The sequence below is a fragment of the Camelus ferus genome, chromosome 16 (assembly GCF_009834535.1).
Source record: "Camelus ferus isolate YT-003-E chromosome 16, BCGSAC_Cfer_1.0, whole genome shotgun sequence".
Taxonomy (NCBI): Eukaryota; Metazoa; Chordata; class Mammalia; order Artiodactyla; family Camelidae; genus Camelus; species Camelus ferus.
In genome coordinates, this window is record NC_045711.1 from 50,737,765 (window position 1) to 50,853,102 (window position 115,338).

General features: G+C 49.8%; 6 protein-coding genes and 1 long non-coding RNA gene across 15 annotated transcripts; 2 read left to right on the forward strand and 5 right to left on the reverse strand.

Annotated features, from left to right (window-relative positions):
- Positions 1-2,928: 2,928 nt before the first annotated feature.
- On the reverse strand, positions 2,929-11,055 carry SPATA20 (spermatogenesis associated 20). The gene is made up of 16 exons (XM_032498084.1): positions 10,931-11,055; positions 9,805-9,984; positions 9,636-9,700; positions 9,298-9,452; positions 9,076-9,219; positions 8,773-8,974; positions 8,250-8,380; positions 8,033-8,137; positions 7,715-7,789; positions 7,408-7,617; positions 7,133-7,325; positions 6,630-6,798; positions 6,140-6,351; positions 4,592-4,791; positions 3,444-3,524; positions 2,929-3,290 (listed from the first exon to the last, which is right to left on the reverse strand). Exons 1-16 carry the CDS (start codon positions 11,005-11,007, stop codon positions 3,120-3,122), a joined length of 2,370 nt encoding a protein of 789 aa, XP_032353975.1. The 5' UTR covers positions 11,008-11,055; the 3' UTR covers positions 2,929-3,119.
- A 3,970-nt stretch (positions 11,056-15,025) lies between these two features.
- Positions 15,026-23,969, reverse strand: EPN3 (epsin 3). Of its 2 annotated transcripts, XM_032498099.1 has the most exons (10): positions 23,681-23,968; positions 19,912-20,612; positions 18,836-18,954; positions 18,487-18,567; positions 18,149-18,277; positions 17,103-17,190; positions 16,364-16,633; positions 16,087-16,203; positions 15,725-15,955; positions 15,027-15,514 (listed from the first exon to the last, which is right to left on the reverse strand). In XM_032498099.1, the coding sequence occupies exons 2-10, from the start codon at positions 20,471-20,473 to the stop codon at positions 15,177-15,179; spliced, it is 1,935 nt and encodes a 644-aa protein (XP_032353990.1). In that variant the 5' UTR covers positions 20,474-20,612; positions 23,681-23,968; the 3' UTR covers positions 15,027-15,176. The 2 variants fall into 2 exon arrangements, with proteins under 2 accessions (XP_032353991.1, XP_032353990.1); XM_032498100.1 differs by lacking the exon at positions 18,487-18,567 and having other exon boundaries at positions 15,026-15,514; positions 23,681-23,969.
- Positions 23,970-25,240: 1,271 nt separating this feature from the next.
- Positions 25,241-43,167, reverse strand: MYCBPAP (MYCBP associated protein). Of its 4 annotated transcripts, XM_032498070.1 has the most exons (19): positions 42,838-43,090; positions 36,844-36,971; positions 36,006-36,167; positions 35,778-35,888; positions 34,766-34,952; positions 34,418-34,533; positions 33,764-33,902; positions 32,723-32,838; positions 32,519-32,634; positions 31,951-32,062; positions 31,239-31,428; positions 30,614-30,801; positions 29,487-29,633; positions 28,589-29,014; positions 28,047-28,168; positions 27,186-27,301; positions 26,579-26,730; positions 26,233-26,403; positions 25,241-25,415 (listed from the first exon to the last, which is right to left on the reverse strand). In XM_032498070.1, the coding sequence occupies exons 1-19, from the start codon at positions 42,911-42,913 to the stop codon at positions 25,314-25,316; spliced, it is 2,877 nt and encodes a 958-aa protein (XP_032353961.1). In that variant the 5' UTR covers positions 42,914-43,090; the 3' UTR covers positions 25,241-25,313. The 4 variants fall into 4 exon arrangements, with proteins under 4 accessions (XP_032353961.1, XP_032353959.1, XP_032353958.1 ...); XM_032498068.1 differs by lacking the exon at positions 36,844-36,971 and having other exon boundaries at positions 35,778-35,882; positions 36,008-36,167; positions 43,052-43,167; XM_032498067.1 differs by lacking the exon at positions 36,844-36,971 and having other exon boundaries at positions 35,778-35,882; positions 36,008-36,167; positions 42,838-43,139.
- Positions 43,168-57,588: 14,421 nt separating this feature from the next.
- RSAD1 (radical S-adenosyl methionine domain containing 1) lies at positions 57,589-69,756 on the reverse strand. Its single transcript, XM_032498140.1, has 10 exons — positions 68,683-69,756; positions 68,139-68,272; positions 67,816-68,020; positions 65,306-65,671; positions 65,071-65,134; positions 64,531-64,678; positions 64,259-64,313; positions 63,573-63,676; positions 63,241-63,390; positions 57,589-60,626 (listed from the first exon to the last, which is right to left on the reverse strand). Exons 1-9 carry the CDS (start codon positions 68,815-68,817, stop codon positions 63,273-63,275), a joined length of 1,329 nt encoding a protein of 442 aa, XP_032354031.1. The 5' UTR covers positions 68,818-69,756; the 3' UTR covers positions 57,589-60,626; positions 63,241-63,272.
- A 643-nt stretch (positions 69,757-70,399) lies between these two features.
- Positions 70,400-103,724, reverse strand: ACSF2 (acyl-CoA synthetase family member 2). 5 transcript variants are annotated; one of them, XM_032498102.1, is made up of 16 exons: positions 103,355-103,654; positions 83,321-83,516; positions 82,847-82,975; positions 82,556-82,609; positions 81,888-82,006; positions 81,585-81,750; positions 80,950-81,045; positions 80,662-80,819; positions 80,281-80,372; positions 79,912-79,988; positions 73,510-73,617; positions 72,141-72,292; positions 71,192-71,333; positions 70,984-71,094; positions 70,775-70,843; positions 70,400-70,554 (listed from the first exon to the last, which is right to left on the reverse strand). In XM_032498102.1, exons 1-16 carry the CDS (start codon positions 103,480-103,482, stop codon positions 70,504-70,506), a joined length of 1,848 nt encoding a protein of 615 aa, XP_032353993.1. In that variant the 5' UTR covers positions 103,483-103,654; the 3' UTR covers positions 70,400-70,503. The 5 variants fall into 5 exon arrangements, with proteins under 5 accessions (XP_032353993.1, XP_032353994.1, XP_032353997.1 ...); XM_032498103.1 differs by having other exon boundaries at positions 82,862-82,975; positions 103,355-103,580; XM_032498106.1 differs by lacking the exon at positions 103,355-103,654 and adding an exon at positions 103,706-103,724 and having other exon boundaries at positions 70,504-70,554.
- CHAD (chondroadherin) lies at positions 75,602-79,713 on the forward strand. The gene is made up of 4 exons (XM_006177011.2): positions 75,602-76,549; positions 78,369-78,532; positions 78,804-78,949; positions 79,193-79,713. The coding sequence occupies exons 1-3, from the start codon at positions 75,776-75,778 to the stop codon at positions 78,943-78,945; spliced, it is 1,080 nt and encodes a 359-aa protein (XP_006177073.1). The 5' UTR covers positions 75,602-75,775; the 3' UTR covers positions 78,946-78,949; positions 79,193-79,713.
- LOC116669185 lies at positions 103,654-105,897 on the forward strand. Its single transcript, XR_004326538.1, has 2 exons — positions 103,654-104,586; positions 105,210-105,897. It is a non-coding gene; the product is annotated as an uncharacterized LOC116669185 (long non-coding RNA).
- Positions 105,898-115,338: the final 9,441 nt, after the last annotated feature.

Sequence of the window (115,338 nt, forward strand, 5' to 3'; positions counted from 1 at the left end):
CCTTCCCCTTCAACGGTCTGCAGTCTGCCTAGCCTGCCTGCCCTTCCCAGACAGGATCAGGAGGCCCCAGCACCAGCAGCCAGAGGTAGTGACTGTAATCTATACCCTCCTAGCACAGGGAGAAACGAGGTCAGAGAGGCTTGCCCAGCCCAATGGTCGGGTTTCCTGATGGTCAGCAGGCCCCACACCTTCATCCATCATCGAGGCCACCCCACCACCCCCAACTCTGGGCTGAACTCAGTTCTAGAACATATTCAGAAAGGGGGACAGATGTGTACCATCTGAACAAATCATCCCTGGGCTTGGGGCCCGGGGTGATCTGCACCTAAGGCATCCTGACCCCTGTACAGGACACCAGGGGACTCTGACATCCCTGTCAGAGAGCTGTTAACCCCAGTGGGGAGATGAGGAGCGAGGCAGTATCCACGAAGAAGGCATATGAAGCCGTGGAATGGTCTCTGACTCCCACCCTCCAAGCTTCAGCTCTGACATCACCTCCTCTGAGTGGCCTTCTTTCAGCAAGTATTGCAGTGCCTACTAAGTGCCAAAGTGCTAAGGACACAGTACTGGGCCAGACAAGAGTCCACAGCCTCAGAGCACGTGACCCAGCCTGGGATTACGTCTGCATCTGTAGTAATGAAATGGCTGGCTCCCACTCTAGGCTCTAAATTCCCTGAGGGCAGGGACTCTGTCCACTTTGCTCACCAGTTTGGCACATAGTAGGTGCTTAATAAATCTTTATTAAGTGAATGAATAACATCAGGCAGAGAGGGGGAAAGAAAGGGACAAGAGATTCCTTTCTCTGGGTCTCAGTTGGCTTAACTCTTGTCTAAGAGCTCTTCTGGTTTTGAGGGAGAACCCCCAATTGGGCCCTGCTCCACCAGCCCCTCCGGCCCTCTCCATCCCTCTCCCATTTACACCTCCCTCACAGCCTGGCTGGCTCCCTCAGGAACTGAGAGAATTTTCCCATAGGTGATGCTCTCTGCTCAGCAATGATACATTGTCCTATTTAGTCACCTCATAGCCTTGGGAGTTGGATGGTTGCTGGGTGGGAGTTGGGTGGTATTTTTTAGATAAGGAAACTGAAGCTCCAAGAGATGTAATTACTTAAATGACTGCCCAAACTAGGAGACCCTTGTCTCCCATGGCCCTGGCACACAGCTCCTCCAGGACAGTCTTGCCAATAGAGCAAGGATCATACCCAAGAGGGCCCAGCAAAGGGGAAGAGAGGCTGAGGACTTAAAACTCCACAGCTGAGCAAGACTTATGTTCAGCCTTGCTCTCTTTAGGAAATGCAAGCACTCCCAAGAGAACTAACCCTTTAAGGCCCTAACTCCTTTCTCTGAATCCATTTACTGAATCTCATTGTCAAGTACATGCCTGATACCAGGGGAAGGGAGAAAGGAGACACAGAGCAGAAAGAAGATGGGAGGGAGGGGTAGAAAACATCAAGTACCCTCCTTCAGAGCTGTGCCTGGACCTCCTAGGGGAAGAGGCAGCCTTACTGGTCTTCATTGTACCCTACAAAGAACTAGATGTATTGAGCAGTTTCAGGCCAATCTCTCACCCTCTCTGGGCCTTGAACATCTATCCCTATGAGGCCAAAGGTACCTGCCTTGCCACCTCATTCATGAGGGTCAATGGGATGACAGAGGCAAGAGGGCTTTGCAAACTGCCCAGACCTTTGCAAAGCCAGGGCTGGGGCTGCCAAAAAGGCCACCTGTGCTTCCCCATGCTCCACACTCCCTCTTCACTGCCCCCTAGACCAGGCTCTGCTTGCCCAGCCCTCAGACTTCCTGGCAAGACTGAGGAAGGCTCCATCCAGAAAGAGGCCAGCTGACCTTGTTGGCCAGAACCCTAATCCTCTCCAGATGGGCCGGTGGCTTGCACCAAGGGCCCAGCTGCCCAGACAAAGCTGACCTGGGTCCCAGTGACCATGTGTGGCTGCGAGTGACTGTGTGCAGGGGGTAGCCATAGTCCCGAGCAGACCTTGGAGTGACTCAGTCCAGTTTCCCAGCTCCTTCCTGTCCCATCCCTTCCTGCTGCTGACACCCCCACAAGCAGTGGCCCCATTCACACTTCGTCTCCAGCAGCCTCTTCTGATTCTGTATTGTTTGGCCCTGGGGCTACAAGGATGCCTAGATCAGCAGACCCCTGAGCGGCCTGATGTTGGGGACAGCCCATCACCCTACACTTGCCCTTCCGAAAGCATGCTTCCCAGTTCCCTTCCCCAGTGGAAGCTAGATGGGGGTTCTGGGGCCTGTGAAGTTTCAGGTGCAAGGATGGAGCATGCAAGCATCTCCCAATATTGAGGAAACAGGAGGAGGTCACAAGAAGACAGAGGCTTTACCTGCAGCAGGAAGGACTCAGGTTTGGAGGATTTTTAACCCAACAGATATTCCAAATGAAAGGGAACTCTTTCCCTGGACTGGCTTATATGAAAGCAGGGGGATGGACAATATAACCTTCTGCAGGGAGGCTAGGACCTAGATGGATACCCCCAAAGAAATGTCCTTTGTCCTGATAGCAGTAGATCCCACAATGGGCCAGAGCACATGCAAATGTCGCCATCTCATGAAAAATAAAAGCTCATGTGAAGCATCTCCCTGCGTCTTCCCTAGCTTAAAACTGGAGGAGACTATCTGAAGGGAGGGTGGTCCCTTTTCTTAACCCTGCCTGAGGGCAAGGACTGGCCTTTCCCCTCCAGTACAAGTCCACACCCCAATCTCCACCCCTGGAGGTCCCCGACCTCAGTTTCACTCAGATTGCAATGACCACGGATGGAGTCAGGGTCAGCTTGTCATCCGTGAAGGAATCCCAGAAGGGGAAGGGGTCAGCCAGGGGCTCCCAGCAAAAGGGGCCCTGGCTGCTGGTTCCCAGGCTGGAGCCTGAGGCCCCTCCCTCACAAGCAAGGCCAAGGCCCTGAGGTTACCGCGGGACGCTGTTAGGTTTATTCCAGTGTGAGTGTGTGCCCACAGTGGGGCAGCAAGGATGGCCGAGGGCACCTGGTGACAGGGTGTCCAGGGATGGCCACAGGTTCTGCAGGGCCCTGTAGGGCCTGAGTCTCTGGTCGGCTGGGAAGCTCCACCTTCTGCCCCAGCCTGAGGTGGCGGAGGCAGTCACTGATGTAGCAGTTTCCGTAGTTCACAGGGCTCGGTGATGGGCATCGAGCAGGCCTGATTCTCACACACGTAGGCAGTGGCTCGGTCCTCTAGCCGTCGCAGGGTACTCAGGAAGGGCAGCTGGCGGGACAGGAAGCTCGAGGGGTCCCCATTGGCCAGAATCAGCACCTGAGAGAGCAGGAGAGTAGAGAGGGTCACCTGGGGCACTGGGACACTGGTATGGCCCACGAGTGGGTTTCTTTCCCCCAGGCCTTCAGAAGAGCTGGAGATGTTGGGGATCTGAGGAGGGGAGGGGATTCAGGCAAGGGAGGTAGACAAAACCTTGTTAGGGATGTAGATGGAGTGGACACACTGCAACAGAGCCTTGGTGTCCTTGGCCTGGGGGTCTCCACAGATCACAATCTGGACAGAAGAGAAAGATTACTCCAGTGACAGGTGCAGAGGGGCTGGACACAGACCTACCAGGGCTTCCCTATCCCCTGCCAGGGCTTCCTTCTGCCACTCCACCCTATATGCCTAAGAAGGAAAGGGGACTCAGCTCAGTATCCCCCAGACCAGCTGCCAGGAGGTTACAACAGATTCACTGCTCAGCAGGTGGGAACACATACACACACACTCACACACACACACACAAGAATACACAAAGTGACAGTGTCATACATAGTGGTAAAAGTACAAACACAGGGAGATGTACACATGGGTGGAGACAACAGCACACACACAAGATTTGATACACTGGAAGATACATAAACACACAGCAACCCATAAACAGGGAGACAGAGTTGTCACACTGACAAACAGCAGATGCCCCTGGAGAAGCAGATATTACACAAACACCACACTCACACACACACACACACACACACACACACATACAAAGGCAAAAATATATAGGCAAACATGCAAATATAAGCAAGCAAACCTGAACACAGAGCACACACATGCAGACAGGCAATCACATAGTGGTGAACACTCCCACCAGCACCCACTCATAAAGGCAGGCAACAGACACACAGTCACCTACTGCCAGGGTCATAGACATCCAGATGCACGCACACAGCAAAAACACACATAGGGACACAGACAAGCATACACCTGCACTCGCTACACCACTGACCTAACTACACTGACACAAAGATATACAGAGAAACACTTCACAAACCACAGGGACCCATATTTAGCCCCTGCCCCTGCCCTCTCTCAGGAGAGCCCAAGTCACAGGCACTCACACACGCACCTGTCAGAAGCCTGCCTCAGACACACTCACACAGACGCCTCCCCCTGCACCAAGCAGCCTTACAGATGTTCCTGTGGGACACTTCCACACACACTCACATAGGGCCACAAACTCATGGACCTGAGTTCTAGGGACAGCCCCAGGAACCCCACTCTGTGCCTCCATCCTCCACAGTGGCCCCAGCTCCCCTCCCACCCATGGCTCTAGCCAGAGTGCCCTCGCTGCACCATACCTGCTTGAGGGTCTGCTGGTGGGCTGAGAGGGCGCGGACCATCTCGGGTAATGCCACCGGGACACGGCGCATGCGCTCGGAGAAGGCAGTCAGTAGGCACACACACTTGTCCATCCAGTCCTTGTGGCCGGTGAAGCCGTGCAGCCGAAGCAGGTTGTGGGCTGACACAGAGTTAGCACTAGGCTCTGCGCCATCCTGGTCTGCAGGGCACAGGGGCGAGGGCTGAGAGGGTGGGTCACTGAGTCCCAGGACCTCGCCCCAGGTCTGACAGCATAACACCAGCACCAGCGGATACTGACCCTTTGCGCTCTCACACACATCCTCAACTCCACCTGTCCCACGCTGAGCTGTTGGGCCCCAAGCTTCCCATCTCACTGCTGATTTCTCCATCCAGCCACCCAGCTACCCCTCCCTCCCTCTCCCTCACCTCTCACTTCCAATCCACCCACAAGTCTGCCAGGTCCTTGTCCAGAACAGACCCAATCTGACCACTTCTCCCATCTAGTACATCCACCTCACCTGGGCCTTCACCAACACTTGCCTGGACTGAACACCTCTAACAGCCTCCTAACTGGCCACCCTGTTTCCCCTGCCCCCATCCCTTCTCCACCATTAGTCAGAGTGACATTCTTAGACCTAAACCAGAGAAGATCACAACCCACTTAAAATCCATCAGCCCCTTCCATTCCATGCCACACCTACAAGACCCTGCAGGGGTCCAGACCCACCCACCTTGGTACCCTCCTCCTCTCACACGCTGGCCTCTGCCCCTCCACCATTCTCCAGGGTGCAGGCTGCCCTTTCAGAGCCCCTCACAGGCAGTTCCCTCCACCTGAAATCCCTCTCCTGCTCCTCCATAACCACACGGCCTATATGGCCCCCAGCCCTTGGTTAAATGACACCTGTCACAGGTTTAATCTGACTCCCCTCGCTGAGTTGGCTCCACTGTTATTCTCTGAGGGCCCTTTCAGTCATTCAGCTAACATTTATTGAACACCCAGTTATGTACCAGACCTGTACTAAACCCTGGGAACATTTGAGTGAGGGGAGAGACCATCAATGGACCAGATGCATCAGGTGATGCTAAGAGAAAAGTCAGGGACAGCAAGAATGGAGGGCAGCCCCTACTTCTTGTGGTACTCACAATTTTAACTGCCTGTTTATGTGTGCATTTTTGCTTTAAATCTGTCTGTTAGCTGTGTCCTCTACTACACAGTAAGCTTTATAAGGGTAAGGATTAAGTTGGCCTTGTTCAATATATGAGTTTAGGCAAGGCAGTGCTACTAACAGCTAAGTTAATCTTTACAACAACCTTATAAAGGAATGCCGACGTTAGCTCCATTTTGCATGCTGAGAAACTGAGGCTCTGAAATATAACAAGACCAGCCTGAGATCACTCAGTTAATGAGTGGTGGAGATATGAACCCAGGTGGGCCTGGCCCTGCCCACACTGGCTCTTCACCACCACCCTGTGCTTACACCTCTCCCAGGGAAAACCAAGCCCCACTTGGGTCCAGGACCCCAGGCCAGCTCCACACCCTCACTGACCGTCCTTGAGACGCAGGGGCAGGCCAGCCCCCAGCTCGGCCTCACTGCAGAAGTAGCCGCCACCCCGGGAGTCCCAGAAGAGCCTGTCCTGTGTGTCCTGCAGCCGCAAAGCCCACTCGAGCCACGCGCTCTCCTGGGAGGCCTCGTACAAGTCCAGCAGGCCCCGAACCACAAAGGCGTAGTCCTCCAGGAAGCCCCAGCATGGCGGGTTGCTGGAGGGACAGGCATCGGGGAGGGGCAAGCCAGGGACAGAAGGGCTTTCACAGAGGAGGCCCTTTTCCCGCTTACTTTCATTTATCCCTTAAAATCTACCTTTCGGGCAGGTCCCCTTAGCCCACTTCCCAGATGAGCAAAAGGGCCCAGGGAAGCTGAGAGCTCACAGCAGGCAGACAGCAGTCAGGACGAGGGCCCACCCTGAGGGGAGGAGCGGGGTGGAGACAGGCATGGGGTGCCCAGGGAGGCAAGCGTTCCCGGACTGCCCGGCCCCTACCTGTGTTCCACGGTCCCCCCGGACCCTGCATAGCAGGTTCTCTTCAGCCGGCCGCTGGCCACGTCAAACATGTGCCGCTTTAGGAACTTGGCACCATTGATGGCATAGTTAATCAGCCTCTCCTGGCCCAGAACAGCCCCAGTCACGGCATAGCCAGACACCATTAGTCCTGGAGGGAGGAGACACCGGTGGTCATGCGACGCTGGCCGGGGCCCTCCAGGTGTGTCCACTGCAGCCCATCATGTCCTGATTCCTCCCTGGAGCAACAGGGTGAGTAAATTTGTTTTGAGCTCCAGCACCAGGCAGGGCTGGGCTCCTGGCCCCTGCATTTGACCTTGGGTGGATTATTTTAACTTTCTAAGCCTCAGTTTGTTCATTTGTAAATTGAGGGCAATAAACCTAACAAAGAAAGAGTTAATATTTAGCAGGTGCTTGTCATCCAGAAGGGGCGTCATGAAGGGTAATTCTAGAAACGGGTCAGGCTTGAGCCTCAGCCACCCCACCGTTCCAGGCGGCCAGCATCTTGCTGTCCAGGTGCGGCTTTGGCCGATGTTTCCGGGCCTGGAAGAGCTTCTCGAGGCCTGCATTGAGTAAAGTCCGCACGGCCTCCACGTCCAGGCCAAAGCGGGCAGCAGTCAGCTCCAGAGAATACCGGACGGTCAGCACATTCTGGCCCTGCAGCTCCCCCTTGGGGTCCTGAGGAAAACAGCCCTTGTCCGAAGGAGTCCGCTTGCCCGTCCAGCTTCAGGTTCCCCCCTGCACCCCCAGTAGTCCTCACCTGGCTGGGGCTGATGTTGCCAGCTTCCGTGAGCCCATAGTGCTTCGTGAGCAGCTGGCCTGAGGTCAGCGGCTCCGTGGCGCCCGGCACGGGCTCAGGAAGGAGCTGCTGGACCTCTTTGACCGTCCACACGTAGAAGGCGCCCTCTTTGGGCCTCATGCCCCGCTCGGGGGGCGAGTCCGCGTCCTCAGCACTACAGAAGCCTCCAGACTGTGGGGAGGGGAGAGTTGGCTGGCCTCACCCTTCGGGGCAGCGGAGGCCCTGAGCCCTCCCGCAGCCAAGCCCGCCTGCCTCAGTGGACACACACCCGGTGACTCAGGTTCCGTGTCACGTACTGCAGAATGCCTTTGGCAACATCAGAGTAGAACTCATCCCCAGAGATCTGAGTGGGGAGGAAAGAGGCTGTAAACCGAGGTCCCTGGGGTGACCCAGGTATAGGAGTGTTGGGGGAGGCAGTCAGTGTTCTCCCAGGAGGGTAGGGAGGGAGCCTGGGTAGTGGACATGTGAGAGAGAATTAGAGGTGAGGTTAAGGGGGAGCCGCAAGTCACCAGGAAGGCCCTGAAAGGGGCAGCAGGGGAAAGGTGGATAGGCTGTGTCTCTGCTCTGGGCTGGGGTCAGGGGTCACCTGATAGGCCTGTGAATAGGCCACTGGGAGCTGCGCCTGGTCATACAGCATCTTCTCAAAGTGGGGGACGTGCCACTGGCGGTCTGTGGAGTAGCGGTGGAAGCCCTGTGCCAGGCGGGACACAGGGCTGGAGGCCGATCCCAGGCGCTGCCCCCACCCACTGCCCCACCCAGCAGCCTCCCACTGCCCTCTCCAGGGAATGCCAAACCCCCCTCACCTGCCCCACGTGGTCTCGGATGCCCCCATTGGCCATCATCTTCAGGGTGTGCAAGGCCATCTGCTGGGCCCGAGAGCCATCCTGGGTGAGCCGATGGCTGAGCCAGTAGGAGAACAGGAAGCTGAGAATCACTGCGGGCACCAAGAGCATGCAGGTCAGAGGGCAGGGAGGCCAGGGCAAGAGCAAGGTGTTCGGGCCCTTGGCCAGGCTGGGGTTAGGAGTTCACTCAACAGCAGTCTCTCTGGATAGGCTCAGGGTCAGGAGGTCAATGGTCAACCCAGGAGATGGATGATTGTTGTCTACGTCAGTGTCAGAGGGTCCCTGCTGAGACCACAAGTCAGGTCTTCACTAGATAGCTACTGCCAGACTGACCGACAGGCTGGCGGTCATGAGATCACTGGCCAGACAGGAGAGTGGGAGGTTAATACCCAAGTCAGGCATCAGGAGATCACTGCCGAGGACAGGCCTCGTCACTCAGAGGGCCAGGCTGGGGCTGGAGTGGGCGTGCACAGGGGATGCTGACCCGGCGTGGGAAACTTGGGGGCCTCAGCGAAGCCACCATACTCCTCGTCATAGCCCTCGTCCAGCTGCTGGAAGCAGCGGCTATTCATGGTGGCAGCAGAGGGTGGCAGCTGGCGGTCCCCCATGCTGATCTCCGACCGGGCCAGCAGAGCTGTGGTGACACGCTGGCTGTTTTCTAGCAGGGTACTCTTGTTCTGCTTCCACTGCGGGAGGCAGAGCAGACCTGGGGGTCAGCACAGGGTAGGGGTCCCTTGCTCCCCTACCCTTGACTCCCATCCCCCACCACCCCCCAGCGCACACCCACCTGGTCCCGTATCCTCATCAACACCGTGCGAAAGCCAACTCGGGTCAAGCCATCCTCAGGGGGGAAATAGGTGCCCCCCACAAAGGGCTGTAGATTGGGAGTCAGCCACACACTCATGGGCCAGCCCCCACCACTGCTGGTGGCCTGGCAGAGAGAGGGCAAGGGTGAGGCGAGAGGCCCTATGTGCATGGGCAACGCCCCCACCAAGGGACAACCTCTCACCTGCACAAAGGTCATATACACCTTGTCCACATCCGGCCGCTCCTCCCGGTCCACCTTCACGCTGACGAAGTCCTCATTGAGCAGGCGGCCAATCTCCTCGTTCTGGAAGGACTCCTCCTCCATCATGTGGCACCAGTGGCAGGTGGAGTACCCCACTGGAATGGGGCCACAGGGGCCGGGGGTGCCCGTGACTGGTCAGAGCGGGACCAGCCAAGGGGCCCCAGCTGGACTGAAGAGGCCCTGGCACTAGTTTCCTGGGAGGTCCCCAGGCCCAGAGATCCTTCTCCCCACCCCCACCACTCCCCTCCACCCATCCCAGGGAAGGCGGGTGCATTTACCTGAAAGGAAAATTGGCTTGTTTTCTTTCCTGGCCTTGTCGAAGGCTTCCTGTCCCCAGGGGTACCTAGGCCCGGCAGGGTGGGGCATCATTCACTAGCCCGGGAGATGGGATGGTGTTGTGAGTCCAGCTGCCCCCGCCCCCAGGAGGGAAGCAAGAGAGGTACTTACCAGTCCACAGGGTTGTAGGCATGTTGCAGGAGGTACGGTGACTTCTCATTGATCAGGCGGTTGGGGACCTTCTGAGGTGTGGACTGAGAGCAGTTAGTCCGGCTTGCCTTCCCTCCAGCAGGCATGGGCACTGAACTACCGACTGTCACACTTCGGTCTTTGTCCCGGGAGGAGCTCCCCCTGGGATGGGCAGGGGGTCAGGTGAGGAGTTTCTACAAGCTCCCGCTGTGCCTACCCCAGAGGCCCACCTGACCCCATCCTTCCCTCTGACACCCCTCCTGGAACCCCCTGCTCCCAGTCCAACGGACCTTTCTGAACCACGGGGGAGACCGTGGACTTTGTGCTCCCCCTTGTGTTTTTGGGGGGGTGAAGAAAGGTGGCTCATTGGGGGCTCCCTGACAGGTTAGTCTCCCCCAACTTTTCAGACCTGGCGGTGGGAAGGATGATGACTGTGAGGTCAGGGTGAGTCACAATGGGTGGAATGGTCCTTCAGGCTCCATTCTCTCCCGCTAACAGGCCCCACCCCATGGTGGCTGTGCTGGAGGAGTCTCTGTCATGTCTGGGTGTGATCTGGGCAGGCAGGCTGCCCGCTCCTGGGTCTGGGACTGGACCAGGTGAGGCACAACGGGAGGAAAATTGACACCCGGGGCTCCCTCTCTCAACATCCACCCACTGAGCACCTCTACGGGGCCAGGTCCTGTGCCAGACCCCCATGACTCCCGAAGAATCAGAAACTGGCCCTGATCTCAGGGCGCTCAGCCTGGGAGGGTGGCACTGTGGGGCAGACCTAAATACTGACAGGCCCCTGCAGCAATGACTGTAACAGGCCAGCCCAGGGTGCTGTTGGACAAGGACCCTCAGCCCAGCACTGGGGTTCATAGAAGGCTTCCTGAAGGCGGTGTCAGAACAGAGTCCCTAGGCAAGCTAGCCCTGCAGCTGGCGGGGAGAGGTGGAGAAGGGCGTTACTGCTTGGGCCAGGTCTCGGGTGCGGACTTGGGGCGGTGGGTTGGGGGAGGCAGGCATGAGGGGGTGGCTGGGCAGGCACTGGGGACCGGCGCCAGGACAACTGGCTCCGGAGCCCCGCAGGCGCAGGGCGCGCCGCAGCGGCCCACTCGCCCGCCTGTACCTGCAGCTCGCGGCGAGGCCGGGCCCGGCGCGGGGCAGCAGGAGACCGCGGAACCGCCAGGCCCGCGCGCCCAGCATGGCTGCTGGCGGCCGCGGGCCGGGACGCCGCGGACAGGAAGGGAGGGCGGGAGAGAGGCTGCGAGGGGCGGGCCTGGGCACCCACCCAACCGCCGGCGCGTCTTCACTGCGACTCCGGGCCGTGTGGCTGGTCTCCGAGCGGCGCTCGGCGGCCGAGCGCGGGATTGCAGACCGAGCAGCCAGGGCCTGGGAGGACGAGAATCTGTGCACAAAGCTGGGCCGACTAGGCAGGACCAAGATCAGCTGCCTGTGGGGAGATAACCCTCCTGAGGAGAACACGGAGGGCTGTGGGGATGCCAGGGCCGAGGAAAGCCAGAGCCTCTGGTTATTTTGCCCGGCTTTACTAATGAGCAATGAGGTGGGAGGACAAGGCGTGGCTTGTCCAGGCCCTCCAAGCTGCTGATCTTCGTTTTTGTGCTGCCTCCCAGCTCAAGGTCCTGCTCAAATCCCACCATCTCCAGGAAGCCTTCCCCGAATAATAACGATGTGCCAACTTTACGTCCTTTCAGGTACTTTACACACATGTCTCATTTGCTACATTCAGTCAATATTTATTGAGTGCCCACTGCCCACCAGACACTCTGTTAGGTACAACAGTGGGCAGAGAGACACCAGGTTCCTGCCCTTGTGTTGCTTAGTCTGATGAGGGAGGCAGAAGCGAATCTGACAGCCATACAAATAAATATACAAACCACGCACGGTGAGAAGTGTCATGACTAGCTGTCACAAGGAACTTGGCCTGGTGGGAGAGACGAGCAGGGAAGCGTCCCTGAAGAAATCACATTTGTGTAGCATCCTTGGAAAAATAAGAGGATGGAATCTAAAGAGGGCAAGAGGGAAGTGCTGGGGAAGCAGGAGGAAGAGATGTGCAAAGGCCCTATGGCACAGCAGTGAGTCAGAGCTGAGGAACTGCGGAAACCAGCATGGCTGCAGGACAGCACAGGGAAGAGAGGTAGTAGGTGAGGTTGTGAGGTTGAGGAGGAGGGCAGGGCCAGGACTTGGGCTGTGAGCACGAGTTTGGTTACTGATGAGAGCAAAAGAAAGCTGTGGAAAGGCCTTAATCAGAGGAGTGACCCTGCATTTTGGAAAGGTCCCTCCAGCTTCCTGATGGAGAATGGACTGGAAAGAGGCACCGAGTGGAAGCAGAAGGGGTGGGAGGCCATAGCAGAACCCAGGAGAGATCTCTGGGAGGTCTGCACAGGCAGAGGTGGGGATAGAGAGCGGGGGGTGGGCAAGAGGTGGTCAGTAGAGGAGAGAACATCATCAGAATTGGCTGTGAGGGAGAGGGAGGTGTCAGGAGTGATTTGCAGAGTAGGGCTGGTGCTGGATGATGGGGCCATCTGCTGAGGAGGGGGCACCAGGGGAGGCTCCGGTTGGGGGTCATGGGGTCCTTTTTTGGACGTGTTGGTTTGAGATGTCCTTGAGACATATCTGTGGGGATAACAGGGTTCTGGACGACTGAGAAGGGTCTGGTGGGAGACTCAGAAGTGCACCTGTGAAAGCCACAGGGGATCAAGGGAAACCCAGGAAAGGGTGTTGTCCCAGAGGCAAAGGGACAGAGAGTTACAAGGAGGAAGGCTCAGACTCTAGAGAGGCCAACTGGGTTGGGACAGAAAAAGGTCTCCTGGCTTCAGCAACTTAAAGGCCATTGATGGACTTGTCAGACGTTCCAGGAGGTGAAGCTGATGGTAGAAGTTGACTGGAGTGAGTTGAGGAGGGAGGGGAGAAAAAGGGACATAGAGAGATAGGATGGGCACTTGATGTGAGGGGAAAGATGCAGATACTTTCAAGATGTATAAGACTAATTATGACAAATATCAAGGGGAAGGATTTGGTTGAGAGAAGGCATTTGATGATATGGAAGAGAGAGATCTCTGAGAAGATGGGAGAGTGCGGTGACAGAAGGCTTGGGTCCAGAGGGTCTGGTATGTGTGCTCCCTGGAAGGAATGAGGTTACAATAAGAGAACAAGAAACCTGCCTTAAATGTGGATGAATCTGGGGTGATGACAAGCTCCAAAGTGTGACCATGGGTCAGAGCAGCTGAGAGGTCAGGGAGTGGTGAGGCCACCCCCTTGGGTAATGGAGTCACACAAGATTGAGCAAGATCTGGGTGAGAAGAGTATGTATGAGCCAAGGCCGAAGCCTGGCAAGAATGAGGTGGAGTACAGCCCCAGGCAGAAGGAGGCAGGACACCCAGTGGCTCCAGCCTCCAAGGAGGAAGTGGTCTTCCAGGAGGAAGATGGTCCACAAGTAGGTGTGGGGAGCAAGACTACCAACCTCTTCTTGTTGGGAATCAAAACAGCATCCCTTGGGAGTCCTCAAGGAAAGCCAGTTTAGAAGAGGAAGACCCAGGTTGGGGAGGGCTGAAGCGTGGATCAGTGACCAAGAAGGATGGAGACCTCCCAGGTTTGTGCAGCTGAAGACAGATGGGGGTTGAACTCTGGGTACTGCCTGGCAAAACTATGAATTAGGGGTATGGCAGGTTCATTCTTCATGGTTAGTCTCTAAACAGGGTGGACACAGGCCTGGGAGGAGCCACATAGCAACCTCCTAAGGAAGGAACGCTTGTTCCCATTTGACAAGTAAGGAAATAGAGGCACAGTCATGGAGAGGTTAAGTAATTTACTCAAGGTCAGGGAGTATAACCACTTATTACTAAGTGATTGTTATTATTAAGTGCAAACCTTAGAGCAGTTTCAAATGCTGTCAGACTCCCAAGGAGCTGCTCTTGTCCACCATGCCTATAATAGCTCCGGTAGGACTGCCTCCCTCCAAAAACACAAAGCAGCTCCTTTCCTTACCCCCACCTTAAGAAGGAGAGCAGCATTGTGTCCTTCCCCAACTTTGGTGTTTCTGGCCTATGGAAGAGCATTTTCCCCCAGTGCCTCCAAAAGTGTTGGGGGCTGGCAGCAGGCCACCTGCAGGGCCAGACCCTGAGCACTGAAGACACATCCGTGTCCAGTGGTCGGAGAGCACTGAGTAGAAGAGGAGTGAGGGTGACCATGGTGGTCCTCAGGATGAGGGACCAGGCCCTAATCCTCCTTTTGTTTCCCAGACCCCACACAAGCCCCCCAGGAGGGGTCATGACTAAGACTGAGTTTCTTGCCAGTCCTGGTGAAGAGAGGAGAGGTGTGAGAGCCTGATTGAAGGTGACTCTAAAACAAAGGATCTTGGGGCTCCTGGACCCTGCTTGCATGCGCCACTGAGTTCTGAGCTCCTGGAGGCTGTGGGCTTAGCATTCTTGAATCCTTCCCAGACAAGCCCAGCACTTTGTCCACAGCAGTCAGTCAATATTTGTGAATTAAATCTGGGGCTCAGCCTGAGAGCTAAGGACTGTGGAGCCAGGCAATCTGGATCACAGCCCCACTCCGTGCTACCTCTGTGACTTTGAGCATACCACTTAACCTCCCTGACCCTCAGTTTCCTCACCTATAAAGTGAGAGCAGGGCCAAGGACTTTGCACTTGGTCTAATGCTCTGCTGCCCCCATTTTGATATTCTTAACCCAGTTTTGAACAAGGGCCCCACACTGTCATTTTGCAATGGGCTCCACAAATTATGTAGCCAGTCCTGAATGGGAGTAATATTATCTACTTCAGAATGTTGACGCAAGGATTAAATGACAATCCATGTGCTTAGCACACAACGAGTGCGCAATGGAACAACTCCCAACTCCCTTGCTATTGGATCATCTCCCGTGCTGATGTGTGGTAAATGAACGAAATGATCAAATGAATTAGAGTCTGGGAAGCATATGGAAGCGAAAGTGCCAGGCTGAGGGGGTTGTACGGGCAGTGGGAGCATTTTTGTGCCCCACATTGCGGAGCAATTGTTTCCAGGGCAGCCGATAGCCGATGATTCCCGCTGTGGTCCAAACGTGGTTGCCAAGCCAGGCAAAAAGTCCACTTGGTGAGAGCTGAGGTGAGAGCTGGATTCCAGTCTTTATTACGGGGCGTGGTCTCGGCCCCAGTGAAGTCCTTGGTCTCTAGCTCCCGGGGATGCAAAGGGTCTGCGGAGGTCAGGACTACAGTCCGCGCCGGCCTCGGGGCGGAGTCTCAGTGGTTCCGGGCTTTCTCGGGGGGGGGGGGGGGGGGCGGCGGCCCCGCCCCGCCCAGGGGGCGGGACCCAGTGCTGTCGGCGCAGGTGGCCGGCCCAGGGCCGGGCGGTGCTCAAAGAAAGGGGTTGGTGCCGGCCTGCGGGGGCGGCTGGAGCGGCCCCGCGGAGCCGGACGTGGGCAGCAGCGGCTGCTGCAAGCTCCCTGGGGGCGGCGGCGTGAAGGCGCGGGCTTGTGGGAAGACGCTGACCGAGGCGGGGAGAGTCACGCCGGCCGGCACGCTGCTGAGCGGGAGTGGCAAGGAGGCGCTGTAGGTCATGGAACCGAAGGGCGCTCCGACCGGCCCGCCGGCCGCCAGGCCCAGCGCTGGAGACCCGGTGCGCATCTGGTTCAGGGTCGGCCTGCCCTGCTCGCCCCCGCCGAACGGGTTGGTGGGGGATGGAGCGCTGAGACCTGCGAAATGAGAGTGGGTTGGGGAACTTGGAGCTAGTCAGGGACTTAGCCCTCAGTGGGGAGGAGGACAAGGGTGGCAAGATCTGGGGTCTTAGAAATAAGGAAAAGTAAGATTTCAGGGCAAGAGCAGAGCTTTGAAAGGAGAGACAGAGAGAGAGCAGGGGACTCCAGTGTTAAGACCCTGCAGAGACGGTGAATAGGGGTTTCTACCTGTTAGGAAGGGGTTCCGAGTCTTTGCAACCTGGGGCGCCTTGACTAATGAGTCAAGGTTGACCAAGGAGGAGGCCGAGGGGCCCAGGAAAGACTCAGGAGTCCGGCATGCTCGGGTGTCCTTGCTGGGCTGGGTTAGTGCTTCCCCCAGTACACCCAGGTCGAAGGCATCTGGCTCCTTTGTGCCATTTTGCTTGGAACTGGGGATTGCGTCTCCAAATAGGTCCCGCTCTTGAACAGAAATCATAGAGTTTATTGGTAGGGAGAGTGAGTGGTCACTCTGTGAGAGGAAGAAGGCAGAGGCCAGCTCTCACTGGGCCCCTTTTTCCCCAGAGCTGCATCATGCCCAGCCTCTTGCTTACCCACAGGACTGCTGGGCTTCCCAGAGGGCAGGGCTTGGGCACACTCCAGCCCCTCCTTGGTCTCTTTGGGTACTGGAGGTTTGGCAAATGGGTCAAAGGTCGAGGTACCACCTAGCACTAGTCAAGGAAGAAAAGAGAGATGAGATGGTTGGCAGAAAGGGCAGACACTGGGCTGACCCCTTTCCAGGCAAGCAGCCCTCAACACAGGATCTCCTGCCTCTTGGCATTCGTGAGAAGGGAACCCAGAAGTCCTCTAGCCCTCGGGCCCTCCACTTACCAGGTGTGTTGGAGGTCTCCACTGAGGCCCCCCAAGGGTCGGCCCCAGTGTTGGGGGGTTTGTGGTGGGGGGAGTTCTGTGCCCAGGAGTCTGTGGTGGGTGGTCCAGCAGGAAGCACAGGGGTCCGGCCCCAGGGCTCAGAGGAGGAGAGCATAGGGGGCAAGTTCCAGGGCTGGCTGTGGGACAGGATGCTTCTCGAGGGGACTGGAGACCAGGGGTCTGCAGAAGGCCCCCAGGATGAGCCACTGGGCTCTGTGTTGGGCCTGAGACCTGAAATGGGGACAGCAGAGATGTGACCCCAGGCTGACTCAGATCCCCAGTCCAGGGCCTTCCCAGTTACCCAGACCAATCTGGGAGCCAGAGGGACCCATTTCATAGATAGAGTGCTAACTCAGGACCACCTAGCAAGCTGGAGCCCATATTCAACAAGTTATCCCAGGATCCTGGACCCCCAGCATGGGCAGCTCAGGCCACCTTCTCGGTCAGGGACAGGCTGGGCCAGGAAAGCCAGGGTGACCAGGGGCAGAAAGAGAACATTTCTGAGTTTCCCATGAGCTGAGCTCTTCAGATGTGCCCCCTCCCTCACTGCAACCCTGTAACGCAGAGGAAGCTGAGGCTTAGGAGGTGAATGACTTGCCCAGTGGTCCCCAGCTGTGGGGAGGGGATACCAGCAGGTGGCTGGGAAGGAAGGGGTTCCCTGGGGCCAGCCTGGGAGCCCCTTGCAGCCCTGCATGCCCACCTGGGATGTCCCATGGGTCAGCAGAGCAGTGTGTGGAGGGCAGGGCTGGGGCTGGTGCGAAGATGTCCGTCAAGTCCAGGATGGAGGACTGTGGAGGGGAGAGGCAGCCATGGCTCAGGGGAGGGCAGGGCCTGGAGGAAGGGTGGGCCCTGAACTGTCATCCTCACTCCAGCTCATTCTCTCCTTTATTCATTCCACAAACATCTATTAATCATCCCTCACCCCTGCACAGTGCTTTCCAGTTTATAAAATATTTCCTCATCCATTAAGTGCCTGATTTTCATAACAACCTGTGCTGTAGGTGGGGAAGGTGGTGGGGTGCCCTTTTTGCAGATGTACCAGCTGCAGCCCAGAGAGGGAAATCGAGTTGCCTAAAGTCACACGGTCAGGGAGAGACAGAGCTTGGAAAGAATGCAGGCCTGCCTGATCCCTTCTTCAGCTGTCCTGCTCCTCAGCCCATTACTGGTGAGACATTTTATGATGAACCTACTTCCCTAAGTCACTGTCCAGGAGAAATGGCCACAGTGAACATGGATAGAAGGGTACAGAGATACCCCAGGGGTAGCATAGACAGTTTTGGAGGGTAACCTTACTTCCCACTCCTCCCTCTTGGAAAGTATGTGTATGAACCCAACATGTTTTCAGCACCGTATCAGCTTTCAGCTTAGTCCAACCCCATTCTTGATCCACAGTATCACATGATCCTAGACTGTCAGAACTGGAACTGTCCAACAAGCCCACAGTACAGAGTTGGAAACTGAAACCAAGACAATGACATGCCCCAAGTCATAAAGTTAGCGGCAGCAAATCCAGAATCCAAATCATGGAGTTTCAGATCAGAATTCTTTGTCTCCCAGTTTGCCATCAGCTCAGTCACCAGCTTATGCTGTATGGGACCTGGGGCTGCTACACCCCCTCCACCCCCATTTTCATTGAATAAACACTTCAAGTAGTGCTTACTATATACCAAGCGCTGTTCTATACTCTACAAATATTTAACTCAATTTGTCTCGCAGATTCTCAGCCTATGCCCCCCAGCACCCCACCTGGCTGGTTTTTAGCTTCTCCTCCTCCTGTTTCTCTTCTCTTTCAGGCTCTCTGTCCTGCCGACGGTGGACCCCAGCCCCAGCACCATTGGCCACAGGGGAGTCGTCTCCTCGCCAGGACCTCACCTCCTGCAGAAGGCACAGGAGTGAGGAAAAAGCATGAGCAGCTGGGGCTAGACTTGAGGGGACCAGGGCTGGAGTTAACAAGAGTGCAGGGGTGGGTGGTGCTGAGAAATTAGAGGCAGCAGGACCACCACGGGGGAGTGGGAGGAGCCTGGTTAGTCCCGCATAGCACCTCCACCAGCACCAGCACCAGCACCGGAGGCTCGGCCCGCTACCTTCTCCTGCTCCTGCCGGCTCAGGCGCAGAGCCAGCTGCAGCTGCAGGTCCTCGTCCCTGTGGGAGGCTGGGGGGACGGGCTGTGAGGGAGGAAGAAAGGAGTGAACTCGGCCCAGCACTCCTGCTCTTGGGCCAAAGGGCAACATCGCCCTGCCTGGGTTAGGGGGATGGAGAGAGAAATGTCCAGGGAGGCAGTCCCCAATCCCAGTAACCTGACCCAAGGAACACAGACAGGCCTGTGCTGTCCTTGGGAGCAGGACTCGGGGAACCTGAGAATCAATGGTGTGGGGCATCCAGGCACCTCTTCCTCTTCCAGCCCCTCACCCCCCCCCCCAGGAGGGGGCTCACCTTCTCAGCCTCCTCGCGGCTCATGGCCAAGGCCAGCTGCAGCTGCAGCTCCTCTTCTCCTGATGTCTGGGGCCTGGCCTGCTCCAGGTCAGAGGTGTAGCGGGGGGATGAGGAGGAGGCTGCAATGACCAACCATCATGGCTTCCGTAACCACACAGGTACCCATGCGCTCCCCCACCCACCTTGCACCCTCTTGCTTGGAAGCTAAGGCTCAGAGAGGGAAACGGAAGGGAAAGGGAACAACTGGCAGTCAGGAGCCAGGCGGGGGTCTTGGCGCTTTCTGTAAGGTTTCCATTCCACCCCGATAGAGATTTCAATCCCTCCTTTACAGACATGCCACAGCCCTGAGGGCTGCCTGGCAACACTTGGACCCAGGTCTCCTGACTCCAGTTCCTGGACTCTTACAGCTGGGCCCCATCCAGCCTGGGGTCAAGTAGGGTGGGAGGGCGAGAGGTTCCAGTCAGTGGAGATCACAGGTCTCCAAGCCCTCCACACACTGCCAAGGAGGGCTGTTCTGAGTGCCCCTCAGATCAGGGAAGCCCCCCTGCCGTGGGGAGGAGAACGCTCTGCAGCTGCTCCCCACCCCAAAGACAGTGCCCTCGCGTCGGGGCATCAAGGGGAATGCTGCTGCAGCACCATGTGCCGTGTGCCTGGGTGCAAGGCCAAGGGCATTCCTGGGCTGGGTCTCATGCACATCAAACAACTGAGGAGATAGGATTATCCCTACTTTACAGATGAGCAAACAGGCCCCAGGAGCTGGTTGTCCTGATCACACAGTTTGGAAGGGGCAGAATAAGGAGGGCTACCGAACTCCAGTGCCTGTGCTTAAAACCACCACGCCTCCCGCAGACAGAGTTATCAGTAATAACAAGCTTATAGTAACATCATCATTCACGCTGACTTGTTGAGCACCTACTGTGTGTGGGCCTTGTGCCTTGCATGTTACAGCCCTCATCTCACGGAATCCTCAGACATCCCTCTGAAGCAGATACTATTATCCATGGCTGGGGGTTGCAGAGCCAGGATCAGAACTCAGGCTGCCTCCCTGCCCCCAGACACACCCTGGGCTCACTCACAGTTGTAGGAGGATGGGGAACCGCGAGAGCGGCCGTAGTCATCGCCATGGCGGCGGCTGAAGCCCAGCTGCCCGCTGCCGATGCCTGTACCCTCCAGTGCCATGCGCTCCTTGGTCTTGAGGGCATGGGTCCGCTCCTGCCGGAGGCGCTCCTCGTCCTTGAGCAGGGCCATCACCTGCTTGACCTTCTCGCGCACATTGACGCCCTGGTCCTTGCCATCACGGTCGATGTACTGGAAGTCCTTGAGCGTCTGGATGGTGTAGAGGTTCTCCCGGCACTGGTGGGCCACCCGCTCGGAGCCCGTCTTCAGCAGGTAGTCCAGCAGCGTCAGCGCCTTGTACACGTGCCGCCAGTTCTTGCCACTGTCGTTGAGCCGCCGCCACAGCATGCCCATGACCTCGGCAAAGGCCACCGTGTTGAAGGTCAGATCGGCAATCTCCGACATGAGCGAGCTGGGTGGACCCCACGGGTCGTTGCTGGTGGCCTCTCGCACCTTAATCTCCGCCTCAGAGTAGTTGTGCACAATGTTCTTCACCTGCCGCCGCAGTGCTGAGGTCGTCATGGCTGAGGACTCGGAGATGGGCGGCCCCCGCCCCAGCCAGAGGTGGAGGGCCGAGGGCCACCGACGTGAGGTCACCGTCTCCAGGGGTGGGCCTTCGCGCGCTCAGCAGGGCGGCTGTGTCCTTGGGTTCCACATGGGTCTGAGGAAGAGAGGGTCTGGAACTCAGGGACAATGGCCCACCCCGCTGGCCACTGAGCCAGCGACTTGAGGCCTGGCCAGGTGTCCCTGCCCCCAGGAACAGCCTTCGGCAGGCACCTATTTTTATTTTTCTTATTTTACTTATTACTCAGCGGGTAATTCTAGCTTTGCATTCTCATTTAGCTTCACAATCACACTACAAGGACACTATTATTATTACCTCCATTCATAAATGGGGAAAGTGAGGTTCAGAGAAGGATTAAATGACTTGTCCAAGATCACAGAGCTGGTGAATGGGGAGCCCAGGATTACCCCAGGCAGACTTGCTCCACAGTCTTTGCCCTTAGTTAGGGACATGAAAGTGACCCTGCAGGAATGCCCCCTTGCCTTGCTTCTGCTAGGCTACCTCTCCTGTTTCTGCCAGGATCTGGCTTAAGACCTGGCCTTTCCAACGTCTCCATCCTCACTCTCCTGTCTTCTTATATTGTTAGTTTTTGTAACTTGATTCATTCGACACCAATTTCCTGGGGCCTTCTTTGAGCCAGGCACTATGGCAAGCACAGTACAAGTCCTGGCTCACCCACATCCAGCTGAGAGGGTGCAGACAATCGAGTCCAGCATGGGAGTGCAGAGGAGCACAGGAGGACCCAAGCTGGGAAAATCAGGAGAGAATTCCCAGAGGAGGTGATGGCTGAACTGAGACCCAAGATCCAAAGAGAAGAGCAAGGATGAGTGAGGCAGCAAGGCAAGGAAGGAGCATCTGGGGGAGCCTGCCTCCCAAAGAGGTCCCCATTGTACACAGGAGGGCACTGAGGCCAGAGAGGGGTCTGACCTGCCCACAGTCACACAGCATGGAGGTGGCAGAGCTGAGACCAACACCTAGGTCTCCAGAAGACTAATCCAGTACTTGTCAGGGATCACCAGTTTTGTAATTGATTCATCTGATTGCTTTATGGTCTCAGTCCCACATTCTCAGCCAGAATGTAAGCTCCCTGAGGGCAAAGCCAGTCTGGGCTTCCCAAACCCCCAAGGCCTTGGACATGAGGTAGATTTCTGATATTCCAGCTGAGGGAAGATTAGGGCCAGCCCACTGCCCTCACAGCCTCAGGACCAAGCCATCTGCTGAAAGCAAACCCAGGCCAAGACAGAGAAAGCTTTTCCCAGGTCCTAGAAACCAAAACCAGATTCCCCCTGCCACCGTATGGGCACTCTCCGGCATGGGCACACGTTACACCCTGGCTCGACCTGCAGAGCCTCCACCCATGAACCGCCCCCACCCACAAACACCCAAGGAGACTGCATCTCTCAGCTCTACCCTGGGACTCAGCAGGAGTCAGAAGGCACCTGCCTACCCCTGCCCTCCATCCCAACTCTCCCTCCAGCCAGCCCTGCCAACCTGAGCTCAGTTCAGAGAGGCCTGGCCTTGGCAGGTTTCATCAGGGCCCAGGTGCCTGGGAGAGCTTCGGCCCAGAGAGTGGGACCCTGTGGGAGAGCAGGCGGGATGGAGAGTGCTGGCTGAAGGCACGGCTTACCTTCTGTCTGCTGCCTTTCTGTGTGGCAGTGGCAGGCCTTCTGTGGGGATGCCACAGCCAACACTTGTTTAATGCCTGCCCTCCCCCTCACTAGTGACTCAGACCCGTCTTTACCTCCCCAACCTGTAAGCTGGCAGGTGGCAAGAGTCAAGATGAGAAATAATTGTGCCCCAAAGCCCGCCCGAGCACAAGCCCCTCCCAGGGCTGGCCACTGAAACCAGCAGAACCAGTCAGGCATCCTGACTCCACCAGGAGCCCTACCAGGGCCTGGCCGCCCTGGCCCTCCTGCCTGGCCTGGGGTACTGGGAGGCATCCCTCAGTGTGGGCCCTGAGGCCCTGCCTGAACTTTCCTCCCAGAAGGTAGAAATGGAGGAGCCTTCTCTGCACACCTCTGCTGGAGCTGGGGGGAGGGAGGGATCAGAAACACTGGAAGGCCCTGCCCCCACTTAAGTTTGAGGGGACAGGTAGGGAGGAAGACAGGGCTGGGTGAGGCCGAGGGAGCACGGAGGGGAGGGAGGAGGACTGGAAGGAACGCGGGAGGGGGTGGCTGGGAGAGCTGCCAGCCACGTTACAAGCAAAGGGTTTTTATCAAACACAATATGCCCAGAAGTAAAAGGGAGTGAAACAGAAACCCAGCAGCCGATAAGGCGGCAGTGGCAGCAGCAGCAGCCAGGCAGTCGGGTATGGAATTACTGCAATGACCTTGAGCCAGGCCCTGTCAGGTGGAGGGAAGGACACTGAGAAGGCCGGCGGTGAGGCCAAGTCAGAGATGGGGGGAGGGTGGGGGCTGAGGAGGGAGGAGTAGGCTGGGGGATGGGAGAAGGGCCAGCAGGAGGCAGGGCTGCCACGGGAGCAAGTGCATCATCTCTGTCCTATGTATGGGGTACCAAGGAGAACTTCACAGAGGACAGGAGGCTGCTCTTCACAGGGCCCACGGGACTCAGGGATCTGTCAGGACTAAGGAAGCAGATGGCATTCCCAGAGTTGGGGTTCAGGGAGACTGAAAGAACGAGATCTGTTGAGTTACGCGCATGAGTTTGTCCAAAGACTGTGTGCCCCCATCAGCCTGTACCCCCTCCCATCCTCTGCGAAGGCGAAGGCGGCTCCAGCCCCTGCCCCTTCCCCTGCCTGCATCAGGTCCAGCAGGAGCAGTGGGGGAGTGGAAGTGCCCTAACTCTTGCTGCTGGAGAGACCAGCAGAGTGAGCGCTAGCTCTAAACCTAAGTCACCTCAGAGGCAGATGTGTCCTGGGGCACTGGAGTTGGGTGGGGGTTTGTCCTGAGGCTAAAGGTGTAACAGAGGCTGAGGAGGAGGAAGAGTGGGCAGGAGTCTGTGGGGAATACCACCAAAGATTCTAGTCCTAGGATGGGGAGCGAGCCCTGGGAGGCCCCCTTCCTAGGGGTGCAGGGAGGGAGGGGTGGCAAGCAGGACACCTCCAGGTTCCTCTGGCCCTGCCCTCCTCCCTGGGACCTGGAAGAGAGACTAAGCCCCAAGCCTTCCATGCCAGGCACCACCGCTGACTGTTGGGGCCAGCTTACCTCCGGTGCAGGCTCCCTTGGCCCCAGCCCCGGGACCACGAGCAGCCTCTGCAGTGACCCTCTGACCTGCGCGGCAGGGGGATGGCACAGCCTCAGGAGCATCCGCAGAGCCATCCACTAGGGACCCTCGTCCTGGAGACCCATCCTCTCCCAGGAGGTGCAGACCTCTCAGAAGGGCGGCTCAGGGTCCCCTGTGTGGGCTGCTGCTCTGCCTCTTGCCTGCTTGTCTCCTGGCCGCCCAGCCGGCAGGCAGCACTCAGGAGGAAAGTTGCTCAGCTGGCCAGGCAGGTCTGCCTCAGCAGTAACAGGACACAGGAGGAAGCGCAGGGCGTGTTAACCCCTTCCTACTGGCCAGGCAGGCAGCACCTTCAGAGGTGGGAGGCTGGCCTGCTGGCTGTCCCCAGGATCCAGCACTGGTGACCCACTCCTACTCTGCAGTGAGTTAACCCTTCCCCTGCCTCCTCACCGGAAATGGAGGAGGGGGTTCCAACATCCACCTCACCCCTGCATTTCCTCCTCTGGGCCAGGACCACCATTCCCTGGGACTGGCCCTCTGGTGGAGTGCTGCCTTCTATGTGTTCCCAGCTGGTCCCCTCAGCTACCTTGCAGAGGGCATCAGGACTTTAGGCATGACCCCTTCTCTGCCTCTCTGACACAGGATTGGAGGGCCCTGCTCTCTGCAAATCTCCTCCCACGTCTCAGCTGGAGGATGCTTGAGGCTCATGAGGTGCTTATCAGAAGTGCCAAATGCAAAACCAAGTGGGTGGGAGACTGTAGCCACTCTCCAGGTCTCCCCCTCCCCTCTGCTGCATCAGCATTTAAGGCAATAAGCCCACCATTAGCAAAGTTGCTCTTCAAACTCCGGGAGCCTGGAGTCCACTCTGCACAGGAAGCCTGGCCCAGACTGATCGTTATTGACAGAGAATTTATGGTGCTGACTCTGAGATGACAGCATGTTTCTTTCCCAGAGTCATCTCTCACCCACTTCGTATTTCTCTGAGCAAAGGAGGGAGCATAAAATCCCGAGGCTGTTTTTAAAGTAGAAAAATGGCTCAAAGAGACCCAGTAGTTCGACATGAGGAAGGGATAAGCAGACTAGAATCTAAAATAATCTCTGGCCTCTAGGGTTTAAGAGTGTGGTGAGCATAATCCTCAGAGACTGGGACAAGGCCCTTGGACCCAGCTGAAGTGTGAGGACCTCAGGGAGTCAGGTACCATGGGTCTAGTTCTCCTAGTCACACACTTTGTCATACTTGATGACGACACTTTGAGAAGACCTGGTTCCGGGAAGCATGACCCCAAAAGGATGGGCCAACAAAGGCCAGAGGCAGGGACTGTGAGAGGTGATGTGCTCTGTCCCGTGACTTGATTCATTCTTTGTCCTGCTGCCAACTTGCTCTTCTGCTCCTTATCCCACACATCACCTCCCCTGGTGTGTTTCTCCTGTTGGATGGCTCCAGGAATGGGGAGGAGGGGAATCTGAGGGCAGGTGGGACGTGGGAGGGCCATAAGCTGACTTCATCAAGACCTGACATTCAAGACACGGAGGCATAACGAAAGTGGTAGGAACATAAAGGTTCTTTATTGATCTGTTTATTAAGCAGTTTCCCAGAAGGAAGCTCGGGTATGCAAATCAGGTGCAGAGATGCAAAGACTCCTCGACATTCTTTATGGGGCTAAGCTCATCAGCCAGGGCCAGCAGGTTGGTCACCAGGGCATCCAGCAGCCCATAAACCTGGAAGAACAGGACGAACGTCACAGGCAAAGGCTCACTCTGATGAAAGCAGCTGCGTAAGGGAGCATCTCCCCACGCGGAGAGGTGTGCACACCTACACCACAGGGAACGGCTGGCCAGGGAAGACAACTAAAGTTGTACAGATAAAACTGAAACTTCTGTGGAACTTTTGTTTTTGCAAATAGTTTTATTTTTTGAGCCAGTCTAGGGTGGTAATCCTGCACTGGCCCCGTGGACACATGGAGAAATTAGAGTCTAGAGTGGTTGAAGGGGCAATTCCAAGGAGCAGTACCCATTTAGTCCCTTGGGGTGGCCCACCTCTACCCTGGCCTCCCAGAGACCAACTTTCATTCCATGTCCAGTACTGAAATGTCTCCAAGACTGTGCCCTCCAGTGGAGTTTCAGATCCTCACATTGGCTGCAAAGCCCCCCATGACCTTCTCCCTCTCGGACTCTGCCCTGTGGCCCTGAGGCCCACTCCCTCCTCTGCCTAGATGTCCACATGGCCACTCCTCACTTCTCTTCAAGTCCTTGCTCCATCTCACCTTCCAATGAGGCCTACCTACCCACTCCGGGGCCTTCCTCACCCCCAGCCCTGGTCTCTGTCTTTTTCCCCATAGTGCTCATCTATGTTATGTATTCATGAGGTCTGTCTCCAGCACTAGGATGCCCTTCACAAGTACAGCTCTGCTCCCATCACAGACGCAGGAGGCACTTATCGTTTGTGGGACAGACGGAATGAACAAGGGAGCTGAGGAAGGAACGCAGGGCAGGCGTAGAGTGAGGGGAGGGCTGAGTGCTAAGCTCGTGCCCTCACCTCAGTGTGCAGCCTCTGGGTGTATTTCTCCATGACCAGGGGATCTATGGGCTCCTGAGAAGAGGTGGCGCTGTCGGGGGCAGGGTCTTCCAAGAAAAGCCTGTCCCGACTTAAAGATTTCATCGGTTTCTTGTCATCCTTTGCTTTGAGCTTCTTGCTGTTTAAACGGTCCTGCTTAGAGAGAAGACGACATACACAGCCTTCAGCAGCTCCCGAGGGAGGTCCAGGACTTTCTCAAGGGTAGCTCACTAGGGAGCTGGAGCATCATGCTGGGGTCACCACCCACCCTCCACAGCCCCTTGATGCCCTCCCCAGCACCCCTAGGCCCAGACCATGGGCTACGTGCCTCTTTCCCAAGTGGCAGCTTGGCTCCTTTTTTATCCTCTTTGTCTTTGATTCCCAACTGCTGCTTCTTTTCCTGGGATGCCCCTTTTCGGTCCTCCTTCCCAACTCTCCCAGAAGTCACCTTCACTTCTGTGACAGGAGGTGATTTTCGATCTAAGGGAGGTGAATAGAAGACAAATGGCCTGTGGCCTAGCTGACCCCACAGGCAGGAGCTGGAAGAGCAGAGGCACCTGGGCCAGCAGGCAGAGAATCTCCAAAGACTGGGAGCAAGGCCCTGGTTCAGGCACACAACCTTGTGGTACAGGACTGGAGGGCAGGGGCGAGAGGCCTGAGATCTAGACCCAGCTCCGCCATTCCCCACATACGGCATGGCAAGTCACCTGACCTCTCTGGGGCTCCACCTGTAAAACGGGGACTGAACTAAGGTGATCACTAAGGTTGCCTCTGGGTTCCAAATTCTGGCAGTAGATAAAAGGGTAGCAGGAGGCCTAATCCATGGACCAACCTAACAGAGAGTCACCAGAAGGGTACGAATGGCTGAGGCACCCCTGCCACCTGGGTAGGGGATGGGAAAGACTACGTGGAGGTGTGGCTGCACGGTGTCTGACCTGGCTCTTCTGGCACATCCAAGTAGACGGTCTCCTTCTCAGGCAGGTCCAGCAGAGCCCTCAGCCACAGGGAGTAGCTCACCAGGTTGTCAATCACATCTCGCCACAGCTGCAAACTAGAGAGCAAAGTCTACTAGAGAAAAGCCATCACCCCTTATTTGCCCTTGAACTTGTAAAGGCTTGGTCCTTCCCTTCCAAGACACTGATGCCAGGAACTGCCATGGAAATGCAATGCCTCTGTCCAGCCAGCATCCTCACTGGCACCCGTGCAAGTGCTGGGATAGGGATCTGGGTTCCCTTGGGCAGCAGCAAAGAAAATGTGGCCTGGTACTAGGGTTAGGTCAGTCTTAAACTAACTCCATCTTGAAACTCTTGTCACACTTGGATCCAGTCCCACTGGAGGAGCCAGACCTGCATGAGATTCCCAGGATAAGGCTCCTGGGGATGTGTTCTGAAGGCCTTGCAAAAAGCCCCCATACCTATCTAAGCAAGATGCAAACAAGTGATGGGAAAGCTGGCAACCAAGTGAGGCTTTTCATGGAATAGGCCCCTCATCTCACTGCCCTCTGCTATCTCCTCTGGTCATTCCTCTCCTCTTTGAGAAGGAACAAGAAAAGAGGGGAAAAAAGAATTTAAGTGCTTACTCTGCTGTGACTCCTCCTCAGAGAGCAGCCAGTGCAGGGAGAGCAGCTGTAGGGGCTGCTGTGGCAGGTGCCAGAGCACAGAACAACTGCAGCATCTTTCAGCAACCCAATCGCAAGCAGAGCTTAGCCCCCTTGAATCCTGGGACTGCCTGCTCAGAACCCGTGGCGAGATGCCACAAAGGGAAAGGATGAGACCAGTTCTGGTGGGGGCACCTACCACATTTGGTATAGGAAGTCGGACTGCAACGGCCTCTGCTCCTGGAAAAGCTCCAGGGCCGCTTTGTTGAGCTTGATTAGGGCATCTTCTCTCTGGTTCTCCTCAGGGAGTGCCATCACTGCCTGGCAGGGTCAGAGGCACCATGGGCAACCGTTCTGCCCAAGACACCAAGGGTTCCTGTGTCCTCTAGTAATGGGTGTGGTGTGGTGAGGGCAGGTGGCCAGGAGGGGATGCAGCCATGGAGAGTCTGTCTGGGTGCCTCCCGTGGGAGCCTGGGTCCTCCCTCAGAAATCTGTACCCATGAACCCCTATCCAAGGTTTGCCAGGGCCAGAGATAGCCCCTCCAGTGGCCTAGGCACCTGAGACAAAGATTGATGAGCAAGAGATTGCTCTCTCCGGGCACTCAGAAGGTTGCTTCTCTGCCCACAGCATACAGCAAGCAGGGCATCTGGGGCCCTCCCTCGGTTCAGGCTGGAAGCACCGGCTCGCAGCTGTGCCAGGGCCATTCTCCACCAATCCACCCCCCAGGATTGGGGAGCCACCTTTCGGAAGTCCTCCAGGCAGAGGTTCCACTCGGGTAGGGGAAGGCCATCCAGCTCCCAGGGGCTCCTGGCGCTCTCCAGCTGTGGGCTCCCCTCCACCAGGATCTCCTCCATGATGCTCTTCTGCTGCAAACTCCTGGCCTCTGTTCCGGTCTTCTGGGACACAGCAGGATCTTGGGAGTCCCTGAGGGCCTCATTCTCCTGCTGGGGCAGCTGGGAGTCCAACGCTGGGCTCTTAAGGGGCGTAGAAGACTCGACGTTTGCCGAGGCCTCCTCCCAGCAGGCTGGCTGGGCCACGGCAGCCTGGGCCCTGGGGCCGAGCTGCTCCTCACCGCCTGGCCTGGCCTCCTTGGCCTTGGCGGGCAGGGTCATGTACTGGCGCCACAGTCCGTGCAAGCTTTGCACCACTTGGTACTGGTAATGCAGCTGTGACAAGAGACACAGGAAGACAGGTGATGGAGAGGCCAGGGCACGGGGCACCCAGAGCTGAGCGGGCCTGCTCCAGTTTACTGTTCCCTCGAGAGAGCTGAAGGAGGCAGGAGGAGGCCGGAGGAGGCCGGCAGGAGCAGCTGGGCCCAGAGGGGGTCCCCACTTCCCTTTCAAACTGGGCATCTCCAACTTAAAGCTTTTTTACATTTGGGCTTCCAAGTAAGATTGGATTTGAATTAAGGAGTTTTTGAAGCTCTGTTATCACCAAGCATCCATTTATACTAGCTAAGTTATCTTGGGTAAATTACTTAACCTCCCTGGGCCTCAGTTTCTTCCATGTAAGATGAGGATATAAATAGTACCCATCTCACAGGAGGGTGCTCAGAAGAGATCCTGGCACATCAAAGGGTTTGCTGTTATTTCCACCCGGGGCATGCACGAGGGGTGGGGGCCAGCACTGGGCCTGTACCCGAGGATTCCTATGGTGGAACAAGTCCTCCTCAGTGAGGTAGGCATCCACAGGCGAGTGTGCACGCTCCGGGGTCAGGACCCCCCTCAGCAGCTCCCGTAGCACGTTCTCCACAATGGTGACTGCTTCGTGGGAAGCCAGCTTGTTCTGCGGAAGGAAAGGTGGCTCAAGTGGCAGCTCGTGGTACTGAGCTGCAGCACCCATGCTGCATCGGCGTAGGGAGCCAGATCCCGCAGGACTTCGTGCCTTCCTAGGGTCAGGTTCCTGCCGCTATCTGTCTCACACACACACACACACACCCCTATTCCCAGACTCAAAACCCCGACTCCCCAAACATCCTTGTTCCTTAAAACAAGCTCAAAGGATCCAGAAGAAGGGCCAGATCCAGAAGAGGGGCCAGACCCAGAGAATCTGCTCCCTCGTTGGGGTAGGAGGTCACATAATCAGCATTTCCTCCCGGATTAAGAAGAAGGACAAGGGCCAGGGGGCCGCATCATTTGGACCCTGTGGAGAATGTGGCTTGGCGACACGGTCAGTGTCACAGAAATAGTGGAGGGGCAACTCAAGAGACAGGCCGGTCCTGTCGCCAGCAAGTGCAGTAGATGTTACCTGTGTCAAAATTACCTTTAGTCACCACGGGTTGAGCTCCAGCTGAAATAGCTGGCTTGTGTTTGGGGCCACCATGAATTTAAAAAGCGCAGCTTTCCACAGAATCCAACCGTCCTCTCCAGCTTTGCCTGGTTTTGAAGTCTTGCCAGTTAAATGCAACTCCACTGGATAGCACCAGACAACAGTGAACAGATACAGGGCCGGTGCGGAGGGGCATTCGTTGTTTGTCCTCAAGGAAGTAATTCCATGCAGTCTGTGTCGAGGCCCCATCTCATTTCTTTCTAATGCAGTGGGGGCCACGCATGGCGAAGCTCAAAGCTGCCCCTTCTCTCTCCTGTCCACCCATCTTTTACATCACAAAGCCCTGAGGAGGGTTTTTTGATCAAAAAAAGCTGCCTGTTTTTGAAAAACCCACCTCCTGGACTGGAGAAACAAGATCCCTGCAGGCAATGCTGGGAAGAACAGCAGGTTAACCTATGTAGTGCCCGCAAGGGTCAAGACCTGGGGTGGTCCCTTACCTCCAGGAACTTCCTCTCATCCCTAAAAACGTCCTGGGTCAGGGAGACTGCATGGAGATTGACCTGCAGGAGAGCACCTCCTAACAGAGTGGGATGGGTTCCAAACTCCCAACATTCCCTGAAGATCCCAGCATTCAAAGACTTGAAGAAGAAGGTAAAGTTTTTAGTTTCTCCAGGCAGAATCACACCTGAGAGGGACAGAGGCAGAGGTTTTCACCACTTGGGAACTGCTGAGCCCCAAGCCTGCGTGTATAAAGTTAACTAAGCTCCAGTTGGGGTGACCCACTGTCTTGGTTTGCCCAGGACTGAGGGGTTTCTTGGGATGTGGGACTTGCAGTGCTAAAACTAGGACAGTCCCAGGCAAGCAGAGACAGTTGGCTATCCCAGCCTCAGGCCTGTGCGTACAGCTAACCAAACCCTCTGAATGCTTCTGTTCACCAGTGGCTCACTCTGTGTTGTCAAGAGTTCCACCATTCCCACAACAGACATGAATAGTTGGGAGATGACATGCTTTGCAGAAGAAACAGGAGGGACAGGAGGGAAGAGGGGCTCACACTTGCAGGAGCTGGGCATTAGCTAGACTTTGGCTGCAGGAGGGGTGAGCAGGGCAGCTTCTCCTACGCACCTTCCCGATTGTTAAAGTAAAAGCACTGCATCCTGTTCCTCTTCAGGTCCTGGAAAGAGTCCAGCTGGGACCGCCGCCGCCAGTCGTACCAAATGGCCACTGTGCCGTTATTGACCACGGTCAGTTCCGAAGATGTTTTCTCCCCTTCTAGAGTTTCAAAGGTCAAGCGGACAGCAATTCCAACATGCCTCTAGGGAAAAAGGGGGTATGAGAGATGTCTCTGAGGGAGGTCCTGGCCTAGGGTGACCAACTCATCCTCGTTTGCCGGGTCTTTTCTGGGTTTGGCACTGATAGTCTCATGTCCCGGGCCCCCAGGGCCTGGCCATGCTCAAACAAGTAGGCATCATACCCCACTAGTGGCTGTGTCTGAGGCTGCCATCAACAGTAAAAGAAGAAACAAAACAGATTTTATATCTGATGAACGTTTCTGCTCGTTAGCATCTGAAGAATATTTAAAAATCTTCATACTTGTTTGAGAAGGTTTGCTTTTTTACATACTAGGGACTAGGTACAAATTGGGCAGCTTGTGACACTCCTGTCAGCCTTGTGATTTTATTCTGGCTCAAGTCAGCATTACTGCTACCATTTTCAGACATATGCTGAAAGCATGACCAGATGAAAATGCAAGGAGACCGTGCAGGCTCCTTGGGACTGCCACAGTCACCTTGGGACCACCCTTCCCACAGGTACACAAGGGCGAAGGCGGTTTTACCTTGTCCTCTGGGTTATTGCCTTGGATCCAGCAAGCTGGCTTCCCACAGAACAGCAGAGAAGGGCCAAGAACAGGCATGGGGACCACATCAGGGTAATTGGCCATTACGTCTCTGTTAAGAAAAACCAAGGACTTATTTTTGCTGACGCTGTCAGTCTTGCCATACGAAGGCCACGGAAAGGGGTGCCAGGAAGTCTGGAGGTGTGCTCGGCTCTGCCCTCCAGTGGAGTGGCATCAGTTCCAGGCCTGTCGGTGGAGGTTCCTGGACATAAAGAGACTCTGCAGGTAGGGCCATGCAGTGTGTGCAGCACTGGGAGTGGGGGTGCATTTATGAGCAAACGACTGTCTAGGAAATCCCCACTAGGAGCTGGTTGCTGGAAGAGAACAGATGGCAATAGTAAAGCGAGCACAGGTGTTCGAATGGGCTAGAGGAGGGGGTGGCAGCCACCAGAGAGGCTGGGATGGGGACACCCTGATTTCAGGGAGGGCAGCCTGCCTTGTAATACTTGTGGGTGCTGGGGAAGCCACACTCGCCAACCTCTCTCCCTAGGGCCCAGGCCCAACTCACAAGTTCACTGTGTCTTCAGAGGAGCTTTCCTGGCTCCTTTCAAACCCTGAATAGTCTTCCACCGTAACAGCTGAGAAAGGCCGCCCTCTGCCCACCACCTCCAGGCCATCAATAGCCTCAGAGAGACCGAGAAAGGAAAGATTAGCTGACTTCAGACACGTGCCACCCTAAGGGGTACAGACTAGGCACAGAGGCCTGACCAACCTGCTGGCTAAAATCCAGTTTTGCCATGATGCTCTGCAGCTCCTTGCGTCGGTAGATCAGAAACAGACTCCGATCCCAAGAGTAGCGGTACCAAGCATCCTTCTGGGCCAGCAATCCTAGAGCAGGGTCCAAGGACCTTCAGCACGGGCTGCTGCCATGCCCCCTTCCACACCCACCCTCTAGGGCTCTGAGCACCATTTCTGGGAAAGGTGAAAATACCACGTCCCTGTGAGCTGGCTCCCGGCCTCCTGGCCCCACACCTACTACCTCAGCAGCCCCACACACGACTCCTGCAAAATCAGCTTCCAAACTGTCAAAAGTTCGGATTATAATAAAAATAACAAAAACAGCTACCTTTTATTGGGTGTTTAACCATGGACCAGAACCTCTTAATATACATCGTGTCTCATTTAACCCTCTCACAACCACAGGAGTACTTTACAGCTGGGGAACTGAGGGCCAGACAGATTAAACAGCTCACTGGCATTCACAAACTGAGCACAGCTGGGATCTGAACCCAGGCAGTGAGGCAGCCTTTAGAGCAGTGCTGCCCATTAGAAATATCATACAATCCACAAATGCAAGCCACATATACGTAATTTAAAATTTTCCAGATGCCACATTAAAAAAGGTAAGAAGAAACAGATAGAATTAATTTTAGTAATATAGTTTAACCCACTATATTTAAAATATTATTTCAACATATAATTAATACAAAAATGATTAATAAAATTTATTTTTCCACACTGATCATTGAAACCCAGTGCGTAGTTCACACCCACAGCACATCTCTGTTCAAACTAGCCACATTCCAGGTGCTCAGCAATCATGGAGGCTCGTGGCTCCACACAGACGGGGCGGCCCTAGATCATACGCTTCCCCCCACTCCTCCCACCCCTGCTACTGGGGTCTCAGTGAAGAGGGGTCCAGACCTCCACAGGTTAGGAGACTGGATCCCAGGTCGGTATCACCCCAGAGCCCTGATCTCTTGCACCTGAGGCCAGTCACAAGCTGCTGGTTCATTTACAGCCCGCTTCTCACCCATCTCCGCCTGGATGGAGCGCGGCTTCTTGATGTGAGTGATTGGTTCCACCAGGCCACGCTGAGTTTTTGTCTTCGTCATTACCAGACCTGTCATTTCATCTCCCAAGTATTCCAGTCGACTCCAGAACCCACTGCCCTGGTGATGGAAGACAGATGAGTCACATCACCTGACCACCTTAAAGAGAGGCTGGGGGTGGGGCCTGGGAGGACAAGAGCTCCATAGACCACAGATGCTCTCTGTGGGGGGTTCGCACTGCCCCGAGAGCAGGAGGGAAGCACCCACATTCTTGTTTTTAGGCTGTGCCCCAGACAGTGTGGGTTGGTCCTGGGGACTACACTGACATACCAGAAAACACCATGGCACCCTGGGGGTTCTGAAAGTTGAAGCTTACCCTTCAGGAGACAACACTACGATGAAGACTATTCTAATAACTTAGTGCCTGCGATATCTTTCTCCTCAAACTAACAGTGACCACCACAGGCTGAATTACTTACCTAGACAGCCCTGAATGATCAGTAATAGGGCCAATAATAGAATTTAGCAAAAGCCTTGAGGCTTAACAATGCTTTGCACTGGATAGTTTTTTTTTTTTTTCATTTGTTTTTTTTTTTGTCCCCAGCTGCCCAGACCCCTCCTCACAGGGTACTTACCTTCCCACCAGGCCCTACTGAAAGTGTTCGGTCAATGAGCTCCCGTTCCTCCTGGATCTGTCTGTAGGTCTCCCCCGTGTGCATCAGTAGCTCACCAACCGGCTTCTTCAGCCGTTCTAGAGAGAGCCAAGCATGCAGCCCTTCCACCAAATCAGCACAAGCAGGGACCCGAGCATCCTGCACTGGTCAGCTCCATTCACTGGGCTGATTTCATGACCCACTAAGAGCAAGCACTTGGGAGTACATGGCTGAAACGTGATCAGCCTGGAGGTGGGGGGAAAGAAAAAACACAGCAGCAGAGCCTCGATGCCCATGAGGCCAGGCAGGAGCCCCGTCCACTGTACTCACTGCTGAGGGCTTCCTGCTGCTTCCTCCGCAGGGCTATGTTGCGCTGCCAGTTTTTCAGAAAGTTGTGCTGAACAGGTGGGGCCCAGGGAGGATGTGCCTTCTCTTCTCTGGGGGCTTCCTGCTTCAGCTCTTCCTCAGCTGAGATGAGGGTCATCAGACAGGGCGGAGTGTGTATCAGCTCAGCTAGCTGAAAAGGGCAGCGTGGGTGTGGAGGGTGGAGAGAAGGTGCAGAACCGGGGCTGAGCAGGCGTCTCCAGGCCTAAATCCCTGCCGTCCTCCCTCTCTGCTGAATCCCTACTCTCTACGACTCTAAAATAGCAAGTGACAGAAAACAAATAGCAGAACCAGAGGGCCATGGAAGCTGCTGCCAGTCCCCTTTCCCCCAGAATGGAAGCCCTCGTTCAGAGATTGTGGCCAATATCCTCCTGTGTGTGTCCTCACGGCCGGCGTTGACACCTCACCTGCAGGGTGACCCAGCCATTTTAATGAAACTCCAGGCCTCTTAGCACCTGACCAATCAGAGATTCTTTGCCAGGAGCCAGGGAAGTGAAGGAACTGAGAAACAGAAGCGTTGCATGATAGGAAAGTCAGAAAGACAGGGCCCTAGGAGCTGTGGGAAGCCACCCTTCTCCATCACGTGGACTGAGGAGGAGAGCAGGCCAGTCTTTGGAGAAGCTGGGAAATAAAGCCAGGGCACAGAGGAGCAGAGGGCAATGAGGGAGCGTGGGCCTCAGCCTGATGCCCTTCTGGGCTCAGTCTGACTGGAGCCAGACACACTATCACTTTGTGTTCCTTGAAGCACTTCTGTATCCTTATAGTGAATTCCTGACTTCAGCTGAAACTATTTTATGTTGGCTTTACTATTTTGAGGGAAGGGTCACTTATCACCTCAGAGTCTGGTTCCCAGAGACTGGACCGTCTCTGTGACCCCAGTCCCACCTGACTCTTCCAGGTGGTGAGACTGAAATGACTTCAGTGACTACTCTCCCCAGACAGCTCTGTACAAACGAACCTGAGTGTTCCCTTGAGCGACTGCAATTCTCTTAAAGTCCTGGAGACTCCCCAAGATGTGGTGGGGCAGGATCTGGTCACTGCTATGGAAGATGTCACCCTGGCCCTGGGGGTAAGAAGAGGAGGGAGAAAGACAAGCTGTAGCCAGCTGGTATAAATGATTCAAGGGGACCCGGCTTTCTCTCTGGGATGACCCATGAATTCAGATGCCAGGGCCAAGGCTGGGCATACCAGAGTAGTCCAGTGGCTTTGTGGCTGCATCTGGAGTAGCAGGATGTGCTACTAAGTGGCAGACTTTCCTCCTACAATCCTTGGGTTTAAGTTTACGGATGATAAATTTCTGGGTAATGACAGGTTTATCTTCTGTTTCAGTTAGGCGAGGGATGTGTTGCTAAAAAGAAATAAAACAGGAGATTCCATGTGAGATAATGCCTGTGTGACAGGTAAGAGATTTAGTAATGTCCTGGGGAAAGAAAACAACACCTTATGCCTCCAGACAGTTCAGGTGAGAAGTGGCTGACTCTTCTGGGTGAAGCATGGTGTTATCTCCATCTGTAACTTTTTTTTTCCCAAATAATCTTTACTTTTTAAAAATTATTTTTTATGTTCTGCAATATAATGTGTATGTGCAGTCAAACTAATAATTCTACATAATGAAACTGAAAAAGGGGGAAAAATAAAGTACTTACAGAGGCTAAAAAGATTGAACCCACAACCTTGCGCATGCTAAGCACACACTCTACCACTGAGCTATACCTTCCCCTGCTACATCTGTAACTTTGCTTCTTAAACTCATCTTCAGCACTTGCCTCTATGGGAAGCAAATTACTTTATTTCTCATTTCCCTGCGGTTCTATATGAATCTCAGAAATATTACAACAAACATGGTAAACTCCTTTCAATGCAAAAGTGAAGAGATTCGTGTCCAATGGCTTTTCCCATGGAATTAGACACTCCCTCTGAGTAGGGAGGCAGTGGACAGACAATGGACACAGTTGATGTTCTAGACCACCCAGGCTGGCAGGGAGAAGATCTCGCAGTAAGGGATCTCTAGACTTCATCCTTACTTTCCTCAAGTCTTCCGTCTTAATGGCTAAGGCAAGAACGTCATCTCCTTGTAAAACATTGCTAACAGGTTCAGGTTCTTCCTGAATGGGGGGTGTGGGCTGTTCAGGGACCTTTGCCCGCTTCTTTTCTGAAGAGAAGAAGAAAGTTCAAGTGCTTAAAAACAAATATATATCCAGCAATCCCACTCCTGGGTATATATCCAGAAGGAACTCTAATTCAAAAAGATACATGCACCCCAATATTCATAGCAATACTATATACAATAGCCAAGATATGGAAAAAACCTAAATGTCCACTGACAGGCAACTGGATAAAGAAGTGGTGGTATATTTATACAACGGAATACTACTCAGCCATAAAAATTAATAAAATAATGCCATTTACAGCAACATGGATGGACCTGGAGATCATCATTCTAAGTGAAGTAAGCCAGAAAGAAAAAGAAAAATACCATTTGATATTAGTTATATGTGGAATCTAAAAAAAAGACACAAATGAACTTATTTACAAAACAGAAACAGATTCACAGGCACAGAAAACAAACTTATGATTACTGGGGGGAAAGGGAGTGGGAAAAGATGAACTGGAAGTTTGAGATTTGCAGATACCAACTACTGTATACAAAATAGATAAACAATAAGTTTCTACTGTATAGCACAGGGAACTATATTTAGTATCTTGTAGTAACCTATTATGAAAAAGAATATATGTATGTGTAACTGAAACATGATGCTGTACACCAGAAATTGACACATTGTAAACTGACTATACTTCAGTTTTTTTAAAAGTGAAAAAAATACAAAAAAGTAGATATATATTAGACTGCATGGTGGGGGCAGGTCTGGTTACCTGGATGGACAGCGGAGGCTGCCAAGGTGGCCAGGCAGTAATTTGCTGGGACGACAGGAGTTCTCTCTTATAGACCCCCCTACCCACTCCCCTGGCCCACCACAGTGACTGAGGCTTCTGCAGCTGGAATTGAGATCAGATGACGTTCCGTTCCAGGCTGTGCTACTTATAAGCTAGACAACCTTGGGTACATCACTTAACCTCTCCTGGTCTGTCTTCTCTTTTGTAAAAAGAGGAACCTAGACAAAATCAGAGGTTCCCAAATATTAGTCAAGTGTCTGCCTCAGAATCTCCCGGGGAGTTTTACAAATACAGCTTTCTGAGCCAGGGCCTGAAGAACTGTGTGTTAAAAGCCCCCGAGGTGGCTGATACACAGTGGTTTGGGACAAGTGGACTAGATGCTTTCTCAGACTCCTCCCTCCACTACTGGCACAATCCATTCTTCTGGGTGAAGGCTCTGGGTTTCTTAAGACACTGGTTAAAATTCAGATGCTCTGGGGGAAGCAGGACATTTACCACTGACCACTTATTTCACATTCTTTCATTTAATAAATACTGTTTAAGCATCTTCTACGTGCCAGGCACTGTGCTAGGCTTTGGGGCTATTAGGCAAAGTCTTAGGCTTTAAAGGGCACACGCCTGTGGGAGACAAGATTGTTAAACAGACTGAACTAGGGTTATGATGGGACCATCCTGGGGGCCCCAGTCTAGTGTATGGGGTGGTCAGGGAGGGCTTCCTAAGGAGGTGATTAGACTGAGAGCTGAAGGAGGAAGAGCGACAAGGGAAAGGGCACTGGAGAACAGGCATTCCAAACGGAACAGCATGAAGAGGCCTAGAGGCAAGAGAGAAGGGAGCACAGCTGGAACTTAAAGCGTGTGTTTTTAAATAGCTGGAGTGTGGCGAGGTGAGAGGTAGGAGGCAGTGTCTCAAGAGGGAGGTAGGAGCCATTTCACAAAGAGCTTAGTGAGCTGTGGAAAGGACTTCAATTTTTACCCTGTGGCCCTGACACGGCAAGGAACGGGTTAGGGGGTGCAAGGCCGACCACTCAATTATTGAGGAGTCTACTGTGGTAATGAAGTGGTGGACAGAAGTGGCCTGGAGAAAATGGAGCAATGTGAGCCTATTTCTCCCACGTGCCACACCAGAAATCAGCACTGAGAATTCGTGGGGCAGAAGCAAGTTCTCTCTGGCGAGGACACACTCCCTGCCTTCCTTCCACAGAGGCGGGTCAACAGTTTCAAATGCATCTTGTTTCTTTGGACAGTATCCTCCTGTCTGCTGTCCTCTGGTTCAGAAAGATTTGATGTAAACCCCCACACAAAGTAATCAAAACCTAAGTCCTGCCTTTAAGGACTTTAAAACATAACTTGGTTTTGTCCATTGCTTCTCACAGTATTCTAATTTTTAAGAAGCAGTATCATTAAAACATCAAGGCAGGTGTTTGGGTTACCAAAATCAAACTCTTTTTTAGAAAATGCCCATATAGTTAGTGGCAAAAAAGCCTCAAGCCAGAATCATTCTAAACCTAACTCTAAATTTAGCCTATCAGCCAGAGTCCATCTCTCCATCTCCTCAGCAATGAGGTCAGCAGAAACTCGGGACCATCTATCAGTTAAGCCACACGGCCCTGCACACACAAACACACATGGGGCTGAATGGCTTGACCTCGAGTTCTGGTCCCATCCCTGCCATTTGTGGAGATGCAGGCTTATGTTTTGAGTTCTACCACTGCTCTCCCCTTTACACAAAGCCACCAAAGTTGGTGGTAGCCCAAGAGAGTCAGTACCAGTTGAAGGTCTACTTTTATGGGTATTTTGGTATTGTTTATATTCTCCAGGAGATTTGCTTCCTCTGCCCATCACCCTGGCTGGTTCTACATCTTCCCTAGGGATTAAACATCTCTGGATATGTGTTTTTTACTGATGGGTATATAATTACCATGTATAAATTTATAAACCTTCAACATTGCTGAAGATTTCTGAAATAATAAAACTCTGGTCTGTATTGAGTGTAGTTCTGTACTGCTCTATTACTGCATACAGTCAGGGGATGGTATGTTAATAAAATATTCATAGCAAGGATATATACATTTTAAACTTCAGTTCGCCATAGAGAATGTGAATATTTACCAAGCACCTTCTATGTACTATAAATTACAGAGAAGATGGTATAAAACGTTAAGATATGACTCCTTCTCTTAGGAACTGAAAAATGCAGCAGACACCAGTACACACCAACCATAATCTAAGAGCCTAAATTAGTGGGCACAGACAATAGCTTTGGCTACACATCAAAGAAGGAACAGATGGATGTAGATTATACAGTTAGGGCCCTAAGGAAAGGTTCAGAAGAGCAGCTGCAGGGGTCAGAGGCTGCTTCACAGGCTAAGTCAGACCGTGAAGGACAGGAAGGCTTTGCACAGGCAGAGCAGCCAACAGAGGTGTTCCAGGCGAGGTCACAATCAGACCAAAGGTGGAGGCAGGACTAAGCATGGCAAATGTGAGGCATGGTGACACAGAAGGCCTGTAGAGGAGGCAGGGGCAATATTGGGGATGAGAGGGAAACCAGGGAATCATGGCTTTGTAAATTAAGTCTGAAGCATCTGATCTTCCTCTGTCAGCAGGAAGGAGGTTTGGTTCAGAAGTGTGAGTTGATGAAAGCAGCATTTCAGAGTGACACATCCAATGAGGGTAAGCTAGGTGGACAGAGGGGCAGAGGAAAGTTGGGGAGACCAGGCAGAAAGAACGATCTTGTGGGGGTCAGTTCAGGACCTGTGGGAGGTTTCCACAGGGTCGAGGTATGTCTCACTACTGATCCTGGAGAGGCCCAGTTATTTCCAGTTCTTTGGTCCAGAAACCCAAGCTGAGTGGGGCTCTTGGTGAGCCACATAGCTGGCATTCTGCCTTGATCCTGAGAGCTGTGAGGGGGTCAGAGACCAGCCTCCTCGCACGGGGCAGTCAGGTGACACCTCTGCTGGAGCGAGCCCAGGCAGCTGGAAGCAAGGTGCTCAGATGGGGTGGGATGTGCAGGCTAGGGAAAGGGGTTTGGGGAGTTATGGAGGAAGAAGAAACCTGGACTCTTGTTTTTCTGCTTCTTGTTTCATCTAAATGTTATTTTTTTTTAGTGTTAAGTCTTTGGGAAATTCTGACCTCTTGGGTTGCACTGAGGGAACCAAGGGAGGGGCGGTCCCCAACAGGGCTGAGCTTTAATTGATGGTGGAGAGCAATCTGGTACTGCTGGGAGTCTTCCCAGTTTCTTAGCAACAAGAGCAGGGAAAAAGCTCAGAGTCAAAAGGGCTCAGGTCCCTAAATAGGTTTAAAGTCACAATATTTCCTTGCCTTTTCACTATAATTCAGAGACTTTGGAGAAACATGGCAAAAGGTTACCTTTGTCGATTAGCTTTACTATACTGAGGGGGGAGAAAGTATTGCCTTGCTACATTAGAGGCTTCGCCTGAGATATTTAAAAGGAAAAAAGGTATCTTGCATGCTAAACACTTCTGCCTCACCTTGACTCATGTTCTTAACTCAAGGGCTATTTAACAAACTAAATTTCCTCTTATTAAAAATAAACATGCAGTAAAATAAAAAAAACTTTCCTTGATTTGTTCACAGACTAAAGTTCAAATCTGATAAGATCCCCAGAAACTAGGTGAGCAGGAGGCAGAAGCTAGGAAAGACCTTGACTGCCCTTGGGAAAAAAGACCGGCTATTTTTTTTTCTCTCTTAACTGTTAAAAAGCATATCATGAAAGAGCATCTCAATGTAGCCTACATTGGCCTTTAATACTATGAAGAAGCATTAAAGGAAGCCATTCTTTCCAGGCCTCCCAGGGAACCTTACTGAATCCAGGCCTGCCCCCTCCTCACACTGAGCTGGCCCCACGATCTGAGGCTGGGTCTCCCCAGGGCCTGCAATGGCATGCGGACTTTCTGACCTAGCATGTAAAGCCCTTTTGTGGTCTGGTCCCTGCCCACCTGTGCAGTCCCCTCTGGCTCCCTTCCCCCTTCTCCACAGCCACTACCTCTGCCCTGGCCATCAATGTCACAGTTCCACGCCTCAGCTGATGCTGCTCCCTAGACCTGGAGAAGCAAATCGCTTTTTTGTTTGTGTGATTAGCCATAGATATAATTTTCAGAAAACTTCCCCTTCTCATTCTACCATCCAAGGCCTGGGTCTGGGTCTATGGGCACCTATATCACAGCCTTTATACTTGACTGGCTACTCCTCCGCGAGTCCACTAGGCTCCATTCTCTGAGGTCTAGGGTAACTGAGAGCCTTGTTGCCCAGCACTGTGCCTGCACACAGAACGCCCTCAATAAATGCAAACAGCAAAAGCAGACTAAAGAGGAAGTGTGCTGCAAATAGGAACATGTTCACGGGGGTCAGCCTGCTGTCAGGCACCCTGGGTGGGGTACTACCACCAGCAACCAGAGGCCAGGAAGCAAGCATGTCCAGTGACTGTCCTGGTTAAACAAGTGGGAGAGGTGTTAATCTGGCTGGAAAGGGCGCGTGGTGGGAAAAGGTTCAGAAACAGAACTGGCCAAGTTAGGCATTTCTTCGGTTTTTCCAGTAGGATTCTTAGGTGACACACACGCTCCCCCCAAAGAATCCCAAGAAGGTTGTTGTTTTTACCACCTCAACATATTTTTTGCATTCTTTCCTGAATTTCTATTCCCAAGGACCCCATGTCTTGGCCCTTCTAATCTTAAACTCTTTCCTGGCTCCTCCCCACATTCCCAGGCAAAGAATTCTGCCTTCTGTGTCCCACCCTAGAATATTGTTCAAGGTCTCCTTGCCTTCCTTCCCCAGGCCATCTCTCCAGCAACCGATCCCTGAGGCCTCTGCCAGTCCCCAGCTCCCTATGTCCCCATCCTCAAGGTCCCAGCGTCCTGTGCTCCCCTCCCCTGAAGGTCCCTGCCTTGTACATAATCCCCAAGGGCCAAAGCACTGTGCCCTCTCCCTTCAGGGATCACTGCCTTGTCCATCTAAGGTATGGGGTACGCCTTGTCCCCCACTCCATTCCCATGTGATCTTTACCTCCATCCTGGTGTCACCCCCATCCTCCAGGCCCCTTGTCGTGAATCCCAAGAACCCCTGCCCCTGTCGGGCTTTCCTGAGCTCCCAAGGCAGTCAGCGCCAACCTTTCAGGCTCTCTGAGGCCTCCGAGAATCTGTTTGTAGGTATTCTGTGGCGGGATTCCTTCTTTAGAGACTTCATGGTGCCGCCCGGGAGGTGAGTGTGGCTCAGCGCCGCGGGGCTCCGGAAAATCAAGGCTGTTTGGTGACCCCCGCGACCCTGCGCGACCCTGCGCGCCCCCGCGCGCCGGCATCCGCCGGCGCGTCCATAGCAACCCACCGAACAACTTGGGTGGAGACTGCTCGGAAGCCACCTTTTTCATCAGGCCGCGCCCATCGCCTGCCGCTCCTCCGGCGCCGACCCTGACGTCACAGGCGGCGCCGGTGAGCGCCGTGACGTCACCAGCCAGGCGGGGCGGGGCGGGGCGGGGCGGGGCGGGGCGCCGGGGAGAGGAGACGCAGGGGGCAGAGGGAGGGAAGCGGAGGCTGAGGGCGGGGAAGGCAGGGTTCCGCGACCCTGCCGGCTCTTTCCCCGCTGCCCTCGCGCTTGCCGGCGTCTGCCGCCCGGCTCCGGTTAACTCTCGGCCCTTCTGCATAACCGCCATGAGGTCGATCCTTTCACGCCGTGCAGAAAACCCCTTGATGGTTTCCCATGGATTTCAGTTGCCCTGTGGCCGCTGCCTATTCCCTACACGCGCCAGGTGACCTACCCTAGCCACTCTCGCTGCAGCCACTTTGGTTTTGCTTCACTTCCCAGACAAGTCAAGCTTTTACCTCGACTTGGGGACTTGGGGCCTTCTCACACGTCGGTTTCAGTCCTTGGGGATGCTGCGCTTAACATGCCCCCTCCAATTTAAAGGAGCCCTGTTATCTCAACTTTAAATGCACCCTGTATATATGTATATTTTTTGGAGTCCTAAGGCATTCTGGAATTATTGGATTTAAGTGGCTGGCTCTCTTCAAGCTCTCTATAAGAAGATAAACGTCTTGAGAGTAGGGATAGCTTGTCCGTTGTCCCCATCCCAACTCAAAGTTTAGCACATAGTAGTGGCTTACAAACTGTGAAATAATGAAGGGTCTCTAGAGCAGGACAGAACTGGGTTCCAATCTCAGCTCTCCCTGTTTCCTAGCTATGTGTTCTTAGGCCAGTCCCTTGACCTCTTTGAGCCACAATCTTCTCATTTATAAAGTGGAGGTCATAATGCCTCCCACACAGGGCCTGTAAGGATTAACTGAGAGTATGCATTTAAACTACTTAACACACTACCCTGCATAAAATAGTGATGTCTCAGTCAATTCTTAAAATCATGCTGGGGTTGGGAGAGATGTACTCTGTACCCATTTTACAGATGGAAGAACTGAGCTCCACCAAGGAAAAGGATGTAAGGCCACTGAACTAGCCAGAAGCACAATTTGGGTGCTTTTGGCTTCTCCCAAGTCCAAGGCCAGGGCTCTTGGAACCCTGACTCCTGGAACATTTCTGAGCTTTGGTGTAGTCTGCTATAGACAGAGGAAGAGCCAGGGAGGATGCCAGTAGAGCTGGTCAATCCCTGGGCTTGCTAATGTGTTCTCTACTACTGGGCCTCTCTCAGAGACACAGCCCCTTCTACGTGCCCCTCTTGACCTTCACTCCTTTTATGACTGAGACCTCCTCCATAGGCCCTTCCTCTCCTGCTCTCTGAGGTCTAGACACCAACAGGCTTCTACCCTCCAGGAAGTCCCCAGTTCATTTCACTTTATGAACATTTACTGAACACTTACGACACTCCAGGCAGGGAATTATGTCATCTGGGAGCTCCAGGAGGAAGACAGAGAGATAGGAGTTCAAGAGTTTATTTTGAGGAGGGTGGGGCAATGGTAAGGGGGAGGAAGCAGGAACAGGATAGGAGAGCCTCAGACTGTTGCAGGTCTGACAAAGTCTTGGCCAACCCAGTGTGGAGCTCTGGGACCAAGAATGTTCATTCAGAGGTTGTCAGCTAACTGCCCTCCTTGCAGGTGAACAGCCAGTTCTTTCTTTCTTTTCTTTTTTGTTTTCTGTTTGTTTTTTGGTTTTGATTTAGTGTTTCTGGTGTACAGTGGAGTGATTCAGTTTTATATATATATATACACAAATACATATACATATACATACACAAAATATTCTTTTTCCCATTCTTTTTTATTACAGATTACTACAAGCCATTGTATATAGTTCTCTGTGCTATACAGTATTAACTTGTTGTTTATCTGTTCTGTACAAAGTAGTTTGTATCAGCCAATCTCAAACTCCCAACTTATCCCTCCCTCCCCCTTCGCCCAACCATAAGTTTGTTTTCTATGTCTGAGTCTCTTTCTGTTTTATAAATGTTTGTGTCATTTTTTTTTAGATTCCATATATAAGTGATATCATATGATATTTGTCTTTCTCTGACTCAGCCGACTTTTTCTCAAAGAGAGATAGGAACAACTCACGTTCCTGGCTGCCACTGGAACTCTGAGATATGGAGGAAAGTAAACATCTCTTGTTCTTAGGAGCTCAGAGTCCACTCTAAAGCAAAAGACAAACACTCGTGAAACTCTAATCTGTGCACTCAGCTTCTGGAAGTCTTTAACTTTGGGAAGTTATACAGCTTGTGGGTAGCCTTGCTGGGAGCAGGACTTAGGCCTAAGGGGCTGTTCAGGGAGGGTACAGTGTAGGTTAAAGGATAAGGGAAGAGGAGGGTGGGAGATGTGCATGGTCAGGGAGCTACACAACCTGGCAGGGCTCTGCCACCAGCCTGAGTGACCTTGGACAGGTGCCTCCCCTCTCTGTGCCTCCATATCAGCATCTGCATCATGAAGGGACTGGACCAGATCAGAACTGCTTAACCTTTTGAGAATCTGATCAAAGCTAGGGATCTTCTCCCCAGAAATGTACGTTGGATTTTTTTAAATTGTGGTAAAATACATGTAACATAAAATTCACCATTTTAGTGAACACAATTCAGAAGCATTTAGTACATTCACAATATCGTGCAACCATTACAGTTTTCTAGTTCCAGAACTTTTTCATCATTCCAAAATAAACCCTGTATCCAGTCACTCCCCCTTCCTCCCACCTCCCAGCCTCTGGGAACCACTAATTTACTTTCTTTCTTTTATTGAGATGCCTATTCTGGGTATTTCGTATAAATGGAATGATACAATATTTGGCCTTTTGTTTCTGCCTCCTTTTACTAGGTATAATTTTTTCAAGATTCCTTAATGTTGTGACATGTATCGGTACTCCATTCCCTTTTATGACTGGATAATATTCCATTGTATAGGTATACCACATTTTGTTTATTCCTTCATCTTTGCATTTAGTTTTGTACATATTTTGCACTCAATTCCAGGGATTCCCTGAAGTTCATTCGCAGGCCCCTGAGGTGGGGTGGGCTGAGGTCAATGTGCCGTAGAAACAGAGGTTGGTTGTCTGAAAGTGGGCTTCCAACTCTAACGTAAGTGCTCACGGGCTAGTGATTAATCACAACTTGGGAAAGGCAGGGTGGATATTAGGGGAGCCTTCTTAGAGGAGTAGCATTTGAGGTGCTGCTAGAAATAAGAGTTCATCAGGCAAGTTGGGTGGATATGAGGACGGCATGTGAGGGCACAGCAGGAGCCAGTCCCAGAGGAGACAAGGCACAAGTTCAGTGTCATTTAGCCACTGCAGCCTCCTCCGAGCAGAGCAGCTCTGAGCAACCTCCTCAAGCCCGGGGCAGATGAGGTGGCTGGGTTGACAGAGGACACAACATCAATCATTGCTTCATGTCTCTGTTTATTTCCATGGAGTCAGGTGGCAGGCCTGTCGTCAGCTACTCTTTGCAGAGGCTCAACAGCCTCCCTAAATAGAAAGTGTGTTTCCTCCACAAGTTGCATCATCCCTTTCCAGGGACAGCCACCCTCCCAAAGCCCGAGGCTGGGACAGTCTGTCTCCACCCCTTCACACCTAGCTCACCCCTTTCATGTCTGGCTCCCTCCTCCCAGCTCATCTTCCCGCTTCTGTTTTACCTCCAAATACATGCCTGGCCCTCTCTCCTACTGTTGCTGAAACACGGCCTCTGTACCTCGCTTACTGGATTGAGACTCGAGGACAGAGTTTTGGATGAAGTAGAAAAGGCAGCTTTATTCCTTTGCCAGGCAAATGAGGTCATAGTGGGCTAATGCCTCTAAGACTGTGAGCCTGCTGCGGAGAGAAGGCATGGAGTTTTATAGTGAAACTTCAAGAGTTCAAGGGGCAGGGCTAGTTTCACAGAGATTGCATACAGGGTAACAAATTGTTGCAGAGTTGTTCTTCTTGTTGCAGATGCAGTGGTCCCCTTCCCTCTGCTGGGTATGAAGTTCACCTCTGGCTTTGGGACTCTCTTAATATTCTTGTACAAAGGATGCCTAGGAGGGGGCTCCGTGGAAAAGAGCTCTAGAGCTCTAAAACGTGTGCAGTTTAAAGTCAGGTTGATAGATTCTTTTAGCCTTTTAAGCAGGCTGAAGCCTGGGACCTCCTGCTGCAGGCTGAGGCCTTCAGTTTGAACAACCAGATACAAGGAAACCAACAACGGGCCAAAAACAACTGCAGACATGCCCAGTTGGGGAAAGGTATGAATAACAAGATGTACAAAACACCCATCTGCCGTCTCTGAGGTGTCAGGGTCAAGAAGAGGGCGCTGGGGTCAGGAGTAGGGCACTGAGTGTGATCCCCACAGGCAGCACCATGAGGGGGTTGCATGGACCACCCCAGCCTCCCTCCTCTCCAGCCCAACCCCGGTCAGCAAGAGCATGAGAAGAACCCTTTAAGCCACCATACAGTTAAGCAGTTACAAACACCATTACAGATATCAGATGGTCACTGATGACAATGGGAGCTGCTCGGTTACACTATCATCTGCATCACCCCCTCCGTACATCTGGCCATCCCCACGCACGCTTCCCTCCCTATCTGTCTCATTCCCCTTAAAATCTGGCTGCCGCTTCCTTCAACAACGCATCACACCACTCACTAACCTCCTTACTAGAACCTTACTCAGCTAACACGCAGCAGGAATCTTACATACTTCTTGGCCCTGAAGTTCAGACCACAGCTGGATGCTTCCCAGGATGGACTGACTTCAACCTCAGGGGTGATGCTCAGACCCTGGGCACCTTCCCAGGCTAAAAATTCTCTTATTCCCCTCTGGGGAAGGACGCAAGAGGAAATGTTTTGGAGGCCACGTAGGACTGGGGTTAGCAGCAGGGGGTCCGTAGAGTAAACTGGGTTTGCATCTCAGTGATGCTCCTTCCTAGGCCGTCCCTCTCCTCCTTAGAGTGGGACAGTGCCAGTCTCACAGGGTTGCTGTCCCCCTCTATTGTCTCACCCTGTTTTGCTAACCTTAGAATCCTTATCCCAACTTCTATATGGTCTGTCTGTCTGCCTCCACTAAAGCGTAAGGTCCAAGGGTGCAGGAGTCTTGCCTGTCAGATTCAGGGATGCGTCCCAGTTCCTGGAACAGTGTCTAGTACAAGTAGGCCATCAATAAAGGACAAGGGTTTGGGGGAAGCCTGGAGAAACATCAGTGGTTCAAGGTAGCTGCCTTCCAATACCTGTGGAGCAGGGAGAGAGGCTGGCCCCTCCAGGGCAGTAGCAGTCAAAGACAAAACCATAAATCAGAGTGACACATTCCTGGGAGGTTTGCTACAAGACTTGTCTAAGAATCAGAGCTCCGTCCGGGTGCGGGAGTCCCAGCACAGACCCTGGGACCATCTGCCTGGGTTGGTGTTTGTTTTTTTTTCTTTGGTTTTGTTTGGTGTGTGTGTGTGTGTGTACACACACACACACACACACACATATATATATACACACACACACACATATATATATATACACACACACATATATATTTTAACATTTTTTATTGATTTATAATCATTTTACAACGTTGTGTCAAATTCCAGTGTTCATCACAGTTTTTCAGTCATACATGGACATATATACACTCATTGTCACATTTTTTTCTCTGTGAGCTACCATAACATTTTGTGTATATTTCCCTGTGCTATACAGTATAATCTTGTTTATCTATTCTACAATTTTGAAATCCCAGTCTATCCCTTCCCACCCTCTGCCCCCCTGGCAACCACAAGTCTGTATTCTCTGTCTATGAGTCTATTTCTGTCCTGTATTTATGCTTTGTTTTTGTTTGTTTGTTTTTGTTTTTGTTTGTTTAGATTCCACATATGAGCGATCTCATATGGTATTCTTTCTCTTTCTGGCTTACTTCACTTAGAATGACATTCTCCAGGGGCATCCATGTTGCTGCAAATGGCATTATGTCAGTTTTTATGGCTGAATAGCATTCCGTTGTATAAATATACCACATCTTCTTTATCCAGTCGCCTGTAGATGGACATTTAGGCTGTTTCCATGTTTTGGCTATTGTAAATAGTGCTGCTATGAACATTGGGGTGCAGGTGTCATCCTGAAGTAGGGTTCCTTCTAGATACAAGCCCAGGAATAGTATTCCTGGGTCATACGGTAAGTCTATTCCTAGTCTTTTGAGGAATCTCCACACTGTTTTCCATAGTGGCTGCACCAAACTGCATTCCCACCAGCAGTGTAGGAGGGTTCCCCTTTCTCCACAGCCTCTCCAGCATTTGTCATTTGTGGATTTTTGAATGACGGCCGTTCTGACTGGTGTGAGGTGATACCTCATTGTAGTTTTGATTTGCATTTCTCTGATAATTAGGGATACTGAGCATTTTTTCATGTGCCTTTTGATCATTTGTATGTCTTCCTTGGAGAATTGCTTGTTTAGGTCTTCTGCCCATTTTTGGATTGGGTTGTTAATTTTTTTCTTATTGAGTCATACGAGCTGCTTATATATTCTGGAGATCAAGCCTTTGTCGGTTGCATTTGCAAAAATTTTCTCCCATTCCGAGGGTTGTCTTCTTGTTTCACTTATGGTTTCCTTTGCTGTGCAGAAGCTTGTAAGTTTCATTAGGTACCATTTGTTCATATATATATATATTTTTAATTGAAGTATAGTCAGTTTACAGTATTGTATCAATTTCTGGTGTACAGCATAATACTTCAGTTATACATGAACATACATATATTCATTTTCATATTCTTTTTCACTGTAGGTAACTACAAGATATTGAATATGATTTCCTGTACTATATAGTATGAAATTGTTGTTTATCTATTTTATATATATTAGTTAGTATCTGCAAATCTCAAACTCCCAATTTATCCCATCCCATCCTTTTCCCCCCTGGTAACCATAAGTTTGTTTTCTATGTCTGTGAGTTTGTTTCTGGCTTTGTGAACAAGTTCATTTGTTGCCTGGGTTGTTGTTGAGGACAGGTCCAAGACGAGTGTGTTACCCCAAAAGGGGAAGGGAAAAGACCCCATTTCTTGTCATACCCAAAAGGTAAGAATTCAGATGGTAGACAGAGCATTGTATAGAGAAAGTTTTTTTTCCTAGGTTTTTTTTTGTTTGTTTGTTTTTGTTTTTTGGTCAGGCGGTAAGTAGATTTGTTTCTTTATTTTTAGAGGAGGTACTGGGGATTGACCCCAGGACCTTGCACATGATAAGGCTTTGCTCTACCACTTGAGCTCTACCCTCCCCCATGTAGGGAAAGATTTTAAAGGATTTATTTAGCAAAGGGAAAGTACACCTTCCAGAAGGAGAGGCCAGTTGATCCAAGGGAGGAAAAAATGGTGGTCTTTGTGCTTTCTCTTATACCCTCGCTTAGAGGTGGTCTTTTGATTGACGGCTCTTGCCCCTGGAATGCCTAGTCATGTTTGTCCTCTTTGCACATGTCCTTACCCATAATGCACACAGAAGAACCCATCGGGGGCCTAACCCGCAGTGATAGTTATATTACAATGAGCATTGGGCCGTGTCCAGTTAGGTCCTTGTCGCTACCAAGCAGTTGCAGCTGTTGGGTTCTAACTAGTTTCTTGCTGGGGTTCATTTAGAGGAAGTAAAGCCCTTTTGTGTTGGAGGTGGGCATAACCCCATCTTCTGGACCATCCTCCCTCTCCTCCACCCATCTGCCTGGTGCCCCCACTTATCTAACTACCTAACAGATGGACACCGAATTCTGGGACTCTATGCTGAGGTTCTCCACCAAAAGGAAGGTTCTGTGCCTGAACTCCCGTCCCTCCTCCTTGTCCTGGCCAGGAAAAGGCTGCTTGCTGAGGGAGCTGGCTTACCTTGGGGGCTTCTTCCTCTAAATTGTGGGACCACCTGCAGAACTGCCCCATTCCAGCAGTGAGAACACTGTCCTAGTGGCAAAAGGCCTGCACCTGGAGCTGGCAGGGCATGAGGTAGGAGGACATCGAATTAAAACCGCTGGGCCTGAGTCTCTTTCTAGCTGTGTGACCCAAGCACTATGCCTCCCCTTTGAGTCTCATCCACTCCCTTACAGAGTACTTCCTCCCTTACTCAATACTGCCTTCACCGACTTTCCAGGATCAATGCAAGGAAAAAAAAATGTGTATAAGTTCTCTGAAAACTGTATAGATGAAAGGAATTATAGTGAAGGTCCAGAACACTCAAATTCAGTAGATAATTTCTCTTAGACAGGGTGGTAAGCAGAATAATGGCTCCCCAAAGATGTCTACATCCTCATCACCGGAAGCTATGAATTTGTTACTTTACATAGCAAAAAGGACTTTGCAGATGCAATTAAGGATTTTGATATGGGGAGATTACCATGAATTATCCAAGTCAGCCCAGTGTAATCACAGGGTTCTTATAAGAGGGAGGCAGGAGGCTCAGAGTCGGAGAAGGAGCTGCGATGATAAACATAGAGGTCGGAGTGACCTGGCCATGAGCCAAGGAACACCACAGCCTTTAGGAGCCGGAAGAGGCAGGGAACAGATCCTGTCCGAGAGCCCCTCGAAGGAGACAGCTCTGCTCACCTCTGACTTTAGCCATTTCAGAGTTCGGACCTCCAGAACTCTAAGATAATAAATTTGTGTTGTTTTAAGCCACTAAGTTTGTGGTGATTTGTTATGGCAGCTGTAGGAAATTAGCACAGATAGAGTCATATAAACACAGTTTTAAATCTGACTCTCCAACTCTTTTTCTGTATTCCTTCTCAGTCCATGAAAGTTAGCTCAGGACTCCCATGTTATCAGTGAGTAGATCACTGCTTATCTGTCTGGAGTTCCATTTTAGCAGAGCATGCCAAACTTAACACCCCCGAGTTAGAACCCCTACTCGATAATTTTCCAGCTGCGTGACCTTGGGCTCAGTCAGTTAACCTCCCTGAGCCAGGCTCTTCAATGGCAAAACAGGGTGTTGTGAGATTTAAAGATGATTCCACTCAAAAAATCTTCCCTTTCACAGAAGTTAAGGTTTGTGTCTAGAGTTGCCAGGTAAAATACAAAATGCCCAGTAAAATTTGAATTTCAGATAAAATAATGTTTTTTAGTATAAATATGTCCCATGCAATATTTCATTGTTATGAACTTACTCATTCAAAACTTATTCATTGTTTATCTGAAATTTAAATATAACTGGGTGTCTGTATGTTTATTTGCTACATCTGTCAACCTTAGTCTTGTCCCAGGTCACATAACTTGGAACCAACAGGACTAAGCCTCAGTCTCAGTCCTTTCAGCTCCAAGGTCAACAAGCATCCTGCTCCATCACAGGCCTGGCTTTGAGCAGATTAGCTCAGTCACATGGAAGCCTAGATTTACAACCCAATTTAGGCTTTATTTATTCATTATTTTTTAATTGAAGTATATAGTCAGTTACAATGTGTCAATTTCTAGTGTACAGCCTAATGTCCCAGTCATACATATATATATATATACATATATTCATTTTCATATTCTTTTTCACTAAAGATTATTATAAGATATTGAATACAGTTCCCTGAGCTATACAGAAGGCATTTTTTAAAATCTATTTTTATATACAGTAGTTAGTATCTGCAAATTTCAAACTCCCAAATCTATCCTTTCCCACCGTCTTTCCCCTGGTAACCACGAGATTGTTTACTATGTCTGTGAATCTGTTTCTGTTTTGTAGGTGAGTTCATTAGTGTCTTCTTTTTCCTTTTTTTTAGATTCCACATATGAATGATATCATATGAGATTTTTCTTTCTTTTTCTGGATTACTTCATTTAGAATGATGATCTCTAGGTCCATCCATGTTGCTGCAAATGGCATTATTTTATTCTTTTTTATGGCTGAGTAGTATTCCATTGTATAAATATACCAAAACTTCTTTATCCATCATCTGTTGATGGACATTTTGGTTGCTTCCTTGTCTTGGCTATTGTATATTGTGCTGCTATAAACATTGGGGTGCATGTATCTTTTCAAATTAGAGTTCCCTCCAGATATATGACCAGGAGTGGGGTTGCTGGATCTTGTGGTAAGTCTATTTTTATTTTTTTGAGGAATCTCCATACTGTTTTCCATAATGGCTGCACCAAACTACATTCCTACCAGCAGTGTAGCAGGGCTCCCTTTTCTCCACGCCCTCTCCAGCATTTATCGTTTGTGGACTTTTGAATGATGGCCATTCTGACTGGTGTAAAGTGATACTTCATTGTAGTTTTGATTTGTAATTCTCTGATAATTGGCGATATTGAGCATTTTCTCATGTGCCTATTGGCCATTTGTATGTCTTCATTGGAGAATTGCTTGTTCAGGTCTTCTGCCCATTGTTGGATTGGTTTTTTTTTTTTTTGTTATTAAGTTATATGAGCTATTTACATATTTCTGGAAATTAACCCTTGTCAGTTGCATCATTTGTAAATACTTTCTCCCATTCTGTAGGTTGTTGTTTTGTTTTGCTAATGATTTCCTTTGCTGTGCAAAAGCTTGTAAGTTTAATTAGGTCCCATTTATTTATTTTTGCTTTTACTTCCATTGACTGAGTAGACTGCCCTAGGAGAACATTGCTAAGATACATGTCAGAGAGTGTTTTGCCTATGTTTTCTTCTAGGAGGTTTATATTGTCTTGTCTTATATTTAAGTCTTTAAGCCATTTTGAGTTTATTCTTGTTCATGGTGTGGGAGAGAGTTCTAACCTCATTGGCTTACATGCTACTGTCCCCAGCTGAGGCTTTAAAAACAAATGCTATTTGAGCTTCGGAAACCCCCTTCATACCTTAAAAATACCTAAAGTGATTATTAAATAAAATTTTAAAACAACACTTATAATGTATATATGTATAATGTATGTAAAATCAAAACTGAATATGAAAAATAAAAGAAAGAAGAAACTGTGTGCAAAAATGCTTTAACATAAATTAAGAATGTGAATATATCTCTAATGTGCCTTCAGGATTTTTTTCCTTCTGCTTGATGTGGACCAACCCACAAGTCCAGTGGAGTTTAAATAGCAACTAACCTTACTGAGGGTTTTATCATGGACTGGGTAGCCTTCTAAGCACTTAATATGTACTGACTTCTGTTTTCTTAAATTGAGATATAATTTACATAACATAAAATTTGACATAACGTAAACTTTTACATAACACAAAATTCACCATTTAAAGTGTACAACTCAATAGTTTTTACTATATTCATGAGTTTGTGCACCCATCACCACTATCTTGTTCCAGAACATTTCCATCACCCCAAAAAGAAACCTGTATCCATCAGCAGTCACTCCCCACTCCCCTCTGCCTTCAGCCCCTGGCAAATACGCATCTATTTTCTGTCTCTATAGATTTGCCTATTCTGGACGTTTCACATACAGGAAATCATACAATGTGTGGCCTTCTGTGTCTGGTTTCTTTCATGTAGCATAATGTTTTCAAGGTTAAATCCACATAGCAGATATCAGTACTTCAACTCTTTTTATTGCTGAATAATATTTCACTGTATTAATATACCACACTTTTTTATCCATTTATCAGTTGATGGACATTTGAGTTGTTTCCATTTTGTGGCTATTGTGAATAATGCTGCTATGAACACTTATTTGTGTGTAAGTTTTTGTGTGGACAAGTTTTCAACTGTCTTGGGTATATAACTAGGAGTGGAATTATTGTAACTATATTTAACTTTTTGACTGCCCTACTGTATTCCACAGCAGCTGCACCATTTTGCATTCCCACCATCAGTGTATGAGTGTCCCAATTTTTCCACATACTTGCCAACACTTATTTTCCTTTTCTTTAAATTTTAGCTATCTTAGTGGGTGTGAAGTGGTATCTCATTGTGTTTTTAATTTGCATTTCCTTAGTGGCTTATAATGTTGAGCAGCTTTTCACGTGCTTGTTGTCCATTTGTATATCTGCTTTGGAGAACTGTCTATTCAAATCCTTTGCCCATTTTTCAATTGGGTTGTCTTTTGGTTGTTGAGCTGTAGGAGTTCTTTATATATTCTGGATATTAGACTTACCAGATATGATTTGCAAATATGTTCTCCTATCCTGTGGATTTTCTTTTCACTTTCTTTTAGCCTTTTAAAAAATTTTTTATTTTTAACATTTTTTATTGATTTATAATCATTTTACAATGTGTCAAATCACTTTCTTAATAGTGTCCTTTGATGCACAAAAATTTTTAATTTTGATGAAATCCAATGTATAGATTTTCTTTGGTGGTTTTAGCTACATGTGCTAACTTCTGGAAAGTTTACAACCACCATGTGAGGTAGTGAGTATCATTAGCACCCCCATTTTACAGATAAGGAAATTGAGATATAGGAAGGTGAGCACCTTGCCCAAGACTAAGCAGCTAACAGGCGGCAGAGCTGAACACAGGCACTCACACTCCAGGACCTCCAGTTGGAACCGTTCACCACTCCGGCACGCAATCTGGTGTGCAGGAGTAGGAGCTTTAAATTGTCCCTGAATCAAGATTCAGATAGCCTGCCTGACAGTTTTCATAGCTCACCTTTAATGTTCATGAATTAATCCAAAGGGTCAGTGACAGGTGGGGACTGGAAGGGGCCGTTTCCAGGGCAGCTTCTTCAGGGATGCAAACCAGCCTCCATGAGCCGAGGCCCTGCCCACTTTGCCTGCCATCAGGGCTGCCAAGGCCTCAGACAGGAAATCTGGCCTCTCAAAATAAGAAAAGTCAGCCAAAATGTGAGGCCTGTGTAAGTTGGTCAGGTTGAAGAGCAAGGGGAGCCCCAAGCTGAGTCAGGGACAGTAGGAATGGAGGCGAGAGGGCACAAGGCCTTGGGAAGGATGAGGAGCAAGGAGAGACCTAATCCAGAGGTGGGAGCCAAGGAAAGGTGCACTCTGGTGGGCGTGTCTCCCAGGTGTCAGGGTCGGGGAGGGAGGTGGGGGCAGGCCCTGCCTGCATAGGTCAGCCACCTGAAGAATGGGGCCATTCCTGTCTGACCTGCTTGGGGAGGGCAAGGAGCACTGGTCTGAGGAGTCACCTAGTGAGGACCCTTCTTTCTACCATGGGTGCCACTGCCTGCAGGCTGTCAGTCTGCCCTGTGGCCCACACCCCACTAAAAGGTAGCAAGGTCTACACTGGGCCAGGGGGCTAGTTTTCCAGAAGCCCAGGACCACCTTCTGACAAGTTTCAGCATCACAAAGAAATGACAGGTCTCTCTGTGTCTTGTCAGGCACCAGGGATTCCTGCTTGGGACTTCCTTCCTTAGGGCTAACCTGCCCAGGGAACTTTAAATCATAATAAAAACACTAATAGTAATAATGACCACAGTTGTCAAATATGCATTTTGTGCCAGGAACTGCACTAGGCTCTTTCCAACCATCCATCCATCCATCCATCCATCCATCCATCCATCATCGCCAACCTTATTAAAACCCTGAGGAAGACATGGTCCCTGCTTTCAGAGGTGGAAATGAAAATGGACACTCACAGAGTGAATGGCTTAACTGAGGCCACCAGCAAGTAAGTGACACTGGCCCCCTCACAGGGGCATTGCTAGGGTGGCATCCCAGGCTACACCTCACAAGCCTGACCACCACCTAACCCCCCCCCCCCTACCCCCGAGGCAGCAGGAAGAAGGGGCTGCTGCTCAGGCTGGATGTGAAATGGGGGCTGTGACCCAAGAGGAAGAGGTAGGGCCAACTGGTTTTGACAAACAGTGGCCAAGGGCTGCTGCCTCCTCTCACTTGCTCCTTAGACAGTCCAGCACAAGAAGCAGTCTCTGACGCTGGCTGGCCCACAGGGTCTCAAATATGTCTGAGCGTCAGGCTCACTAGACAGCATTTAAAAATACGGATCCCTGGATACAGGGATTTGGATCCTATACATGTGAGGGGGGCCCAGGAGTGTGCCTGTCATGGAGCCTCTGGTATTTCCGATGCAGAGCCAGGTTTGAGAACCAGGGGCTGGTCCCACTCCTTCACTAAACAGTCAAGGAAACAAGACCTCAGTTGAGGGAAGTGTTCTGCCTACCGTCCTACAGGCAGGACGTGGCAGAGTGGAAATTTGGTTCCAGGTGGACACAGCTGTCAACATTAGACTGCGCCTCTGGGAGGAGAAAGCCAGCTTGAAAGTTGACCGTATCTCTGGAGCCTGGAACGGAGAGAAAAAGTTACAGGGCAAAAAACGGACTCAATATATAAATATTTAAGATTTCTAAAAAACTCTGTTCCAAAAAAGCAAAACTCCACGAAAGATAAAAAGCATACTAGAAGCAATACTTGTAGCAAACAAGGAAAAGAGTTAATATACTTGTAATTATTTATCTATCTAGACAATTCATTCAACTTGATAAGGAAATCATCAGGGCTAAATAAACAATTGACTAAAAAATAAGCAAAGAGCTTAAACATGCACAGAACACAATAGTTAGTAAACGAAAATTTAACGGAGAACATTTGAACTGATCAGTAAACTTTAAAATGTAAACTAAGACAAGATACCATTAACAGATTACTTTTTAATTATATTTTTATATATGTACGTACATATGTGAATTAATAGAAAAGGATTGGGAAGGAGCTGTCTGATTGCCTCTTAATGTCTATTCTTTTTTTTTCTTTTTTTTTTTTTTAATTAACCAGACCCTTCTATTATGGGTGGTGGTGAGGAAGTAGCAACATGATTACCTGGAATGCAGACATGATGGCTGGAGCTCCAGGGACCACATTAGACCATGTGGAGACCTTAGGGATGGATGATGTAAACTGAGGATATAGAGTATAGAGTTAGAAGTTTAGGTTCTTCATGACCAGTGACCACAGATCCACCATGCTAGCCCTGAAATGCTTTATTCAGACTTCTTTTATGTGGAAGAAAAATAAATATTTATTTGTTTAAGCATATGTTACTTCGATTTTCTGTCATGTGCAGTTGAACCTGAACTTTACTGATACACACATCAGGCCTCTGTGGAAGTGTAAAGGGGACTGTGCTAGGGTATTGCTTGCATTTATTAGCGTTACTTTTTACATTAAGAGTGTATTCACATATTATTTATATAAGCATCTGTTTTGGAGCCTCAGAGAACTCCTCACCTCCTAGTCATGTGACCTGGGACAGTCTATTTCTCTGAGTCTATTGGCTCATCTACAAAGTGGGCACGATAATAATAGAACTTATCTCATTGGGTTGTTGTGGTGCTTAAATGAACGACTGCAGATAAAATTCTCGGCACCGTGCCTGGCTTACAGCTATTACTCTTCTACATTATGCCATCACATAGACACTGGTGTGGCGGAACCAATTAGAAAAACCCAGGACATGTTGTTGAGTTAAAAAAACAGATTGCAAAACTGGCACAGGAGTATGATCCCTTTTGTGAAAAAATATTTCTATTTCTACATAGATATGCATATCTCTGCATCAAGAGATGTCTGGGAGGGATGGCTGACTAAATGTTATAGTGGTAATTTCTGGGGAGTAGAAGTTTTGCTTTCTTCTGTATGGTTGAAAAAGAATTTTTTTTTCTTGGAGCAGGAAAATTTAAAAAAAAAAGAAAAGCCTCTTGGAAAATAATATAACAATTCACACCAAGAATCATGAAAGCATCCATACCCTTTGACCAAACTATCTCCCTCTTGGGAATTGACCTGAGGAAATAATTCAAATGAAGGAAGAACCTACATCCATAAAAACACGCACGGCAGCGTGATTGATAATAGAGAAAAATGGAGAACCACTTAAGGGACTTACATCAGGATAATACTTATTAAATTATTCACTCACTGGAACATTCAAATGAGAGAGATGATGACCATGACAACAATTAAATGAGAAGGATGATGGCCATGTAACAACATGGGAAACTGCTTATGACAGAATGAGAAGCCAAAGGAGCAGAATGCAAAACTAGATCTGTGTCAGGAGCATGACCGGGCAGAGTCTTGCATGGGTCTGGACCAGGACTGGAAGGGAACATAGACAAATAAATAGAGATGAATTTGTTGGGGCCACTAATTTTGGATTTTTTTTCTTTTTCACTTAGAATTCTAATGTTTCTAAGTGTGGTTTGTGTAATTTTTAAACATTGGCTTTAAAGATCCCCTCAGGGAAAAGAAGGGGAAGCAGAGGGAGGAAGAGAGCAGGGAGGAGATGTGGGATTCTCCCAGAAGTGGGGTCTGGATGAGAGGAGCTCAGAGGTGGTCTGAACACAGGGACACAGCTCCAGCTGGGTCTTCCACCGGGGTGGCCCCAGACATTGCATCCCCTTTGCTCTCTGACTTGAAGTCATCAGATGGACCAAACCAGTTGCCTAAGTTAGGAAGGCAGTATGTTAGTTGTTAATAAAGCTACGGTTAAGAGTGCTTTTCAGATGGGAATTATTTGGAAAAACTGATCATGCTTGTTATGGACACCCAGCAAGCTGGCAAGGGTCTGAATTGCCAGGGCTCCAGGAGGGTGGTTTGGCACTGTGTATCCAAATGAAGGATGTGTGTATCCTTAGTGTCAGCAATCCCACTCCTTGGGATTTGGCCTAAAGCTAAGGAAGTGATCAAGCCAGTGCATAAAAATATTTACATAAGGCATTCATTACAGAGTTTGTAAAAATAAAAAATTAAACCCTCAGTTTCACCAAAAAGGAATTGGTAGGCTAAATTTTGGGAAATCATGCAGTGGCTACACTAAAAACCCAGAATGTAGATACAAAATTGACATGAAAAAAAATGCCCACTGCGTATAAAGTAAAACAAGAAGGCTACAAAGCAAGATGCACCCCATTTTTAGAACACTGTATGTCTAAATATGTTCATTTGCGTATAAGAATTTCTGCTAAGATACACACCAGACGCCTACCAGTGGTTAATCTTTGAATGCTAGGATTACAGATTTTATCAGGCAGCTTAGTCTCGATTATATTGCTGCTGTAACAAACAACCCCAAATCTACTGGTTTACAACAATGAGTCTTAATGTCCCCACTCCTGCTCCTGTCTGTGACGGTCAGCTGCTCCTCTGCCCAATGTCTTCAACTCTAGAACCAGGCGGACAGAACAGCCTCTATTGGAACACTGCAGGTCTCTGTGGCAGAGGGAGATGGGGGACCACTCACTGGTTCTTCCATTCTGTGCTGGGCAAGTCTTATGGCCTTCCCCAAGCTCAACAGGGCAGGGATACATAATGGAAAACATTTAGAACAATAATACGAGCTACCACACAAGTTATTTCATCCTTGTCTTAGTCCATTCAGGCTGCTATAACATACCATAGATATATCTATACCATAGGTATATCTATAAATACCATAGATCAGGTGGCTTAAACAACAAATATTTATTTCTCGAGTCCAGGATCAAGGTGCCAGGAGATTCAGTGCCTGGTGAGGGCTCAATTTCTGGTTCACAGCCATCTGTGTCTTCCCCTCTGTGTCTTCACAGGGTGGAAGGGGCCAGGGAGTTCTCTGAGGTCTCTTTCACAAGTGCGCTAATCCCATTCACGAGGTCTTCATCCTCATAACCTAAGCACCTCCCAAAGCTCCACGTCCGAATACCATCACCTGCGGGAATGAAGTTTCCACATATGAATTCTGCAGGGGACACAAACGTTCAGTTTATAGCAATCCTAACACTTAAAGTCCTTTCTTTGCAGAATGCAGTTCCTTCCCAGGAAGTGGATGGACTGACTCCCAGAGATGGGACATGTGGGTTCTCAGTGTGGGGGTCTCTCCAGGAGGGAAAAGACAGACACTGAGGCCAAGCTGCCCCACCCCAGGAAGAGATGGTGCTTCAAGCCTGAGGCAGACGGGCCAGAGAGAGGTGAGGATTTCGTCTAATTTAAGAGACAGGCCAATCAACGTGACCCATGGTAAGAATGAAACAATGATGTGACAGAAAGTTCTAGACGTCTACAAGTGTTATGCCAGCTCTGCTACTTACTGCCTCTATGACTTGAATCAAGTTAGAGGGCCTCTTTGAATGTATGTATGTGTGAATGTATACGTAAAACGGAAATCAAAAGAGCTGCCCTGCTTCCTTCACTCTATTTAGTTGGCGATGGGAGTTGGGTGGCTCAGTTGTCAGCTTTAAAATTGTCAGCGCTCTAGGCAGGGAAGGTTTGGTCCCTCAAGCTGTAACCGCAAACTCAACACACGTTACATATCCACATCTCTTCCCCACCTCATCACAGAGTAGCCTGTTCGCCCCTCTCACTTGTGTCTGTGGGCTTTTCAATAGGACAGGTGAAACGATGACAGTGGACAGCTCCACGTGGAGGAGGAGAACCCTTCTGATGGATGAGCCAAGGAAGGCCTGGACGCAGAGGGAAGGACCCACTCCGCTTGGTCATGTCTGGAATTAGCCTCATCCCCCTGTTCCTCCTGATCTCAGCTCTCAGGATGGAAGGCAAGAGACGACAGGGCTTCCCAAACTGGCCTGATCATTAGAGCCATTTAGGAAACATTTAAAAACTAGATTCCTGGGCTCCACCTCCTAGAGACTCTGATTCACCTGGTGAGGGTGGGAGCAGGCTGAGTCATAGCAGGTGATCTGTGCCATCCTCACCTGGCTCCCAGCCAGCCCCTCTGCACAGGCCTTATGAGGTGCCCCAGAAGGGAGGGCCTGGGCATCTCAGGTGGCACGAGCCCTGGCAGCTGGGAGAAACCTGAGTGGGCCCAGGTTATCTGATGGCGCACCTGCTCTGGCCCCGTGCTTACATCTTGAATATCAAGATCTGGGGAAGGCTCACAGAGGCTCCCCGGGCAGCACAGGTCACCCTGCAAGCTGCCCCAGGCCAGAGAAGTAAGAAAAATGTATTTCCCCTTTCCTGCTCCCAGCCCCTCAGAACCCAATGTGCCGCAGGCTTCCACAGCCCACCTCCACATCGTTACTGATAACCCTGGAGTTGATCTCTTCACACATCTATCACCCTGGCAGTGCGTTCCTCGAGGGCTGGGACAGGTCCTATTCCTCTCTGCCTGCCGCTCCGTGCCTGGCACACTAATAGTGCTTGCTAAATATTTCATGAACAAAGGAGCAGTAGTAATGCTTACCGTGTTACCCCAAGGTCAACAAAGGACTGATATTCACACCCACTAGGCAGATGGGAAGTGCACGTGCTCACCTCTGAGGGGTGGGGGAGCCCCATCCTTAGTTCCCCAGCTAGCAGCTGAGCTTAGCATGCCCTGATTTGCAGGGGTACCAAGTCACTCTTGGCATCACGACACCCTTTGATGATACGTTATGGGGCCTCTTCACAGGAAAATGCCTTTTTCCCTACTCACCCCCTCACACCCTGCATAGAATTTCTAGGTTAAGAGTATCAGCCCTTAAAAAAAAGGAAAAGCTTTTTTTATGGATGCATGCCAATTAATGAATATGGATGGAATGACAAGAGTCAGAAAGGACTCATTTTGTAACCTCCAATCTAATCATTGATTAGATAATAATCTAAGGATTGATAATCAAGGATCATTGATGAATGTTAAAATCACTAGGCAAGTAAATGCGAGGAAGGAATCTCAGCCCTAGACTAAGTCTCCAGCCCCCAAACCCCACCCCTGAGGAAGGAGCCCAGACAAAGAGAGGCGCACAGTCAAGGCGGGCCCCAGATGGGCCTAGCAGGTGACCTTTCTGCAGGTAAAAGACCGGGGAGAATTACCAGGCTCTGGGTCTTTCCTGACTTCTCTCCTCCCCTTGCCCTGCTCAGCTCTCCCCACTTTCACTCTCTCAAGGCAAAGGCTGCGGGGGGGGGGGGCTGGGGGGCACTCTGGAGGGTCTATGAGGCTCCAGACACCCCAAACATATCCTCTTGTCAAAAGAGAAAGGGCAAGACTTGCTCTGATCTTTCCCACGGTTCTCAGTCCAGCAGGCTGCTGTGCTGGACACACGTGTCCTGTCCTGTACTACAGGGGCTGGAAGCCTGACAGCTCTGTTTCTCAGAGTCTCTTGCCAGCCAGGATTTGCAGGGTCTACTGATGAGAGGCATCCACAGAAACCATTACTCCTTCCCTGGCAGTAGCGGGTGCCCCTGATGCCAGTCCCCAGAAAAGAAATGTCCTCCCATCCACCTCACTGCAGCCATTCCCCTGGGGAAGCCAGGGCTCAGCAACGACAGGGATGAGAGCACCTGCCAGTGGCGATGTCTGCAGTGTCAGCCCAGCCCCCAAAGCTCACCTAGCAGCGTCCTAGGATACAGGGACAGGCGGTTATCCTCCTGGCCCAGGGGAGGGGGTTCTCTGCCACCAGGTGTCTTGGAGCTGAGACAGCAGATCCAGCAACAGAGAGTCCAGCACAGCCAGACCCTCCCACGAACACCGAAGCCCCCTGGGAAAACAAGAGTCCTGGCTGTGATGGCCCCATCTTACCAGTTTCCATCCGCACCCTCCACCAGTGCCAAAGCCCTGGTACCCATAGGTCCCTCCTTATCAGACTTTCTCGTCTCTCCCATGTCTATGGATCCACAGTCAGGGTACCCTGGGACTCCTAACCCCCTGCCCCTAACATACCTGTGATCCAGCAGCAACAGGCCCTGCTCCAGGAGCATCTTCACCTCCCTGCTGGTTCCAAACACATCCCACAGGGTCAGCGGCGGCTCAAACTGCTGCCAGTGCTGGGGAGACCAGAAAGGTCAGAGGTGCAGGGACCATAACATGGGAGCTGGTGGGGCTGTTCTAGGCCACCTGTCTGGGAGTGTGGTGAGGGATGGGAAGGCGGGTGTTCAGTCACCAGAGGGATCTCAGAAACTAACCACCATGCACACCAGGACTAGGCCAATGGACCAGCAGGGAGGAAGGCACCTTCACTCCTCTTCCACATTCAGGCCAAAACCCAGCTCCGGCCAAGCCAAGACTTCCTCTGCTCCTCCCTGTCCTTGTTCTGGTCGGACTATGGGCAGCCCCAGCCAGGGCTTGACGGCTCTGACTTCCTCCAGAGCAGCTCTGATTGATCTTTATCGACTGCACTTCCTATCTGAGCTTTCGCTTAAAAATATTTGAAAACTCTTAATCTAATCTCTAATCTTAGATCACTGAGAAAACTGACATTCACAGGTGAGAGGGTATGTGCCCGAGGCTGCGGCAGAATGGGGACCAGAGCCCGGGCCTCTGCAGCCCTGGTTCTCACCACTGCACAACGCTGCCCACTGCTTCTGCCCAGCAGACCTCGGCTGGACCAAGGCCCTTTGACCTCTTACCTGGTGAGTGATCCCCACATCGGTGCGCAGCCCCATGGCCAAAACTTCCTCCAGCCTGAAAGAAAATCCAGAGAACGGTCTTGGAGAGGAGACTTGTGCTTCTCCCATTCTTCACACCCTGTGCTGGGATGTGTGTAAGGGGGCTTATGAGGATCACACAGCAGGGGGTGGGGTGGGGGGAGGGCGAGGCAGGAAACAAAGGTGTGCAGGTGGGTGGTTCTTGGGGTAGCAGGGAGCCCTGGGTGAAGAGCCCTGTGCCCTCAGATGCTCACAGCTCCAGCTCGCCCAGGGGGACGCGCTTCCGGGTGCCGTGCCCAAACAGCATCACCTCCTTCATCCAGTTGTCCGGCTCCAGGGTCTGGATCCGAGCCTCCCGGGTGTGGCTCCCAGCCCCCTGGGGCACAAATCGCCCATGGGCCCCTAACAACATCAACGACCACCCCCACTTTAATAGCAGCTAAAACGGTGCACTTGCCAGATGTTAAATCAGTGCTTCTTGAAGTGTGGCCCCTGGACCAACAGCATCTACTATGCTAGAAGTGTAAATTCCCAGGCGCTACCCCAGCCCTGTTCAATTCCTGAAATTCTAGAACCTGGATGCAGCCCAGCTGGGTCTTAACCACCCCTCCAGGTTATTTCTGACGCACGCTAAGATAAAGAACAACAGCTGTACGACGTTGGTAGTATTTTTTGCCACACTTCAATACGTATGAGGAAATAGAGGCTTGGAGAAGTTTATGAGTGGCCCGAGGGCACACAGCCCTGACACCGCTCCCCTGTGTCATCCCTGCTACAGTTCACGGGGGACTCACCAGGCCCAACGCCAAGGTACTGACCACACTGCCAATAAGTCCAATTGTGGGTACTAAGCGCCCCCTGTGGACGGGGAGGAGACAGTGAAGAGTGAAGAGGGTGGGCCCAGTCTCCTTTCAGGTAAGGGGCTGAGCCTGGTTAGAATGCCCCACCATCTCAGGCCTCCAGAGCACCCTTCTCCCGGAGGGGCCACAACTGCCTGGTCCCGCCTCAGCCTTCAGCCCCAGGACGTACATTCCGGGCGAAGTTGGAGACCTCATACTGGCGGAAGCCAGCCTCCCGAAGGACTGCCCGTCCCTCCTGGTACATCTCAGCAGCCAGCTCAGGGTCAGGGGCAGGAAGGGTGCCCTGCTGCACTTGGGTGAAGAGTGCAGTGCCCCGCTCCAGGGACAGCTGGTAGAGGGAGACGTGGTCATCACAGTGGCGTAGCAGCTCCCGCAGCTGCCCGAGCCACGGCCCCACCTGCTGCGCCGGCAGCCCCAGCATCAGGTCCACAGACACACGCCCGGGGAAGAGGCGCCGGGCCTCTGCCAGCGTCTGCAGAGCATCGCTGGCCGAGTGTGTCCGCCCCAGCAGCTGGAGCTCAGTGTCATCTAGGGACTGGGGAGAGAGGGTCCAGTGTAAGCAAGCAGGTCAGCTCAGAGGGAGACGGGAACACCTGTCTGACACTGTAGACACAGATACGAGGGAAAATGCAGGACACGGCAGGGAGCCGGAAGGCAGACGGTCAAGCCAGTAGCAGGGGTACCATCCACTGAATGGTCGCTATGTGCAAAGCCTTCTTATGTAATATCTAATTTATCCTTAAAACCCTCCAACATTAGCTCCATTTTACAGATGACAAAACTGAAGTTCAGAGATGTTAAGTAACGTGCCCAAGGTCATACAATGGTGAAGTCAGATCTGGAATTTAGGACTGTCAGACTCCAGGCCAACGGTCTTTGAGTTTACTTTTTCTTTTGAAATATTTCAAATCTATGGAAAAGTTGAAAGAAATGCCCAATAAACACCTTCCTCCAGATTCACCAACTAACATTTTGCCATATTTGCTTTGTCTCTCTCTAAATATATACACATACTATTATTATGCTAAATCATTTAAGGGTATAGACCAGCGCTGTCTAAAAGAACTATCTGCAATGATGGAAGCATTCTGTATTTGCACTGTCCAATACAGTAGACACTAACCACACATGGCTATTTGAATTTTAAGTTAGTTAAATTGAAATAATCACATTCTAAGTGCTGACTAGCATGTGATCAGTGGCTCCAGTACTGGTCAGTGCAGATACAGAACATTTTAGTAGAATATGGATGTCAGTGGCCACATACTAGTGAGCATTTGCAATGGAGTTATTTACATGTAATTAACTTAAATATTGTACTCTGGTACTCCTAAATACTTAATTGTGTTTCCTAAGAACAAGGACATTCTTTTACATAACCACAATCAAATTATAGAGCTCAGGAAATGTAACACTGATACTATACCATTACCTAATAGATAGGTGATCAAAGTTAGCCAATTGTCCCTAAATGTCAGCTGAAGTAATTTCCTCCTCCCACCCCAATCCAGGGGTCACACATTGCAATCAGCTGTCATTGTCTTTCTCTCTCTCTCTTTTTTTTTTCTTTTTTGATCACTGTTTCTTTTGTCTCCATCAGTCGAGGTCCTTAGCCTGCCTTTTATGACGCTGACATTTTTGAAGTGTACAGGCCACTTGTTTTTTAAAATGTCTCTTAATAAGGCCTAGAGATCTGCTATACATCATTGTGCTTGCAGTCAGCTACACTGTGCTGCACACTAAAAAAGTTGTTAAGATGGTAGATCCATCTCATGTTATTTGTTCTTATCACACACACACACAAAGTCTCAAGTTAGGTGTTCCTGATGTTTCCTCACAATTTGATTCAAGATATGTTTGCATTTGGGGCCAGAAAATTTCAGAAATAGTGTGTTCCTATCAGTATGTCCCATCAGGACAAAGCCCTGACCCCAAACTCTATGGTAAGTGGTATATGTATTAGAAGTGGGGACATGATACTGGCTATGAAAATACCAGGGACAAACCTGAAAGGAACATGTTTCTCCCCACTTCAAAAAACCTTCAGCGATTCTCCTGTTACCACTAGGCAAAACTCCAAACTTCCTGGTATGGTACCGAAGGCTTCTGGGCCCTAGTTTACAGTCTTATCTCCAAGAAATGGCTCACAGTTCCCTCAAAACATGCAGGCTCCTCCATATCCTGTGCCTCTTCCTCTCACACCCCCTTTCCTGGTGAACTACTCCTTCTCATTCAAACATCACCTCCTCCAGGAAGGTTTCCATGATTTTATCAGACTGAGATGCCCTTCAGGCTGTATTCTGAAAGCCTTTTGTAGAGATCCCCCTTAATAGACAGCCTTTACCATACTGCAATGATCTGATCACCTGTCTTCCTCCTCCTGTGTCTCCAATCATGTGACAAATCTTTTTCAAGCATCTACTATGTGCAAGGTACTGTAGTTCATGCTTGGAATATGTGACAAACAAAAAGGTATGCATGATCCCTGCCTCACAGAGCTTGTGGTCTAGCACTAGAAGCAGACAATTAAGTAGTTACAAAAGTGTCACCATACACTTTTCATTGCCTTCTGGGCCCTGGGACCCAGAAGGAGCTCAGTAAATGTTTGCTCAATGAATAAACATAGCCAGAGGAAAGACAGCACCGGGTGCTAGGGATGAGGTGGGTTAGATGGGTTACCTGGAGGCCAACAGACAACCTGTTGACTCCTGCCGCCTTGAATGCTGCCAGTCTGGAGCCTGGGGCCGAAGTGGGGTTGGCTTCCAGTGTGACTTCAGAGTCTGCAGGCAGGTGAGTTGCCTGGGCCACTGCCTCTAGGACAGCTGCCACAGTATGGGGGCTGGCCAGACTGGGGGTACCCCCACCAAAGAATACAGACTCCACCCTGAGGAAAGAGGATTGAGAAGATGAGGCCTGGGGGAGCCCTCCAGGATGCCTGCATATGTCCTATCCACTCCCCGACATTAATTCTCAAGTCCCCACCTACAGCCCCTAGTACCCACCGCCGCACCCCGCTGAGCCGCAGCAGCGTCTGAGCCTCGGTCACCAGACAGCGCCGAACAGCAGCCTCGTCCACGCCGCGTGGGATGTACTTATTGAAGTTGCAGTAACTGCAGCGCTTCTCGCAGTAGGGCCACTGGGGGAAGGGACGTATGAACAAGACGGGAGGTGACGCCAGGCTGCCCTAGCCACTTCCAGGGTTCAGTCTCATACATCTCCAACCCCTTTCCCGAGGTCCCTCAACAGTGTACACTCCATGTAAGCCACACAACCCCCCAAAGCGGGTCGGACGAGGATTAGGAACCCACTTCAGTATAAGAAAACTGAGGTTCAGAAGGGAAATCAGTTGGTCAAGGGTCACCGAGCTTGTGAGCACCGGAGAATTTAGGTCTCCGGACAAAGACATTTTCCTGCCAGGGAGCAAGTGCCAGACTTCGTCCGGGGGCGGGGAAGATGGCAGGTGGGCTCGCAGCGTGACAAGCGGCCACGTGAGCTCAGACCCGCCGCGCCCGAGCCCCGTGACTCCGCCTCCCACTTCCCACTCACGTGGACGTAAAGCACGGCGCGCTGGCTCCCGGGCGGACTCGGAGGTCCTCTCGCGTCCTCCGCCAGGCGGCGCCTCTGGGCCACTTTGGCGGCGGCTGCCGCCGAGCAGCGGGCCCGGGCCCCGAGGAAAGCCATGACTCCCGCTGTGGCGGGGACGGTTAGTGCGCGGAGCGGGACCTGAGCCCGAGACGAGCCCAGGGCCGGGCGCCTGGGTGTGCGCAGAGCAGGGCCGGGTGGGCAGCCTCGGCGGAAGGAAGGGGGCTACGTGGCCGCGCCCTTCGTCGGAGCGCCGCCCGGAGAGCCCCGCGGCCTCCCGGCGGCGGCGCCACCTGCCGGGCACCGGTACGCTCACCGCAGCCGCCCCGCCGTCCTTTCCCAGGCAGCGGGAGGTGTGGGTGGAGTGAGCGCCACACCTCTTGGCACCCTGTCAGGGGCGAGTTCCCAGGCCCATTCAGGAATTCTTAGTTCGTCCCATCGGTCCCTTCACGTTTTATGTGCTAGGCTGAGAGCTGGGCGCTGAGGACTTCAGCATGCATGAGACTAGGGCGCAGTACGGGTTTGTGAGACAAGAGAAGCAAACCAACAAGAGACAGCAGCACCTGCTGGACACCGGGCCAGTGTGCTCTGTGCTGTGAGGCGTGTCTGTTACAAGGACTGTGGAGTCAGTGGGGGAAGAGAAGGCACTTGGAATGAATGCTGAAGGAGCAGAAAATCCCGGGGGGTATGGGTTTAGCCAGGAGAGTAGACTGTCATCTCCTGGGTCAGGCCAACCTGGGGCACCTGCTAGGAGGAGGGTTGGAGATGGTGTGTGGGTTCAGGTGAAGGGCTGCTCCAGGAAATGCAAAGATCATGGACTTTGGAGTCAGGCAGCTGGGTTCTAATTCCAGCTGTGTGACCTTAGACAGGACACTGCACTTTCCTGAGTTTCAGTTTCAACGTTTGTGATATGAGGCTAATGCCTACTTGACTGGATTGTTGGGAATATTTCAAGAAGAAATGTATATGGATGCTCGTAACATAGTGCCTGGCACTCAGCGTATCCTAAACGTACGTTCATTTTCTAAAAACTACAGAGGAGGCCGCTGCTGCTGGGAGCAGACACACTGGGAAGTTAAGGACTACAAGCAGGGGGATCCTTTTTGTCTCTGGAAACCGACGTGCCAGCTTTTTTATTTCTTGGATCAAGCTACAGCCTGCTTCATCTGGCCCTGCCCATCAAGGGAGCCCAAGGTTCACTGATTAAGGAAAAACACCAAAATTGGATTAGTTGGGAGGGATGGGGGGAAGAGGGAGATGCAGGAAGACAGCTAGAGGGTATAGAGTTTCTTGTTAAAAGGTGATGAACATCTTTTAAAGTGACTTTGATGATGGGAACATGGATCTGAATATACTAAAAACCATTGAATGTAACACTTTAAGTGGGTGAATTGGATCGTATGTGAACTGTAACTCAATAAAGCTGTTATTAAAAAAAAAAAAGAATACTTCTTGCTGGACTACAATGTGAAAAATGAGTACAGCCCTAAAAAAAAAAAACAACTGGGTTGGTATCTCAAAGGGATTGAGTGAGGATTAAATGAAGTAGAAAATGCATGCCGAAGTGCTGAGCACCATTGTGGACAAGGAATAGGAGGTCTAAAAGTGCTAGTTTCCCCTTGGTCTCTTCCTGTCTTCATCCCATAGCAGCTGCCAAGAGAGCACGCCAGCAAGAGAAGGGCCAAAGTAAACAGAGAAGCTCTTTATGCCAAATCACAAAGACCACAGGGGGAATGTGGGGGAAGGGCAGAAAGGGCCTGGGAGGACCGCCCACCCCTCCTTTATTCACAGGTTTAGATGTTGTTCCATCTGCTCTCGAAGTTTGAATTTCTGGATCTAGAGGAAAGAAAAGGAGTGAGAACCAGGCTTGGGCGTCTGCCAGTTAGGGTGACCAAGCCCAGCTGGTTTGCCTGGAACTGAGGAGTTTCTCAGGCTAAAGCCAGGAAAGTTCGGGGCAAACCAGAATGAGCTGACTAGTTGGTTACCCGCCTGGCCTTCTCTGCACCTGGGGCCCCAGGACCCCCTGCCCCTCCCTGGTCTCCTGCACCTTACTCACCTTTCCTGAGACAGTGAGGGGGTAGTCTGTGACAAACACGATGTATCGGGGAATCTTGAAGTGGGAGATCTGCAGACCAGAGGGAGATAAAGCATGAGGCTGGGCGGGGTCCTAGGGTTAGGGGGAGAGGACAGTGGGCTGACTAGATGGCAGACAGAGGGTGTTGAAGAACCAAGCAACAGCAGTTTTGGGTGGGATGAGGCGCCCACCTTCCCTTTGCAGAAAGCCTTGATCTCCTCCGCTGTAGTCTCCTCCCCTTTCTTGAGCCGAATGCAGGCACAGATTTCCTCCCCCATCCGGTCATCCTTCACTCCCACCACCTTCCAGAATCAGAGACAGTTATTAGACATCCCCAACCACATCTGTGTTTCCTGCTTTTGGGGGCTCACCTGCGCTCACCTGGGTAGGGTGCCTCACCTGCACTTCCTGCACCTGTGGATGTGTGTGAAAGAAGTCCTCGAGCTCGGCCGGGTAGATGTTCTCACCGCCCCGGATGATCATATCCTTGGAGCGCCCCACAATCTTGCAGAAGCCCTGCTCGTCCATCGTGGCGATGTCTCTGCGAGGAAAGCCCAGGAACCGCCTCTCACCTCTGCCTCATCTGACTGGCTCGCTCACTCATTCACCAGACATTATGGAGCACCTACTATGTGTCCTGCACTGCTCTAGACTCTGGGGGACACAGCGTGAATGAGACATTCCCTGCTGTACAGTCTAATGAGGAGGCAGACAAAAACAAGTATACCTATAGCATATTTGCTCTCTCTCTTTCTCAGAGTACCTATACACATGCTTTTCGTGGCTGGCTTCTTTCTTATTCAGGTTTCAGCTCAAACATTTCCATCTTAGAGAAGCCTTCTCTGACCACCCAATAAAGAGAAGCTCCCCTCCTGACCACAGCCAGTCTCTCTCCTATGACCTTATTTAATTTTCTTCGTGGTGTTTTTCAGTGTCTAAATTGGTCTTGTTTGTATCTGTCTTCCTCCAGCAGACATGTGGGAAGTAAGAGCAGGATGCTTCCCATCGTGCTAGCCACTGCACCACCGGTGTCCAGAACAGTGCTGGCCCTTGGAGGTGCACAACAGGAATTTATGAATGAATGAATGAGTGACTAAATCTTGGCTCAGATTTTGCATACACTGTCTCTGGCACTCTCATCTGCACTGCATCTGGTCCTTCCCAGAGCCCTGTGCGGAGAGCATGATCATCCCCATTGTACACATTTTGGAAACTAATTCTCCACGATGTGAAGGGGCCATCTCCACAGACATGTTCTCCCTCTTCTAGTTTAATGTTCCCAGCTCAGCCTCAGGACCCCCGGCCTCCCCTCGGCAGCCAAAGTCTCTACCCCTCCCTGCCTTCTTACCCTGTCCGATACCACTTGTCCTGTCCGATTGCCTCGTCGGTCTTCCGCGGCTCACCCCAGTAGCCCATCATGACGCAGTACCCTCGGATGCACAGCTCTCCAGGCGTGTTCAGCTCTGCCAGTGATCCCGTCTTCATGTTTACAATCTGGGCCTGGGACCAGGCAGCTTCAGGCTTGGGCCTCCCACCCTTCCACTTCAGGATGGGGGGCCCTAAGGAATGGGGGGAGTTTTGCCTTCCTTCCCCCTAGTAACGAGGCCCCTGGCTCTGCCCATCCCAATCCAGGGAAGGGAGACGAAGGTTGGAGTAGATCCACCACCAGTCAGACACCTGAGCGGGGCTTGAAAGAACAGCTGAGGCCCAGACCAGGAGAAAACTGGGCAGGAGCTGCTGCAGAGAAGGAGGCCTGCAGAGGGCCAGGCTAGCTGAAGAATTACAAACTGTGCAGAAGGAAAGGGAGTCTCCTCTTTCCATTAGGCAGCAAATAAAGAAGCCAAAAAGGGTGGCATGGCAGGGCCAAGTGAACAGGAGAGGTGGCAGAGAGGCAGAATCTAGTCAAGAAATGAGCCACAGCCAACGTGCACAGAAAGCTTAGCCTGTGTGCCTTGGTGTCTCCATCTGTGAAATGGGGAGAACTACACTTGCCCTGTCTACCTCACAGGTGGGCATCACAGTGAGTGGCAGTGAGGCTGTCAGACTCACTGTGATAAGAAGGGGCTAATGTCACTGCACACTCACTTCAGGGCAGGGGGCAGGAGAGATGTGAAACAGGATGGCAGTTAGCCCCAGGGTAAGGACACTGGCAGTGACCCCAGAAGGGCAAGGCCACAAGGGGGCAGGAGAAACAAGGTACTGGCTGGCATAAAGCACCAACGGTGGAGACTGGGAATTTGAGAGTGAAAGATGCTCCAGGTCAACCTTCAAAGTGCAAGGCACCCCCAAAGGGACAAGCTCCTTGGGAAATTGTTTACACGAAGCCAAAAAGAGGAACTCTGCCAAAGTGTGAGGGGTGGGGAGGGCAGGGCTGGGGGAGAGAAATCTGTGTAGGAAAAATCTCTGCGCTCTGGCTCCTCTCTGAGGCTGTTCTGGCTGCCCCAAAACAGACAGTGGGCTTGGCAAAAACACACCTCAGACAGGAAGGGAGGCTGTGGGGAAGTTCAGCTGGCGGCTGCTCATGGCCACTGTTTCAGCTCTGTCCTGCTCAGGCCTCAGCCCACAGAGAGAGCCCCAGACCAGGCCTGGGGAAGACCTTGCTGCTGGGGGGCTCTCAGCATCTTGGGTGAGCTGTTTGGATCTCTAATTGAAAGCAATACATGTTCCAGGGGGGTGTGCCCCAGTGGCATGGTTGGAGTCGGGGGTCTGGGGCTCACCTCTGTGTGAGGCATAATTCTGCCCACACTTTCTGCCTTCTGCTCCACAGTGTCCTCGGTGAAGTTCATAAAGGTCACAGGACTGTTCTCTGTTGTTCCATAAGCCACCTAGAGAGTCCAGAAAGGGTGTTTGCAAGGGAGTAGGGGGACTGCAGAAGGATGGGAAAGCTACCCAAGGGGAATGGGAAGGAAGTCGGGGGGGAGGGGCAGAGAGTGGAATGGTGGGAAAAGAGGCATATTTGGCAGAGGCTAGGGTTCAGGAGGCAGAGGGATGTAGTGGAAACTAGCTCAACTAGCAGGGGCCCCAGGTCTGAAATAAAACTGAGCGCAGGGAGGCCATTCTTTTCCAGCTAGGACTCTCTCGGTCTCCATGTCTCCTGGGGGCAGCCACACTCTACCCTGTGGCTCCCAGCATTATCCATGCCCCAGCATTCTCTTCCATGCCCAGGCTGTCTCAGCACCCCCTTACTGATTTCAGGCCACAGCATCCCCTGCCTCTCCCTTCCAAGCTGAAGTTCCCCTAAACTCAGTGAGAAAGCCAGCCTGCCTTCGCCCAGCTGGGAGCTGCACAGACACAACCCCTCCACCCACCCCAAAACCTGGGACAAGTGCCTGGCCTTGGGGTAGGTGCTCCCTAAGCTCTGGAAAGCTTCTTGTAAATTTATTTTCATCAAAATAAAATTAAAGCCAAAGCAAGGATTTAAAAAGCCTGTGGCATCTCCCCACCCCCTACTTCCAGTGGTTGGAACATCCTGAGCAACAAAAAACCAGAAGCCAGCCTTGGAGGAGCCTAAACACCACTAGGCAGTGTTCTGGGCCAGCTATGACCATCCAGAGGCAATGGGTGAAAGGGGTTTAGGAGAGGGGCAGGCCTCCATAGGTGAGCACTGGGTGAAGGGAGAGGGACTGGCTACCCACTGTTCTAGGTTCCTGGCAGTCAGCAAAGACACCAGACCTTTGTCTGGTCTTCAACCCTACCCACCCCCAATTTCCTCTGCATTAGCTGGCATGACTCACCCAGCTGGGGTCTGGCAAGACCCGGGGTCTGGTTCCTCCCCTCATCCCCTAATATATTCAAGAACCCCTACGTCACTTTAGAGCCAGAGCTGAGACTCTGCCTGCCTACCCTCCCCTTTCCACTAGACTCTGGACACGGTGGCTGGCAAGTGGACACAGAGACCTGGTTGGCTGGGGCAGGGCTGCCCACAGGACCCAAGGTCTGGAAGCCTGAGCTGTCCCGAGCTGGTCCCTTGTAGCCAGGACCCGGCCTCCTCACCCACCCTCACAGTCCTGGGGCCACTGCCTAGGTATGACTTCTGCCAAGTACACCTTGGCGCCACTCTGGCCGCCACCCTAAGAGACCCAGGGGGGTAAGGGCAGTCCTGACCACTGCCGGTGGAGATGAGGAGATAGGGACATTTTAGGGAGATTATGGGTTGGGGGGGAGGTATAACTGTGCCTGGGGTCTTCCGCTGTGTTTGCAGAGCCCGGTGTCTCCCCTCGCCCCCATTCCCACTTTTCTGGTCGCCTTCAGCCCTGGAAAGGGGTATAAGGGGTGCAGGGGACAGAAACTGGAGCCTGGGGCTGGGAGAGAGGGGCCAGAGGCAAGTCAAGGGCGGAAGGATCGCCCACCTCCAGAGGGTTGGCTGCGGTGTGCAGCCGGAAGGGGGAGCCCGACGCCAGAGTGGCTCTCACGCTCGGCCAGCGCCGCACAAGAGCCCCATTAAAGCGCCGCCGGCCGGCCGACCGCGGCGAGACTCGCGTCCGGCTGGCCGGCCCCGCTTCCTCCCTCGCTGGGTCCAGGGCACGCGGCCGAGCGTGTATGGCGGGGGCGCCGAGTGGCGTGGAGGCTCCAACTTGAGCAAACAAATAAGTTCAGGGAACGCCTCCTTTCTCTGTGGTGTAAACTCGGGGCTCTGGACACACCCATACCCACCCCCAGAAAAGCAGGGGGAAAGGAGGTCGAGGTGGGGAGGGAGCAGGATCCGAGGGCAGGGAGAAGGAGAGCTGGGATGGGGGCGGAGGTTTGGGGACCCCGGTCCAGCCCCGCACGTTAGCCAGCGCGGGGGGCGGCGGGGAATGGCCTCCCCGTCGAGGGCGGGGGCGAAGCTCCGGGCGGGAGGGAGTTAACCCGGTGGCCTCGCGGCTCCACGTAGGAGCTGGCTCCGGGTGCCGGCTGCGGTCAGGGCCACCGTATAAATAGGGCGGGAGACCGAGCGCCGAGGACTTGCCTCTGCCCCTAGCCCCGGCCCCAGGCGTCCCCGCCATGGCCCGCCCGATGCTCTTGCTCAGCCTCGGCCTCCTGGCCGGCCTGCTGCCGGCGCTGGCCGCCTGCCCCCAGAACTGCCACTGCCACGGCGACCTGCAGCACGTCATCTGCGACAAGGTGGGGCTGCATAAGATCCCCAAGGTGTCAGAGAAGACCAAGCTGCTCAACCTACAGCGCAACAACTTCCCAGTGCTGGCTGCCAACTCGTTTCGGGCCATGCCGAACCTCGTGTCGCTGCACCTGCAGCACTGCCAGATCCGCGAGGTGGCCGCCGGCGCTTTCCGCGGCCTCAAGCAGCTCATCTACCTGTACCTGTCCCACAACGACATCCGCGTGCTGCGCGCCGGCGCCTTCGATGACCTGACGGAGCTCACCTACCTCTACCTGGACCACAACAAGGTGACAGAACTGCCCCGGGGGCTGCTCTCCCCGCTGGTCAACCTCTTCATCTTGCAGCTCAATAACAACAAGATCCGCGAGCTGCGCGCAGGCGCCTTCCAGGGTGCCAAAGACCTGCGCTGGCTCTATCTGTCCGAAAACGCACTCAGCTCCCTGCAGCCTGGCGCTCTGGACGACGTGGAGAACCTCGCCAAGTTCTACCTGGACAAGAACCAGCTGTCCAGCTACCCCTCGGCTGCTCTAAACAAGCTGCGGGTGGTGGAGGAGCTGAAGCTGTCCCACAACCCCCTGAAAAGCATTCCAGACAATGCCTTCCAGTCTTTCGGCAGATACCTGGAGACCCTCTGGCTGGACAACACCAACCTGGAGAAGGTGAGCTCCTGGCTGCAGAGCTCTGCCCTGGCTCCTTCTCTGCCAGGAGGCCCAGGGATCTAGGGCCAAAGCTGGGCACCATCCCCTCTCTCCTAAAATTACCCTTTCTGTGGCCCTCTCCAAGGTGAGGAGCTCTGCCACATCTGTCTCCACCCTAAAACTTGCCCTGCTGCCCGTGTTCCTAGTCTTAGCCGCTGCCCTCCTACGATTCATACTTATAAATGGAGCTGGGGCTACCCTGGCCCCACCAATGGCTCCTAAGAGGCATGGCTAGTGCTCCCAAACCCCCTGCTGTGGGCAGCAGCCACCTCTTCCGCTGGGCCTTCCACCCCTCCTCTGCTGTTTTTTTCCCTGTCTCCAGTAAACCTACCACCCCATAAAGGAAGGTTTGTTTATTGAGAAGCCTTACAGACGAGCCGGGCAAATCAGGCCCACAAAGAGACCCTGTTCCTGGTGGGAGTGTGCATGTGTGCTAAGGTGGGGTAGGGGGCTGGGAAGTGGGGAGCACATACCTGAGGAAGACCTCCTCCATGCCTTCCAGAGGCCTCCATGGATGCCTCCCACCCCCAGTCCACATACACACACATTCCACTGCATTCTCAGGTCCATTTCAGCTGAGAGGGGACCAGGGGCTTCCCCTTGGGTGCAGGCATAGCACCCCCGGGCTCCGTGAAGGGACGAATGCAAGAGCCACATATATTGTCGATCTTTGGCACAGGACTCCAGGTGTCTCCCCATAGGGAAGGATGGCTATGCCTCACTGTGCCTCAGACCACTCGCTGCCCTTTGCCTACCCCAGTCACCAGACCCACCTCCTGGATGCATCCTTGCCCAGTCCTTCCTCCCCTGTGATGCCCAGTGACTGGCCAGGTGGGGCTGCCTTGGGTCAGGATGGAATCCCTTCTTGGGACTGGAAAATCACTCCGGTACAGGGCCTTTGGCCAGGAGGTTTGGGCAGCGACCAGAACAAGGTGGGGGAGATGGTCATCAGAACATTCTGATTACCAGGGAACTTCACACCCCTCCCTGGGACACAGGCACAGAAATGCGAGCAGAATCATACCTGGATGGCAACCAGCCTCTGTCTGGGTGGACAGAGCCTGCCTGAGTCTGATCTTCTTCAGCCCCAGCTGAAGTCAGAGCCCACCATGGCCTACCATTGCCAGAGTGGCCTTTCAATGGGAGGTAGATCAGGGCAGCAGGGGTTCATCTGGCGCAGAGGAGACCAGGCAGGAACTGTGACGCCTGGGCCAAGATGTGGGCCCCAATAGAATGTTTCCTCTGGAGCCAGTAGACCTGTCCAAAGGCTGCATTAAGGTGGCTCCACAAATAGTGTCTGGCAGACGGTGAGGGAGCTGTGAGGACAGAGCCGGGGGACATCCCAGGACCCCGTGGGCTGTGGGGAGCCTGGGCACACTGCCCATCCCACCAAACACTGATCAGCTTCACTGTGTGCCAGCGTGGGCTCCTGGGACCAAACTCTGGCTGCCTCCCCAGTGCCAGTGTTTGTGCACGGAGCATGGTGCCAGGGGAAGAGGAGCTGGGTGTGGTCCTGTAGCTACTGTTTACTCCTTAGTGCCACCCTGGGCAAGGGACTTAACCACCTTCCCCCCCATCTACGTACTGGAAATAATACCTCCTATCTCAAAAGGTGGTTATAATGGATTAGATCATCTGAGACAAACTAGTCACATTGTAAAATTTCTCAAGGTGCCACTGCTTATGTCCAGGGAAGGACCCTGTCCCTCTGGGGCCACAGAGCTTGGAGAGGCCGGATCCTGGGGCTGGGGTGCTCACTCGTGCCTACCTCGCTCCCCAGTTCTCTGACGGTGCCTTCCTGGGTGTGACCACGCTGAAACATGTCCATTTGGAGAACAACCGCCTGAACCAGCTGCCCTCCAACTTCCCCTTTGACAGCCTGGAGACCCTCACCCTCACCAACAACCCCTGGAAGTGTACCTGCCAGCTCCGGGGCCTTCGGAGGTAAGAGCACCCTCATGGCTCCCCCAAAACCCGCCATCACGTGATGGAGTGGAGACACACTGGCCCTGCACTAAAACATCCTGGGCATAGATCCTACATCTGTTACCTAATAGATGTGGGACCCTGGGAGTTTCCCCATCTGTAAAATGAAGATGATAGTTCCAGACTACCCTGAAGCCAAGTCAGTCCTGGCCATGTCCATGGCTCACTGTCCCTTCCCCCAGTACTCTTACATCTCTCCTGCAACCCTGGCAACTTTCTATCTCTCCAGGTGGCTGGAAGCCAAGACCTCCCGCCCTGATGCCACTTGCGCATCGCCCACCAAGTTCAGGGGCCAGCACATCCGTGACACAGACGCCTTCCGCAGCTGCAAGTTCCCCACTAAGAGGTCCAAGAAAGCCGGCCGCCATTAAACAGGTGGGGCTGCGCGGGCAGTTCCCCCATTCCCTCTCTGGAGATTCTGGAAGTGAGGAGGGTGTCCCAGGATGGTCCTCCTGCCCCACAGAAGGGCAAGGAGACCCTCCATTTTTGCAGGGAGAGGAGGGGAGGGCTGGGGCTCCCCTCTAAGGTGGAAAATGATACTGCCCAAGACTCTCACCATTCTCTCCAAACATCGTCTGGGTTGTTGGAATCCTGACACCACTCCTTGCTTCACTGCAGGTCCTGACCCAGCCGGTCCTGGTGACTGGCCTCTGCCTTCTGCCGGAGAAACTACTGACCCTCCCACCTGTGTCCCCAACCCTCTCCCCACAGCCTCTGCTGATGCACAGAGCTGTCCATACCTAGACACGTCCTGGCAGGGGGACCCGGGCACTCGAGCACAAACCCAGCTCCACCTGACGGTGAGAGCTCATCACACCTGGTGCCACCGCCGTGGCTCCTCTCAGAGAAGCTGTTGCTGAGACCCCTAAGGCCTTTAGAACTGGAACAGGGTGGCCATCAGGATGGCCACCCTTCCAGAATCCTCCTCTCTGCTCCCCTTTCCCTGCCATTTGGAAACAAACATCAGATCCTTGCCCCATCCCTTGTTTCCAGAAAGGGTCTTAAGCCTGTACCCCAACTCTGCCAGCCCCCACCTGCCAGGACACTCTAACAGGACACCGGTGCTTTGCCACGTCCTCCCATGCTGCATTTCTTCCCCAGATTTCTATAAATATAAATTTATGTATGTATAATATTTACTCCCCTGTCACCTATCTCTGTGACTTGCCAGCTGCTGCTGAGGTTGGACTGCATTTTCTCACATCTGCTTTCGGGAATGAGAGCCAGCCAAAGGGTCTTCCTTGAGACCTGGCCGGGGCTCCTCTCCACTCCCATCACTATTCCTGCCCAGGCCTGGCCTGCCCCCGACCCCAACCTCGGGCCCGGCCTCCACTCACCACCAGATCCTTCATGTTCAGCTTGTTGATGATGGCTCGGATCAGCTCTGGGGGTGCAGGGGACCCCGCGATCACACCTGAATCAGACAGAGGGCTAACTCAGAGAGAGGGCTCCCACCTTCTCCAAGCCCAGTGGACCCCCTCCACTTATGGCTCTTTGTGGGGAATAACATTCCCTTCTCTCCCCTGACCCTGGACCTGTTCCTAGACCTGGCAGCTGACCTTGGGCTGGTGTCTAGGGACACTAAGGATTTGCCCCCCTCCCCGCCATGTTTCTACAGTGGCCTTCTTGCCCCCTAAATGAAAGATTGGGTGAATATGTAGTTCACTGGGCCAGTCCCAGCCTGGCCACCCTTGGCCCCGTCGCACCTCCACACATGGCTGAGATGTCATAACTGGAGAAGTCTGGTTGGTTCAGAATGTCCACGAACATTGTGGGGGTGCCATACAGGAAGGAGCCTCTGTATAAGGGGGGAGGTGCATCTCAAAATCAGGCTTGGAAGTAGAAGGGCGCTTCCTCTTCTCACCCACCCCACCCGACCCTGCAGTAAGGGCCAAGGCTGAAACTGGGGAACAGGTGCGAGAAGCTCCTTGGAGAGAGGAACGGGTCCTCTCCTGGGGGTCCCCCACTACCTCGTCTCCACTTCTCCTGGTTGGAGGGAAGAGACATCTTGGAAAGGGATCAGGGCCCAGGACTGAGGAATAGACGGGTCTTATCAGCCCACAGGTAGCTGCCCCACTGATGCCCACCTCTCTCTGCTGATGGCCTCCAGCGCCTTCTTGCCATCAAAGACCGGAGAGGACAGGACGAGGGTGACCCCGTGCATCAAGCTCACCATTGTGCCCCCTACGGAACCCAGGCAGTGGTACAATGGGTTGGGCAGGACCACCCGCGACTCGTCTGGTGCCTGGAGATGGAGGCAGGAGGCTGGGTCTGCTGCAGAGCCAGAAGCCAGTTCCTCTAGGCCGCAGAGGGAGCCCAGCAAGCCCCACCCCCACCGGGTGCCAGGAAGCCCTTGCTGGGCCAGGGCGCCTCACCTTCTGGTGCAGCCTCAGGCGCTCCCCTATCATGTTGGAGTTGTTGACAATGTTGTAGTGGGAAAGCGTGGCCCCCTTTGGGCTGCCGGTTGTCCCCTGACAAGACAAGCAGGTGATGGCTTGGCCCCTTTCTTTCCATTTCCTTCCCACCCTGGGCCACTGCATGGAAGAGCACTGGACTGGGAGTCAGGAGACCAGGACTGTGGCCCCAGATCCATCTGTTCATTCAATACGTAGTCACAGAGGTTGACCACCAGCCTGCATGGTGCCAGGGGTCAGGATCCAGAAATTTGGAAGGTAAGGTCTGTCCTCATGCCACTTATAAGGTGGCTCAGAGGACTCTGGCTCACCAGCACATGCCCTCTCTGGATCTTAGTTTTCCCATCTGCTAAATGAGGGGGCTCTGACCTGCATGGTTCAGTGCATCTGCCCCTGTACTGGGGACGAGAGGGCCAGGGCACGTGACAAGAACACTAGTTGCTGATATTTTCCAGGGCCGCGGGGACGGCGAGGGCCAGTCCCAGAAGAGTGTTTGCACTTCTGACCTCTGCTGTCTCATTCTCCGGGGAGGGTCACAGGGCAGGCAGGGGTTAGTGTGCCAGCCGGGGCTTGGGACCGGGAGACCTCTGCCCTACCGAGGTGAACTGGATGTTGATGGGGTCATGGCAGGACAGGAACTGCTGTGTGTGCCGGAGCCGGGCCAGATGCTGTTCTTGATCGCCAGCTGCCACCACCTCATCCAGGAGCAGCGTCCCAGGCAGAGGGGCGTCCAACGAGATGACTGTGCTCAGATCTGGGAGCCTGGGGCAGGGAGTGTGGTGAGAGTCAGGGGCCAAGGGAGGGCCCAGGAGATGCCAGCCTCATCCTTGGATGTGGGAAAGGGATGAAGGGGCCAGGATGCTGCCATGTGCACCCCTCCCAACCAGGGACACCCCCACCTCTGACTCTTCAAGGCCCCTGGCTGGGCCTTCTCCACCTCTGGACAGATCTGCTTCAGGATGTTGTAGTATTGCTGGGTCTTGAATTGCTTGGGGAACACGAGGGCTTTGCAGCCCACCTGTGGAAGGTGAGCCCCGGCCACGGTCATCAGGAAGCGCCAGCCTAGGGATCTGGTGGAGTCCTAACCATTGTTCTCTCCCACACACACCACTACCCTGACACATACACCATGACACACATATACTACCCCCAACCCACACACACACACTACCACCACCACCACGACATACACATGCACCACCCCCAACATACACACCCACCACCACGACACACATGCAATACCCTCTAATATACACACACATCATCACCACCACCATCATGACACACACATACGCTACCCCCAAACCACACACACCGACCACCACAACCCCCACCATGACATACACATACAATACCCTCTAACACACACACACACACACACCCCCAACACACTCACTAGCCTGTCTGAACAAATACCCCTTCCTCCCACCCACTCGTAGCCTGAGGAAGGACAGACTCTGGGTGTCACCTGCCTGTGCACGCCCTCCCACCCTGGTCAGCCCTGTGTGACAACTAGAAGCCCCCAGGCCAGGCACCAGCAAGGCCCCTTCCCCAAAACAGGGCCTACCTTCTTGAGGGCGTACTCTAGTTCCATAGCTTGGTAGGCTGGGTTCACAGACACCTGGTAGAGACAGAGAGCATACGTCAAGTGTCCTGGTCAGACCCTGTCCGTCTCCATGCCCCTTCACCCTCAGAGGCAGCGCCCTGTACCTTCAGGCCTCCTTGGTGGGCTTCGGGAGAAAGTACCACCTAGTCTGAACCCAGCCCGGCACTGGTGTGATTCTGGGGCCAAGAGGGGGCTCCCCTGAATGGTGCCCACCCCCGCACACCCAGCTGTGCCAGGCAAGCCCTTCCTCACCAGAATGATGCCTGCCTGGGCCGTGGCTAGCTGCATGAGTACCCATGCGTAGGAGTTGGGTCCCCACATGCCCAGCCGGTCACCCTTGCAGAGGCCGATACTCAGGAGCCCAGAAGCAGCTTTGTCCACCTGGTGTAAACAGAGGGGGCACAAAGGGGTGAGTTGCAGGCAAGCAGTAAGGGGCCCATGACTCCCATCTCAGCCCTTGGCCCAGGGGTTCACATCAGAACCACCTGGGAACAAGGGGCAGGCAGATACCCAGGCCTCAGCAGATGTGGAGTGAGATCCAGGAACAACATGCAGGATGCATCTGGGCCACCTCTGCCTCAGTCCTGCCCTCCTCTCCTGACACCCCTGGGGGTTCTCAGGCAGCCCCAGCACCCAGCCCCACAGCGAGGCAGGGTGACTCCACCCAGCCAGGGGAGCCTGGGAGCCAGCACCTGCCCTCTTTGAGGATCCAAAGTCAGGACCCACCTGCTGCTTGAGTTGGGCAAAGGTCAACCTCATGTTTTCGTGGAGGACAACCAGGGCCTCTTGGTCTGGGACCCTCTGTGCTGCGGCATCCAGGCACTGCCCCACAGTCTTGTTAATAAGACGCACTTCGGTGTGGCCCTGGACGAAGCTGAGGCCTCCGACGGGCAGGGGGGCGGTGCGAGCCACCTCTCTGGAACTGTGGGGAAAGGGGCTATGGGCTCAACCGCCCCAGGCCAGGTCTCCGTGGCACCAACGGCCTGGCACACCTGCTGGGAGGTGGGCTGTTTACACCGTGCTCAGGACACTCCAGAAACTATCTGATCCGCCCCACCCCCAGGGACCATCACGACTGAATTTAGGAGCTGTTTCACCTATGAGAAATCTGAACATGGAGGCTGACCCCCTGTCCTTAATCAGACAGAAGGTTCTTTTCCCCAACCTGCTCCTCCGTTTCCACTCAGTGCCAGTAGCCTACAGCCTTGGTGCCAAAACCCTGGAAAGGGAAACTGAGGTTAATTACACTGCTTTGACTAAGAAGAGAGGTGGCCTGGGAGGGCTGGGAACAACCTCATCCTAGACACCACTAATCCTGATGAAAAAAAAAAACCCCTGGTGGTTTAATCAAAACCCACAGAATAGTCCAACACAAGGCCTAAATAGTAATGTAAAGTATGGATGGGAGTTAATAATACCGCACCATATCGGTTCACTAACTGTAACACGAATGCAGATGTTAGCAATCAGGAAACTGCCCGGGTGGGGTGGGACTTGGGTATAAGGAACCCTCCATACAATCCGCTCAGTTATTCTGTAACTCTAAAACTGTCTATTAATTATTAAAACTGTCTGAAGTCTATGAATTATTAAAAAAGAAAAAGCAAAACACAGCTCCCGGCAGTCCAAGTACCACAGGCGTAGGCCTGCCTGCAGGTGCCCACCTGCCGCCCCAGGTGACAGCTGCTGGGCTCCCACCTAGGCCCAGGCGGGAGGGTGACAGCTTTCAGTCCCCAACCCACCCACCCCGCAGATGGACGGGATGCGCGATCCGGGATCCAGGCCTCCCAGAACTCCTCCAGGCCCCCTAGATGGTATAGGCCCCGAGGGCCCATCCTGATGATTCAGTCTTGCCGCTGCTAAGCTGTGAAGACCAAGCCTAGTTTTCATTGTGTGGCCACTTACGGCTTGTGGAGAAGAATTTCTGGGAAGAACAAGGCAGGCAGGGCAGCGGGGAGCAAAACTGGGTCTCCCTGTAAATGGGAGAGGAGACCATCTCACAGGAGGGTAGGTCCCAGTGTGGGCTGATGGGGAGGCTGTCCTGACTTCCATGAGGATGAGTCACACAGTGGGGAGCGTGAGGTCTCATCCCAGGCATGCCACGGCTGCGTGGGTGGCCATAGCAGACACCTTTGGTGTCCCTTGTCATGTCTCCTTGGCACATCTCTGGTTTCAGCTGTTGGGACAGTTCCTTGAGGTTCTGTCTGCTCAGGGACTCCCTCAAGTCTCCCCGCTGCAGCTGTACCTTCTGGGAGGCATCTGTATCTTCCCACAGGTTCTGGGGGAAAGACCCTGGTTACCCTCACACACCCTACACCGGCTTCTCTTCCTGTCTCCTCCCCCATACGGCCTCATTCCCACTTTCCAGGATCACAAATAAACCACCCGCACCCAAGTCCTTGTTCTTGGGGGAACCCAAGTTAGGACATTTGTGTCTTCTCCTCAGGGCTAGGTCTCTGCTTCCCCACCTCTAAAGCTTGGGGACCGGATCAGTGGTTATCCTCAGGGAATGCTATCTAGATTACCTACCTGGGCAATCTTCTCAAAGGGTTGTAGCGAGCCACCTAAACCCAGTGGTTCCCTCAAGTGTGCTGGGGCAGAAAACAGCCAAGAGTCGCAGGGCTCTGAAGTCCTGGCAACCCCCACACCCGACCACTCATAGGTTGAAAAACCTAAAGAGCTGCTGAGGTAGTTCCCCATAGGCACCATCACACCTCTCAGGGGGGACTGTGTGCCCAAATCTCTCCCTCACAGGCCCACTGTAGAGGGCAGCCATTTCTGCCCACTACAGAACAGACATGCCCTTTCTTTGGGTTTGCCAAAGTGATAGTTGTAAACATGTGGGAAAACACCTGCTTAAGAAGAAAGTCAACATGGGGGAAAGTAGGGGAGATGGAAAGAGACAGTGAGACAGAGACAAAGAGATGGAGAGAGAGACAGAGACAGAGACAGGAAGACCCAGGGACAGACTGAATCTTGAGGTTGTTGAATCCCTAGACCCAGTCATGTGTTAAGTCTACCTGCGTCTGGGTGTTTCACTGTTAACAGCCGACAAATTCCCTCTTTAAGCGGGGAGGGTATAACTCAAGCGGTGGAGAGCATCTGTAGCATGCACGAGGTCCTGGGCTCAGTCCCCAGTACCCCCTCTAAAAAATGAATAAATAAGTAAACCTAGTTATCCCCCCAAAACAAACAAACAAATTCCCCCTTTAAATTTAAGCTAGTTTGGGAAGAAAAAAAAAGCTCAACTCCATTTGCAGCCACATGGATGAACCTGAAGGTCATTATGCTGAGGGAAATAAACCAGACACAGAAAGACTAATACTGTGTGATCTCACTTATACGTAGAATCTAAAACGTGAACAGAGGGTACAGCTGAGTGATAGGATGTGTACCTAGCATGCACAAGGTCCTGGGTTCAATCCCCAGTATCTCCATCAAAAGAAATAACCTAACTACCTCCCCCAAAACAAAAAACAACAAAACATTTAAATAAATGAAAACTAAAGAAAACAATATATGAACAAACAAATTTAAGCCAGACTGAGTTGGGTTTCTATTGCTCACAACTGGTGAATCCTAACTATATTCGGTGGATAACCAGTGCCCTTGAATGCCTGGAGATCACCTCCCACAGGCCAGCATCTGGACTAGGAGGCAGAGAAATACAAATCTCAGCCAGTTTAATGGCTTTATTGTCAACAGAGCATTAAAGAGGTGGGGGTGGGGCAGAGATCTGTCTGACAACAGGGACCCTCCTATTCTCACAATGACCCAGAGTCCTATTTGGTTTGGAATCTGATTTTTTTGTTTGTTTGTTTTATTTGGGGGGGGTAATTAGGTTTCTATTTATTTTTTAAATGGAAGTGCTGGGGATTGAACCCAGGACCTTGTACATGCTAGGCACACACTCTACTACTGAGCTATACCCTCCCGCTGGAATCTGATTTTCTGTTCATTCACCGTGATTTTCAGTGGCCTCTTGAAATGTTGAGTTGGCAAATCAACAGGTTGATTTATGTGCCCCTCCCACCAAAAATCCAGTGCCCTGGGTATTAGCTCCTTTATCTTCACAGCAGCTCTGATAGGTGCTGGGACAGAGACTCCCAACAGCCCCTTCTCCCTTAATAACACACCCTCAGATGTGGCTATGGCCATGTGGAATGGAGACCACATTTCCAGCCTTCCCAGCAGGTGGTCTGGTCCAAAAGTGAAGTTCTGGCCAACGAGATTTAATGGGAGGTAGTGTGTGCAGCTTCTGAGAAGAATCCATAAAGGGAAAGGACATCTCGTTTTCCTTCCTACTGGCCGGAATGCTGCCTGTGACAGTTCTCTTGGACCACACAGTGAGCCTGGTCCACAGAGCAACAAGACATAAGGGGCCTGGAGCCTGACAGCAGAGTGTAGCCACAGACTGGCCTCTCCCAGAAGAAACTGCTGTCTCCTAAAACCACAGTGAGACGGGGTTTCTCTGATACACACTGAGCCAATCCTAAAACATACAGGTGGGAATTAGGAACTTGTTCTTTTTTTTTTTTTTTTTTTAATGGAGGGACTTGGGATTGAACCCAGAACCTTGATGCATGCTAAGCACTTGCTCTACCACTGAGCTAAACCCTCCCCCTATGAATGCTCATTCTACAGGTGAAGAAACGGAAGCGCCAAGAGGCCAAGTGGGCTGCCCAGCTGCTAAACAGCTGCCCCTGAAGTGGAGAATCCAGTGCCCTTGCCCCAAAGTTACAGCCATGCCTGCCACACACAGCTGGGTCCGGGGAGAAAGGATGGGATGGCTAATTCTCTTTTTCAGGCTTTGGATTTAGTCCCTATCTGATCACCAGCAACTGACTAATCTCAGTTTTATTGTTTCCACAGTTGTTCATTAAATGAACCCAAGAAATTGGCAATGGGATAGGGCAGGGTTGAGGTGGAAACAGGTTGCCCCTTCAAAGGACTTAAGAGTTCTAGAAATTCCTATCAATGTGATTTGGTCATAAACTCAAGAACCACCTGTCATTTCACAGGCCTCAGTGCAAACACCATTGATTCTACTTCCCTCCTTCCTCAAACACACCCAGAACACCTTGGCCAAGACGGCAGCCACTTCTTTTTCTATTCTGAAACAAAGTGGCAGATATCCCACTTCAACCGGAAAAAGACAATCAAGAAATTTCGTTTCAGGGAAAGTTTTATTTGTTTGTTTGTTTGTTTGTTTGTTTGTTTGTAGTGGGGTATTCACTGAGTTGGAGGACAGCCAGCAGTCCCAGCTGCTCCCAGTTCAAACTACTAGAGTGAATCTTTGGCTCCTTGGACTGGGTGTTGTAAAACACCAGGTAGGAGTAAGTCAGCCAGCTGGGAGCTGTGATGGGACTGCAGACAAAGCGCAGCCCCACCTAAAGGTGTCCTGAGAGTTGGCACATGAGAGCTCAGGCCCACATCTGCTGCCAGATCCAATTTCATAAGAGAAGTCAGGAAACAAGGATTTTTTTTTATTTTAAAGAATTATTTTGACTTTTCACTTTGGCAATTAATGTGCTCACTGTTTTATCCCCAGTGCCTCACAGGGCCTGGGATGCAAGAGGTGCTCGAATGACCAAAAGAATGAATTATAAACAATGCACATGGCAACCCACTTGAAAAATAAGCAAAGGACTTGAGTAGGCATTTTTCCAAAGAAAATATATGAATGGCCAACAAGCATATGAAATGCAAATTGAAACCACAATGAGATACCACTTCACAACCACTAAGAAGGCTAGAAAAAAAAATTACAAGTGTACGTAAGCATGTGGAGAAATTGGAACTCTTATGCATTGCTGATGGGAATGTAAAATAGTGAAGCTGCTGAGGAAAAAAGTTTAGTGGTTCTCCAAAAAGTTAAACATAAAGTTACCATTTGACCTGGCAAGTCTACTCCTAAGCATATACCCAAAAGAAGAGAAAACAACTGTTCAAGTATTTGTACACAAATGTTCAAAGGAGTACTATCCACAACAGCCAAAAGGTGAAAACAACCCAAATATCCAGCAATGGATAAGTGGATAAACAACATGTGGAGCAGCCCTACAATGGAATATTACTCAGCCATAAAAAGGAATGAAAAAATTTTTTTCTTTCTCTTTCTGGCTTACTTCACTTAGAATGACATTCTCCAGGAGCATCCATGTTGCTGCAAATGGCATTATGTTGTCGGGTTTTATGGCTGAGTAGTATTCCATTGTATAAATATACCATACCTTCTTTATCCAGTCATCTGTTGATGGACATTTAGGCTGTTTCCATGTCTTGGCTATTGTAAATAATGCTTCTATGAACATTGGGGTGCAGGTGTCATCCTGAAGTAGGGGTCCTTCTGGATATAAGCCCAGGAGTGGGATTCCTGGGTCATATGGTAAGTCTATTCCTAGTCTTTTGAGGAATCTCCACACTGTTTTCCATAGTGGCTGCACCAAACTGCATTCCCACCAGCAGTGTAGGAAGGTTCCCCTTTCTCCACAGCCTCTCCAGCATTTGTCATTTGTGGATTTTTGAATAACGGCCGTTCTGACTGGTGTGAAGTGATACCTCATTGTAGTTTTGATTTGCATTTCTCTGATAATTAGTGATATTGAGCATTTTTTCATGTGCCTTTTGATCATTTGTATGTCTTCCTTGGAGAATTGCTTGTTTAAATACCATATGAGATCGCTCATATGTGGAATCTAAAAAACAGAAACAAAAACCCACAACAACAACAAAAAAAACAAAGTGTAAATACAAAACAGAAATAGACTCATAGACATAGAATGCAAACTTGTGGTTGCCAAGGGGGCAGAGGGTGGGAAGGGATAGACGGGATTTCAAAATTGTAGAATAGATAAACAAGATTATACTGTATAGCACAGGGAAATATACACAAAATCTTCTGGTAGCTCACAGAGAAAAAAATGTGACAATGAATATATGTATGTTCATGTATAGCTGAAAAATTGTGCTGAACACTGGAACTTGACACAACATTGTAAAATGATTATAAATCAATAAAAAATGTTTTAAAAAAAGCTAACAACAACAACAAAAAATAAGTCAAGAAAAATAAGCAATAAAACAATAAAAAAAAAAAAGGAATGACGTACCAATACATACTACAACATGGATGAAGCTTGAAAATACAGAAGTGAAAGAAGCCAGACTCGGAAAACCACATGTTGTATAATTCCCTTGATGTGAAATGTTGAGGTTAGGCAAATATGTAGAGACAGAAAGTAGAGTAACTAGTTGCTCAGGGCTGAGGGGATGGGAAGATGGAGAGGTGATAGCTAAGGGGAGAGGGGTTTCTCTTTGAGACAATGAAGATGTTCTAAAATTGACTGTGGTGGTGGTTGCACATATCCCTGAAAATACTAAAAATGACTGAATTGTACATTTTAAAAAATAATGCTCAAGCTGGGAGGGAATAGCTCAGTGGTAGAGTGCATGTTTAGTACACACAAAGTTCTGGGTTCCCGCCCCAGTAACTCTGTTAACAATAAATAAACAAACAAACTTAATTACCCCTCCCCTCAAACCCAAAAAAGACCCCCAAAAATGCACAAAATTCTATTCCTAGGTATATATCCAACTGAAACCATACACATGCTCACCCAAAGACAAGCATGAGGACATTTGCATTCTCTCCCATATGAAAACTACCCAAATAGTCATCAACAGTAGAATAGATAAATAAACAGTGAATTGCTATTTGCAATGCTATATAGTAATAAGAGCAAATGAATTACAGTGATACTCAACAGTGTGAATGAAACTCATTTAAAAATGTTACATGAAAGAAGTCAGATAGAAAAAAATACATATCTATACCATCTGATTCCATGTATACATACAAAACAGACAAAACCAATCTATGCTGTTCGAAATCAGAGGAGCAGTCAGCTGGGTGCTGGTTCTATGCGTGTGTTCAGTTTATCAAAGATTGATCAAGCAAGCACATAAAACATGTATACTTTTCTGAATCTATGTTATCCCTCAATACAGAGTGTAAAAGAAAACCCTTCTAGGGCTTAAGCCAGCGTTGATATAGACACAACTCACAAACTAAATTTAGTGATAGCCTGTTGCATCTATTTACTATCCTGTCAGGAAAATAACACCAGCACGAATCACATCTGTGCAAAATACATGCATACACTAATAAATAATCCTTGGCAAGCCAAGGAAACGCATCTGTTCATCATCTCCATCTTAGAAATTACTCAAGGAAAGAAATAAGCTCAATTCTGAATGTGGCAGGACTCTCCTTTCCAATAGTTCCAACAGATGATAAGGCATTTTGTGTGCCCTCTATGCAATTCCTGGTACACGGTGACTGCTGGCCCAGCCAACCTATTTTTCCTGCACGGATGCATGTTCCCCAGGTCCAGGAGCACAGAGCAGCTCAGGACATGTTGCTCAATGTTTAGAATATGGCTTACTGTACTGTATTCAAGGCTTTGGTCCAGAAAGCAGCCTCCAACTGGAATACTGCTCTAGTGGGAAACAGGACCCATTGCTATCTGCTTGACAATGTAATTTCCAGGAATGTCTGCAGAGGCGTTTAATGACAAGTCAGGAGTGTAATGATTCTGATTTATGAAAAAGATGGGCACTCTCATGGGGAAGGGTGGAGATGGGTAAATCTCCCGCAGGGATGTGAAGTGAAGGGAGAGAGGGAAGAGTGGGCTTCTCCCCTGCAACGCTGTCATGCAGGTTTTCTCAGGCAAAAAACTGAGAGAGAAGTCAAGCAGCTTGTTCAAGATGCTGCAATAAAAAGTTGATCAAAAACAGCCTCATTATTCCATCCCAAACAGCTTTCCACTAAAACAGACACGTGACACTGACATATGAAACACAATAATAACCAAATCTGCTGCAAACTTACAGCAGAAGGAAGGCAAGTGGCCAATAAGCACAGGAAAAGATGCCCATGTCACACATCAAAGCAACATAACCATGAGAGGTCAGCAAAGACGGGAAATACTGATATCATGATGTATGCAACTTATTTTCAAATGATAGCAAGATATATGTGTGCATGGGTTATGTGTGTGTGTGTTTGCAGAGAGGGCGGGGTAGAGGGAGAGACCTACTCTCTGACCCTTTAGCAGCTGATATTTAAAACTCAGTCTTTTCCATCATTCACCTAGATTATCATGCCACTGGGTCCAAAAAGCTATTATTCTACAAACTATATATACTTGTTGAAAGTAGTTCAGTCTGTCTATACCGTAATAAATGGAAGGTCACTATAAGGAAAAGTATAACAAATCAGTAATCCTCTGCCCAAACCAAAGATTGCTGTCTATCTAGAAAAGTCTATGTTGAATTTCCAAATTCCAGGACACGTATTCTTGTCACAGAGTACTCACGGGCAATACTGGAAAGCAGTTTCAGCTGGTGAGAGTCTGTCCTAGCCACTGGAGCCAGGTTCTGGTCTCCTTGGCTTCAGGCAACCAGTAAGAGAGCTTATTAGGATAAGGAGGTGGAGGACTCAGTGGAGCACATGGGTTATAACTCTGGCCTCTATGCTGCCTAAATAAAGGTCCCTAATTAGAGAAGACTAATAAAATGACTATTAATTTCAACACAAAGACAAGAATGATTAATACAGAATGTCGACAAGGATGTGGAGAAATGGGCCAGAGGCTAAATCGGTACAGGATTTTTAGAGGACAATGAGTACAGAAGCCACAAAGCCTATGAAGTTCAAGCTTCAAGACCCCTCACCCCACCAAGTGCTGGGGGTTCCAGGCAACTGGAGAGGGCAGGTGGATTGCAAATCAAGAAGCATTTTTATATGTCAGCGTCGCTGCCAAAATGCCTATGAAATCTCAAAAGAAGAGGACCTGGATCTTCAAGGCCCCACAATTTGTAGCAAATTATTTTCTTATTCTAAATAAATAATCAATTTGCATTAAATTTGGTCCTTGTAATTCTGTATTTTTTTTAACAAAGAGGGCACCCCAACAAGTATAAGCTTCAAAACCCCCAAATCTGGATCCTTTCTGATTTAGTCATATCTATCAATGCTGGAATATGCATGTCCTTTGACCAGAAATTCTACTTTTAGGAATATATACTAAAAACAAGAAACAAAATCTTAGAAATGCCTAAAGGTGTGAATGAGGACGTTAATTGCTGTTTAGCCAAGAATTGAGAAAAAAACTTTATTTCTGTAAGTAAGGGATTAGATAACTAAATTACGTGGCATCTAAGCAAATGGAATAATATGCCATTTTTAAAAAGGAAGACACTATATATTTAATGACATGGAAAATGTCTAATATATTTTAGGTGAAAAAGCCCCTTTTGGAATAACGTGACCTGACATTTACTGGTGTTTCCTCATGCAGCTCCTTCTAAACACTCCATACACATGATCTCCTGTGATGGTCATAACCACTCCCTGACCAAGATACATACCCACTTACAGACAAGGGAATGGGGCTCAAAGAAATGCAGGTCACAAGCCAAGCTGGGCTTTAAACCCAGGACTCTGGCTTCCAAGGCCTCAATACAATACAAAATGAAATGAAGCTTTGTAGAGTCCTGTGGCTTACAGAGGGCTTCCACATGAGTCATATGGTCCTCACACCAGTCTTGTGCGGGGAGGGTATAGCTCAGTGGTAGAGTGGGTTAGCGCGTGCAAGTGCAGGTTCGGTCCCTAGTACCGCCATTAAAAATATACAAATAAACCTAACTACCTTCCCACCCAAAGCCAAAACACATAAACAAACGGAAAAGAACTGCTGTTCCTCATACCAATCTTGGACCTATGAAAAGGATTATTCCTTCTTATGGATGAAGCAAGAGGTTCTTTTTCTTAAATTTCCAAATCTGGTGGGTGGCAGCCCTGGGCCCCTTTCTGCGTGTACCGCTCTTTACATCGCAGCCCATCCACAGCCTCCTCTGGGGGCTGCACAGGGGCTGGAGCAGCAAACCTGAAGCTGAGGATGCCACAGGCCCATGGAGAACCACCCCCACTGGGCCCCCACCTCGCAGCCCTCAAGCACACATGGGCCCTTTTCCATGATTTATTTGTGGTATCTGATTCCTCTTCTTTGCTGCCTCTGATAGCATGGTTACAGCTCACCTCTCCTAGCACAGTGGCTTTGCACCTTAGTCAGCTGCTACACCATCCTGGAAAGTCTTGTGTCCCAGTGTCAGCCCTGCCCAGGGCAACTTAGCTTTCCAGCAGAACCTGGACGGAAAACATGGGTTGGCTGGCTCAGGGAAAGCCTGTGACCAACTGTAGCATTCTGTGACACGCCAGGGCTGGTGATGAAAGTCAGGGATAGAGGGCACCAAGGATCACAGGTCGTGACAGAGCCAGGCAGAGACCACAGGCAGAGCTGGACTCCGAAGGAGCCACGGGAAGCAGAGACGACCACGTCGCCTGAGAACACAGGTCTGCCGAAGCTACTCGGGGGAGAAGCTGTTTGTTTCGCTTCCTGTTACATATTACCTGCTGACCAGAGGTTCCTAGGGCCTGGGCTAGGTGGACCCAGCTTCTGCCCAAGGCCGGAATTACCCCAGGCAAAGCCTCTGAATCCTTTCAGAAGCCACCAGGGAGGGAGGGAGGCTAGATGGGAGAGGCCCGTGGAGCTGCAGGAACATCCCCCACACTCCGGCCAACCACTGCTCCCCTGGGCAAGATGCCATGCCAGGCACTAGCAAGGAGGCTTGAGAAAGGAAATTGAAAGCCACAGCCTGCTTTTGTTCCAAGTCATGGAACACGGCCTCTGCCCTCCCCCAACAGGCATGTGATGCCAGGCTGGCCCTCAGACTCTAGGAAAACCATATATCACCAACAAAGCTAAAAGACAGCAACCGCCTGGGTTCACAAATTTCATTTTATGTATATGAGACAAAGCATTTCGCCTGAATTAAAAGGAAAAAAAAGAAAACCCACGAATCAATAAAGACAAGTAATCTGACACAATAAATGGGCAAAGAATATGAGTATTCACTGAAGATGTTTCAAAAGATGCCCAATCTCTCTGGTAATCAGGGAAATGTAAATCAAACCCCACAGTGAGCTACCCTTCAGCCCCTACCAGACCGGCAAACACGTTAACTTTCCTCAGTGCTAAGTATTTGCCAGCTTGTGGGGAAACAGCAACTCTCGGTCGCTACAGGTGGTCACGGCAGCACAGCCTCTCCAGGACAATTTCAAGAAGAGCTGAAAATGTCAACCCTTTAACACAGCATTTGCACTGCTGGAGACACAGTCATATGATGGACATCTAAACAGCAGGTAAAAAGACTAATCTAGATCTACAGGTGTCAATATAAATAGATCACAGAAACATACTGTCGGGTGAGAAAAGAATGGCACAAGGATACTTCTGCTAAAATTATGAAAGCATATATATTGTTTATGGGTACAAAAAATAGGAGAACTAAGAGCGCTTATTCCTTGCTGGCCATGATTCTAAGTGCTTCACAAACGATATGATATACTGTGTATCGACTCAGAGACATGTTAAAAGCAAAAAACATGCTCTGTCATGACATACATGAAATTTACGACAGTGGCTCTCTGGTGAGGGGTGGGATGGAGGAGGTACAAAAGGGACATCAACTTGATCCATAATATTATATTTATTTTATAGTTTTTATAACAAGTATGGCTATATTTTAATTTGGAGTCTTGGTTACACAGATGTCTGTTATTTTATCATGTGATGAGTTTAAAGTTTTTTTTTTCCCATGTGACAATTTTAAGAAGGAAAATACAAGAGGCTTGATGATCTCCTAAGAAGGGTACTTCAACGTTCGAAAGATGGAGCAACTCCCTGGCACAGACAGAATGACCCACAGGACCCGTCGTGTGAAGGGCCAGGCAAGACTAACTTTTACTCAGTGAAGAAGAGCCCCTAGTCTGTCCCTGAAGTTCATGAGCTGTTCTTGTGGGCAAGCCTCAGTCCTCAGTCAACACCTTCACTCTTCTACGAGACATGGTTCCACCTAAATGTGCCAATGTACCTTTGAGTGCATGGTAGATGAGAGGCAGGCTCTCCTCTTCCATCTCCCTTGCACATCGCTCCAAGATTCATTATTCAACACAGGAGCCCACGTACCGCTCACTGATGCATGCACTATGGGGCTCAAGGAGAGGAGGGGCTCCTTTCCCTAATTTGCACAAAGACACTAGGCTGGTGGTTGATCTGGGAGTGACACTTGATATTGGAATAGAGATGGCAGATGTTTGGGCAGGAGGGGGACAACTTTTAACCTGTAATAGCTGTTTTATCCTGAAATAAGATGATAATTTTTATGTACACACAGATAAGTGACACATTTATACTAGCTACAACATACAACTATCGTTCAAGAAAATGAGGGTACTGTTGTGAGAAGTACAGTCCAAAGAGCGCTACTGGATGGTCATTTTCTTAATTGATGGCCATTTTAATGCATGGTGGCCACTAAAAGCACAAAAATGACTATGATGTTTAAAAAAGGTCCTCCAGTGGGGGAGGAAGAATGTTGACCCAAGTCTCTTAGAAAAAAATTACTCAAAATAGATCATAACATCTTGCAAAACTGTAGTTTTTAAAACTAAAACACATTCAGAAGAAGACATGGGAGAAAATCTTTGGCACCTAGAGACGGGCAAAAAGTTTTAAAACTTGACACTACAAGCCCCATCCATAAAATTAATAAACTGGACCTCATCAAAACAAAAGCTTTTTGCTCTGTAAAAGACCCTATTTATTAAGAGGACAAAAAGATGACCTACCGAGTCAGAGAAAATATTTGCAAACCACGTATCTGACAAAGAGCTATTATCTAGAATGCAAAAAGAACTCTGAAAACTCAAGAGTAAAAAAAACCAAACAACCCAACTAGAAAATGGGCAAAAGACATGAAGAGATAGTTCACCGAAGAAGATACACAGGTGGCAAATAAACACCCAAAAAGTTATGTTATTCAATGTCATTCGTCATTAGGAAAATGCATATCAAAACCACAATAAGATATCACTATCCACTTAAAAGAGTGGCAAAAATGAAAAATAGTGACAATACCAAATGCTGGTGAGGATGCTGATCACTCACACATTGTTGGTGAGAATGTAAAATGGTACAGTCATTCTGGAAAACAGACAGTTTCCGTATAAGCTAAACAAGTAATTACCATATAAGCCAGCAATTGCACTTCTGGGCAGTTTTCCCAAAGAGATACATAGAGTTGGCCTTCATTATCCACAGGCTCCATATGCAGGTGTGGAACCGGTAGATATGGAGGGTTGACTGTACTATAGCCATTTTGTGTAAGGGACTTGACCATCAGAGATTTGGGTATTGGCCTGGAACCAAACTCCTGAGGATACCAAGGAGGGCAGTAAACAATTATGTTCCCAGAGAAACGAAGACACAGTCACACAAAAACCTGTACATGAATAATTATATATAACAGCCTTATTTGAAAAAACTGGAAACAACCCAAATGTCTTTCAGTGGGTGAATGGTTAAGCCACTGTGAAACCAACATGGTTAAATCCATATTAAGGAATACTATTTAGTAATAAAAAGAAGGGAACTACTGATACACAAAACAATATGAATGAATCTCCAGAGAGAGAATTAGGCTGAGTGGAAAAAAAACCTAATCCCAAAAGTTTACATACAGTATGACTCCACTTACATAACACCTTGAAATTACAAAATCATGCTAATGGAAAACAGATAACTGATAGCAGATTGCTAGAGGTTAAGGGGGAGGTGGAGGTGGGAGAGAAGTAGGTGTGGCTATAAAAGAGAAACTCGTGGTGGTGACACTGTCCCACCATGAATATCCTGGCTGTGACACCAAACTACAGTTTTGCAAGATGTTATCATTGGGGGAAACTGGATAAAGGGTATTTGGGATCTGTTTGTATTATTTCTTACAATTGCATGTGAAAGTAAAATTATCTCAAAATAAAAGTTTTAGGGGGAGGGTATAGCTCAGTGGTAGAGTGCCCAGCATGCACGAGATCCTGGGTTCAATCCCCAGTACCTCCATTTAAATAAATAAATAAACATAATTACCTCCCCCCTCTCTAAAAAACCCAAAATAAAAACAAAAGTTTTAATTAAAAAAAGTTCTTAGATGATATAATATTGGGGACCACAAGGTGTAACTGGGCTGCCCAGTTCAGTGGGTCTAGAAGCCACACTGTCTCCACCACTCTCTGCTGGGATAGCCCCTCGACACATCTGTAAGACCTATCCTGGGGCCCCCACTTCTCAGTTTGCCTTTCTGCTGCTACACCCAAGAGGTGAAATGTTGGGCAAATGAGATCATACCCCCTTCCCCATGATTACCAAGGAAAGCTAAACTGTTTAATGTATAATACACACTCTCATAATTTGTCAAGATTAGTAAGTCACTCCTCCCAAAAGCATTCCTTGGTTTTTGAGCAAAAAAGAGCCAGACACGAGAGTATATACTCTAAGATTCAAGAATAGACAAAATTAACCTATGGAGCTTAGAAATCAGAACAGTGGTAGTCTCTGGCTAAGAGAAGGAACTGACTGGAAAGGGGCACTAGGGAAATTTCTAGCGCTGTGTGGCCTGTATAGTAGCCTTGTCACATGTGGCTCTGAACACGTGAGACGTGGCTACTCTGAACTGAAATGTTCTATATGTGTTAAATACACACCAGATTCGGAAGACTTTACGAAATAAAGAATACAAAATACCTCCTTTGAAGTTCTTAAAAGATTGATTACATGCTGAAAAGATATTTTAGCTATGCTAAGTTAAAGAAAACATATCATTAAAGTTAATATTGTTTATTTCTTATTACTTTTTTAATATGACCACTAGAAAACTTAACATCACATATGTGGCTCACATTGTATTTCTTTTGAACAGGACTGTTTTAGAGTGATGAACAAGGTCTGTATCTTGGGGTGTTGAGTAATGAGTGTATACACTTGTTAAAATTATCAAACTGTACACTTTTGTGCATTTTACTGTCTATAATACAACCATAAAGCCCCATGATCCTTCCACCACCCAACACAACCTTCCTGAAGGAGTCTACAGCCTACAAAGAACACAGACTACAGAGAATCCCCACGTAGTACGAGTTACAATAAAGATTTTGAGCAGGGTACTCTATATTGGTGGAAGCTTCCATTTTCAGCGTGAATAAAATTGATGATGTATGTGTGTTTGTGCCCATGTAAAGAAAGTAAACAGAAAATTATTTGAGTCCAGTAAACTCAAGAATACAGAGGGCATTTCTGAAAGCCTGAAACACTTGGGGTAAGGAGGCATCCATGCTGCAGACTTCCACTTGGGCCACTGTTCTAAGCTCCCGGGAAAAGCACACAGGAGTTGGGGTGGAAGCTGACTCAACATTTGCCCTTGATGGGATCACCATGGTATATACAACATCTGGCTCTTAGCTTTCTAGGGTCAAAACTCTCAATGTTTTCTGTTCACTCACAGAGGACTAGAGAAAATCCCAGAGTCTGGAAGTTAGGAGCAGTCCATAAGGGTTTAAGCACAAGTAAGACTTCATATAAGTACGCAGGCTTCATACTTCAACCACAGCCCTCTTGGATGCAGCGATCAGGCTCAAAGCCCAGCCTCCTTAGGAATCACAGAATGTCCACAGAAACATAGAGTGCTTCTCGTCCAAGTGGCCTATTTTACAAAGAAACCACGGTTCAGAGAGGTTGAGTGACTTGCCTAAAGCCGTACTGAACTAGAAGTGGTAGGGCTGCGATTTGCTTTCCTGTCACCTGATTCCCAAATCGAGAAACACACGCATGCCAACGAGGTTCACAGAACGTTACTCATAAGCTAGAAATACAGCTTGTTTATTTCTGAAGGGAGAGGTGCCTGGCAGGATTACTGGTACCTGTCATTTATCAGGACACACCCCCAGCAAGGCTCACTCAAGAGATAAAATTACATCCTGTACTTTGGTTTGTTCAACATATTATCAGAAAGAAAGAAAAAATAATAATAAAGCAGCCCTTTATCCCAACACTCAGTGTTAAGCCCAGACAAGCCTTAGCAGCTCCAGCTTGGTTTAAGCAGTTGCCTCTGTCAGAACTGTCTCCCTCCTGCTCTCCAGACAAGGTTACTAAACTGTGAGCCTTGGGGCATTGTAGTAAAGTGCAAAGCCATTGTTACACAGCACTTCCTGTATCATGGCTCATCAAAGCAATGGGTTGAAGATCTCCTTGGCACCGGGCTATGGATTAAGAATTTTCTTACATGACCTCCTTTAAATCTTACAAAAATATGATTTACACAAAACAAAAGTCTCAAGTTCGATTTAGTCGCAAAGCAACCAGCCAGAAAGATCTATCTGACTCCAATGTTTTTGTCTGTAGATTGAATAAATAAACAATGTAGGGGGCTGTTAGGTGGGCCTCACACCCAGGGTTCAAAAGAGTTCAAGCACAAGCAAGAGTTCGTACCAGTATGCAGGCTTCATCCTTCAAACTACAGCCCTATCAGCCTCAAACCCCAGCCTCTTCAGCAAGGCCCGCCTAATCCCATTCCCACCAATCAGATTCCTCCCTGCTTTGATTGACACCAAAGGCTTCGAATGACATAGCAGGCTTTCCGTCTTGAACTAGTGGGCCTATGAACTTCCCTGTAGATCCCATTTAGGCAAAGAAGTCATTGCAAACAAGCTCACGCATCCTTGTATCCCCCACCGCACCCTCCACAGTAGACCGGATACCTTCTGTATGTAAGGCAGGAGAGGGTAACTAAAACTGGCGTGTACCATTCACTGATTACCATGTCCAAGTTTATAGTTTATTTTCTATTGTTACATTTACATTGGAGGAGCCCCTGTGTAATGTGTAGGGATATCATTACCAAATCACTTGTTAAACATCTTTGGGAGATCATGGGAAGAGTCTACCTTTTGTAACTGTTATGGTTTCCACTCAAAACACTTCCAGGCTTAATACAATCCCTTTATATAGGGACAGCATTTTATAGTTTCCAATACTGGCCCTACCTGATTATAGCCAACCCCTGGGAGGGTGATCCAGAAAGCCTACTCACCCCTCTGCCCCTACCATCAGCACTGAGTCACTACAGCCCCTGCTCTGAGCATCACACTCAATTCTGAGAGGCTTAAGCCACTGTTCTGTCCTTCCCACCTCCAGTGCTCCCAACACCCTGGATGCAGCTGCCTCACAGCTTGTGCCAGACCAGCTTTAGAGGTCTGGAGGAAGTCTGCTCATCTTGGGTTCATCCAGGAATCAGTATCAGATTCCTCCCTCCAAGACTCCCTAAAACCCCAGGCTAGACCATCTGCCTTCCTTGGGGATGGGAGTGTGTGGACAAGGGGAAAGAGTGGGTGATTCAGGAGATCTGGAGAGCAATGAACAGCTTCTTCTTTCTGTGTGGGGAAAAGGCTCCAGACAGCCCTGACTTTGATAGATAAGGGAGTGTCCAGCAGTTCTAGGGACTAGACTTGGGGCCGGGCAGAGGCTAATATCTTGGCACCTGGCCAGGAGAGAGAACAAGATGCAAGAAAGAGGCCACTGAGGAGGGGATCCTCCCCTACCTTCAAATCAGTTAGAATTCTTACCTGGACACCATTGGGAGGTTCTCAGGGAGCAACACTGCCCCAAAGCAAAGGCTGAAAAGAGCAAGCCGTTGTCAGTCCAGCAAGTTGGGAGCATTGGTGACAAACTCAACAGGCTCAGAGGTTAGGTAAGTGTACTCAAGGTCACACAGCAAGTAGGTGGAAGAGCCAGGACTATAACCCAAAGCAGTCTGGTTTCAAAGTTCTTGCTTATTCCTGACAGGCAACCCTGCGCATCTGGTAAGTAACAGGCATGGGGTATTGAGCAGCAACACAGCAGGCTGTATGTGACCAAGTGAGAAAGAGCAGAGGACAGAAGTCTGGGAGCTTTCTGCACCATAGCACTTAGAACACTTAGGACATGGCCCTTAGAGATCATCTTGATTTATCTTCTCCCTCACTACACTACAAGTTCCTCGAGGACTGGGTTCTGTGGCTTTTATACCCACAGCACCCACCAGGTACTTGACATGACATATTTTCTCAGTAATATTGAATGCTTGAGACTCTTGAGGGTTTCTGAAGGGGAAAATAGGAGCAAAATCAGTGGTAAGGGCTCAAATACAGGGAGTGGAAGGGATGGGATGGAATTAGGCCAGATGATCAGGAAATCTTTCTCTGGACACATGGATCTCCTCCTGACACAGAGTCAGGATTTCTCTGAGGCCTGGTGCCCCTACCCTGAGGTTGTAGGCCTGCAGCAGGTAAGAGACCTGCTTTGTTTACACATAAAAAAGTCAAAGGACAGCCAGGGAGGATGGTAGCTCAGTAGTAGAGAGAGCTTAGCATGCATGAGGTCCTGGGTTTAATCTCCAGTACCTTCATATAAACAAACAAACAAACAAACCTAATTACATCCCCCCACCAAAAAAAAAAGTCAAAGATCAGGAATAATGCCATGTGGCTAAAGGTGGCCTGATTTAGCAACAGGAAATATGTACACTTTGGGGGGTAACCTTCCCTAGAGCCCTCACAGTCTAAGGGAGCACCCAGGAGTCCAGAGGTGAGGCTTGGGGGCTATGGGGGAGCAAAGGCTGAGTTTGCCTAGGGAGGCACCAGGAGTTAGTGAGTGATTGGGCAGAGGAGAACAGTTCTCTTCATCAGAATCCCATCTACTGACACACCTTGAGCCACTGGGTTTTCCCAGAAAATTAGGCCTAGCGATCTGAAAGCATTGCATGCTTTCTATTTTCAGAAACCAGCAAGTTCAAAACTTTGTGATCTCGGAGTTCTAGCCAAAAGAGGAGTTTGCAACTCCCTCCAACTCCCTTCATCCGTTTTATTTTTGCTTTTTGTTTTTCAACCAGTTTTCTCAGACAAGAAACCACTTCAGGCTTCTTTTCCCATTTCCACACCCGGGCCTACACTCCATCTGGTATCCAACACCGTGTCCTGACTCCAGACTTGGTACCTGGCCTAGCTGGCTGGCAGGGCAGGCTCAGTGGTGCCCAGGCCTCCCCGTGCTGGGTGCTGAGGTAGAAACCGCCACTCATAACATCAGTAGAAGGCCAGCTCTGCTTAACCAATCCTCTCTCACATCTGCAGTCTTACAGGAAGGCAGCATTACTTACTATGCTGTTGCAGAGGCAGCTAAGCTACAGGAAGCGCACATCCTCCATATGCCAGCCCCATTCCACACTTTTCACTGAGGACAGAAGAAAACAGGCCCAGTAGGTAGCAAGGAGCTGAGCAGTGTTTGTTAGCAGCCGGTGAGGAGAGGGAAGACTGCTGAGCCTCCTGGCCTGGGGTGCACAAGACCAGGTGGAAGAGCCCCAAGTTTATCCCAGAAAGGGGTCCAGCCAGCTTAGAGGCAAGTGTCCTGGGGACAGAATCCAGGCCTTACTCCTGCCCATCCCCCTAGGGCTAAACTGCTAAAGGGCCCCCGTCCTGGCCCTCTGTGTGCCCCTGAATGGATAAAAAACCTAGAGTCCTGGACCAGAACCCGGGGTCAGTGCTGGGTCACTGCCTGCCACCAGCCTCAGCCCGTCTGTGCGGGCCAGGCCAGCATTTCCTGTTGTTTAGGTGCCAAGGTGCGGGGTACCTACTTCCCTACGAGTGCCATCCAGAGAAGCAGCAGCCGCGGGCCTCCCAGCCCGAGTGCAGCTGGCCCCCAGCGAGGCTCTGCAAGACCCCCAAGGTCCCCTCCCAAGGGACTGACCCGTCCCCTCTCTTTCTGGGCCGCGTACCTGAGGGGACGGACGCCCCACAGCTTTGCTTCCTGCCAGACCCGGGAGAGGCCAACCCGGGCCCCCAGCACCCCCGGACTCCCGGCGCACAGCCTCCCGAGGCGCAGCATCCCAATGTAGACAGCCATTGTTCGCGACGCCCGAGTCCCGACCCGAGTAAACTTTTAAAGTGCGCCGAGGCGGGGCGAGCGCGGAGCAGGCGGGGAGGCGGGAGGGTCGCCTCTGCCTATGGGGTGCGGAGGAAGCGGAGCCGGCCGGGCGGGGCGGGGCGAGGTGAGGCCCAGCCAGACTTGGAGGAAGCGCCAACGCGCGGGCCACCGTCTCCAGGACCCACCGCCCTCCTCCTCCTACCCTCGAAGAATTGCCCTGGTTTTCCCCTGGATCCGCAGTTCCCGGCTGCAGCCCGAGGCAGGTCTCCCCACAGGGGCCTCGGTTTGGGGGCGCAAGAACTTGTTGATTTCGTAGACCGGGAGCCAGCGGCGCGGCGAAGCCAGACGCCACCTTCCCCGGAGCGGAGTTAGCGCGCGCGTCACGTGCTGGCCCCTCGGGTTGCCAGCCGGAGACCATGGGAGCCGGTTCGAAGCGCCCCTTGACGTGCCAGCCGGAGCAGAGGGCGCGTGGGGATGGGGAGGCAGCTGGGACAAAGGGTGCCGAGGGCGAGCCCTCTGCGGGCGCGGGTCTCTGGTCCTGCTAGGAAGTGGCACTGGGCACCGGAGTGGCACGTGAGCCCGGTCCACAGTGTCTCAGTATAGCCGTGACCTTTCCTCCAGAGGAGAAGGAGGAGAACAATGGGGGAAAGGTCCTGGAAGAGTGACCTCTCCTTTCCTGACCTGGAGGCAGTGACACTCACTGGGCCAAGCAGAGCTGGCGTGGAGGGTGGGGCTTGGCCTGAGAAGACCTTTGCCTTGATCTGGGAACTCTGGCTCAACTGAGGTGGTGAGAAGAAAACTACACTGCTTCTCTTCATGATTTTGAGGCTGACTTCGGATCCCGCTGAAACCCTGGCTCTGGGGGAGGGTCTCCACACTTCGGTTGTGTGGAGATGGGATAGTAAGGAAGACAGGAGCAGAGATCATGGGGAGCTGGGCTTCCAAGGGCATGCCGTCCTAATAGACTAACTCGCAGACTCTGATAGCCTGCCCCGTGGAATGTGGGGCACTGGGGAGCGTGCCAAGTCTGGACACGCGCTGTGCTTTAGCAAGCTCTGCTCCTAGATTGCTGGGTGACCCTGGGTAAGTCATTTCTCCTCTCTGGGCCTGTGAAGTGAGGGTGGATACTGATCTCGCAGGCCCTTGCACTTTCCTTGCTAGTTTGAGGGTCCTGAGGGGAAGGGGAGGAATGAGTTCCTCTGAACTTTGCTCCACCCTCTGCTTTCGGCACACTGGGCTCTCCTAACTTCCCATAGATGCCATGGAAACACAGCTACCAGTTGCAAGGTATTTCCCATGTGCCAGGCTCAAGGATGTTATCTCTGGCCTCACAATCAACCTGCAAGTAGCAGGCATGCTCTGGAATGTGTCTCTGTTTTTATGGATAAAGAAACTGAGACCCAGAGAGGTTCAGCTACTTGCCCAAGGTCAAGGTGGGCACAGTGAGCACAGGCCAAAGCTCTGCCCATACTAGCCTTGCAGCTTTAGGCACGTCACAACACCTCTCCAGCCTCAGTCATCTTGAAAATGGGGATAATACCAGCCTCACACAGGGGGCTGGGGTAAGGATTGGGTACAGAGGCACAGAACTGGTACTCAACCAGTTTTCAGTGATTGTTAGTTTCTTTCTCCATCCTCTCCTTCTGTGTCTACACTCTGAGACCTCCCTCTGTGTGAGGTATTGTAAACTGTTTTTTTTTTTCTAGGAGGAAGAGTTACTTTTCATCTCTGCAAAGCCTTGATAGCTGTGGTCAGCACTGGTTCCAAGAGAGGAGAGGAGGGCTGGGAGAAAGGAAGCCAGAAATGAGTAATTTGAGAGTTCCTGAGTCTGGGTAGTGGATCATGTGTCACTCTGAGGGAGTAGGGAGCAGGGCACACTGGCTGTCCACACCTTCCAACTTTCCTCCCTCTTCCTTCAACCAACTCAGTTCCTCATAGCTCCCCAAGGGGCTTTCTGCCTGAGCCGAGCACATGTGCTATGTGCTGCATGTGACTTGAGCAATTTATGGCCCCTGTGATTTTGGTCTTGCCATTGGATACACTGAGAAAGCTCTTAGTCCCTCCCCTTTACCAGTATCCTTCCGTTCTGTGCTTCAAACCCGCTCTCAAACTGTAAACACCACTTACTGATTTTTTTAAATCTTAGCATCACCTGTGAAAAAGCCCAGAAGACTTAAGTTAGGGAACAGAATGTAAATGCTACAAACCTTGGAAGTCACACTTGACAGTAGCTAAGAGGTAAGGGACAGGAGGCAGATATTCTTACCTTATAAACTGAGGTGTCAAGAGATCCTGTTTATCGATGATGGAACATGAAATGAAGGGGTATGCCATTTAAAGTTACAAAGCAACCAGTGTATGTACAAAAATAACAATAAAACTATACTGGAAGAACTTGAGGAGGAAAGGTGGGAGTGCAAATCCTTACCTATCAAACAGAAGATCAAGAAATGGCTAAGAATATTGTTTAGAGGTAAATAACAGGGGAAAAAAACCCAGAAACCTTTAAAATAATTCAAAATGATTCCCTTTATACCTGAAGAGACATTTCTCCAAAGAAGGTGTATAAATGGCCAATAAGCATGTGAAAAAAGGGCTCAACATCACTAGTCATTAGGGAAATACAAGTCAAAACCACAATAAGTTAGCACCTCACACCTGTTAGGATGGCTACTATCAAAAAAACAGAACAAGAGTTGGGGAAGGTGTAGAGAAATTGGAACAACTGTGCATTGCTAGTGGGAATGTAAAATGGTACAGCGGCTGTGGAAAATAGTATGGCAGTTCCTCAAAAAATTGAAAACAATTATCACATGATCCAGCAATTCCATTTCTGGGTATCCACCTAAAAGATTTGAAAGTACAGACTTGAGCAGACATTTTTACATCAACGTTCATTGCAGTCTTATTCACAATAGCCAAAAGGCAGAAACAACTCAAATGTCCGTGGACAGATGAATGGATAAACAAAATGTGATATATGCAGACAATGGAATATTATTCAGCCTTATAAAGAAAGGAAATTATGGCTCATGCGACAAGGGTCATCCTTGTAGCAATCTTGAAGGCATTATTCTAAGTGAGAAAAGGACAAATACTGTATGATTTCACTTATATGAGGACTCTCCAGTAGTCAAATTCACAGAGACAGGAAGTCAAATGATGGTTGCCAGGGGCTGCGGAGAGTGGGGGAGAGGGACTTACTCTTCTGTGGGTACAGAGTTTTAGTTTCAGAAGATGGAAGTGTTCTGGAGGCCGGTGCCGGTGATGCTTACAAACAATATGAATGTACTTAATGCCACTGAACTGTATCCCTAAAAATGGTTAAATTTTATTTGTATCTACTTCACCACACACACACACAAAAGTGGTTCTCTTTGGAACATGTGATTGGGAGGAGGGGTGAAGCAGAGAAGTACTGCTTTTTGTCAAAAAGATTTTTCTTGTTTTATTTTCCTGAGACAATGTATATGTTTTATCTTAATAAAATTTTAAATTAATAGCCCAAGGGAGGAATCCTTAGTGTCACTGATCATTTACAGAGAGCGTGTTTCATGAGGTTTTCAGTGAGTGCCAAGGGGTTACTACAGGGTTGCAGGCAGTCTCAGAGTCAGATTTGGGAAGAATCCAGCTCTGCTGCTTTTCCTCTCAATGACCTTGAGCAGAGTTCTTTTTTTGTGGTGTAATTTTTCAGAGCTCTCTGTTGTAAATGACTGCTTCTAAGTAGGAGGAAAAATGTCTCCTTTAGGGAAAAAAAAAATCTCTTTTAAAGAAATATCTTCACTGTATGTCTGAGAAGGGAGCTGTCTAACAAGAAATGCAGCAGTCATGAAGGAAAGGTGGAAAAAAGGGATAGACTGCTGGCAGCCAGCCACATCAAGAACAAAGAGGAAGATGAGGAAAGGAGTTTTAATTTTGAAAGAAAAGATGACGTGATCTGATACATAATGCTTATACTCCAGTCAGATCCAGTAGCCAATACCAAAAATAAAACATCCAAGGAAAAAAAACAAGGCTGATAAAACTTGTTCTAAAAACGATGTTTCTGAGTTTCAAACTGAAAGTGGAAATAAGGAACTTGTTCTGAACTGCCATGTAAAGTAAAATTATTTTGATCACAGCTAAGAATTAATGGCAGACACAGGCAGACGTGATCTTAAATGATCAGTATCTCCTTGCTGACAGCTCAAAATTGAAAGAATGAGATCAGCTGCAATACCAGCAGCTGCCAAATTTTGTGAAAGCCTGGCTTTCACAAAGAGTGCAGGACAAAACTCCTTCTTTAGATGATGTAACTTTTAACTTTTCTTGGGTCTAAGTTAAGGGCTAAAGTTATTGAATAAGACCCAGTGTTATAAACCAAATCTATTTTATCTTCCTTTATTCATTCATTGGTTCAAGGGACATTTATTGAGCCCCCATGTGGTACCAGGCACAAGGCTGGGTTCTCAGGCTACAGTTATGAATAGGACAGGTATCTGCGCTCTGGCAGCTCACTGTCTAGTATAGAACACCAACCCTGAGACTGATGATGGCCTGTGGTGTGGCCAGAGCTGTGGGAGAAGGGGGACAGGACAGGAACATACTTTAGACATATCATCAAAGGTCTCTTAGAGGTTTGAGCTGGGTGAGTAGTGTATTAGTTTCCTAAAACTGCTGGAATAAATTACATAAGTTAAATGGCTTAAAACAACAGAAATGTGTGGTGTCCTCTTGCAGTTTTGGAAGCCAGAAGTCTGAAGTGAGTCTTATGGGATTGTAAGCAAGACAGGGCTAGTCCTTCCTGGAGGCTCCAGGGGATACTTGTTCCTTGTCTCTTCCAGCTTCTAGTGGCTCCAGGAATTCCTTGGCTTGTGGTTACATCACACTCATCTCTGCCTCCTTGGCCACATTGCCTCCTCCTCTTCTATGTCCAATCTCCCTCTGCCTTTTTTATAAGGACACTTATGATTACGTGTAGGGCCCACCTGGATGATCCTGGATCTCCATCTCAAGATCTTTAATTTAGTTACATGTGAAAAGTCCCTTTTGCCATGTAAAGTAACATATACACAGGTTCCAGGGATAAGGACACAGATAAATTTGGGAGCCATTAGGCAGCCCACCCCAGATAGGACTGGGAAGGGAAACTGGATGGCCAGTGGAGTGTTATATACAATGGGAATATGGAGAAAGTATATGTGAAGGCAGGGATCACATACACTCTGGAAGTTGCTAGTATTGTTTTGGGAGTGCTTTTTATGGGAGTCGTGGGAGGCAAGGCAGGACCTTATGAGGAAGGAGGTGTTAGTGGATAGAGAGATTCCCCCCCAATTAGAAAGCCCACCAAATGTGTGGGCCCTTGCCTGCCAGTTGAGAAAGAATTCTCAGCAGAGGCAGAGGGACAAAGGGAAAACCTGTTTTACTGCTCAAAAGAGGAAAAGAAAAGGTTAAGTGCTCAAGCAGGGAGCCACCGGCCAGGTGGCTGGTTGAGACAGCTCCACCTCCTGGCTGGGCCGCAGGGCTTCTGTTGGAGGGTTCTGCCATCATATCTTCATTCTGGTGGTGCTGAAGCCAATAACCTTCTTCCTATTACAGGCTTTTTTCCTTTTGTTGAGCTCGGTCCTAAAACAGAAGCTTTGGCAGGAAAGAGAACAAAGAAAGAAATGCTGGGTTATGTCCTTAGGATCAAAGCACCAGCTGCGGAAAAAAGCATCTTAGTTTTCTAGGCCAGGTATTAAAGCATCCCATTTTTCATGATTAGCCAGAGTCAGCAAGCCTGCCTAATCACCTCTCTCAACTCGGCCCTGAGAGACTTCATACTCAAGATTCTTCTTGGGGAAATGGACAAAGGTCACTGTCTTCTATAGCTACTTCCTACTGAAAAAGGGCGTTGGCCTGAGTAGAAGTCTCTCTTTACCTTATCTAAATCTAGATTATATGACCTCAGGATAGGCTTCAGCCAAGCAGTAGAATTTACTTTGAAACAGCTGGAGATGATTTGAAATAAAGCGAGAAAGTATTTGAATTTTTTAAAAAATAGGGCCAACAGGATAGTTATAATGGGGCCTAGAAAGGACAAGAGCCAAGGTAGACATGGGGCGATTGCCAACTGAATTCTTTGCCCTGTCTGTTATGTTTCTTGCCTGCTCCAGTAAGCCTTTGATCTTCTCCTGCACCAGGCCTGACTGGTTGTAGAAAAAAATGACATTCCTCCCTTAGATAGACACAGATCCCTCCTTGACTTTCAGTGAGAGGATCTAAGGAAGCCTTGCAACCACAAAGTTGCAGCTGCTTTGAGAGTGGCTAGAGGTGTCCTTGAGTCTGATACAGTTGAGAAAATTAAAGTCCTCATTAAGACAGGAACATATCTGAAGCCTTACCCATCATGGCCACCTAGTATTACCTTTGATGTGAGAACCACAGCTACTCTGTTTTGATTTTCAAGTGCATATCTCTACTTAATGGCCAAAGCAGATGCCACTGTTAATGATTTTAGTACTTTTTTAGATTTGAGGAGATGTAAGAACTTGGGCTCATAAAATCCTCTCCTGAAAATATCTAACTGAAGGCCTGCTCTGCCGGTTTTTCTCAGAGAACTGAACGCCTTATTCCTAATCTCCACCCTGAACTCCTTTCAGGGTGTGTTGAAAGTCAGCCACAGTAGTGCCTTATGACTTAATCCTGGTAGAGGCAGATAATAAGAGCCAATTTTTAGTTGGCAGGGTTCCCTCATTGTTATATATTCCACCATGATTTGGGAGGCATTTCATCCCACAGTGCTAGGAATGCTCATTCCGGAGTTAGGCAAAGATTTTGTTGGTAGGCTACTCAATATGCTATTACTGGACTGGGCCTTATTAACAGTAGCCGAAAGTCTCTGGACCACCTGTCTTTCTAGTCTGTTTTGGTCCAGGAGAAAGTTCCCTCTTGTTTCTTTTTATATTATTATTTATCACTGATCTTGTTTAGAACTATATATCTGGTCAACTGTTTCAAGTTGCCTAGTTGTCACTATCTTTATCAGCGGTTCAGTCACAATTTGGGAATATAAGAAACAATAATTTTGTAAAATAGGCAACATACAAATAATATAGCTAGCAAGGTCATAAGAAAGGTCATAAGAAAGAATTTGAGACAAGAGCTTCCACTGGGTGCAGTCCAGTATATCCCCAGGTTGTCTGACTTAGTCCATTCTATACCAGTCCTTATCTTTAAGGGAAGTTATATATTGGCATTGTCCATAAGGCAGCCAGCCTAATTTCCTAGTGTTACTAGACTAGTTATACTTAGTATGCTTCTCAACATAAGAGAGCCTTTAAACTTAAATGACCATAGCCTGGTGTTAACCACAGAAATCCATCCCACAATCGTGGGAGGTTATACTGTTGGCTGAAGTTTTAATTTTTGCTCTGACTGAGCTTGAATAACTTTAGAAGAAAACTCATATTTATGAGTAGGGTCAGACCAGGTATTATTAATTGGCCAGGTGAAAGGATCTCACCTAGTAATACCAACAGTGGCCTGAACAGGACTATAATTTCTTTTTTCCAGAATAAATTTCCTAAGGGCCATCCAACTAGAGACTTAGAGTGGAGAAATCCACCTAGGTAACCCAGAAGTGCTAGATATAGGTAACTGACCATAAACTTAACAATTGGATTAACTTTAACTCTACATAAGATTGTGAAATATATTTGGTTCATAAGCAAATGTGTGAACAATTATCAAAGTAATTGACATATAGTCCTGGTCCAGTGTCTTAGCTCAGCTGTCTACCTCACATGCTGTCTTTTCCAGTATGCAAAATCTCCTGCCTGCAGGCCGTGGGGTATTTGGATGGGGCATCCATTGGAAGATAGATTACCGAGCTAAGCTCCAGAAACAAACTTAGATTGCCCTTTAATAATTCAATTAAAAATAATTCAATTAAACATTTCAACAATATAAGGCAACAGCAAGGAACTATCCGGGAAGTGAGTCTTTGTAAATACAGATCCCAATTAACAAAACTAGAATTTACTATCCACTGAATCTCTTTTTCTCTAAAATTACCTTCATTTTTACCAAACATACCCAAATTAAGACTAATTTGTAAAACAAGTCTGATTAATTGATCATATTGGCTCTTTAAATTGGCTGTGCTGGAACTTTTCAGAAGAAACCTTAGACTGAAATTTTAAAAGGCCTCTCAGAGCCAGGAAAGCCATGCCAACAGCTTGTCATAGATTTTGCCTTATAGGTTTGGGTGAATTAAAAGAATTAAAAGGTAAAAAAGCTTTACAATCTGTTATCAAAAGCAGATTAACAGTTTAAGAAAATTTGTCCTCTTAACAGAGAGAGAAAACCAAACGTAGTTACGTACCAGCTTACTTTGAACAACAAAATTCATTTACTTGATTAAATTCAATATAAACTTAGTCAATCCTGACCATGCACAAAGCTTTTTTCTCTGGATTCCTTTTTCATAAACCTTCCCATTTTCTGTATCCATATTATTTTGTCCCCTAGTTTTCCCATCTAGAAATAATCAGCTCTAGGACAAAAATCACTTTATTTTCCCTTAACAAACTGCAATTCCATTCCTTATACCTTCTTTTTTTTTTTTTCAAGACACACAGCCTACATTTCTACTATATACTGAAGTGTTTATTATTTCTATTAGCTTTAATAACGTTTAAATTAGAATCCTCAACTCTAAAAAAACCCTTATTTCTAGTGAAAACTAAGTAAGCAATTATCTTTTTACATTAGCATTCTGAAATTGGCAAGCACAAATACCAGTAGTATCTAAAAACATGTGCTTTCTTAAAGAAAATATCTCAGGGTGGCACCAGACATATTCATCAATAGTCCTAAATACTTTCAGTTTCTCTGCAAAGGGGAGCCAATTTTCAGCAATTAATGTTTCTGTATCTTATTTTATTTGGGAATGACCTAGCTATTCCATAAACTTTCATCATTTAATTTAATTTAGCACAATTCTAGATTCAAAGTGCCAAATATCTGGAGAGATTATTCTTAAGTATGTGTTTCTAAAATATAATTATTCCTGAAGTGTTCATCCAAAAGCTCTTATCTCACCTGCTTTTGATTTACTTATAAGAATTTCATTTCACTAAATTATTTTTCTTGCTGACAAATTTGCCACAGGTACAACAAGATCTTATTTGATTTCTATTAAACCTAGGTGCAATGAAAGTATTATACTTGATTTTGATGACTCTAAAGACATGTCTATATTAATTAGATCAACAAACTTAAACCAACTTTAATACCTGGTACTAACTTAATATTGAATATTTCCCAGTTCATGTGCATCTGAAAGTAATTTTGTCTAGCTCCTTTTAGAAATATTTAGTTTATAAGCCCTTACCTTTAAGTAAATTAAATAGAGGTCTTTGATCATATTTTCCAGAGATAGAGACATCTGATATGTACACAGATATGTAAACAGACAAAACTAGAGATCCCATAACTTCACTTTAAAACCTGGTTTTGAATCAGGTATTACAATATAAACTTACTAGCCAAAAATAACAGTTGCTTGCTCAGAGGACTAAGGCCTTACTATTTGTGAAAAAATACCTTTAAGATTTATATTTGAGGCTATGAATTAGATTTTTAACGGAGGGAGGCTTTTTAGTGGTTTGAGTTTTAAGATGCCAAAAATTTCCTCTTGGTTTCTGGTTCTACCTGATTGAGATAATTGGGCTCAGTCTTAGGTCATTGTTGTATTTACATTTCTGACTTAGAGAGATTTGTGGGATAGACATTGCTTTTAATTCCCCATGAACTGGTCTGTCACCTAAAGGATATTTGAATGATTGATATGTCCTATGCAGTGCAGTGTTGTAAGCCTACTTTATCTTTTAGGATTATTCTTAATTGCATTTTCTTTATAAACTTGGCTTGCTGTCTTAGCAAGATAAATTATATTTTTTTTTAAATGAGAAAAAAAGATTGGTATGACCAACTATATTTGTAAATATGCTTTTCTATATCAGTGAGAAAATTTTAAACTGAAATGTAAGAGTTTTGTGTTCTGACTTTAGGATTTAATTTATCATACCTTCAAAGTTTGCATGAGGCATTCAACAAGGGCCCTCTTTCTGAGTTCACAAGTTAAACCCAGAGCAAATCTCTATTATTATTATTGGCCCTTGAATATTAGTCCCCAGTTTTACTTTATATTGTATGGCTCACGTAACACTATTGGTTTTCTTTAGTATGTTTAATGTTTCCTGAGGGGCAGATTTATTGCCCTGTCTAATAACACCAAGCAAGGGAAGTATTCCCCAGTGAAACTTGCTTATCCCATGATATAATTAAGCAAATAATGTAACCATCTTACATAAAAACTTATTTAAATACACCAATTTTTAATTGAAATATAGTTGATTTACAATGTTGTGTTAGTTTCAGGTGTACAGCAAAATGGTTCAATTGAATATACCATCTATCTATCTATCTATCTATCTATCTATCTATCTATCTATCTATGCCTTTTCAGATTCTTTTTATTTATAGGTTATTACAAGATATTGACTATAGTTCCCTGTGCTGTATGGTATGTCCTTGTTGTTTATCTATTCTATATATAGTAGTGTATATATGTTCATCTCAAACTCCTAATTTCTCCCTTCCCCCACCTCTTTCCTTTTTGGTAACCATAGCTTTTTCCCCCTATATCTATGAGTCTATTTCTGGTTTATAATAAGTTCATTTATATCATTTTTAAAGATTCCACACATAAGTGATATCATATGATATTTGTCTTTCTCCGTCTGACTTATTTCACTTAATATGATAATCTCTAGGTCCATCCATGTTGCTGCAAATGGTGCTATTTCATTCTTTTTTAATGGTTGAGTAGTATTCCATTGTATATATACCACATCTTCTTTATCCATTCATCTGTCAATGGACATTTACATTGGTTTTAAATATCACAATTTTTATAAGCTTTTATTTCAATCCTATCAACTGTATACTTTAAATTTTAGTTTTTATTAGGACTTAATAAACACGTTTTGATCTTATAGGAGGAGTCCTAGAAGCTTTTCTTTCTTTTTTCCCATGTCTATTTTGTCTAATTTTTTATAAAAGGCTCTGGGATCCCCAGAGAGGGTTTGAACCAAGGGACTCTGGCCCTTTGTCAATCTTTAGACTTGATTAGTTGGTCTAAGTGTTGCTCCAAGTAAATGTTGGTCAGGTATCTCTGTCTAATTCTTTTTCTCTCCAGTTAATCAGCCTAATTAACATCAGTTATTCTAATGATCTTATTAGCTTCTGTAAGACCCATTGAGGAAAAGGAGAGAACACAAATCATGCCACCCAAATGGGTTTTTCTTGTCTGTTTTAAACTAAGGGGTATTTTTAGGTTAACTGTATATTTTTTTCACTTTTTAATTTGATTTTTTATAGGTATCAAAGAACAGCCATTTACAATCAGAGTTCTCTAAAATTTTACCAGTTTAGAAATTTCTTCAGTTTATAGGATTCATCATCTGGCCATCAGTGAGATTTGTATTAATGGTGATTTAAATCAATAAGGTGAAGAGCCTTCCCTGTAAGAGAGTGAGGAGGATGCTGCCTAAATAAGATTCAGAAAGTTCACTCACCAAAAGTAAAAGCCTTTGTGGTACAGGCTTATGTAACGAACGTTAAGATGGCAAAAAGTCTTAGAGTTGATACAATCAAAGGATTGTTTAGAATACCAATCTATTTGCTTGGCTGCCAAATGTACACCATATTAGTACCTTTTGGATGGCAGAGACCAAGTTTTTTGTTTTGTTTTGTTTTTTAACATACACACACAAATACATCTAGACAAACACCCAAAGAGGATCAGGT

Bases quoted from the DNA above. Each gene is read 5' to 3' on its own strand.
- SPATA20 (XM_032498084.1), bottom strand. From the start codon at position 11,007: ATGCTGGGCGCGCGGGCCTGGCGGTTCCGCGGTCTCCTGCTGCCCCGC. The intron at 8,138-8,249 runs GTGAGGGGGGTT...CGCCTGGCACAG, and splicing joins TCCGAGACCACGTGGGGCAG to GGCTTCCACCGCTACTCCAC. The intron at 7,326-7,407 runs GTGAGGACTACT...TGTTTTCCTCAG, and splicing joins GCAACATCAGCCCCAGCCAG to GACCCCAAGGGGGAGCTGCA.
- EPN3 (XM_032498099.1), bottom strand. From the start codon at position 20,473: ATGACGACCTCAGCACTGCGGCGGCAGGTGAAGAACATTGTGCACAAC. The intron at 17,191-18,148 runs GTGGGGTGCTGG...TCCCCTCCACAG, and splicing joins AGAAGCTAAAAACCAGCCAG to TCCTCCATCCTGGACTTGAC. The intron at 16,634-17,102 runs GTGGGCATGCAG...TCCCCATTTCAG, and splicing joins TGACCCATGGGACATCCCAG to GTCTCAGGCCCAACACAGAG.
- MYCBPAP (XM_032498070.1), bottom strand. From the start codon at position 42,913: ATGAAGTCTCTAAAGAAGGAATCCCGCCACAGAATACCTACAAACAGA. The intron at 36,168-36,843 runs GTAAGGATGAAG...ATTTCTTTTTAG, and splicing joins AGACGGAAGACTTGAGGAAA to CAACACATCCCTCGCCTAAC. The intron at 32,635-32,722 runs GTTGGTCAGGCC...GGTCTCTCTGAG, and splicing joins AACTGGATTTTAGCCAGCAG to GCTATTGATGGCCTGGAGGT.
- RSAD1 (XM_032498140.1), bottom strand. From the start codon at position 68,817: ATGGCTTTCCTCGGGGCCCGGGCCCGCTGCTCGGCGGCAGCCGCCGCC. The intron at 65,135-65,305 runs GTACGTCCTGGG...CCCCGTCCACAG, and splicing joins TCTCCAACTTCGCCCGGAAT to GGGGCGCTTAGTACCCACAA. The intron at 64,679-65,070 runs GTGAGTCCCCCG...TGATGTTGTTAG, and splicing joins GTACCTTGGCGTTGGGCCTG to GGGCCCATGGGCGATTTGTG.
- CHAD (XM_006177011.2), top strand. From the start codon at position 75,776: ATGGCCCGCCCGATGCTCTTGCTCAGCCTCGGCCTCCTGGCCGGCCTG. The intron at 76,550-78,368 runs GTGAGCTCCTGG...CTCGCTCCCCAG, and splicing joins ACAACACCAACCTGGAGAAG to TTCTCTGACGGTGCCTTCCT. The intron at 78,533-78,803 runs GTAAGAGCACCC...CTATCTCTCCAG, and splicing joins CAGCTCCGGGGCCTTCGGAG to GTGGCTGGAAGCCAAGACCT.
- ACSF2 (XM_032498102.1), bottom strand. From the start codon at position 103,482: ATGGCTGTCTACATTGGGATGCTGCGCCTCGGGAGGCTGTGCGCCGGG. The intron at 72,293-73,509 runs GTGAGCCCCAGA...GCCTGGTCCCAG, and splicing joins GAATTATGCCTCACACAGAG to GCCCAGATTGTAAACATGAA. The intron at 70,555-70,774 runs GTGAGTAAGGTG...TCTTTCCTCTAG, and splicing joins CCCTCACTGTCTCAGGAAAG to ATCCAGAAATTCAAACTTCG.